Consider the following 122,116-nt stretch of genomic DNA (forward strand, 5'->3'; position numbering starts at 1 on the left):
TCCACTTCCCCTTCCTCTTCTCCTTCCCTTTCTCCTTCCCTTTCCCCTTCCCCTTCTCCTTCCCCTTCCCCTTTCCTTTCCCCTTCCTCCTCCCCTTCCTCTAACCCTTTAACCCTTACCCTTATCCATATCTTAACCCTTAACCTTACCCTAAACTAACTGTTACACTAACCCTTAACCTTACCATTACCCTTACACTAAACCTAATTCTCTCACCCTATCCCTCACCCTAACACTCTCACCCTAACCCTAACCTAACCCTAACCCCTAACCCTAAGCCCTAACCCGTAAACATGCTATAACAATTACTCACCTGATAAAGAAGTGCATGCAATAAAGGCACCAAGTACTACATTAGTTTATTCTAACAGATCCTACTGGTCGTTACCTCAAAAAGATGTGCGTACCCCTCGCTACTTGGAAACACATCAGTCCATAGACTCTGATCCACCTAAAGAACTCGGCAACTGACTGAAGGAAAAACAAACCCCAAAGAGCAGCCCAGGCAGAAGGAGCTCTCTAAGGGGATGCCTGGGGCTCATATACCATTTGGCCCCATCCAGCACCCAAACCCAATCACCTGGGGGAGGGGCAAAGCACAAGGAAGTAGGAAGAGAGCAGCACAGCAGCTGTGGTGCTTTTTTTGTGTGACTTTTTTTGAGTGCAGGCAAGAGAACTGGGGTGTTTCTAGAAGCAACAATCCCCATGCTTTTGCTGCAGCTTTGAATATTGAAAGGACAATACAACCAAACAAGTAACTGAAGCTTTTTCATCTGGAATTAGCTCAAACTTTTATTTAGGTATAAAGAAAAATCTAGGAGTAGAACATCTGCTCCATCTGTTCCTCTCTCCCCTTGCCACAGGCAGCTCTGGCTGTTACGTCCCATATTGCATACTGCATTTCAGCTTTAACAAATGAAAACCATTACACTTACCCTAACCCTACCCTAACCCTAACCCTAACCCTAACCCTAACCCTAACCCTAACCCTAACCTTAAACCTTACCCTAAGACTTACCCTTACCCTAACTGTTAAGTCTACCCTTAGCCTTACCCGAAGACTTACCCTTACCCTAACCCATACCCTAATCTTGACCCTTGCCCTAACCCTTACCCTTACCCTAACCTTTACCCTAACTTACCCTTATGCTAACCGTTAAGCTTACCCCAAGCCTAACCCTTACCCTAACCCTTACCCTTGACCTAACCCTTACCATTGACCTTACCCTTACCCTTACCGTTACCCTTACCCTTACTATAAACCTTCCCCTTACACTTACCCTAACCTTTACCCTCACCCTCACCCTCACCCTTACCCTTACCCTAACCCTTAATCTAACCCATACTCTTTCTCTTTCCCTTACTGTTACCCTAACCCTTACCCATACCCTAAGCCTAATACTCTCATCCATTCCCTAACACTAACCCTAATACTCTCACCCTAACCCTAATCCAACCCTAACCTGAACCTGAACCCGAACCCTAACACTAACCCTAACCCGAACCCTAACCTGTAACCCTCTAACCGTAATCCTAACCCTAACCTTCTAACCCTAACCCTAACCCCTAACCTTAACCCCTAACCCTCATCCTAAACCCTAACCCTATCCCCAGCCCTAGCCCCTAACCCTAGTTCCTGAGAACTACGTCTCCCAGTATGCTCTGGGCACTCAACATAGCCTCCCGGAAGTCCTGAATCCAAGAACTACATTTCCCAGCATGCTCTGGGAACGCAACATGGCCTCACAGACGTCCAGAGTCCCGAGAACTACATCTCCCGGAATGCTCTGGGCACCCAACATGGCCTCCCAGTGCCGGAAAACTACACCTACCAGCATTCCCCGGACAGCCGGCATGGCCAATCACAGGCCGAGTGCTCGAGAACTACATTTACCAGCACTCGCTGTAACCCTAGCCCTTACCGCCCTTACAAAAAAGCCTCAAGCCCTAACCCTAAAAAGAACTCGAAACCCCTACAGACCTAACCCAAACTATTTACCACACTAAACCCCTGAAGACCTATGCCTAAAATCCCTAACCCAAAAACTTAGGACGCTCAAAACCCAAACCCATAAATTAAGATGCTCAAAACCCAAACCCAACCCAAAACGTTAGGATGCTCAAAGCCCTAACGCAAAACGTTAGGATGCTCAAAGCCCTAATGCAAAATGTTAGGATGCTCAAAGCCCTAACGCAAAACATTAGGATGCTCCAAACCCTATCCCAAAAACTTAGGATTCTCCAAACCCTATCCCGAAATCATTAGGACACTCTAAACCCTACCCCAAAAACAGTAGGACACTCAAAGCCCTAACGCAAAAAGGTTAGGAAGCTCCAAACCCTATCCCAAAAACTTAGGACGCTCAAAACCCTATCCCGAAAACATTAAGATGCTCAAAAGCCAAACCCCCAAAATTAAGATACTCATACCCTTGGAGAACCTAATCTGAAAAAAAAAATAAAATAAAAATTAAGATCTTAAAACCCTAACCGTAAATAACTGACCAAAAATAAAACTCTAAGACCCTAACCCTAAAAAACATATCAACACTACAACCCAAAAAACTCTAAAACTCTAACACGCTAACACTGAAACCCTTAAAACCCTAACCCTCAAATCCTTAAAATCCTAACCATTAAAACTCCAACCCAAAAAACTTAAAATCCTAAACATAAACCCTGAAAACTCTTACCCTGAAACCCAACCCTAGCACCCTATCCCTGAAACCTTAAAACCGTGAATCAATCTGTAGCCAATAACATAGGCTAAATTGCGGATCTCAGTACAGTAGCATTTTTATTCAAGATTACAATGGCAGACATCCCGCAAGCAGGAGGGTGCCTACTAATTCCATACACAGTTTATACACTTTCTTTTTTCTGCCGAGGACCGGGACCCTCCCCTGTTTCCCCATTAACTGTGCTATTCAAGGTTCATAATCTGGTGCTTCACAGAAAATACACAGCTGCTGGCCTGTTACAAGTCACATTTCTTTTGAGGTTTTTACTCTTTGAGGTGGTGATGTTTCTTACAACGTGATTTCCACCTAATTGCTGTAAGGATTCTGGCTGTCTGCATTTTACAAGGTTGTCTGTTATTATAAATAATAAACCTCCCAAATAGGATTACAATCAAAGTTTACAATTCATTAAACGAATAGAGGTAAGCAAACAGCGCTGGGTGTGCCGGGAGTCTCTGCTCCACCAAGACGCACACCAGTTATACACCAGTTACCTCCCTTAAGGGATACAGAGAAGCTCTCTCAGATATGGCAGTCCTACTTCTCATGCATGCAGCCGGAGGTCGGTCTAATTCTGGTGCTGTTGGTGGTGGAAGCTGGGGCAACGGTGGTACTGGTGGAGATATCACAGCCACCGGAGGGGGAGCCACTGGGGGTGGACTGTTAGGATATGGAGGTGGTAGCTTATCCAACAGCTCACGTTTATCTTCTTTTTTTTTTTCCTGTTCTTCAAATTTCTTATCTGCTTTTAGTGTAAATATTGAGGCTGGAAAAGGACATGAAGTCCTCCTGATACAGAATCCTGCATAATCACTTTCTTCCTGGCTAAAAGGTTCCTTTGAATTAACATGGATATTTAAGGCCTGGCAAATCCAGTCTTTGAAGGATCCAAAAACAGGCCAAAAGACATGTAGTCTTAAAGGCTCCTTTGGCCATTCTGTCACACAATACTGGACCATTTTTTATTTACTGTTTCCTTTTCTGGGGCCCCTATAATTCCAATTTCTAGTCATTATTCCTAATGGACTTTCTGGTGGTATGACTGGTAATTTGCTCCCTTTCTTCTGGTCCCTGGTCTTCGATTTTGTCTGACCCATCTCGGAATTTTACTATGGCAATTCCCACAGCCCTTGGTTACCTTAGTAAGAGCGTCTTGCAAAGGGTTTAGGACCTATCACCCACCCACAAATCCTATAGGAATCGCTTCGGTCCTTCACCAGTCAAGTCCCTCGCGGGAGATTGGAACCGCAGTTAGAAGAGCTCCACAATCGCTTTGGAACTAAGTTCCATCTCAGTCACACTCTTACACACACAGGCAACCGAATCCCACCCAAACAAACGGTATACGCTTTAAATGCTTACGACTCCGTCGTCGTCCTTCGGATCTTCACACGCAGAATTACGGGCAAAATATAGTGCTGCAGCTGGCAAGGGAGCTAAAAAAAAAAAAAAATCAAGAACTTTGCTTACCTTTATTCAAGTTCAAGATGCTATTAGTCCTGACCCGACTCGAACAGCAGCCACCAAATGGTGGGGGTGCCTCTCCTAGATCAAATCAGAATTCAGGAACCAAAGCCCTCCCGGACAAGGCCCCACTTGTAATAAATGACAGGGTCCCAAATAGGATTGCAATTAAAGTTTACAATTTATTAAATGAATAGAGGTAAGCAAGCAGCGCTGGGTGCGCCGGGAGTCTCTGCTCCACCAAGACGCACACAAGTTACAGCAGGCGGCCGGTTTTTATGCTCCTAGGCTAATACATATTCCTTACTGTAATACACAATAAATGTTTGTTCATTGTCTTTTGTATTATAAAACAAGGAGTTCCGTTTGAGAAGCAGGAGTTGCAAAAGCTCCCTGCTGAAGTAAGATGTATAATACTTGGCTAGACACTATGAAAATTCTTTTGCTTAATGTAACAAAAAAGAGAACCCCCTCCCCTTCTCTCCTTCTGCATCTCAGTTGCCTCTTTTGTTCAAAGACACTGCTGCAAAGTTCATGTAACCATCTCCTGATAAGTTGCTAAACTAGTGTATCAACATCCTGCATTCCTGTCTCACACTGGGCCAACATGACCAAATAAAAAAAAGAAGTTGAACCACAACGCCGAGGAAGACTACGGCCTTCATCTTCACAACCACCAGAGGGACAGAGACGACCCCCTAGCAACAGTGCGCGCAGTCACAGAATATACCAGGATGTGCTGTGTAATCCCGGAATTACCAAGATATAAAAAGGGACCCTGGCGGGGGTGAGGTGCGCGCCGTTGGTGGAGCCGAGACTCCCCGGCCGCCCAGCGCTGTTTTGCTTGCTGTTCGCTTACTCAATAAATTCCTTTCTATTATTAATGCAATGCTCTCTGAAAATTAATTAAGGGGGCAACTTATAACAAATTTGGTGCCGTGACTCGGATGAAGGCAATCTGATTGAAAGACCTTCGGAGGGGGCGCCCCGCTGATTTCAGCGGCCTTTGCTAGGACTGCTTTCATTCAAATCCTTCACCGACGAACCCTAAATTCGGCAGCAAGCAAATAAAGCCGGCAACCCCTAGTAATCTTTGTGCACGAAGACCGAACGAAGACTCAGGAGTGAGTAAGTATAGGCCAGTGATCCGTTCGGTTGGGGTTGGGTATCCTGGAGCGTGTCGCTGTGAGACATCCAATTGCGGATGAAGCGAGTGCGGACCCCTCGGTAGTGCGGTTCCCACATCCCGTGAGGGACTGGGCCACGAAAAGGGGGAAGCGATTTGTGTGTGTGTGTGAAGGCGCTCTAGAAGATGGGACAGAAGAAGAGTAAGCCTTCTGGTCCCATGGGCGGGGTAACATCTGATGTTAGGTTACCCCGGGATTAATTATTAAAAATTGGGAGGATTCCCCTTTTAGGCGGGGAAGGAATAAAGTAAAAATGATACATCATTGTGTTGAAGTTTGGGGTGGTAAACAGATTTGAGGAGACCACCTTTACTGGCCTGTATTTGGGTCCTTTGAAGATTGGGTTTGCCAGGCCCTAAATATTTATGTAAACTCAAAAGAACCTTTTAGTTTGGAAGAAAGTGAATATGCACATTTGTGGATCAGCTCGGAAACTCGAGCCAATTTATATCCTCTAAAAGAAAAAGGAGGGGATGGGAGGCACAAAATAAACCGAGAATTAGAGATTCCAGCCCCACTGCCTCCCTATATTCCACCACCCCCACCTGCAGCCCCTCCGACTCCCGGGCTTCCTAATCTGCAACCCTGGGGAGACTCTGATAGCAACTCTGATTCTAGCACTCAGGGACCAGTGACTAGGAATATGTGGCAGTCCCCATTAACTCCGGGGACGTCTGTGATTTTAAGAAAGAGGGTAAGCGAGCTTTAATGGCAACTGGCATAATGTTTGCAGCTGCTGAGGAATAATTCTAACTGGAATAATAACTGCACATTGTATATTGTATATATAAAAGCCCGGGCATTTTTGTTAAAGTGTTCTTTTATACATATGTTAATATGTTAATATGTAAATATAAGAACTGCCATTGAGGTGTATGTCTAAGGGAACAAAATTTGCCCAGGCATATTATCTTCTCATCAGGTTTAAATGTCCCCAGTGTAATTGTCTACAGGCAGTTAATTTACAGTGGTTTGATTTTACTTGTGTATCTGTATATTGTGGATTTTGGAGGGATTGGGATTGACTAGTAAAGAGCTTCTAGGAAAACGGTGGAATATTAACCACTGTAGATTACAATAGGAAAAGTTCAAAGCAAAGAAATCCCGAGGAAAAGCCTCCTAGGATGTATACTAACACATTGGAGGGATATAGTGGGCTGAGAGGGTACAGAGAGTAAAAGAACCCTTATCAAATATTGTAATCAGTGGTGGCCACTTTATAAACTAGAGGATGGAGTGGAGTGGCCCCTAAATGGAACTACTAATTATAACACCATATTACAGTCAATGTTGTTTTTGTGGAAAGAAGGAAAACAGGATGAAATGTTGTATATTGATGTTGTTTCTGCATCTTGGAGGGAAAAGGTACGGAATTAAGTTGGCCCCTGACTGAGCCTTTGATGTCGGCATTAGAAAAGTAAAGGCTAGAGAAAGATAAAGGAAGTGTTAAAAGGTTTGTTGAAAGTGTTAAAGGTATTCGAAGTTGAATGAGCAGGGAAAGGTGATGTAGGCATTATCTAAGTAACAGTCTAGAAGTTTTGGTATATTTGCATATTTGCTGTGGTGTTTGTTCAGTTTCCCAAGCATCGGGGAGGGGGGAACAGCCTGCTCCACCAGGGGCCTCTCCAGCGGCCGCAGAGGGGCTTCGGCTCCAGTGCCTGGAGCGCCTCCTCCCCCTCCTTCTGCACTGACTTTGGTGTCTGCGGTGGGGTTTCTTGCTCTCCCAACTGCTGTTGAGCAGCAGGATTTTGTTTGTTTCTTTGTTTGTTTGTTTTCGTGGATGTGCTCTCACAGAGGCACGGACTGTGTTGCTATGGCTTGGCTCTGGGCAGCAGTGGGCCCCTTTAGGGCCAGATGAAATTGTCCCTTATCTACCATGGGGAGGTGTGTGGGTTTTTTTTTTGTTTGTTTTTCTTTGTTTTGTTTTTTCACGGGGGCTGCCACTGCAGTTTCGCACCCCCACACCCCTCACACCCCCCAAACCTTGCCATCAAACCCAATACACTGGAGCAGCTAAGTCATTACTGACTTGTAAAGCATCAGGGATTAAATTAACCAATGAAACCCTAAATGTGATGGGGGTAGAAGGGACTGGGATAATAGTGCCACTTTTGGGGAATACTAAGCTGAGACCAGGGGATAAAATGATCACTGGGCAATTATTGTATGTACCCAAGGCAGAGACTAACTTGTTGGGAAGGGATTTGATGACTAAATTGGGCATTCAACTAGTAAATTGTTAGACTGGAATAACAGTGTTATTAATGGAGTGCTCTCTGGCCCTGAGAGCAAACGTACATGTATATTCACCTCTGACTGGAAAGACCTGAAATGAAATGGGGGTGGAAGCAACAATATAGGTGGACAATTTTACCTCAGGGGTTTACAGGGCCACCTATCTATTTGGGTAAATTCTAAAAAAGATTTTGGGGCAATTACAACCTCCCAAGGAGGTATTATTGTTACAAATATGTGGATCATTTTAAGGAAAATCGATACTCCCTGATGGGAGAGAAATGCTGAATAAAGTGATAATGAGGCAAATATTAACTGTTTTACATCAGAAGAGTCATTGGGAGGTGCAAGCAATGTGTGATGTTGTTCTAAGAAAGCATGTCTGTGTAGGAATATATACTTTAGGGAAGCACAGATGCAGAGGATGTACTATATGTCAAAGGGTAAATAAAATGGTCTTCTGTAACCTATCTAGAGGGGGACGGGAGCCAGGGCTTTGACCTTTCCAAAGTATACAGGTAGGCTTTACTGAGTTACTTGTTTGTCCTAATTGACCACGTGACTGAATGGGTGTAAAGTTTTACTGCAAGGATTAAAGCAGGCCTTAGAGATTGAGTGGGATTTTCACAGCCCTTGGCACCCCTCCTCTTCTGGAAAGGTAGAGCGAATGAATGGTGAAATTAAGAAACAACTAACAAAACTTGTGCTGGAAACTAAGGCTTTTTGGGTAAAATGCTTACCCCTTGCACTGTTAAACATATGGATGCAGCCCAGAACTGATGTAGGAATTTCTCCTTTTGAAATACTATATGACTCGGAATTGCCACTTGATCACCCTCAATTCTAATTAAGACTTGGAAAGAGACTTTTTTAACACCACTATGGGGAAGGCCCCTATGTTGTTTTGCTTACCACAGAAACGGCTATTTGAACTGCGCAGAAAGGATGGACGCATGCCAGCCGTGTGAAAGGACCAGTCCGGGAAGGTAAAAGGGAGGCAGCTCCAGGCCCTGACGACTTGAAGCTGACACTAAGACGGACTCGATAAGTATTGTATATTATCTGTGTATCGTGGGAAGGGGAGGAGGCCCTGTTTCGAAGGCTCCCTGGTAGGTTCCCCTGAAGAACACTGCTGCTGCCAAGAAGAACCGATACCTTGTAGTTCGCTGCAACCAAACTGACAAGCGAGGCAGAGAAGTGAAAACGGTGGGGGACGGAGGGGCCGACAATTTAGATGGGCTCCGACCACCTCCTACGATACATGGGAGTCAGTATCATCGTTTTGGTCAGCTATGGGTCTGCGCATCCCCACCAGCCTTTTAAATGGAGCTTAATCAGATGGGAGGATCAATTCATCATCCAGCAAACAACGACAGCGGGTGCTCCCAGTTTCCGCATCACATTATGTGACCTGGCGTCAGTGCAGCCATGCTTTAACCGATCAGGATTTTATTTCTGCCCAAGTTCTAACCCAGGAAAAGTGTACTGTAATTATCCAAACGCATATTATTGTGCATACTGGGGGTGTGAAACCATTGCTACGGACTGGACACTCGGGGCTGGTCGGAATAAATTCTTACAAGTGGGATATGGGCCGCAAGGTTGTAACTGACAAGTGGATCCCCGTTACAGGTGGCAAGGGCATGGTATAGGGTATACAGGAACCTTCCACGGAAATGAAGAAATTTGCAAGGTTCTATATATAAATATAACAAACTTGGACGATACTAGCTGGGTACTAGGAAAAATGTCAGATTTTACGAACACGGAACAGATAGGGGAGGACTCATACTAATAAAAAGGAGGATGCTGATAGGCTCAGGCAGTAGGACCAAATGAGGTATTGTCAGAAAATGTCCAGGGAATCCAGCCTGTGGAAAATACTACAGTGCCAACCCTCGGCAGCCCTACAAGCTCAGGTAAAGCTGAGAATGATAACATAGTTGAGAATAACATATGGGGGGGTCATGAATGCCAGCTACCAATTATTAAACAAAACAAGCCCAAATGTAACAAAACACTGTTGATTATGCTTTAGTATAAGGCCTTCATATTATGATGCTATTGGGGATCCTGGGGAGCCCACCCGCACAAACAAGAACAGCCCTCTACATTGCAGTTGGGGAAAAGACATAAGGGTAACACTAACACAAGTCACTGGAGGTGGTAGGTGTGTGGGCACGGTTCCTAGTGGGAAGTGTCACCTATGTAATACCATGGAGAATGGAAAACAATCAACCGAGTGGCTAATCCCAGCCAACAATGCTAGGTGGGTTTGTTCGTGAGTGGGCGTAACTCCTTGTCTATCACTAAAACTCTTTAATGCGTCTCGTGATTTTTGTATACAGGTGATAATTATACCAAGGATTCTATACCACCCTGAGGATTGTATGTATACCCAGCACACAGTGGCAAGTTATCATCTGGAAAGACGGGAACCATTCACGGCTCTAAATTTGGCCACCCTAATAATCCTGGGAGGAGCTGGAGTGGGGACCAGGGTAGCCTCATTGGTTAAACAAAATCAAGAATTTACTTCCTTACGCATTGCTGTGGACGAGGACCTGACACAAATTGAACAATCCATCTCAGCCCTGGAAAATCTATCAGGTCACTTTCAGAGGTAGTGTTACAAAATCGTAGGGGATTAGATTTTTTTTTTTTTTTTTTTTTACAACAGGACGGGCTGTTTGCAGCTCTGAAAGAGGAATGCTGTGTATGCTGATCACACTGGAGTGGTAAGAGATACAATGGCAAGACCCAGGGAAGGGTTGAAAAAAAAAAAAAAAAAAAAAAAAAGGAAACGGGAGAATGAAGCCTGACAGAGCTGGTACGAATCTTGGTTTAATTATTCACCTTGGCTTACTACTTTATTATCAACAATAGCAGGACCTTTGTTGTTATTAATAATAGCACTAACTTTTGGACCATGTATTTTTAATAAATTGATTGCGATTGTAAAGGGATGTTTAGAAGCGGCACATCTAATGCTCATACATGCCAAATACGAGCCAATAAGTACCAACGAAGGAATCGAGGAAACATTAGTTCTTAATAGCCAGGCATTGCAGAGCTTCAATCAACAAAATGAGTAACTAAAAGAAAAAGGAGGGATTGTAATACACAATAAATGTTTGTTCAGTGAGCGATGAACAGACGTAGCGGGTACTTTAGGGGTGCAGTTGTCACTGCAGTTACTTAACTACACAAAATACAGTAAAAATCCTGTTTATATTTCAGAGGTGTTGTAGCTGGCCTAAGAGAGCAGATGGAATCATCTGCCTCGAGGGCAGGTGAGAGAGCAGAGGTAAGGGAGCAGATGAGAGTAACTGTCCTAGTTGTGCTGTGGCTTTGGATGCTGCTTCAGCTTATGCTTTTCTTTCTCATTCGCAGGTGTCTCGCACAGGCTCAGAGGGGCCAAACTGCACTCTGAAGAGCAGCACGAGAAGGGCAGGCTGGTCAAGAGCTGGGTTGGAGCAGAATGGCCAAGTAGCACAAAGTGACTATGAAAAGTGTCCGTCTTGCTTTGCGGGTGCCGTGGCAGGCTCTCCACAGAAGTGGCTGAGGATTTGAGATAAGGCCAGAGAGTGACAAGGAGCGGCACGTGCAGGGATGGTTTCCAAGCGCTGTGGTGGCTTTCTCTTCTGTTCATCAGGTGCCACAGGCAAGGTGGGTTGTAACATCAGTCTTTATAATCACAGGAAAGCAGGCCACTTGAATGCCACAGAGCATCTGAGAAGGATGTTCTAGCAGAAAAAGCTTGTCTGGCACAGCAGAGCCTGATGGCAGTGTGTTTCCTCAGGTGAAGAGGTGCCTGAAGCCCCATCCTATCTAGCCTGCACACACTTATCTGAGAATGAAAGCTGCTTTCCAGTAATTCAGAAAGACAAGTTACATCTCAGCCTTGAGCATCTTGGGCTTTTGCCTGGGCTTTTGAGCCTGTCTGTAACATTTGGCACCAGCACTAATACTTTTTTTGGTGTATGTTTAATGTTTGGGGCCTGTGTCTGGGATTTGGGACCTGACTCGAACCAGTGGGGCTTTGTCCTGGGTTTTTGTGCCTGCCTGTAGAGTTCAGGGCCTGTGATTAGGCTTTTGGGGTCTGTGTCTGGGGGTTGGGGGGTTGGGGCCAGTGTCTGGGGGTGAGAGGGGAGCTGCTTGTAGACCATTGGGGCCAGTGTTGAGGGGGTTGGGAGCTGATTGTACACCTTTGGGGAGTGCCTCTGGGTGTCTGTGTCTGTGGGGGGGTGTTAGGAGCTTCTTGTACACTGTAGGGGTCTGCATCTGTGGGGGAGGATTGGGAGCTACTTGTACACTCTAGGTGTCTGCATTGGGGCCGGGGGGGGGGGAGGGGTTGGAGCTGGTTGAGCACTGTAGGTAGTGTAATACACCATAAAAGTTTGTTCATTGTCTTTTGTATTATAAAAACAAGGAGTTCTGTTTGAGGAGCGGGAGTTGCGAAAGCTCCCTGCTGAAGTAAGGAGCTGTATAATGCTTGGCTAGACACTATGAAAATTCTTTTGCTTAATGTAACAAAAAAGAGAACCCCCTCCCCTTCTCTCCTTCTGCATCTCAGTTGCCTCTTTTGTTCAAAGACACTGCTGCAAAGCTCATGTAACCATCTCCTGACAAGTTGCTAAACTAGTGTATCAACATCCTGCCTTCCTGTCTCACACTGGGCCAACATGACCAAATAATAAAAGAAGTTGAACCACAACGCTGAGGAAGACTACGGCCTTCATCTTCACAACCACCAGAGGGACAGAGACGACCCCCTAGCAACAGTGCGCGCAGTCACAGAATATACCAGGATGTGCTGCGTAATCCCAGAATTACCAAGATATAAAAAGGGACCCTGGCGGGGGTGAGGTGCGCGCCGTTGGTGGAGCCGAGACTCCCCGGCTGCCCAGCGCTGTTTTGCTTGCTGTTGCTTACTCAATAAATTCCTTTCTATTATTAATGCAATGCTCTCTGAAAATTAATTAAGGGGGCAACTTATAACACTTACTACTTCTAGAAAAGGCAGGGTTATTATAATTAGTTCCCAGAATCCAAACCCTCCCACTGGTGCATGCATGATCCCTTTACCCTGAAATCCTTATTCCCCTTAAACCTAACAACTCTAACCACAACCCTAACCCTTATTATCAACCCCCAAGCGCTAATGACACTGACCTTAATCCAAACCCCAAACTGCCCCTAACCCCAGACAACCAACAATGAAACACAGACACAAAGATGGAAACTACAAAAAAGGCAAAACCCTGGATACAGGCCCCAAATCACAAACATGCGACCAAAACACTACAGAAAAGCCCCAGATGCAGGCCCCAAACGCTACAGCTAGGCCTCAAAATCTCAAGATGCATCCCAAAGCAAAAATGCAGACCCCAAACGTTACAGAAAAGCCCCCACACCTGGGCTGCAGAAGTCTACAAGCAGGCCCCAAACTGCCAACAGAAGCAGGCACCAACCACACCAAATGCAGACCCCAACTGCCCACAAGCAGCTCCTATCCCACCACCCCCTCCCAGGAACTGGACTCCACCCAGACACTGGCCCAAGACCCAGCCCCCCCCCCAGACACAGGTTCCAAAGGTGTACAAGCAGCTCACAACCCGCCCCTTCAGAGACAGGTCCCAACCCCCCGCCCCCTCCAAGACATGGGACGCAGAGGTGTACAACCAACTCCCAACTCCCTCCCCCTCAAAGGGAGGCCCCAAAGACCCCCAAATGGAGGCCCCTAGAGTGTACAAGCACCTCCGAACTCCCCCAGGCACAGACACCCACCCCCCCAAACACAGGCCACAAAGGTGTATAAACAGCCCAGACCCCCCTCCGAGACCCAGACCCCTAAAGTGTAAAAGCAGCTCCCAACCACCCACAGATGCAGGCCCCAACCCCTCTCAAAAGAGAGGCACCTAGAATGTATGAGCAGCTCCCAACCCCCCAGAACATAGGTCCAAAAGTGTACAAGCAGCTCCCAACCGCCATCAAATACAGGCCCAAAAAGTGTACAAGTAGCTCCACCCCCCCCGCCCAGAGACAGGCCCCAAAGGTGTACAACCAGTTCCCAACCCCTGCAAGGGAGACCCCTACACTGTACAAACAGCTCCCAATCCACCCCAACGCAGGCTCCTACAGTGTACAACCAACTCCCAACCCCCCCGAGACATGGGCCCCAACCCCCCCGACATGCAGGCACCAAGCCCCCCCAGAAATAAGCCCCAAAGTTGTACAAGCAGCTCCCAACCACCCCCAGATTCACGCTCCAAATTCTACAAGCTGACCCCAACCCCCGCAGACACAGCTCCCTATATTGTATAAGCAGCTCCCAACCCTCCAAAATGCAGGCCCCAACCCCCCCCCCCCCCCCCTCCAGGCCCTAAAGGTGTACAAACAGCTCCCAAGATCCCCCAGACACAGGTCCCTACAGTGTACAAGCAGATCCCAACCCCGCTGCAGATAGATGCCTGCATTGTACAAGCAGTTCCCAACCCCCCCAGATGCAGGCCCCAACCCCTCCCAGACACAGGCCCCAAAGGTATACAAGCAGATCCCATCTCTACTCCAAAAGCAGGCCCCTACACTGTTCAAGCAGCTCCGAATCCTCCCCCCAGCATAAACCCCTACAGTGTACAAGCACCTCTCAACCCCCTCCAGATGCAGATCCCTACATTGTACAAGCAGTTCCCAACACCTCCCCCCAAATGCAGCCACCTACCATGTTCAAGCAGCTTCCAACCCTCCACCAAAGGCAGGCAGGCCCCAAAGGTGTACAACCAGCTCCCAACACCCCTGAGACACAGGCCCCAACACCCCCTCAGACACAGGGCCCCAAATTCTACAAGCAGCTCCCAACACCCACAAGGCAGGCCCCCTACCCTATATAAGAAGCTCCCAACCCCCCCCCACCCTGAGGGAGGCCCCAAGCCCCCCGAAACACAGGCCCCTACAGTGTACAAGCAGCTCCCAGCCACCCCCAAATCCTGGCCCCAAAGTTGTACAAACAGCTCCCAACCCCTGCAGAAACAGATTCCTACATTGTACAAGCAGTTCCCAACCCCCTAGACACAGGCACTGACCCCCCACAGACACAGGCCCCAAAGGTGTACAACCACCTCAAAATTCCCCCCAACGCAGGCCCTTACAGTGCACCAGCAACTCCAAACCCCCCACCCAGAGGCAGGCTCCAACCCCCCATGGACACAAGCCCCAGAGGTGTGCAACCATCTCACAAACCCCTGAGACACAGGACTCAAGCCCGCCCCCCTCCAGACACAGGCCCCTACAGTATACAAGCAGCTCCCAACACCCCCCAGATGCAGGCCCCAAAGGTGTACAAACAGCCCCAACCCTCCCTCAAGATGCAGGCCCCTACAGTGTACAAGCAGCTCCCAACCACCCCCAGATGCAGGCCCCAAAGGTGTACAAACAGCCCCAACCCTCCCTCAAGATGCAGGCCCCTACAGTGTACAAGCAGCTCCCACCCCTCCCCCAGACGCAGGCCCACAAGCCCCCCCAAACACAGGCCCCTACAGTACACAACCAGCACCCAAACCCTAACCCCAATGCCAGCCCCAAAGGTGTAGAAGCAGCTCCAAACCCACCCCCCTCCCTCCCAACCCAGGCTTCAACAGTGTACAAGCAACTCCCAACCCCCCCCACCCCCCCCAAGGCTCCAAAGGAACACAAAGAGCTCCCACCCCTCCCCCAGATGCAGGTCCCAACCCCCCCCAGAAGCAGGCCCCTACCTGTTATAAATTGCCCCCTTAATTTTTCAGAGAGCATTGTATTAACCATAGAATGGAATTCACTGAGTAAGCCAACAGCAAGCAAAACAGCGCTGGGCGGCTGGGGAGTCTCGGCTCCGCCAACATCGCGCACCTCACCCCCACCAGGGTCCCTTTTTATATCTTGGTAATTCTGGGATTACGCAGCACATCCTGGTATATTCTGTGACTGCGTGCACTGTTGCTAGGGGGTCGTCTCTGTCCCTCTGGTGGTTGTGAAGATGAAGGCCGTAGACACTCTAGGGGCCTCCATTTGGGGGTCTTTGGGGCCTCCCTTTGAGGGGGAGGGAGTTGGGAGTTGGTTGTACACCTCTGCGTCCCATGTCTTGGAGGGGGCGGCGGGTTGGGACCTGTCTCTGAAGGGGCGGGTTGTGAGCTGCTTGTACACCTTTGGAACCTGTGTCTGGGGGGGGGGCTGGGTCTTGGGCCAGTGTCTGGGTGGAGTCCAGTTCCTGGGAGGGGGTGGTGGGATAGGAGCTGCTTGTGGGCAGTTGGGGTCTGCATTTGGTGTGGTTGGTGCCTGCTTCTGTTGGCAGTTTGGGGCCTGCTTGTAGACTTCTGCAGCCCAGGTGTGGGGGCTTTTCTGTAACGTTTGGGGTCTGCATTTTTGCTTTGGGATGCATCTTGAGATTTTGAGGCCTAGCTGTAGCGTTTGGGGGCTGCATTTGGGGCTTTTCTGTAGTGTTTTGGTCGCATGTTTGTGATTTGGGGCCTGTATCCAGGGTTTTGCCTTTTTTGTAGTTTCCATCTTTGTGTCTGTGTTTCATTGTTGGTTGTCTGGGGTTAGGGGCAGTTTGGGGTTTGGATTAAGGTCAGTGTCATTAGCGCTTGGGGGTTGATAATAAGGGTTAGGGTTGTGGTTAGAGTTGTTAGGTTTAAGGGGAATAAGGATTTCAGGGTAAAGGGATCATGCATGCACCAGTGGGAGGGTTTGGATTCTGGGAACTAATTATAATAACCCTGCCTTTTCTAGAAGTAGTAAGTGTTATAAGTTGCCCCCTTAATTAATTTTCAGAGAGCATTGCATTAATAATAGAAAGGAATTTATTGAGTAAGCAACAGCAAGCAAAACAGCGCTGGGCAGCCGGGGAGTCTCGGCTCCACCAACGGCGCGCACCTCACCCCCGCCAGGGTCCCTTTTTATATCTTGGTAATTCTGGGATTACGCAGCACATCCTGGTATATTCTGTGACTGCGCGCACTGTTGCTAGGGGGTCGTCTCTGTCCCTCTGGTGGTTGTGAAGATGAAGGCCGTAGTCTTCCTCAGCGTTGTGGTTCAACTTCTTTTATTATTTGGTCATGTTGGCCCAGTGTGAGACAGGAAGGCAGGATGTTGATACACTAGTTTAGCAACTTGTCAGGAGATGGTTACATGAGCTTTGCAGCAGTGTCTTTGAACAAAAGAGGCAACTGAGATGCAGAAGGAGAGAAGGGGAGGGGGTTCTCTTTTTGTTACATTAAGCAAAAGAATTTTCATAGTGTCTAGCCAAGCATTATACAGCTCCTTACTTCAGCAGGGAGCTTTCGCAACTCCCGCTCCTCAAACAGAACTCCTTGTTTTTATAATACAAAAGACAATGAACAAACTTTTATGGTGTATTACACTACCTACAGTGCTCAACCAGCTCCAACCCCTCCCCCCCCCCCCGGCCCCAATGCAGACACCTAGAGTGTACAAGTAGCTCCCAATCCTCCCCCACAGATGCAGACCCCTACAGTGTACAAGAAGCTCCTAACACCCCCCCACAGACACAGACACCCAGAGGCACTCCCCAAAGGTGTACAATCAGCTCCCAACCCCCTCAACACTGGCCCCAATGGTCTACAAGCAGCTCCCCTCTCACCCCAGACACTGGCCCCAACCCCCCAACCCCCAGACACAGACCCCAAAAGCCTAATCACAGGCCCTGAACTCTACAGGCAGGCACAAAAACCCAGGACAAAGCCCCACTGGTTCGAGTCAGGTCCCAAATCCAGACACAGGCCCCAAACATTAAACATACACCAAAAAAAGTATTAGTGCTGGTGCCAAATGTTACAGACAGGCTCAAAAGCCCAGGCAAAAGCCCAAGATGCTCAAGGCTGAGATGTAACTTGTCTTTCTGAATTACTGGAAAGCAGCTTTCATTCTCAGATAAGTGTGTGCAGGCTAGATAGGATGGGGCTTCAGGCACCTCTTCACCTGAGGAAACACACTGCCATCAGGCTCTGCTGTGCCAGACAAGCTTTTTCTGCTAGAACATCCTTCTCAGATGCTCTGTGGCATTCAAGTGGCCTGCTTTCCTGTGATTATAAAGACTGATGTTACAACCCACCTTGCCTGTGGCACCTGATGAACAGAAGAGAAAGCCACCACAGCGCTTGGAAACCATCCCTGCACGTGCCGCTCCTTGTCACTCTCTGGCCTTATCTCAAATCCTCAGCCACTTCTGTGGAGAGCCTGCCACGGCACCCGCAAAGCAAGACGGACACTTTTCATAGTCACTTTGTGCTACTTGGCCATTCTGCTCCAACCCAGCTCTTGACCAGCCTGCCCTTCTCGTGCTGCTCTTCAGAGTGCAGTTTGGCCCCTCTGAGCCTGTGCGAGACACCTGCGAATGAGAAAGAAAAGCATAAGCTGAAGCAGCATCCAAAGCCACAGCACAACTAGGACAGTTACTCTCATCTGCTCCCTTACCTCTGCTCTCTCACCTGCCCTCGAGGCAGATGCTTACATCTACCCTCTTCAAACAGCTACAACACCTCTGAAATATAAACAGGATTTTTACTGTATTTTGTGTAGTTAAGTAACTGCAGTGACAACTGCACCCCTAAAGTACCCGCTACATCTGTTCATCGCTCACCTTGCCAAAAGCAGCTCTGGTCAAGTCCCGTGTTGTACACTGTGTTTCAGCTTTAACAAATGAAAACAGTCACAAGACAATCATTCAGCTGCCAGCATAACCACCTATCCCTCAATAACACAAGGGACCCCATTTACAACGTTATCATTTCAAAACAGCAGCCCCCTTGACTCAGCACCTGGAAAGTAGATCAAGCCAGTCACCGAGCTGCCTACCAAGTGTTGGACAGTTCCAGAAGGAGCTCTTTCCTGTGACAGGTGCCTCCTAAGGTTTACACTCTACTGGGGACAGGAAAGAAATAAAAAATTTCAAAACGCCATATCTGTAAGCTTTCAAGATTCAACAGACCTCCTCAAGCACACTGTTCAAGCACTATGTGAGCAGCTGCTCAAAAGCAGCTCAACTCTCCCACCTCCACATCTGCCAAACTCCACAGAGATGACCGTGTCAGCTGCCCTTCAGTACGAACCCAGAGGCAGCCCAGATGTCTTTGCCAAAACAGACAGTACAATGTATTAGTACACCCACGGACTGCCACGTTAGCTATCATCACTAACTGCCAGGCAGGACAGCTCCAGACCAAACACATACACGCCACACACAGGCACGCCACAAACATCACAAACAAAACACAGAACACAAGGCACGAGAAAAAGTGAGCCCCAGAGGAAAGCCCTACAGCAACAGCAAGTCAGAACAGATGCTCTGCAGCAGACCCAAGGAGAGACTCAAATGTCATGACATGTGACTGGAAGCAACTGCCAGAACTGGGATGATGGAGGCATAAAAAGCCTGCCCTTAAGACAAGAGACCAGAAGGATGGGGATTGAAAACCCCATAGGAAGACACTTAGGAAATGAATTCCCAAGCAAGAGCTCCTGATGCGGCCCAGATGACTTCTGCAAGAGTGAGGATGGAAACATGTGATCTGAAACTGAATATGATGCACAAGACCTGGAACAGTTCTGCACTTTAAGCAGCGACTGCAAGACAAGAAGTGCTCCGATCAGAGCCATGATGACAAAACAAGCATTTAGGACCTTTGGCGCAGCTACCAAGTCCCCTGTCTAATCAGTCCAGTGCAAAAAGCAAGGAGGATATCAAGACCCAAGGAGAGCATAACTCAGAACACACACAGCAGAAGCAACACTACAAGACAGATCAACAGAAGGGCACTGTCCTGCCTGCCGCACGCACTCACGCTACAAAATACCCCCTGCTTCTTCTATTAGCCTGGTGACCCAGCCTGAACCACCCTCACCGTGGCATCATGTCTATTCAGCCCGCTGGCTCCCAGCTCCCATTAGCCACCCCAGATATGCAAATACCAGGTGCCACTCAACTTAGCTGTCAGATTGCTGGATGGTAAATTCCCTCCACCTCAAAAAACGCACAGGCACTGAGAGACATCTTAGTCAATTGCCGGGCTCATCATCATCTGCAAAAACAGAGTACCAGCATTCACTAGCATGCCGGCCCTGATGCCCACCTCCTCTGCAATGCTGACTACTACTGGTGCAACATACAGTTGTGCTCACCTGTTCCTCTTCGAGTACCAAGCCCCAACAGTGCAGTCAGTATTACCCACACCACCTGGGAAAACAAAGGGATTAAATGATCGTTGTGTTCTCAACAAATCACCCACCACACTGCTCCTCTATCCCAAACAGCCTCACCTCAGACCCTCAGCAGATTCTGAGCAACGCCTACCACAGCACCACTAAAACAGAGGGGAAGCACTTCAGAGACTTGCCTTACGGGGACCCTTGCTTAGGGACACTGACTGGGCTGACGACCCTCCCGCCTTTCCTCAGCACTCCGGAGAGGATTCACCTCTCCGAGACTGCAAGAAGCAGCCACAAAAGAAAAAAAAGGCAGATCCTCAGGCACCTCACAGGCACAGCCCACCTGCTGCAATACCTCTCTTTCACTAGATCTTCTTATCCACCTGCTCACAACTCCAATGCGGCCGGGACAGGGCGGACCGGCACGGCGCGGCGGCGGTGGCGGGAGGGGCGGCGAGGGGGGGGCGGGCCGGCACCACGCAGCGGCGGAAGGGGGAGGGAAGCGGCGCAGGGCGGGCCAGCCAGAGCAACGCAGTGAGCCATCCCTCCCACCAAACCAGAAACAGTAGTCAAAAACTTCAGAACAGGGACCCCAAACCACATGGAGCCAGGCTCCCAAACGGTACATGAGCACGAACACACACAAGCCAGAGACTGAGGGCCATGATGGCTACCATCAAGAAAAGCAGACAACATCAAGCTCTTGTGATTAAGGAGACGTTAGGGAGGCAAGGGTAATAGACATTGGGGAGGCAAGGACAATTCCCAGACAAGACTGTATATCTCGAAACAAGACACTGGAACTCATGATAAGGAAGCGGCAGACGGACAGAGAAACAAATGTAAGGACTATAAATCTCGAAACTGGACATTGGAATTCATTATAAAGATACAACAAACGGGAGAATTAGCAACAACCAGCTCTCGCAATTAAGAAACATGCCAACTCAGCAGATTCCTGACCAAAGGTGAAAAGTATACTGTGAGGAAGACTCGGGGTCTTCCTCCCAAAGACCCCTGCCTGCAATTCTTGGGAGGCTCTACGCAGGCGCAAGGTGCCAAAAGGCTAATTAGCATGAGAAGCGAGGGAAGGCGGGGATAGGTAATGAATATGTATAGCCGCTTGTAGAATATTGATAGATTGATTGTGTAAATTCAAGACTACTTTCCACTTTAGGTATGCACGATAGGTGGAGAGATCCCCCATGCATCCAGCGCTGCAATAAAGAATATACCACTTAAAGGAATTTCAGCTTCGATCTTTGAATCACTTGAGAGAGATCAGCCTTTCTAAGTCCCAATGAAAGACAAAAACTGCTTCATTACTATCCCCTTGCCAACAATACATTTAAGACCCATGATATGGAGCTCAGCAAGCACTGCAGAAGCCAACAACTATGGGAACAAGACCTGGTAATGGATACTATAGTACACAGAAACAACCATACACCATAGAACACATACTGGAACTGCCCTGACTGGCATACGCTAGGCTGAAAAGGATGAATCCATGGCCTCTTTACCCCGTTGTTACTGGATCCCGTTCCCCTGCTGCAATGATTTAAAAGCCATCCCCATGCACATACCACACACATGCCAAGGTACAACCCCACCCAACACACAGATAGGGCATTTCAAGCCAAACTTAGCTTTAGGGAAGGCTGGAAAGCAGGATTCCTCCCCAAGGCACGCGCAGGCTACATGAAATGGGGCTTCAGACACCTCTTCACCTGAGGAAACACACTGCCATCAGTGTGTTTATTATAAAGACTGATATTACAACCCACCTTGCCTGTGGCACCTGATGAACAGAAGAGAAAGCCACCACAGCGCTTGGAAACCATCCCTGCACGTGCCGCTCCTTGTCACTCTCTGGCCTTATCTCAAATCCTCAGCCACTTCTGTGGAGAGCCTGCCACGGCACCCGCAAAGCAAGACGGACACTTTTCATAGTCACTTTGTGCTACTTGGCCATTCTGCTCCAACCCAGCTCATGACCAGCCCCTCTTCTTACACAGCTCTTCAGAGTGCAGTTTGGCCCCACTGAGCCTGTGCGAGACACCTGTAAAAGAAAAAGAAAAGCATAGGCAGAGGCAGCATCCAAAGCCACAGCACAGCTAGGACAGTTACTCTCATCTGCTCCCTTACTTCTGCCCACTTACCAGCCCCCGAGGCAGATGCTTACATCTACCCTCTTCAAACAGCTACAACACCTCTAAAAGACAAAGAGAGGATGCTTAGAGTAACAGTGAGACCTACAACACAACAACTGCTACATCTGTCCCTTACCCTAACCCTTACACTTATAGATGTCCTGGTTTCAGTTAGAACAGAATTAATTTTCTTCCTAGTAGCTGGTGGAATGCTGTGTTTTGGCTTAGGATGAGAAGAGTGCTGATAACAGCCCGATGTTATCATGCAGTGTCCCAGCATCGGAGCAGCCAGGTGACAAGCTGCTCACCTATACAGCGACCAAAATCTTTTCGCACATCTCGTAACTCACGCTCGTTTAGGCTTCGGGTAGTTACTGTTGATTTTTCAGCATCCTCATCTTCCTCCTCCTGAATCCTTGATGGGCCAGCGTCGTCGTCGTCTCCGTCATCTCTATACCTAGATTTGGCAGAAGACTCTCTGCGTTCTAAACGACCTGAATCTCTATACCATTTTTTCACCTTCTCTACAGGGGCAGCTTGCACTGCTACTGCTCGTTTCTCTGACCTTGTTACAGGGTCTGCCACAGAGGTTGGAATACCCTCTGCAGGGTCAACTTGCATTGCTACAGCTCGTTTCTCTGACCCCGTTACAGGGTCTGCCACAGGGGTTGGAATACCCTCTGCAGGGTCAACTTGCACTGCTACAGCTCGTTTCTCTGACCCAGCCACAGGGTCTGCCACAGGGGTTGAAATACCCTCTGCAGGGTCAACTTGCACTGCTACAGCTCTTTTCTCTGACCCAGCCACAGGAGCTGGAGCAGCTGCAGGAGCTGGAGCAGCTGCAGGAACCGGAGCTGGAGCGGCTGCAGGAACTGGAGTTGGAGCAGTTGCAGGAGCTGGGACTGGAGTAGCGGCAGGAGCTGGAACTGGAGCGGCTGCAGGAGCTGGAACTGGAGCGGCTGCAGGAGCTGGGACTGAAGTGGCTGCAGGAGCTGGAACTGGAGCGGCTGCAGGAGCTGGAACAGGAGTGGCTGAAGAGTCCACCGTAGGGGTCACAGTGGCCGTTGGATCTGTCACGGGGCTTGGAGTGGCCGCAGGGTCTGTCACTAAGTTGATAGCAGTATCAATGGCAGCTTGATAGGCATGAGCCAGGCCCCAGCATGTTACAATGATTTGTGTTACTTTGGAACTGCCAGAATCATGACACCTTTTTTTCAAGCATTCTGCCAGTTTTTGAGGATTTTGCAGTTGTTCAGGGGTGAATTTCCAAAACACTGGGGGTGCCAACTGCTCTAGATGCCTGCCCATATCCTCCCATACTCCCTGCCACCCACAACTATACTGCCTCCGGGCAGATCTCCGGATGAGCTTCCTAAGTAGTTGTTTAACTTTAAGCAGAATCTGAAGTGCATTCAGGAGGCAGAACAACAAGACTATGCTGGTCTGAGTATCCCAAGAATATTCAATACCTTGGAGAGCTATTGTAACAAGCTTGGAGGATAAGAGGGTGGTGAAGGAGGAAGGCAGAGTGATCCAGGATGATACAGGGGTGGTGAAGGAGAAAGGGAGAGTAATCAAGTAAGAAAAAATATCTTCCCCTTTCCCCTCCACAGATTGACTCCCTAATGGAAAAAAACAATAGGTATAATTGCTAATAGTTTCCAAGATACAGTTTCCAAAATACAGAGTCGATGATGTTACTGAGTACAAATACCAAGTTAGAGTCATGACCAGATATCTCATCGTCTCATAAGCCATTGCTACAACACTCAGTACCATAATGATCTGAAACCAGGGCCCGGAGAGGATAAAAAACATGACAGAGAGCAAATACGGAAAATAATGTACTATAATACTCAATTTGGAAAACAGGCACAGCAGAGTTGAGATTAAAGCAATCAGCATTATGACAAGTGACTATTAAGCAGGTCTAATACTTACACCAATTTTAGTTTAACACGCTCTGGTCAGATCTGCCGTTATCTCAACCTTTCGAGCCCCACGTTGGGCGCCAAAAAGACTGTCGTGGTTTAAACTGGCCGGCAGCTAAACACCACGCAGCCGTTCGCTCCCCCTCCCCCTCCCTCTCTGGGACGGGGGAGAGAAATGGAAAGTGAAGCCCGTGAGTTGAGATAAAGACAGTTTAATAAGACAGGAAAATAATAATAACAAAAGTAATAATAATAATAATAATAATAATAATAATAATAATAATACAATGGTGATAATAGGAAAATAATAATAATATGTACAAACAAGTGATGCACAATGCAATTGCTCACCACCCGCTGACCGATGCCCAGCCTAACCGAGCAGTCCGGCCCCCTCCCCCTGGCTAGCCACCCCTATGTATTGTTTAGCCTGACGTCAGATGGTATGGAATACCCCTTTGGCTAGTTTGGGTCACCTGTCCTGGGTCTGTCCCCTCCCAGCTCTTACTGCACCCCCAGCCTGCCTGTTGGCAGGACAGAGCAAAAGGCTGAGGTGTCCTTGGCTTGGTATAAGCACTGCTCTGCAACAATTAAAACATCGGGGTGTTATCAGCACTCTTCTCATCCTAAACCAAAACACAGCATTCCACCAGCTACTAGGAAGAAAATTAATTCTGTTCTAACTGAAACCAGGACAACACTTAACCTAACTATTACCCTTACACTAACCCTTAGCCTTACACTTACCCTTAGGCTAAACCTTACCCTTAACCTGACACTTAAAATTACCCTAAACCTTAACCTTATCCTTACCGTTACCCTTCCCCTAACACTTACTCTTACCCTAACCCTAACCCCAACCCTTACCCTTACCCTTACCCTTATCCTTATCCTTACTCTTACCCTTATCCTAAACCTCACCCTTACCCTTACCCTAACCCTTACACTTACCCTAAACCTTAACCCTAACCTTACCCTAAACCTTACCCTTCAAATTAGCCTTTCCCTAACCCTTACCCTAACTCTTATCCTTCCCCTTACCCTGATCCTTAAACTTACCATAAACCTTACCCTTACCCTTACACTTACCCTAATCATTATCCTTACCCTTACCCTAAACCTTACCCCTACCCTAAACCTTACACTTACTCTAACCCTTACGCTAAACCTTACACTTAACCTTACCCTAAACATCATGCTTACCCTTACCCTAACCCTTAACCTTACCCTTATCCTAACCCTTACTCTTACCCTTACACTTACCCTTACCCTTACCCTTACCCTAACCCTTAACCATACAATTACCCTAACACTTACCCTTATGATTAGCCTTACCCTAACCCTTACCCAAATCCTTACCCTTACCCCTACCCTTACCCTTACCCTTACAATTACCCTAACCCTTACCCCAAACCTTACTCTTATCCTTAATCTAACGCTAACACTTACCCTTGCCATAACCCTAAACCTAGCCCTAGCCATTACCCTTACCCATACCCTAAAACTTACGCTTACCCTAACTGTAATCCTTACACTTACACTTACCCTTACCTAAACCTTACCCTTACCCTTAACTTAACTCTTACCCTTACCCTCTGTCGTGGTTTAACCCGGCTGGCAGCTAAACACCACGCAGCCGTTCGCTCACCCTCCCCCCTCCCTCTCTGGGACGGGGGAGAGAAATGGAAAGTGAAGCCCGTGAGTTGAGATAAAGACAGTTTAATAAGACAGGAAAATAATAATAATAATAATAATAATAATACAATGATGATAATAGTACTACTAATAATAATATGTACAAACAAGTGATGCACAATGCAATTGCTCACCACCCGCTGACCGATGCCCAGCTTAACCCCGAGCAGTCCGGCCCCCTCCCCCCGGCTAGCCACCCCTATATATTGTTTAGCATGACGTCAGATGGTATGGAATACCCCTTTGGCTAGTTCGGGTCACCTGTCCTGGGTCTGTCCCCTCCCAGCTCTTACTGCACCCCCAGCCTGCCTGTTGGCAGGACAGAGCAAAAGGCTGAGGTGTCCTTGGCTTGGTATAAGCACTGCTCTGCAACAATTAAAACATCGGGGTGTTATCAGCACTCTTCTCATCCTAAACCAAAACACAGCATTCCACCAGCTACTAGGAAGAAAATTAATTCTGTTCTAACTGAAACCAGGACACCCTCTAACTTAAACTTGCCCTTACCATTACCCTAACCCTAACCCTTATCCTTACCCTTACCATTACACTTATCCTAAACCTTACACTTATCCTTACACTAAACCTTCCCCTTCCCCTTCACCTTCCCCTTCCTCTTTCCCTTCTCCTTAACCTTACCCTTTACTTACCCTAACCCTTATCAGTCACTTACCCTAAACCTTACCCTTACCCTAATCCTTACCCTTAGAATTACCCTAACCCTTACCCTTACCATAACACTTACCCTTACCCTAAACCTTAACCCGAACCTTACTTTAACCCTTACCCTTACCCAAACACTTATCCTTACGCTTACACTTACCCTAACCCTTACCCTTACCCTTACCCTTACCCTTACCCTTACCCTTACCCTTACCCTTACCCTTACCCTTACCCTTACCCTTACCCTTACCCTTACCCTTACCCTTACCCTTACCCTTACCCTTACACTTCATCTTAACCTAACCCTTACTCGTACCATTTCTCTAACCCTTACCATTACCCTTACCCTTACTCTTACCCTTTCACTTACCCTAAACCCTACTCTTACCCTTACACTTACACTTACCCTTACCCTTCCATTTTCCCATACCCTTTTTCTAACCCTTTCCCTTACCCTAACCCTTACCCTTACCCTTAACCTAACACTTACCCTTACCCTAACCCTTAAACCTACCCTTACCCTAACCCTTAACCTTACCCTAAAACTTAGCCTTACACTAACCCTTAGCCTAACCCTTGTCCTTACACTTACCCTTACCCTAAACCTTACACTTGCCCTTACCCTTACCCTTACCCTAAACCTTACTCTTACCATTACCCTAAAACTTACCCTTGCACTTACCCTATCCCTACCCCTTATCCTTACCCTAACCCTTACCATTACCCTTACCCTAACCCTTATGCTAGCCCTCATGCTTCCCCTTACACTTACCCTAACACTTACCCTTACCTTTACCCTTACTTTTACACTAACTCTTACCCTTACCCTAATCCTTACCCTAACCCTTACCCTTACCCTAACCCTAAACATTAACCTAACCCTTACCCTTATCCTTACCCTAACACTTTTGCTAAACCTTACTCTTACCCTTACCCTTACCCTAACACTAACCCTTACCCTTACTCTTAAGCTTACCCTAAATCTTAATCTTACCCTTACACTTATGCTTACCCTTAACCATTACCCTAACACTTACCCTTAACCCTTACACTTACCCTAACTTACCCTAACTTACTAGCCTTACCCTAACCTTACGCTTACTCTTACCCTAACCCTTACCCTTACACTTATGCTTACCCTAACCCTTACACTTCTCTTACCCTAAGCCTAACCTTTACACTTACCCTTACCCTTACCTTTACCCTAACCCCTACCCTTACCCTTGCTCTAACACTTACCCTTATCCTTACCCTAAACCTTACACTTTCCCTTACTCTTATCCTTAACCGAAACCTAACCCTTACCCTTACCCTAACCCTTCTTACCCTTACCCTCATCCTTATCCTTAATGTTACCCTTCCCCTTAATGTTACCCTTTCCCTTCCCTTACCCTTACTGTTACACTTACCCTTATCCTTGCCCTAGCCCTTTTCCTTACACTTACCCTTACCCTTTACCTTATGCTACCCCTTATTTTACCCTTACCTTTACATTTACCCTAACCCTAACACTTTCCCTTACCCTTAGTCTAACCCTTCCCTTAACCTTACCCTAAACCTAACACTTAACCTAACCCTTAACCTTACCCTAACCCTTATGCTAGCCCTCATGCTTCCCCTTACACTTACCCTAACACTTACACTTACCCTTACCCTTACTTTTACACTAACTCTTACCCTTACCCTAATCCTTACCCTAACCCTTACCCTTACCCTAACGCTAAACATTAACCTAACCCTTACCCTTATCCTTACCCTAACACTTTTGCTAAACCTTACTCTTACTCTTACCCTTACCCTTACCCTAACACTAACCCTTACCCTTACTCTTAAGTTTACCCTAAATCTTAATCTTACCCTTACACTTATGCTGTCCCTTAACCATTACCCTAACACTTACCCTTAACCTAAGCCTTACCCTAACCCTTACACTTCCCTTACCCTGACCCTAAACCTTACGCTTACCCTTACCCTTACCCTAAACCTAACCCTTACCCTCACCCTCACCCTTACCTTTACCCTTACCCTTGCCCTAACACTTACCCTTATCCTTACCCTAACTTTACCCTAATCTTTACCCTTACACTTACCCTTACTCTACATCTTACACTTTCCCTTACTCTTATGCTTAACCGAAACCTAACCCTTACCCTTATCCTTATCCTTACCCTAAACCTTACCCTAAACCTTACACTTCTCCTTACCCTTACACTAACACTAACCCTAATCCTTACACTTCCCCTTACACTTATTCTAACCCTAACCCTAACCCTTACCCTTACCCTTACCCTTACCCTTACCCTTACCCTTACCCTTACCCTTACCCTTACCCTTACCCTTACCCTTACCCTAACCCTAAACCTTGCCCTTACCCTAACCCTTAGGCTTACCCTTACCCTTACCCTTACCCTTACCCTTACCCTTACCCTTACCCTTACCCTTACCCTTACCCTTACCCTTACCCTTACCCTTACCCTTACTCTTTCCATAACACTTACCCTTACCCTAAACCTTACCCTTAATCTTACTCTAACTCTTAGACTTGCTCTTACCCTTACCCTTACCCATATCGTAACTCCTACTCTAAACTTTACTCTTAACCTTACCCATACCTTTACTCTTACCCTAAACCTTAAACCTTATCCTTACCCTTATATTAACCCTTACCTTTAACCTAACCCTTATCCTTACCCTTTCCCTTACTCTTACCCTTACCCTAACACTTACCCTTGCCCTAGCCATTATTCTTACACTAACCCTTAATTTTTACCTTACGATACCCCTAAATTTACCCTTACCCTTATATTCACTCTAACCATAACATTCTCTTAAACTTACCCTTACTCTAAGCCTAACCCTAACACTTTCCCTTACCCTTACCCTTAGTCTAACCCTGCCCCTAACCTTTTCCATTATCCTTACCCTTACCCTAACCCTAACACTTAACCTAACCCTTTATGTTATCCTTACCCTTAACTTTACACTTATCCTTACCCTTACCCTAACCCTAACCCTTCCCTTAACCCTTACACTTATCATTACACTTAACATAACCCTTACCCTAAACTTTAGCCTTACCTTTACAATTACCCTTACCCTAACCCTTAACCTAACCTTTACCCAAACCCTTAACCCTACCCTTTCCCTTCCCTTAACCCAAACCCTAACCCTTACCCCAAACTCTAACCCTTACCCTTAACCCTTACCCTAACCCTTACACTTAACCCTTACCCTGACCCTTACCCTTACACTAACCCTTATCCTAAACCTTACCCTTACCCTTCCCTAACACTTATCCTAATCCTTACCCTTCCCCTTCCCCTAACCCTAAACCTTACCCTTACACTTACCCTTACCATTACCCTAACCCTTACCCTTAACCTAACCCTTACCCTTACACTTACTGTAAACGTAACCCTTACCCTAACCATTACCCTTACCTTAACGCTTACCCTAACCCTTACCCTAACTCTTCTTACCATTACCCTTACCCTTACCCAACCCTAAACTTTACGCTTAACCATACCCTTACCCTAACCAATACCCTTACAATTACTCTTATCCTTACCCTTACACTTAGCCTTATCCTTACCCATACCAGTAATCTTACCCTAACCCTTACAGATATGGGTTTTTGATTTTTTTTTTTTTATTTCCCATCCCCAGTAGAGTATAAACCTTAGGAGCAACCGGTCACAGGAAAGAGCTCCTTCTGGAACTGTCCAGCACTTGTTAGACAACTCTGTGACTGGCTTGATCCACTTTCCAGGTGCTGAGTCAAGGGGGCTGCTGTTTTGAAATGATAATATTGTAAATGGGGTCCCTTGTGTTGTTGAGGGATGGGTGCTAATGCTGGCAGCTGAATGATTATCTTGTGACTGTTTTCATTTGTTAAAGCTGAAACACAGTGTACAAACGGGATTTGACGACCATAGCTGCTTTTGGCAAGGTAAGCAGTGAACAGATGTAGCACTTACTTTAGGGGTGCGGTTGTCACTACAGTTACCTACCTACAGAAAATACAGTAAAAATCCTGTTTATATTTCAGAGGTGTTGTAGCTGGCCTAAGAGAGCAGATGGAAGCATCTGCCTTGAGGGCAGGTGAGGGGACAGAGGTAAGGGAGCAGATGAGAGTAACTGTCCTAGCTGTGCTTTGGCTTTGGATGCTGCCTCTGCCTATGCTTTTCTTTTTCTTTTGCAGCTGTCTCACACAGGCTCAGAGGGGCCAAGCTGCAACCTGAAGAGCAGCACGAGAAGGGAGGGCTGTTTGCAAGCTGGATTGGAGCAGAACGGCCAAGTAGCACAAGGTGACTGCGATCCATCTTGCTTTGCAGGTGCCATGGCAGGCTCTTCACAGAACTGGCTGAGGATTTGAGAAGAGGTTACAGAGCAGCAAGGAGTGGCAAGTGCAGTGATGGCTTCCAAACGGTATGGTTGCTTTCTCTTCTGCTTATCAGGTGCCACAGGCAATGTGGGCTGTGACATTACTCTTTAGAATCAGAACAAAGCAGGTTACTTGAATGCCACAGGGCATCTCAGAAGGGTGTTTTAGAGGAAAAAGCTTGTCTGGCACGGCGGTGCCTGATGGCAGTGTGTTTCTGCAGGTGAAGAGGTGCCTGAAGCCCCATCCTATCTACCCTGCGCACACCTATCTGAGAATGAAAGCTGCTTTCCAGTAATTCAGAAAGTAAAGTTACGTCTCAGCCTTGAGCATCTCGGGCTTTTGCCTGGCCTTTTAAGCCTGTCTAACATTTGGCACCAGCACTAATATTTTTTTTTGGCATATGTTTAGGGTTTGGGGCCTGTGTCTGGGATTTGGGACCTGTCTCAAACCACTGGGGCTTTGTGATGGGTTTTGGAGCCTGCCTGTAGAGTTCAGACTTTTGGAGTCTGCGTTTGGGGGTGGGGGGGGTTGGGGCCAGTGTCTGGGGGAGGGTTGGGAGCTGCTTGTACACTGCAAGGGCCTGTGTTGGGGGGTGGTTTGGAGCTGCTTCTACACCTTTGGGGCTTGCATGTAGGAGGGGTTGGGTGTTGGTTGTACACTGTAGGGGCCTGGTTCTGGGGGGGGAGGGGGTTGTAGGAGCTGCTTGTACACCTTTGGATCCTGGGTCTTGGGGAAGACTGGGGCTTTTTGTACATCTTCAGGGTCTGCCTCTGGGGAAGGTAGGGAGTTACTTGCCCATCTTTGGGGCCTGTGGGGGTGGGGTCGGGGCCTGCATCTGGGGGCTGTTGGGAACTGCTTGTACACCTTTGGGACCTGCCTCTGGGGGAAGGTTGGGAAGCTGCTTGTATACTTTTGGGGCCTGGGTTTGGGAGGGGTGGGGGTGAGAGAGGGAGTTGGGAGAATCAAGTAGTGATAGAGCACTGACAGCATTAAATTGGGATGCTACTTAGTGTCTTTGCTAACTATGGTGCATTGAGCAAATTAACTAAAGCAAGAAGCCTTGGGCCCCTTTAACAAGGTCAGTCTCCTAACAAGAGTGTGAGCCTATCTTTAGAAACTGGTCCTGCGGATGGACAAGAGCCAAGGAGCAACTGAGTCTGTGCAAAGACAAGAGGTCAACTAGTGGTGACGAGGAAGAGTCATCAATCTTCATCCCCACGACCCCCGATTTATGTAGGAGTGTTAATAGTTCTGCCTCAACCGGAGGCTGAGATCTCAAAATCATGGGTGTGACCCCTCTGGGGCAGAGGGACCATGATGGGTCTGAGAGAGTTGTAATGGAAACAGAAAAGCAGTTAACTCTTAAAACAACCTGAGTTCATGTGTGAACTCAGATTGCCAGTGGGACTGCTCAGGGAACTGTCGATGATTGCATTCCCCTGACCGACCCCCCACTGAGACCTTAATCACCCCAGAAATAATGAACTGTTATGTAAATACCAAAATCTAGTTAAACTGGCAATTGAGAACCTGTTTCAACAAGTTCCAAAAGAAACCCCTATGGAATTTTTGGACCAACTTTGAAATGCAATGGAAAAACAACAACAACAAAAAAAAAAAAACAACAAAAAAAAACTTGGACCTGGCTTCAGAATACAAATAGAGGCAATTGGCTAGCCTCTTTCTAGGGCAATTGGCCACTGGTATCAGAAAGAAATTGTCTTAGGCTGCAGGATGTGATAAATTAGTGGGGGTTTGTTCATTGTCTTTGAGGAATTTGGAGAATCTGCTGGGGAGAAAAGGTTGTAAAATTTAATGGCCTTGATAAGGGAGGAAGCAGGAGGGGGTGTTGGGTGAACATCCTTGAGTTAAACCAGACTCTGTGAAATTTCTTACCACAAGACATCCTTTTTGCCACTTCACTACCCCCACCTGAACACGAAGCAGAGGAATAACGACCCCCCCTCTCAACAATAGACTGCGCAGCCTCAGTCAGTTCAACAAGTCCTGATAAGCCGGAATTCAACTGCTATAAAACAGCAACACTGGAAAGGGAAGTTGCGTGCTGTTGCGGAGCAGAGACTCCCCAGCCGCCCAGCGCTGTTTTGCTTGTGTCTGCTTACTTGATTAATAAAATAATTTCAATAGACCAGTAAATTGTGTGGTCTAATTTATAACACAGGATAAATAAAAAAATGGAATGACAGGTCCCGGGGCATCTACTCTAGCAGGTCCACTAGTTGAAGAAAAACTAGGAAATGAAGAGAGAGGCTTGAATTTTTTGTTGGTTACAGGATCTTCTTTCTCTGTGTTAATTAGTCTGTAAATGTAAGAGGAACGACTGGCCAACAGGAAAAGGTGTTTTTTTGTTTATTTGTTTGTTTGTTTGTTTGTTTGCAATGCTTGAAATTTAATTTGGGAAAAATGATTGGAATTACAAACTGAGAAAAACAGTCAAGTTTGGTTCATGGTACTAGATTTACAGGATGCCTTTTTCTGCCTGCCCATGGTAACTGAAAGCCAGAAACTCTTTGCCTTTGAATGGGAAAATCCTAATAGAGGATGGAAAACTCAGCTTGCTTGGACAGTGTTACCACAGGGGTTCAAGAATAGCCCCACCATATTCAGGAACTGTGATCTTGAAGCTTGAAAGACCCCTTCCAGAAAAGGGGACATTGTTGCAACACACAAGTGATAGCTACTGAAGAAGAAAAGGAATGTGTATATTGGACTATTAGTTTACTATTTTTTTTTTTTTTCACTAATACCCTGAACACAGCCTTTTTCCTTAGTAAGAGTTTACAGATTACCCATTCATGACTGCATCAAGACCATGGACACGGTATACTCCCGTTGACCAGACTTAAAGGATACACCCCTAGAAGATGCAGAGGATTGGTATATAGATGGCAGCAGCTTCATCTGCCAGGGACTTCACTGTCACTAGTGGCGTCCCCATCTGTCTCTTCCAACCTAGAAATTCTGTGATTCTGTGATTCTGTGACTTTGCCTCACAGGATATGCAGTAACAAACATCAGCCCAAAAGGTGGAAATCATCACCTTGATAAGAACTTTTGAGCTGGCAAACATTTGGACAGATTTGAAATATGCCTTTGGTGTGGTGTATGCACACGAGGCAATTTGGAAGGAGAGAAGACTTTTATCTTCCTCAAAAAAACATGCAGAAGAGATACTGAAATTACTCTGAGCGCTATACCTGCCTACTAAAGTTGACACTAAAGGACATCAAGCAAGGGATACTGATATTGAAAGGGGAAATAGATTGGCTGATGCAGAAGCCAAAGGGGTGGCAGAACGGGCATCTGAAAGTCAAATTTTGGCACTAGTACCAGGAACAGCAAACAAAACCCATTAACAAAAGCTTTAGAAAATGAAGTAAAATATTCTAAGATGTAAACAGAAAAACTTACCTACAGGTTTAACGTAAATAAATGATGGGAGAATTGTGATACCATATTAAATTGAATGGTAACTGCAGAACGTGATGAAGCATGCTGGGAGCTGAAGTAGCGTAAGAGTATTTAAACAGAAAATGGATAGGGTCTAATTTGGATGCCACAGTAAGACAGGTAACTCAGCAATGTGATCTTGTTCTCCAGAGTAATCCCAAGAACACTCCCAAGCCAAAAATGGGCCAAATTGGAAAAGGTAATGGGCCTGGACAACACCAGCAGGTTTTTTTCACCGAACTCTCAAGAAAAGGGGGGTATCGGTATTTACTGGTATTAACTGACACCTTTTCAGGATGGCCAGAAGCATTTCCAACCAGAACAGCTAAGGCTCAGGAGGTAATTAAGATACAATAAATAATACCTCATTTTGGAATTTCAGCAACTATATCCTCTGACGGGACAGAAGTGGTACAACAAATTAGCTGCCATCTGGGTATAGACTGGCAACTTCATACCACATATCGCCCTCAGTTGAGTGGCCAAGTAGAACAATGAACCACTTAATCAAATTGTGAAACTGGGACAGAAAGCAAGTTTGGTTTGGCCTCAGTCTCTTCCTTTAGCCGTTTTACATACACAGGCAAAGGAAGGGCTTAGTTCCTTTGAAATCTTATATGGACAACCCTATGGAATACAAAGAGGAATATCCATGCAAGTAGGGGATGAAATAATGACCTCCTATATGGTGGTCTTAGGTAAACAGCTCAATGAAATTGGAAAGCATACGAGTGGGACTCTGGGTAGAGGATTAGATGGACTGGTGCACAATATACAACCTGGAGATTATATGCATGTAAAGTCTCTTGCAGAGAAAACCTTGAAACCGCAATGGGAAGGACTGTTCCAGATACTCCTTACCTCTTTAACAGCGATCAGAATCAAGGAGCAGAATGCCTGGATCCATCACACTAGAATGAAAAAGGCACCCAAGGCCCCATGGAAGGTTACTCAGGTGTGACCTGGAAGGTTACATTTCTTATGGTCTTAATGGTATAATTGGTCAAGGAAGCTGAACAGTGGGTGCACAATACCTATGTGAAACTCACAAAGGCAGTGAGTGATAGTTTCGTCCTTTCTGACTGTTGGGTGTGCACAGTGCTGCCTAGAGGCAACCTAGAATTATGAATTGGATATTGACCTTTGCGTACCCAAGAAACGGAACATGTCCATTTGGCAAGGATGATTGTGAACATCTAGGGGAGAGATTTGAACTACTCCCACACAAAAATCTTAACATATAACTTTTAATCTTACTAAAATTTGAGATTATGGTGTAGATGTCACAATATGTGCTGATAAAAAGGCAGGATTTCACAGCCTCAATTCTCTCACACAAATTTGCAAGCTACAAAAAGGATTCTATTGGCTATGTGGAGATGGGCATGCTAGAAAAAGCTTACCCTTAAATTGGAAGGGCCATTGTGTCAGGGGCTATTTTAGCCCTCGAGGGGGTATATTCACTGAACCATGTCTGGGAATAGTCCGGACCTTATGGAGACAAACATATACTGTTTTGAATAACCCCCTTGTGATGGGACCCACAGGATTCCATAGTTTTGTAAGGTAGTTGATTCCATCCCTGGGAATAAGTGAATTAGGAAAAGCTGTCATAAATATCTCAGCCACGTTAGAAATTACTGAAAATACCACAGCTGATGCTCTTTCAGCATTACAGGAAGAAATTTCCTCCCTACACAAAGTAGTGCTTCAGAATAGGATGGGATTAGATATACTTTTAGCCAAGGAGGGAGGCTTATGTACAGTCATAAACCAAACTTGCTGTGTATATGTCAACAAACAAAAACAGAATGAGACTGACCTGGAGAAGATTTGGGAAAATAATAAAATTTTGCATGCAGTAGCTCAAGATGATACATCCTGGGGATTTACACACTTGGTAGAAAAATTAACTTCCTGGTTGCCAAACCTAACCTGGCTGAAACAGTCGTTTATCACAGTAATCGTGGTTGTGGTTTTGTTCATGGTTCTTTGTGTAGTGATCCGATGTACCTTATGGTGTTTTAAGAGTACAGGAAACTCCTACACCGAGTGGGAAAAGAACCAACTCAGATGGAAACTGGAGTCTAACAGATATTTTGAAGGAGTGTTAGATAGAAAAATACTATATTGAACCTAGAAATAGTAAAAGAATTTACTAGCTTTTTAGAAAAGGGGGGACTGAGAGAGCGAGTTAGGAGAATACAATAAATCACTAACCTTTTAGAAAATAATTTACTAACTTTTAGAAAAGGGGGAACTGAGAGAGGAAGTTAGAGGAATCTTATCAAGTAGAGATAGAGTGATAGACAGCATGAAACTAGGATGCTCAAATTAATTAAAGCAAGAAGCATTGGGCCCCTTTAACAAGGTCAGTCTCCTAGTGTGAGCCTATCTTAAAAAACTGGTCCTGCAGATGGACAAGAGCCAAGGAGCAACTGAGTCTGCACAGAGACAAGAGGTCAACTAGCGTTGACGAGGAAGTCTCATCAATCTTCATCCCCATGACCCCCAAAGACCACCACCAGAATACACTGTGCAAGTGCAGATGGGAGGAGTTTATGGAAATGACTCCTTGGAACTAATTTTAATATGAAGCAGGGACAGGTTATTAATATAGGCATATACAGGTTATGTATAGGCATAATATGAAACTTCATGCATATGTAACTCGTCACTGCATATAACCGTGGCACATTGCCGTGTCAGGTGCGCATGACTTTGGCGGGACTACCCCCTGTGCTGCCCAGCGCTGAATAAACATACCTACTTTATAATCTTACTGATTGTGGAGTTTGTTTTCCACAAGTCAGAAGTAAAGAGTTGAACTTCTCACATCGTTTCACCTCCTTTCCTTGTGCATGCTCTCTGAGTCCTTGGTCACAGTCTGAACCATAACGTTGGTTTGATCGGTTCTCAGGGTCCCAGGCACTCCTGTTATCTCGAGGCCTAAGAGCAGCACAACCACAGTGCATCGCAAACATAGCACATGCATGTACTAAGCAATGAGCATCGTCTACATATTCATTCTTAATCAGTTGTCCTCTAATTTCTAATCCCATGTCTCAGTATCACTGAATTCTAGTATTTTTTCCTCAATCATACAGGATAGGGAAGACCATCATCAGGACTGGTCATTGCAGCTAGCTTAGTTGTTTTAGAGGTTTATTAGGCAACCTAATATATTTCAGTAAAGCTACTTACTAGCATGAAAAACAGGGCATGTAAATCACCTACATTTAGTTCTTTCCTCTTGTCAGAGACATTCAGAACAATGGTTTTCAAATGATTTTCCATGATTTCATCCTGTCTTCTAGGCTTACTCTGCTTACACAGTGCTTGAGAAGGAGGGGATAGAGAAAAGAGAGAGGTAAGGTAAAACTAGGTATTAATTTTTGTAATCTTTTGTTCCTTAATAGTATCAATTGGAAGAAATTATAATCTTTTCAATGGGTATTTATTGCACTGAGAATTTTTTAAGAACTTTATGTAGTACATCAAGTTTATTCTGAGTAATCACACTTTTCCCTATGCTCATCCATTCAGGCATTCACAAATTCCTGTGGTATTAGACCAAGACAGTAAAAAAACTCAACAGCACTGAAGCATCAAGTGTACCTTCAGGATAATATTAATGTAAACTTTCTATTGTGACAGGTATTTCATTATTTCATGTAGTGTTAAATACTAGCAAAAAGAAAGGTGGCAGCAAAGAAACCTTGTGTTTCTACAAGTATCAAACCTCCAAAAGTAACCAAGCTATCAATTTCTGTTTCACTGACCATGAAAACGTTTTGTAAATGTGTAAGAAAAAAAAAATCTCATGGAGCTTACATACAATATTCCTTGAAAATTTCAAGTCTAAGCTCTAGTTCATGTGCTACTAACATGCATTTAGTATGAGTAAAAGTAAATAAACAGGTGCTCTGAGAAATAACAGGTTTATTGTGCTTAGAAGTGTGTCAGTTTGGAATGGAAAGTCCCAGCAGCCTGCATCTTAACAATACAGTTCACGTATCTCAGATTTTGAAAACACTAATTAGATGCAAAAACTTTTTCATAGCACTGTATCTCAGATTTCCAGCTGAACACAGTTTTATTTCCAATAATTTGTTTTCAGGTGCCAGGTAGGTGAAACCTCCTCAATATGATGATTACACTTTTTTTGGTGTTAACTGATGCTTTGTATTTTGCATTATTCTTTAGAGGAAAGTATCACAGTTTATGAGCAAAACTACAACAAACCTTTTAGTAAACTTATTCAGGGACTAGTTTCAAGTATTTATGGTTACTTTAAGAATTAGTTACAGTGCCTCGTAATTGCTTTTGTTTGAAATATCTTCTTTGAAAATGCAGCAGTTCTAACAGTAAGAATTTTGAGCTTTTTAACTTATAATAGTGCATCTCACTTTCTTCTTAAAAGTTACATTAGTACATGAACCGGAACAGTATTTAGAAAAAAGTAATTCTAGTTTTTCCACAGAAAGAAAGTAGCAAAGTAACTCAGTTGGAATATTTGGTTGTTTAAATCAGTCTTAAGTTTGTTTTTACTATTCAAGTTCATTCTTGAATGAATGTCATTGAATTCTTGAATAAATGTCATTAGTATTCAAGTTCAAAGGGATCGCAGGGTACTGTTCTTTCAAGTGAAGCTTGTAAACACCAGCACTTCAGCTGCATGAAATTCTCTGCATTTTTTAGAAAAGTGTAATAATATTCATTCGGACATCTGTAATTGAAATATGTACAACTTCATGCATATTTTCACTTGTTTGACTTGTTTATGTATACTGTTACTTAAGTTACTTGTAGATTCTGTATTTTATTTTAAAAGTTAAAATTCTTAGTGATTAAGAATTAAGAACCTTAAGGGGTTCAAGTTATTAATATTTTTTATGATTATCTAGAATAACTTAGATATTTAAACAACTATTTTCTTAACTAGTGGCTGACATAAATATGAAACTTATTTCTTGCAGTAACAATAAGCTGTTAGTATAATTGGACTGTGGTGAAAATAGAAGTACTAGAATTACAGACAAATGGAGGCAGATAGGGTAAGTTTATTGAAAGGTTTTTAATTTTAGTTTTACCTATTATGTTTTGAATTGTAAGAGCTCTCTTCACAGCATAATGAGTAGAATTGAGTTTTGTTTTGTTTTGTTTTGTTTTTTAAATTAATACTTCAGTGTTGTCATTTAGAAATTCATGCATCTGACTTCTTGCTTGACTTCTGGTCATTATGCCTTCAAGGCTTTGCAGGAAAGCTGCTGGCAAAGCAGAAGTATTTTCAAGGCTGGTTGCAGACAAGCCCAGCCATGCAAGATGGAATGTTGTGTAAGTTAAAAATTCAAAATGTATCCATTCTGTATCTATACGCTTTCACTTTTGTCAGAATTAGTCAATAATAGGTACTTTGGGACATAACTTTTTACTAAAATGTAGTGAGAATGGAACTTTAAGACATCAATAAATGCAAATGCAAAAGCAGAAATTTGTACTAAGGCTGTAGACAAATACAAGAGTAGAGTCATTTTCAAGTAGCTTCTTTGGGCAACATGCAATATTAAAATTGCAGGAAAGACTTGATGGACTGCTAAGCCATTGCAAGTATTGACAGCATATCAAATAAGAAAGATGTCTTCTGAGAGGTGTGAGAGAAAAATATTTTGTATGATCAGCTAATTTCTGCAGCAGAGGATTCCTCCTTACTATCATATCATTTGGGTGATAATGAAAAGACAAGCGGATTGTTGAAGGAAGACTGTAGACAAAAAACAAAGCCTGGAGTCAGAAAGGCAATTCATACGCAGTAATGTAAGCTAAAAAAATGCATTATAGACTAAAAATACAGCAGGAGCCCTCTTATTTGTTAAGAAATATTTGGAAAGAAGGAGATAAGAGGTCATTCTCTATATAGAGTTTTCCTTGTGGTCAGAGAAGGTGTACCACACTTCATGAAGCCAAGATTGGTTTAAGTTAATGAAACTTGGCCACTTCAACTGCATTTTCAAGTATACCTTGTCTAATTGTATTTTAACCATACAAAGTAAAGCAGCAAGTAGAAATCACATTTTTCCTTCTTTGAAGCACAGGAGAGGTATGATTGTTTGGTGTCTACTTAGAATTCCCAGTCTGTTTCATGTTGATTTGTAGTAATGTATCCAAGTTCAGTCCCAGCTGCTGCTGAGGGCAGTGCCAAGAGCCCTGATCTACTATTCTGAATAGGAGGCGGTAATAGGGATAGTAGTGAGCTCTGTGTTTGTTCTTTTATCTAGAAAGAAGAAAAGAAACAAAAAAGGACTGCCCATAAATCTGAATAACCTTGTATCTGACCATTAAAAACACATGATATCTTAGAGTCATGTTCTTGCATGTTACAATACTGAAAGCAACAGGAAAACAGGTTTACCTTTCCTTATTCTAGAGAAAACTGAATTAGTCTTTCACAACTGATCACATTAGCTATGCAATTCTTCTGCTTTAAATCATAATATTAACCATTTTTCTTATTAGTTAGGCTGACTTATAATAAAATAAAAACTCTCTGAAGTAAATAGGCTGTTACCTGCTGCTTTTTGCTTTCAGCTGATCTAATTATTCTGTAATCCACCTTTAAAACTGTGACTTATTTAGATTATAGCTGTGTCATTTAATGAAAGTTTAGTAAACTCACCTGCTTGAAGAACGTATGTGAAAGCAAACTGCTCGCTGATGGCCTGGAACACAAAATGAATGATACAATTACATTTTGAGATGTTAAATACTACTTTTGGAAAAGGGGCTAGGTTGACAAGTCAGTTTCAGCTGCATGTTTACTTCTCCACAGAACAAATGTGAAGCATGAGAAAGGCAGCACAGAACTCTTAAACTCTGTGCCTCAATTTATAGCAAGGACACCACTAAACAGATCAGTTCAGTTTTAATTTTCATTTTTCTGCTGAACAAAGAATTTAACATCTCATTCAGAAGAGACATCGTACTGAAAACATGTACTTCAGTTTGTTGTTTTTTCTTGGACAGAGTGCAGGTTTGAAAATTAAACTTGCTGAACCACCATACAAAGTACAACCCATTGTAAGAGATTCAGGCCTGGGGGATGTCAAACAAGCCTGTAAAAGCACAGTTCCGTTACCAGGCATAGTAGTTCTTAAAGTACAAAACCAATGTTAAGTGTAGCATTTTGTAGAGTAATTCTGGTCTGAAATTCCAATTTTAACAGCATTCAACTAATTATTGTATCCTAAACTGTGAGCTATACTTAGTCTAAGACTAAAGTGACAGAAAATTAATTTTCACCAGAACATTACCTCTTCTCAGGGTCCTGTTGCAAACAAAGTTCTACCAAGTTGTGGAAAGCAGGGGAAAATGTTTTGGAAAAGGGAATTTTTAGTCTTTCACTGGTCATTGTGCGTGTCATACTGTCACCAATTCCAGAATCAACACCTGATCGGGAATTCCTCATCCTGGATTCCCCATGGGGGAAGGTATTTATATCCCAAGGACAATATGCAGGACCTTTCAGTTTTTGCAGCAGCATCTAGTAGAAAGGAACATCATTTAGAAGATTCCAGCACCTATCTAGACCTACACATGCTATGCTATCAGGCTTCAGAAATGGATTATTTGATCTAGCAAGAAGCATGCATGTTCGAAATAACTAAAAGCAGACATTTCATCAGTAATAGTACTGATTTGTCTCAATAAAATAAAAATCTGAGTTTTTTGAAGTAGAGATTAGTTCAGCATCATACCTGAGTGCGAGGCATATCTTGAAATGGAACATGTCCATTGGCTAATTCACATGCTGTGATTCCCACACTGTAAATATCAGACTTCATGTTATACCCAGACAAATCCTGTAAGAGGAATAAAACTACTGCATCACTAAAGTTATTGATTATTACAGACAAAAATAAATCTACCTGTTAAAATATTTTAATATTCTGTAGCCTACATAGGATTGAGGCAATCAACAAATTGTGAAACCTCAGGCATTTTTCAAAAATCTGATGTTTTACTGAAGAGAACTTTTAGGCTCTGCACTAGTTTTCAGGAAAAAAGTCAGCTGAAGACATTCAGTTGTACAGCACCTCCTTACTAATGGCTTTAAAACCTGTTCTCTTTCGGAAAACTAAAAATTCAGCACATCTGTTTTGTTCTGTTTTGAAGTTGCAGTTCAACAGCTTCTATTGCACTTCCACAAGCAGACGTAAGCTAGAAGTTGAGTACTTCCAGTAACTTTGAAATAGGAAGAACGAAGTGTAATTTATACTGACCTGTCTCAGTAGTTCAGGACTCAGCCAAGGAAGTACAGACGTACTAAACTGGGGGAAATCATAAACCACCTTTGACTTTTGTCCATTGTTAACTAAACTGTAAAGATTGTTTAAACCAGAGAGAGAAACCAGTCCATCCCCTGAAATCAGAATGTGGCTAGCTTTAATATTCCTGTAACACAAAGTTGTAAATTTTAGTTACACATTACTCAAAGCATCACTAAAGTAGAAAGGCTTTCCTATTTCATTAGCTTAGATTGAGATGTTTACCTTTGGTTCTATTTATCAGATTAATTTCATGACAGGTCTTCACTCAGTATGAGATGTCTTTTTAAATACAGCCCAAAAGAGAGGAAGAGAGGCTGGCAAGAAAAACTGATTGCCAGAAACTGGAGAAGGGCCTTCCTTTCTGGCAAAGGGTGTAAAGTAAGGAAGTTACTTCTATGAGCTCTCATTCTCTTCAGCTTCAAAAACAAAGCCAGACAGATGTACACAATGATTTAAATAAAAGGACTGATGTTACAGAAATACAATCCCTGTACCAGCTGTCTTTAAACAATTTGTGGATATCTGTTCTTGTTAAGCTCCTGCAAACCTGGTTCTGCTATATTATTAAAAAAAAAAATGCTCCTGCACTATGTGTGACATAAGAAGGAATACAGAAAAAGGAAGGGAGACAACATGTGAGATGAAAATGGGTTTTGAAGTGAAACTAAGTTCTTAATAAACTAGATACTGTAATCTGATTCTTACCTATGGCACTGACATTCTCCTACCTGTGAATGTAGCCGTTCTGGTGCATGTAATTTAATCCTCGGATTGCACCAAACAGAATGTTCCCTATCAAAGCTTCACTCATTCCTTCAGGAAAGTAAGTCTTCAGCAGGTGTCTAGCAGAACCTAGAAGAGGGGAAAAAAGCACGAAGTCTAACAAGCCTTGTTAAACTACTTGCCTATGCTTGCTTCCTTGTATGCATTCACAAGAGTGGTATTGTGGTATTCTTGTTTTTATAATGCCTATGGTACATCAAGAAAACTTACATGGATGCAGCTGATGCATCCATCAAAGATCACAGTCAAGTCATGCTGGGTAACTGAAAGTCTGCACTGAAACCAAACAAGTTTTGTGTTGTCTTTACAGAACTTTTAATTTTGCCAAATGCATCTCCCAGTTATCATTCCACACATTGTGGCTGTTAGCATTAAGTATAATTTAAGTTCAAATGCCAGTCTTTGCTGGGGAGAAAGATGATATACAGAAGGCTTCTCTAAACAAGTGGTTTAGGAAGTTGTGCTCCACTCCCTTCTTCGGTACAAGACAGGAGATGCTTAAAAAAAAAAACAACCTCATGAACTGTGTGGCATAAACTGTATAAGTCCTTTTTTTGTTACTATTCCTAAACTGCAGTTAACAGTCCTTACCATAGGCCATGAATGGTGAAATGATCCAAAGCCAACTACCAGCTGTAAACACAGTCCAAAACGTCATTACATTGGGATGCTGGAAAAAGTGGGATAAAACCACCTCATTCTATGGAATGAAAATGGATATGTTAACCACAAGAAATCTGTCTTACTAAGAGCCTTAATTATGTCAGTAAGCAGTAGAAATAACTGTTCCCTTTGGACATTTATACTGAGTTGCAGGTGATGTGCGTAGCCTGCAATAGAAATCCAAATAGTTTGTGTATGACTGCATTTGTCTGAAGTCAAGTCTACTTTATGAAGTTTTGCTGTTATATGCAGAGCACAAAATGCCTTTCAGAAGAAAAGTTGTACAATTGTGAATATTTCTAAAACATTTGACAATAGTCAAATAGTCTTCAGAAAGTAAATCGCCAATTTATACATGCATCATGCTGTGTCTCTGAAGTGAAACCGTGTCCTAAATGACCCAGTAAAAACACAAAGGCTACCTCTGTTTAGTGAGCTCCTATGTGTTCATCAGTATCTTCAAACTAGCACCAAAGTACTGTTGCTTTACCTGTAAGGCTTTCAAATGCTCTTCAGAGCAACTTTCTAGGTCTGTGATCCTTATAGCAACTTGCATGCCTGTAGGTGTATGCCGTGCAAGGTAGACTGAAGTTAAGTTGTTGAATCTCCTTCCTGAAACCAGAAGTGGATACCTTAACAATGGAAAATGTAATAATCTACCACATTTTTCTTCATATTTAGAGATCATTTTGCAGTTACACTTTACATCACTTTTAGCATGCACATTAGAATAAACACACATGCACAGTAGGATTCAGTGCAGACATCCTTAGGACAATCAACTCAAGTAGCCAAATGGTAAGAGATGATGTTAATGCTGTATTTATTGTTCCCATACCACAAATTTAAAAGAGATGTCCAAACGCACAAATATCAAAAGAAAATTTCAGATAACCGTTGATTTCTTATATTTTAAAAAAGTGAGAACTGAAACATGAGAGCTGTTCTGTGCTTCTCTCAACTAAGTAGACACAAGATTAATTCTAGTCAGCTGATAATACATTTTCTAAACTTAATAAATATTTACTGCATTTAGCAATAACCTAGTGAGAAAATGCATCTGCAAGAACAAGAAATATTTTAAGTTATGCTTATATTACCTATTTCCACCTGGAGTTCATAGTGAGAGACATTAGAAGAACAAAATATCATTTCATTCCCTCCTGTAGATGGGGGAATCCAGGCTTGTTCAGAATCAGCCTAACAGTGGGGAAAAACAGTTCTCAGAATTACCATGTATGTTTATTTGTTTAAAATAAATGCAGAAATAGCATTAATCAGAATGCTAAGATCAAATACTCAAATCAGCATATTCAAGACAGTGCTTTTACCACTACACTGAGTCTTAGATAAATAAGCTACTGCGGTGTTTTGTTGTTGTTGTTTGTTTTTAAACTACTACAAGATTAAGAGTAATACTTAGTCACCTTCTTCTGAAGTGGAAGACCTGAAGTACTGTGGTTATTTTTCCTGATTTTTTTTTTTTAAAATGTGCCCCGAATGAGATAATTTTTCACATGTACAGCTTCATATTTTAACTTTGCCAGTTAACTTTTTTCTTCTTACCAGGCATTCATGAATGCTGCTCTGAGATTGCTTTTCTGGTCTGAGTGACTCAACTGGTGTACGTAGAATACAGGAACAGTCCTCGAGAACAGAAACAAGTGAGTGTTAGAGGACTTGCTGCGATTTATTAAACATGGCAAGGGGAAAACATCAGAAGTAATCCCTATAAGTTCAGAAAGTTTTCTACTACAAGCAGTTAAGAAACAACACAGAGCATATGGCAGACCCCGAACTAAACAGTCTCCTTTCCCAAAAGTTGATGTAACACCACTGTGGAAATCCCCTCAGGTATGATATTTCACCAGAACTTTCTCACTTTCAGGTATGACTGGGTAACAAGGTACAACGGTCAAAGATTCTTAAATACAAACTTACCAAACAAGACATGGAACCTCTTTAGATGAGGGGAAAAGTCATATACACCCATTTATCCTAGAAAAATTAAAGTAGCAGGAACATAAGATTGTACATGAACATGTGACAAACATCAGACTCTTTAAATCAGAGCTGTGAGGCATTCCTCTGTTATCTCACACACACAAACTTCTGCATGTTTGGGAAGGTTTGGGAAGGCCTGCTTGTGTCAAGCCTTTAAGCAGTGTGCAATGTATGTTTCAACGAAAGTTTTCATTTTTAATTCATGGGTTGAGAGATCCTATTACCATTTCTGAACAAGCAATGTAATTACAAGTCAACTGCATACATGCAGAGAATAAAAAATAAATGGATTCATGAATCACTAGCAGTTCAAAAGAAACAAAATGTCTGTTTTAAAGGAGCACGGCTGTACTAGACGTATTTCAGCTCAGCTGTGTGCAGATGAACTAGCTCACAAAAAGCAAGCCAAATGCTATTACTCTTTCAATTGTGAAACATAAAGTGCAAATACTACTGTAGGGATCTTGAGTAAGAAACGGAGGGAAAACAAATAATTTCTTCACATTACTTAGGTTACAGAATGAGCATTCTAACATCACAGATCAGAGTAGCCACTTTGCAAGTCCCCTAGCAGATATGCTTTCTGCCTAATGTGAAATCTTACACAGGGAGGAGAGAGAGATGACTTTCTAATAAGCATATCAGGTTTCTGAAGTATAAAGTGAGACTAATTTACTTTAGCTACCTGATGATCTACAGGTGAGTCTTCTACCATGAAGAATCCTACTTAGCAGCTGACATAAAGTCCACCAAGGGAGGTAATTCCATCTTAACACGTGATTATTGCTTGAAAGTTATCTTTAAAAAGGTGAACTACTACATCAGAGACTGATCATTCTGTGTATCAAGGAGATAGGCTTGATCATATCCATCATTTAAATTATGTATGTTGTTTAATCAAGGCAACTGTCTGAAAAGACAACAAGCACTCACCACCCATCCACTGCCAAATATCTAATCCTTAATATCTTTATCCTAAAAAAAACTTCTTAAAATAATTCTTTTTTAAAGATGAAAAATTGAGACAAAAGGAGATCCTTAATAAGTATTGGGCTTCTTCAGAGGATCATGACTTGACTTACCTGGCTTCACTGAGGAAGTCTGTGGCAGGGTAGGAAAAAAATGCAAACGCCCCAAGACATTGGCCAGTACTGTAACAGCTATAGTATCCTTCTCCTATTGGAAGAAAGAAATTTCATGCCATTATACAAGATAAGTTACTCTGGGGCTTGAAACATGAATCTGCAAAAGCTAGGCTGAAAAATAAAGTCTCGATAACCAGAACATGCTAAAGTAAAATTGAAGGATTTGTTCAAAAGTATGAAAGGGTATGACCAGTCATCAAATGTCTGTGATCCACGTTTTTTCAAATAACATTAATAAGGTGTATTTTTTTCTTTCTGTAGCTTAATATTACTTCCATTTTCATTACGATTTTGGGTCATGTCCCTACCAAAACCTTTTTTTTCTACATTTTTCTTTCCATAACACAGTCTTTCTCTGTACTGTAGATCATGACAGCAGCAGCGCGCAGCTGAACTGACACATTCCTAGCATGGCCAAAGCTTCAGATGCGGTGAACAGTGCGGGGAGAAAGCAGTTTGATCTGTTCACAGAAAAACACCGCGAACTGTGGAGACCCTGCAGCCCAAAGCCCAGGTACCTCGACCGCAGGTCGCAGTTCTGTTCCCGCGGGGCCGCAGCAGCCCCTTGTTACATACCCCGAGGCAGGGTGACCCCGGGAGCCTCCCGCAGCGCTACTCCCCACTCGCTCCGCTCATCGTGCCTCGCGCCTTCTCCGCGGCGCCCCCGCCTCCCTCCGGCCCCCCGCAGCGGCCAGGACCGGGCTACCCTTGCCTATGCCCCTGCCAGCGCGGCGGCAGCCCCCGCTCCCCCTTCCCCGGCCCGCCCGGCTTCCCCCGCAGCGGGTGCGGCGCTCCCGGCCTGGGGCCCCCTCGCCCCCGACACGGCTAGGAAGCCCTGCGGGAAGGAAGCGCCCATTCCTACCCGCCGCCAGCGCAGGGCCCCGCCTACGCTCCTAGCCCCAGGGGAGCCGCAGAGGGTGGTGGAAGTTGGGCGGTGTGGCGTACCGCCGGGCTGCACGCCCGCGCCGGCGGGTAGCTCGGTTCTGCCGCGCAGCCTGCTGGGATTTGTAGTTCCGCGGCCGCAGGAGGGCGGAAGCCAGCACCGCCCTGCCTCAGCCGGCGGCTGATTACGTCCAGGCTGACGCGTGGATCCCCGTCGACCTCGGGTGTCGAGGGTAGGGAGGTGGAGCGCTGCAGCAGGCTCGGGGCGGGTAAGGTGTCCTCGGCGCTGAGCTCGGGTGGCACTGTTGTCCTGCTCCCCTCTCTCTGCCCTGCGTGTTAACCTCTTTGGGGCCGCGTTCTCTCTCCCTTGTCCCTTGGGGCCGTCCCCCGCTGAGCGGCGGTACCGCCGCAGGCACGGGGCGCTGCGGGCGGGCGCGTCGCGGCTGGGCGTGCGCTGAGAGCATGGGGCTGGGTCCCCGCTTGCCTGGCCTTGTGGTTCCGGGCGAGCCCTGCTGTCGCGTGTGGCGTATCCTCCCGGGGAGGGAAGGCAAACAAAGAATTCCTCATCCTTTCCTGTGTTGCAATTGGCAGAAATGTTTTGTTTTGTTTGTTTTTGGGTGGTAATGTAGATATGCATTAAGTTAAAGCTTTATCCGTTCAATATATATACTTAGACTACAGTCAGGTGCTAGACCCTTGTTAGTGATGGCTGTGACTGCTGGTATGGCAGATGGTATGACCTTCAGCATGCTTTCTAGTTTTCTGTGTTATGAAAATATGGACTCCAGATCATGTGGGCTCTGCTTGGAAGTTCATGTAAAGCTTGATGAAATTTTAATTGTGGTTCATCATACGTATGGTTTTGAGGGCAAGGAAATTTTGGCTTCCATAAACTTTTTAATTGTGGTGTTGCATTCTGATCTTCTGAGTAAACGGTAATAATAGCTTTTTTCCTGTCAGCCACCCTAGTGACAAAGTGCTATATGGAGTTGCAACCTTGTATTTATTTATTTATTTTTAAAGGAATCTATCTACAGGCTGTTGAAAACATATTTGTTCTGTCAGAGATACTGTTGACGGATTGTGAGAATGCAATGCAAATACCTCCTCTACTAGGAAATAACTTTTGACGCAACGTGTTATAAGGTAGCATAGCAGGTTAGCTTTCATATACTTGTTTTTCTTATATAAAGGTGTATTTCCAAGTAAAAATCTGTTGACTTCTTAAGATTTTGGTCCTTGGTGCAACCATTCACTAAAGCCTGCAACTAGCAGATTTTATTTAATTACTTATGCTTGGCTGCTAAGAATGTTATGTAGGAAATACTGAAGTTCATCTGTTATTTTCTGTTCATATATTTTCACCACTAGTCATAGTATAACTAGAATTTAATTTATTTTGCCAGAAGAAGGAAGGAAAAAAATAGAACAGATATATGGAAAGCTGGATCTCATTAATTCCATTGTCTAAAGGAGAGCCTGTTAGTCTTTTTTTCCATCTTTCCAGTTCTTGTCCACAACTAAGACTACCTGACTGGATGCACAGCCAGGGGATGATGTGATACCTTAGATGTGAAGGTATTTGGCACTCTGTTCATATTGGTACAGCCAGACATCATCTTGTATGTTTGGAGGTACACTGTTTCTAAAGACTTCAGGAAACATAAAGGAAATTAACTGTAGACAACTAGTAAATAATGCTTTTCAATCAGATAAGTGTGCTCAATATTTATTTCTACTACTGTGTTTCTTGACTACATTGCCTTTGCTTTGAATCTCTGCTTTCTTGCTGTTGGTATGTATACATTTCAGGGAAGTTAAGTAGGTTGTTTACCTCATTCTTGTACTGAAAGTGTGCATACTTTTTTTTTTTTGTTTGCTTGCTTGCTTTTAATTGTGCTTCTAATATAGCAGGCAATATGAAAACAATGAATTACTAATACCTGAAATTTGACAGCTCTTTAGTGATGGTGTCCTCTGTTAGAACTCACACACAGAATCACATATATTTTCAAATACTTACTCATTATAGAAATTTGATAAACTGTATCAGTTTATCAAATTTCTATAATGAGTGTTTGAAAATATAACTTAAGGAGTAGAGTGCTGGAAAATCACAGGCATTTCTGTTGATATTTTACACCTAATATAATAGGGGCCTTGCTGTGGTGAATATTGTGCAGTTGAAAGGCAATATTTTAGGAGGGATAAACGTGATTTGTTAATAGTTTTCCAAGAAGATAAAAAAATGACATTTTCATGAAGACGTTTACAAAAGAGATGACAGATCCTTTTATCTGGTTGGATTACTAGCAGTACTCTGGTGACTGGGTCTTATAGATCAGTCTGGTTTATTTTAATAAATACAGTATTGTAACTGTTAAAATGCTGAGCACTAGCTGGGGTATATATTAAGAACTTTAAATCACTTTTTTGACTGAATTCAGCTGTGCATCAGCCTGAAAACGTTAGTGATTTTAGTGGAAAACGTTACGCTCTTTTGAAGTATATAAGTATACTTTATAGACAAAAAGATTAAATTTTTGAAGAACCTCTAACAAATTTTTAATGAAATACTAGCACAGCACTTTGCCTCATGAGTGTATATCACATTTTTATACTCCCTAATCAACAAATACTGGATTCATGACAGTTCTTTTTTTCTTTAAAAAAAAAAAAAAAAAGTAACTAAAAGAAGAAATAAAATCTACCTGCAAGAGATAAACGTATATGCGTAGTAATGTTTTGATTGTGCATTTATGGAAAAGAAGTAGTAATTAAAACTTGACATGGGTATTTCATGTGGGTAGCATTCATCATTTCAGTTGAAGACAGAATTCTCTTAAGGATATGTTATTTTTACATTGTGTGGTAAGGGTGATATAGACAACTTCCAAGCATGGAGGACTTGCCAAAGACCTTGCTATCAAACTATCATATGCAGCAGCGTACATGTACACGTATACATAAAGCTTATATACCTGTACTTATTTTTTGTTTGTTTGTTTGTTTGTTTGTTTTTCTCACCTAATGGTAATACACATATTATTGCAAATGACTGACAAGGAGAAAAAGTCACAGAATCATTTAGGTTGGAAGAGACCTCCAAGATCACTGAGTCTAACCTGTGACCTATGGCCTATAGGCTGGCTCATATTCAGCCGCCTATCAACCAATACTCCCAGGTCCTTCTCTGCCAGGCAGCTTTCCAACCACTCATCACCCAGCCTGTAGCACTGTTTGGGGTTGTTGTACCCCAGGTGCAGGACCTGGCACTTGGCCTTGTTGAACTTCATACAGTTAAAGTGAATCTGTCTTGGCTTAAGTCTGGATGAAAAGCCTGAGAGAACTGTTGGGGCCAGCTTTGTGACCCTCTTGATATTCGCCATTTTCCAAGATGTGTTCTCCAGCTTTCCTTCTGAACCCTTACCCACACCACAAATTCAAAGAAATCCAGGACGTGCACGGGGTTCTATTTTTGTTCTGTTTTCTTACAGTTCTTTTCATATATCAGTTTCTTGATGTTATTACTGTGTATAGTTAAGGTTTGCTTATGGTTATTTAGTAGTATGTTGTTAGGATTGTCTTTGCTTAGTCTTTAAAAGGATTTTTTTTTCCTTACATGAGAGGAAAATCAAACACTTACTAGGTTTCTGTAGGGACGGTAATGGCTGAAAGCAACATTGGTGTTAGGAATGCAGCAAGTGTTAATTGTGATAGAAGAAGTTCATACAGACTTGTTTTTCAGTATAAGTTACTTTGATTTCCATCTCCTGCTATGTACTGTTAGAGGATTTGTTCTCTGCCTCTGAGCAGTAGTCCCAGGAATGTTTTGGCAGCAATTCAGCATGGACATGTTTGCTATAAGAATAGAACTGTTTCATTAACCTTGAAATGCAAAATATTTTTCTTGTTACTAGCTGACTTGACAACATTTCAATTGTAATAATAAAAAGTAGTGTGTTTAATGACTTGATAAAATTGTTTTTATATTATATATTAAACTAGCAGTAAAATTCAGAATTCTAGAATAATTGTCTCATTCATTTGGCTTCCTTTTGGAAAATTAATTTAGAATCTTAGAATTGTTGAAATTTTATTTGTGTTAGGTGTGGCCTGCTGTCTCGTATCCTACAATTGCACAGAAGAACAAATCTAGTTTAGTCTTTCCAAGTGCTGGTGAAGAGTCAATTGCTCTCAAATGGAAAACAGAGCAAATAACAGTATATTTATCACAGAATTTCTAGGTTGGAAGAGACCTCAAGATCATCGAGTCCAACCTCTGGCCTAACACAAACAGTCCCCACTAAACCATATCCCTAAGCTCTACATCTAAACGTCTTTTGAAGACTTCCAGGGATGGTGACTCCACCACTTCCCTGGGCAGCCTGTTCCAATGCCTCACAACCCTTTCAGTAAAGAAGTTCTTCCTAACACCTAACCTAAAACTCCCCTGGCTCAACTTAAGCCCATTCCCCCTCGTCCTGTCACCAGGCACGTGGGAGAACAGACCAACCCCCACCTCGCTACAGCCTCCCTTGAGGTACCTATAGAGAGCGATAAGGTCGCCCCTGAGCCTCCTCTGCTCCAGACTGAACAAGCCCAGCTCCCTCAGCCACTCCTCATAGGACTTGTTCTCCAGGCCCCTCACCAGCTTCATCGCCCTTCTCTGCACCTGCTCAAGCACCTCGATGTCCTTCTTGTAGCGAGGGGCCCAAAACTGAACACAGTACTCGAGGTGCGGCCTCACCAGAGCTGAGTGCAGGGGGACGATCACCTCCCTAGCCCTGCTGGTCACACTGTTCCTGATACAAGCCAGGATGCCGTTGGCCTTCTTGGCCACCTGAGCACACTACTGGCTCATATTCAGCTGACTATCCGCCATCACTCCCAGGTCCTTCTCTGCCTGGCAGCTCTCCAACCATTCCTCTCCCAGCCTGTAGCTCTGCTTGGGGTTATTGCGCCCCAGGTGCAGGACCCGGCACTTGGCCTTGTTGAACTTCATGCAGTTGACCTCAGCCCATCGGTGCAGCCTATCCAGATCCTCCTGCAGAGCTTTCCTACCCTCAAGCAGATTGACACACGCACCTAACTTGGTGTCGTCTGCAAACTTACTGAGGGTGCACTCAATGCCCTCATCCAGATCATCAATGAAGATATTAAAGAGGACCGGCCCCAGCACCGAGCCCTGGGGGACGCCACTAGTGACTGGCCTCCAACTGGACTTGGCTCCATTTACCACGACTCTTTGGGCCTGGCTATCCAGCCAGTTTCTAACCCAACGAAGCGTGCGCCAGTCCAAGCCAAGAGCAGCCAGTTTCTTGAGGAGAATGCTGTGGGAGACGGTGTCAAAAGCCTTGCTGAAGTCAAGGTAGACCACATCCACGGCCTTTCCCTCATCCACCCAGCGCATCACTTTGTCATAGAAGGAGATCAGGTTCGTCAAGCAGGATCTGCCTTTCATAAACCCATGCTGACTAGGCCTGATCGCCTGCTTGCCCTGCAAGTGCTGCGTGATGACTCTCAGGAGGATCTGCTCCATGAGCTTCCCTGGCACTGAGGTCAAACTGACAGGCCTGTAGTTTCCCGGGTCTGCCCTCTGGCTCTTCTTGTAGATGGGCGTCACATTTGCTAGCCGCCAGTCAACTGGGACCTCCCCCGATCTCCAGGACTGCTGATAAATGATGGATAGTGGCTTGGCCAGCTCCTCTGCCAGTTCCCTCAGTACCCTTGGGTGGATCCCATCCGGCCCCATCGACTTGTGCACATCCAAGTGCCGTAGCAGGTCACCAACCAGTTCTTCATGGATAGTGAGGGCCACATCCTGCTCCCCATCCCCTTCCACCAGATCAGGGTACTGAGTATCCAGAGAACATCCGGTATTGCCGCTAAAGACTGAGGCAAAGAAGGCATTGAGCACCTCCGCCTTTTCCTCATCTCTTGTAACTAAGTTTCCCCCCGCATCCAGTAAAGGATGGAGATTATATTTCAGTTTGGATGATGTCAAAATAGATGACATATTTTGAATATGTTTTTAAGTTTTTATGCATGAAGAAATGAACACATACATTTGTTTGTCTAGTGTTTCCAATCGTAAAAGCAACTCATCTCAGCTTTCAGTTCTTTCTATTTTCAGGAAGTCTTCTGATTTATTTTCTGAAATAAGGTGGCACAACTGGCATTTTTGCATCCATCTTGAATTGTTTAAAATGGCAGTTACAAAGAGAAGACTTAATCATTTGTAACATTTTACAACATTATTTAAACTTTTCTAAGACATCCCACAGTCTTGCTTTTGCAAGTTGATCTTGGTTGAGATATTTTGACGTATTGAAGGAAAAATTAATCAAATCTCCTGTCAGGAGAAAGCATTTTTGTGCACTGTGGTTGCACTCATATGCTCTGCTCTTGACAACAGTATGATACCAGTCCTTGGCATTTCTTTTCAGTTCATTGTTTAATAAGAGAACATGTGGTTGTGAAAGAGGGAACAGTGAGGAGGGAAGAAATTTTAGGGCTTTCTTGTACAGCAAAGTAAGGAAGAACATGGAGGTGCTGTCTTTTACTTCATCAGTAATGTCTCTGAATATCTTTCCTGTTAATGTAGGAGACTGAAAGCTTTATTCCTTTTTTATAAAGGGAAAATAGCCTGGCATTTACAGTTGACTGTAATTCTGACATTCTAATAAAGACTTGTGTGTGCCAACTAAATTAATCCTCTGTATTACGAGTTTTGTGTGGTTATATAATAAAGATCATAAAATATGCAGAGAAGCGCTTACTCAAAACTAAAAATATTTAATCAAAGAAAGCTTCAGCAAGAAAACATGCATTACTGGAGCCAGAGGCTATACCAAATCTATCAAAGAAGTTCTTTTAATGACAAATTGCCCGGAAGGGCAGGTGATATCAGAAAATTATTATAGTGGTTAAAGTTTTGTTCTGCAATTGCTATACAGAATGCAAAAGATGACAGTGGAGCTGTTTTTGCATGCTGCACAAACTTCTGCTTTTGAGATAATTAATTTTCAAATTTTAACAACAACAAAAAAAGTCTGTTTAATTCAGACAACAATGTATGCTGAACAAGAAGCGTGTTCTTCAGTGCGTCTGATACCAGTAACTCTTTTGAGCCTCTGGTGGACAAATTGAACAAAGCAGGAAGAACTGCATAGATCACTTAAAGTAGGATAATGTAAGCTTCTGTTTTTTTCAAAAGCTCAGTGTTGTTTGTGTTTTGCACTCTGTTCTCTTGCAAAATATCAAATATCATGACAACATAAAAAGTAATGGTCAAGTTATAAATAACTTTTCAATCCTTTAGCTGTTATTTCCCTAATTAACAACTTTCTTTCTTACCCTTTCATATATTTTTCAGTTTAAATAAGCTATCTTGTTTAGTTTTTCACCTTTCATTTAGTTTCTGTACTCAAAGACAGTTTTCAAGTTATTTTCATTTGTGTTCTGCTTTTAGTAGATGCCACACCTGACATTTAGTTCCTGATTCAGCTTCTGAATGTCAGGCATAGTTTAAATGTGGTGTTCCAACGTAAGCAAACACATTTAAAGTTTAATCTTTTAATCTTTTTCTTTTGCTAGTATAAATATCGGACCTAAATTATGTTACATTTTTCTGTATTCACTGTCTGCTTTTTCCAAAGTGCATGTGATTTTTCTTTCTTTAAATACCTATATATATGTAGTTATTAAGAGGAAGACAATTGCTGAGAAAGTCTCTGCCTTCTGTTTTGGGCATACCTTTTTGAATGATTTTACTACCTTGAATTTCTAAACCATCATTTTATAGTTGGCTTATGTATTTTAAAGCCATGTTGTAAATTTTGTGGATGTTGTCCATATGTATTTAGGTATAGTTATAACTTGCAGATGGAAGCTTTGCTCAGGGAATTGTTCTATAACTGCAGTGCTGCAGAGTAAAAGGGTCATGGAGTCCCCTGCAGGGAGGTACTGCACAGGGCGTAAGCTTGTCGAATATCTGGAGAAGTTGCCCCATGGCACACTGGAATAACCATGAGAAGCTTTGAAAGAGACAGCGTTAACTTTTATGGTGCTTGCTTATCTGGCAGGCTGCTCAAGAATTTTACAAATGAAGTTGTCCTTTCAAGCTAATAACTTGGTATTTGCCTGGTGCTCTAGTAACTTTCACCCAGATTATTTATTTCCCCCCCACTGGCTTAACAGATATTGACCAGCAATAAATGCTGTTTCTGCTTTGGATTATTTAAAAGAGAGATTAGTTCCAGTCTTGTGAGGAAGTGATGTCAATTTTAAAATTATTAAAACTTGAAGATTAAATCATAGTTGTAAAGAAACTGTGTCATATTAAATATCATATTACTCCACAGTGATTCTTTTTATTATAAAATCATCCTGGCTGTATGGATCTATAAAAACTAAGTGCACGTCGTGCAAAATAACAAACTTAAACAGTTACAAAAAAATAACCATAGTACACATGGTATAGCATTTTTTTGTTTGTTTTCTTTATAGACTATCGAGGTTTTGGTTTAAAAAAATGCAGAGGAAGTATTTTGTAATGTGGTTAACCAAATATAAATAAAACGTTTACTTGAATTAATATCATCCACTGTCACGTGGTTATAAAATGGAAATAATTTTTAGAATACAGTTTGTGAAATGTATTGCTGTACTAGATTAAATTTCTTCTGTGACACTTAAGAAAACTTTGAAACTCAAGGCAGACCAGTTATAAATACACATATAAGTAAATGTGACAGTAAGACTATAGGAAATGTTGAAAATAGTAGCTGATAAAATATCAGAGTAAGACTGCATACTTTCATATTATTTCTAGTTTGCTTATTTAGGAGAAGTTGTAAGTCCGCATGTGAAAATTTTCATCAGCTTTGTGAGAAACACTCCGCAGCCAATAACTTAGGCTCAGGCGAGGATCTCAGTGAAGTAGTAATTTATTCGCGATTGCAATGGCGGGCGCCCCACAAGCAGAAGAGCGCACTAACTGGTTCCAAAACACAGTTTATATACTTTTTGATGACAGGACCCTCTGTTTCCCCACTGAGTGGGTAATCCAGGTTCACAATCTATCTGATGCTTCACAAACAATGCATGGCCTTCAGTTGCCGGCCTGTTAACTTTCAAATTTCTTTTGACATTTTTACTGCTTGAAGTGGTAATGTTTCTTCACTTATCTGACTTGAATTGATACCATCATGATTTTCACCTAATTGTCCTAAGGAGTCTGGTTGTCTGCATTTTACAAGGTTGCCTGCTAAACTTTCTTACCACTGTAAGCATATCTCAGTACCACATTCCCTCCTTCTAAACAATGTAACTCTGCAAAAACAACATTTCTATTCCCACAGCTTGTACCTATGACTATACCTGTAGAATATGGATGGCTAATTCTGTTTTATTTTACAAAACACTTGCACCGGTATATGAACTGTGTCTTACACATAGATAGTAACTTCACTATATATAGCACAAATTGGTCATGACCTTTTTTTTTTTTGTTTGAGTTTACACTACTTGCATAGATTAAAATAAAACTTAATGAAATCTTAATGCAAAAGCAGCCATTCCTTATGTCCTTACTATTACTGAAAATAATATTTTTATATTATTTTAGAGAAATACTTGCATTTATTGCAAGTATGCAAGAATAGTAACTTTCATCAAGTAGAACAGGAATTTTCAGCTTTATAAATTTTGCCATTGATTCATCATTTTGGAAAGTTAGTCTAAGCACAGACAGTAGATAAGCCTGTTTTTTTTTTGCTGCTTGGAATTTTGGCCTTATAAACGTGCACTTGGAAACTTCCAAGTATTTCAGCCACTTGTGTCTCAGTAGTCTCCATCATTTCTGATGTCACTTAAATGCAGAGATAATGTCTTTGCTAATGACAGTCTTCAAATTCTCAGGTAAATCTGTTTCAAGTCATATGACTATTTAAAGTAGACAAAATCGATAAAAGCTTGAGTGTCAATAGATAAGAAATATTGTGCTCATGTTGATCCATTCCTCTGATTTCCCCTGGCTTCCTGGAAAGCTGCAGAAGTGACAGATTAAAAGAAGGATTCTGCCTTTTAAATGTTTTTAAAATTGGACAAGAGAAGAAACTTTGTGAGGTAGAAAAAAGCAAGAAAAATCAGGCATTAGTTACAAATTTCCTCACTTTCAGGTGTCTGGAATATTAATCAGGGTTGACTTGTATAGAATACTTACAGTTATTTATTAAATAAGTAATTAGATCTTTTAGTCCAGACAGGACTTCCTTAAGTTTGGAGATAACAGTCACTAATAATGAACAATAAAATAAGCTCTGGACTCTAATAATTTTTATCAAAAGTTTGCTGCTTTGATGCTTAAATGGCGTAGTTACTACTGGTAGGTGGCACAGCCCCATGCTTGGGGCGTATCAGACACAGACAACTCTGGTGTTACAATACTTCCATGAGATTTCTGTGCAAAATGAGTATAGGATTAAGGTATTTACTGTAGAATTGTAGCTTCTGTGCTGCATGAAGACTTCTGCCTAGAAATAGAACTGATTTTGTGTGTCCTGTGGTGATTATTTTGTGGGATGCCTTCCATCTCTTTGTACTGCTTTTAATTAATTCCTTTTATAATTGCACTTTATACATTAGTAACACTACAAATGTGTAGGTGGAAACCATATCTATGGATGTTGACATATCTCATCTGTGGGGCAGGATTGTCATTGCAAATGTTTATCACCAGCCTCAGGCTCTGACTAGTCACAACTCGTATAATGCTGCATTGTCTTGTAACTGTGCTATCTTTCTTCCTTTAATGTGGTTTGGATTTGTTTAATTGACAGCTTTTGAATATGGTTTAGGGTAGAGGTCATAACCGTAGTTCATACAACAGCATAACAGTCTTGAGATTAAAGTTTGAATAACCAAAAGAAACAGTAATTTTGCATTTTTATGCAGTTTATTTAGTAAGGCCTATCTAACTGCTTGTTAAACAGTTGTGTCTCTTAAATTTTTGTTCTTCCTTCTGATCAACATTTAATACTGTGGTATTGAAGTCCCTCAATACCACACTTGCAAAGTAAGGAATGTAATCTTGGCATGTCTAATGGAAAAAAATAGACCCAAACCACCTTGCCTTGTGAGGTGTTTTTTCCTTATGTCAAATGTGGTTTACATCACAAACACAGTAAGAACTGCTGTGAGGCTTTTTCCTTTTAAGTACTTGTTTAACTGAGAAATAAATCTTGTTTAAGTGGAACTACATAGAGCTGCCTGCCCAGGACCATCTCCAGGTGGCTTTTGAATGTCTCCAAAGGTGGAGATTCCACAACCTATCTGGGCAACCTTTTCCAGTGCTCAGTCACTGTCATGGTTTAAAAAACAAAACAAAACAAACAAAAAAAAGTGCTTATTCAGTTCAGTCAGGATGTCTTGCGTTTCAGATTTTGGCATTTTATGCCAAAGTCCTGCATGCAAAGTCCTGCATGCACCTGCGGATGAATAAACTTGTGTACCAGTACATGCGGGGGGCTAACAGTCTGGATAGCAGCTTTGCAGAAAAGGACCTGGGGATCATTGACAGAAATACATAATATAATGCAAGAGGAGTCTCAATATAAAAATTGAATAAATGGTCTTACATCACTAAGAATCAAAGTCCCATAACAAATTAACTTTCAAATAACAAATGTTTCTGAAATCTCAGTCCTACAGTTCTTAGTAAGTACCTAATATAGATAATAATTAAAACAGGTAAATAAAATACAAAGGAAGAAGGTATTGTTCATAAGTATAAGCTGACTTTAATGGAAGAAAATTCTTTCTTGATCTGCTAAACTGTACAAGCAGATAAGCTGGCAGGCTCTTGGCTTTCTTTAAAAAGCTCTGTCTGTTCTGAGCGTGTCAAATGAAAGATTCCTGCAGACAACAAGACAAATTTGTGTTTGTGCTTGGGGAAACTCTTGAGAGCAAATTTGAAATTAATGTAAGCTTTAAAGAGAATCACATGTTTAGTGAATGTAGAAGAGGAAAAATGACACCTTGTTCTCTTGCATTTTTATTTTTTTTTTTGTCTAGGATTACTCTTAGATTTTACATGGAAGATCATCAGTCTGTAATAAAATTGTAGATTTCTGATAGATCCAAATCTTAGTTAGTGGACTTCTAAAGTGGAAGAGATTGAAGACAGCAGTCCAATAAAATTTCTTTATGCCAATTTAATGTTCAGAATGATGTTTTTGAAATCCTGCCTTTAAAACCCATTGCTTTAAATGCACTTAGTAGCCTGAACAAAAATTTGTCTTTAGTTGAAGCTGCTGTCCTTCAGTGTTGAAGGAAAGTGCCTCATTACAGTGAATGAGCTTGTCGTATACTAAATATTATGTGGAAGAGGAGGAATGGTATAAACAAACAGTAATTGACAAAGTCAGTGGTGAAGGTGAGATGTCACGTTTGCAGGGAAAAGGCATATTTTTAATGACACTTTTAATATATAATGTAATGTTTAGACTAAGGATTTTTTATTTTTTTTAATCTTTTAATTTATTTTTATTTTGGGAGGTTAAGTGGTTGTACAGGGAGGAAACTCAGTCTGAAAGAAAAGAGGTCATGTTAATCAACTGATCTCATTTGAAAGCGTGAAATCTGTTAAGCTCTGGTGTTCTTCTTGTTTTATTTCTAGGTGATGGCTGAGCTGAGAAGTTTGTGAAGCTTATATGAGATATCCTATAGATATTTCTGCTGAGTAGTAAGTCAGATGAAAGGAATGAGCGTGTCCTAAGACAGCAATAGATCTGGAGTACAAATCCATGTACAGAAGTGAGTTGATGCCAGACTTGTTAGCATCTTGGTAGCTTGATGGCTGGCCCTTATACTGGAAATCAAAGCCATCTTCCCAGCAAAGCAATAAGGGGACAGTGCACAATCTGACTACAGAATGTTATTTCTAAAGAAGTGAACTGTGAAGAAAAGACTCATGAATTTTGATCACAGGGTCTTGGAGAGCATCTCTGGTAAGTTGGAGAAATCTGTTACAAGTCCTGAATGTATCTAATATTTTAAATAACACCAACCTGAAAACTGCCTTGAATTTGATTTTCCTTGTATTACTTATCTGATATTGCAAATCAACAAAAACGGTGAGTCCTTTAACTAGCTTGTTAAATCAGTTTCCATTGTAAGATGTTTTTGATTCAGTGTTAATTATCAATGTTGACATATCTTCCACTGAAAGATACTGAAGACAGTCTTCATCTTTGGTGGACATGTTCAAAAGATAATCATTGTATACCTTTGATGTGCAGTACTTCAGCAACTTTTTTGTTGTTCCTTTTTTGCAACAATCTCAAAGAGAATAAGGGGGAAAAACAGGAAGAGCTTAATTTTACTGTTTAGAAGTTTGGGTACCGTGTTCACATAAAGCATGATTCCATATGGATGATAATAGAGTTTTGTATTTAAGTTGTCTGATTTTAAGGCAGTATTCCATTGATATTTCTATTTACTTTATTCAAGCCTATGTCAATTACCAAACAAAATGATAAACAGAAGAAAAAGAAGTATGTGAATTTCCTTCAGGAAACAGAACTGTAACTATGCTAAAGCCAATGAAACCTTACAAAATCATCTGCTGCGAAAATGTAGGTTTGTGTTTTAGTTCAATAAGCAGGGAAAGATACAAATTGAAGCTCATTAAATGCACTGTATTTAAGAAGTCAGACGGAGCCATGGATAGAACAGCTTTGCAGAAAGTTATGGAATCACTTGGGGATGAGGAATTTGCAAATGCCACAATATCAATCAGTTTTCTGGTAATTTGTCCAGTACAGAAGAATTTTTTCAAACCTACTGAAGGTTTATGAAAGTATTCTGTAGTATGTAGAATCTATACTACTGTACCATATAATAAATATATGGCATATTCAATGTCCTGTAATATAGTGTTAGTGGCATTTACTTACTTTTAGATGTCTGCTCCACTGAGGACCTCCCTGAGGTAGAATTGGTGAGCATGCTAGAAGAACAGTTGCCAGATTACAAGTTACGAGTGGACTCTCTGTATCTGTATGAAAATCAAGACTGGATTCAGTCCAACTGCCATGGCTGTCTTCCCAAAATCTCTTCTCCAGTTCATGATGAGGAGACCTTCCGTTACATGAGTGAGTATACCTGGGCCTAAGAATTATTTTTTTTTTTGACATTGAGATTTATTGAAGAGCAAAATGTAAATATAAACTGGTTAATGTTTAAGTGTAATGTTCAAATCTGTACATTTTTGCAGAGGTGGAATGAAAAGCTGAGTACAGAGGAAGTGCTTGTTGTTCAGCTCTGTCATTCTAAGAGCTGAGCTAGCATGTCCCATGGCTGCGTGCCTAATCATTAGATTTCACTTAGAAATAAGAGTAGAAACATCTGGTAGTGAAAAAGAGGAAGGAACCTAGAATTGTGTTAGATTAGATGTGATACGAGAGGTATGGAGTATGCAGCAGTTCTGTTTTCAGGAACGTTAACAATGCTATGGTTCTTTTGATGGTATTTGTTCTGATGTTGTGTGTCAATGTTGCTTTGGAAATGCTATTAATTGTTTCTTCTGGAGATACAAATCTGTGAATGTTGGGCAGGTGGGTACTATGTGGATGTTGATCACTGCCTTCAGGTTCTGAAAATACTAAGTAACTTTTTGCTGCCAGTCAGTTGTGATTACAGCAATCCTTAAAGATAGCAGATCATTAAGATGAAATTGAACAGCATCATATCATGTGAAGAAACCTTCTATACCATTTGATTTTAAACATATATAAAGGTTGCCAGAAAGAACTAAACAGTAATTTGCCTGTAATTTCAAGTGTTTTCATGTGAAAAGAGGGGAATGTTGTAAACAGTTTAGAGAAATGGCTACGTCCTGTTTACTCCCTATATTGGAAGGAACCACTTGGGAGAGTTAACTTGGTATTTAAGTTCAACTTACTATTTCTCTGTAATGAATGCCTCTTTGACGTATGTGTCACCTCTGCACAGGGATTTTTTGTTGTTTGTATTTTCAGCCTCCACCCAGGGTGTATAGCAAATGATTAAGTAAAAGTAACATATTACCTTTTACACATGCAGCAATCCCTGATTTAAAGCAAGCTTGTTATTGATTAAACTTGGATGCTTAATTTTTTTTTTTAACTGTGGAAAGCATTTTGAAAGCCACTTAATGATTATTGCTTGGTCTGTTTCTGACAATAATATTGTAAACAAATAATTTTATATTGAGCGACCACTTTTATAGTTCAATTGAAATGATTGTGTGTAGTCAGTGGGGTGTGTACTTATCTCTAAGCTTTAATTAGAAAGAGTTGGGATCAAAGTCTGTCAGTGCTGATAGCAACTTTATATCAAATGTGTCTCTTGTCAGTGCCTGCAGTTCCAGTGTAATGAAGCACATTGCTCCAAGAGAAGACACTTAAGTCAGTGTGAGCTTGCATTTCCAAGCAGTGAGAGGTGGCAGGGGTTTTAAGTCATGATTAAGTCATAAGGCTGTCAAAATACTACAAAAAGAGGTGTTTTCCTCTTTCACCCAGAAAGAAGTTCTTTGCAATTACAGGATTTTCTACTGTGAAAATAAAAAAGTGATCTGCTTGTGAGAGTTGTTTTTTTGTTTGTTTGTCTGTTTATGTTTTTGGGTTTTTTTTGAACAGTTTCCTTTTTTTTTTTTTTTTATATTCTCAAAAATGCACTGCAACTATCATTTTAAATTTCTGTCCAAAAGTGAATCTTTAGAGTAAGTCTGTCTTAGAATTTTGGGATAACATAGATGCATATGCATAGATGCATAATCTCACATAACATATGTGAGATTAAAATTTGGCTACCCAACTTGGATGTGAAATTCATCACGTTAATTAAAAAGATCACTGTTAGGTATAACTCTGTCAAAGCTGTTGTAACTGTTGATTCATATAAATTCAAGAGAAATATGGTTTTTTTGTTTCCCCTAGAAATTGTCTAGACAAAGAGAAGGAATGTAACTGTTATCATCTGAGCCTAGTAATTTACAGGAGAATTTACAGGAAGGTCCCAGACAGATAGAAATACAAATTAGTATTTAGTTATAGTCACTGCTAAATAGCTTGTTAGCTGAAGTTTGTGTCTGTCTTAGTAGTGACTGGAATTGGGAATAAATGTGATAATCATAGTTGTGAAGCATAACTTGGGGATTTTATGTATCTCTCCCTCTATATACAAATGGAAATTTTTGTGCAACTTTTGCTGTAAAGAATGGTGAACTTATGATTTGAGTCAAGTTGTATTTGACATCTAGGGGGAAAATAGCAATACAATACTTGCTGCACTTGCTCCTCCTCTTTTTATAGCTACTGCTGCCTATTAGAAGGTGGATCTAATTAGCAATCCACTTAGTGTGAGCTCCTACTGGCACTCACCTAGTCTTCTGTGAGGTAGAAGAATATTTTCTCCTTCAACTTTGGTAGAATAAGAAACCTCAAATTACAAAACATCTGTCCTTAGAACTACTTTGTATATGTGAATAAAGGAACATGGCACAACATAACAAGAATATTAACCAAAATGAAGAGTTGTTTGCAGCCTTCCCATGGCGAGGTGAGTAAGCAGAAATTGCACATGTATGTTCACAGTAGAGAGTTATAACAACTATGTATATTTTTTTTTCTGTAGTGTAAGAAAGTTACAAAAGTTGTATGGAGCTAAGTTTCAAAATTGTTAGTTCTGAGATTTCATTTACCAGAGCAGATATACTTGTTTGTGTTTTTAGGAACCTCCCTTTCAGAGTAACTGTGTATGTAACTAACAGATCTTTATTAAACCAATTTAGCACTGGATAGAAACTTCCACTTGAAATCATCTGGTGGGAATACTTACCACAGGAGAGCTGGCTATAATATTCTGCCTGCTAAAGGCTGAAAGTTATTGGGCAGTGAATTTTCAAAATATTAGTAAGATGAGTGCCCTCGCAGCAAACAATGTCAAAGTGGCACAGTAAAACTGACCTCCAAAATGCAAAGACAGGTACTTTAAATTTTGTAAGGATGTTTTTCTATTTTTGCACCACTTGGCAATAGAGTTAGCAAATGGCAGTGCTTTAAGTTCAACACTCCTTAATAGCATGTGTTTTATGTTTATGCCTACTAATCTACTTGATAAAAAGTGTTTGATTTGTTAGTTTCATTTTTCTTCCCTGTTAAGCTATTAGAAAAACAGTTCAGTAAACCTCATTCTTCTGTATTGTTCTTTCTTTTCTCCTGTCTTTCAAGGCTGTGTAAGTTTTCTTCTATACTAAAATGCAACTTATTTTTGTTCCTAGCATGTAGCCTTAGTGTTATGCTATGCAAGGTTATCTGTGTGCATTACCTACATAACGGATATACATGTACATAGCTTACAAATGTGCATATATAAAGTTAGTGAGCACTTCAGCTTAGCACTTCTCTATCTCATAACCACATCAGCAGCCCTCAGTAAAAACAAAGACAAAAAAAACAGCAACTAACAGAACCAATACTACTATATACTCAGAGCATGAATCAGGTTTCAACAAGGCAGAAAAATCTCAGAAATAGATTTAGACCAAATCCCATAATAATCTCATAATAATTTTACAATGCAGAGATGATAGAATTAGTTTCAAAGCAAGTTAACTTATGTCTCCAATTGAAGTAGATACTTCCATATTTATTCAACTTATCTTGCTGCTTTCTTTGCTTTCATGGTCCTGAGTCCATAAAGCAAAAATAGCAAATTTAAGGCCACACAGAAGGAAAGGGAGAAAACAATTATTTTCTACTTGCTGTCAGCAAGCAATATTTTGCCATGTCTTGAGAAGCAAGGCCTCAATACACGTAGTAGTTGCTCAGGAAGACAGATGCTTTCATAACAAGAGTTGTCCCCTCCACCCCTCCTCCCCTCTGCTCAGCTTTTATTGCTGAGCATGCTGTCATATGGTATGGAAAAACTCTTTAGTTTGTTTAGGTCACTGGGCGGGGTGTGAAGACAGTCTTGCTGTCCATGCTATTCTAGCTACAAGTGCAGAGCACCACACTATATGGGCTGCTGTGGGGACAGTTAATTCCATCCCAGCCAAACCCAGTAGACTATTTCCTTGAATTTTAATTCTTTCTCCTTTTTATTCTTTCTTCCCTGTCTTTCCTTTCCTGTAACTGTAGCTCTTTTTGAACTTCCTCCCTCCTCCTTTGCTGGATCTCACAAATTTGCACAAGGTAATTCAGATTTCTTATTTACTAGCATATCCTGCTTCTCAAGACAGCGTTTTATACTTTAGGTCCAAGTTCTGTTCAGAGTTGTCACAAATTCTTTTTGCTCTTTGTTTCTTCTTGACTTGGTCTTGTTTTCGAAATACTACTTGTTCTCAACAAAATCTGCAGGTGTTTTCAGCTATATATGGATATACATTACTTCTCTCTCTCCCCAAAAGGCTGGATGATAATAGCTTATCTGTATTCAAAAAGTTGATCTAAAGAGATTCTTCTCCTTTTTCTAAACGTGAAGGATGTGCAAGCACCTCAACTTCTAGCTAATATTGCTGAAAGCTGTAAATACTCAGTACTTTGGATCAATCTCTTAAATGAGCATTGTTTCATACTTCTGAAATTAAGATGCATTTTGATAGCCTCTGCTAGTTTCCACAGCTAGTTGTTCTATTTGAGCTTGTATAAACAATGTCCTCTGTGTTTTAATTCTCTCCCTTCCAAGCAGTCTTCTTGTACTTAAGCAACTTCAGTAAGTACGCTTTTTATTTCTCAGTTTTAGGCACAGATAATGTGGAACAGAAAACCTACAGTGACACTGACGTGGTCAAACATCTGCTAGCTGAGGTATGCTCATCTCTGTAATGTAATTGTGTTAATACATTTGAGGACACATATTTGAGGAAATTATTCATCTCCTGGAATTTTTGCTTCAGTTATCTTCAGGAGCTGCATAAGGGTCATGAGAAGCTGTCCAGTCATTTGCACCACCTCAGAAACAAAATTTAGCAATGCTATGGATACCTCATAGGAGCTAGCATGCAATGAGAAAGAAGGAGATTTCTTCTGCTTTCTAAGTGCCACTTGACTTTTACCTTCTCATCACTATTCCAATTAAGCAGTCTGTTTCTGGAGAAGCTGTTACTTGAAAGACAATAGGCATAAGTGTATGTGACTTCTTGGAATGACACAATAGAGCCCATATAACTTCACCAGTACTGTACCCAGGTTAGGTGCCCTCCCCCTGTTACTGAGAATGACTGGAAGAGAAGCATAGTTATGGATGTGTTTTGGATCCAAAGGATGAAACATTAATCATTGTTTTATCAGTGTTGCAGAAGCAATCCGTTTGAGAGTGTGTAGCGATCTCAGAGTGCTGCGTTAATCAGTAGCTATGAAAATCTAAAATTACTCTGTATTTAAACTTTATCTGATTAAAAGTAGACACTTGTACACTTTTTATGAGCAGAAGGACCGGGACCTGGAACTGGCAGCTCGAATTGGACAAGCCCTGCTTAAGCGAAACCACCTGTTGACAGAACAGAATGAAGCGCTAGAAGAGCAGTTAGGACAAACTCTAGATCAAGTGAGTGATTTTTTTTATTTATTTTTTTTAAATTTTTCCCATCTTTTTATGATGATGAGAAGAGGATTAATAAAAACATATTATTTCATTGTGAAAACAGTTGATTGCTGCTTTCAAACTACATAAGTACACTTAGAAATCATTCTCCTAATTACCATAGTTCAGTCAGCTTTCTTGGTCCAAGAATTGACAAGCTGGTGATCTTCTTTTGTGCTAGGTTAACCAGCTGCAGCATGAACTATCGAAGAAGGATGACCTACTTCGTATTGTTTCAATTGCTTCTGAGGAAAGTGAAACAGATTCCAGCTGTTCTACACCACTTCGTTTCAATGAGTCTTTCAGTGTATCACAAGGTCTTTTGCAGCTGGATATCTTGCAAGATAAACTCAGGGAGTTGGAAGAGGAGAACCTTGCTCTCCGTTCGAAGGTATAGCTGCCTTACAGTGTGTACCTTATATGCCGGATATGAGATAAATTGGGATTGTTAAAAAGAATCCAGCATCTAGGCTTCTCTCAGAATATATAACTATTTTGTTTCACTGTATGCAAATCATATCCAAACACTTTTCCTCCACATCTTTCTGTTTCCTTTACTGCTATTCATTATTTTCGGAGTCCTCTAGTACTCCTTTCTCAATACCTTTATGGTATATGATGAAATAGGGGAACCTATGTGAGCACCCAGCAAAAGTAGTTGGACTCATCAGGTCCTCAAGTTTGTGTGACCAGTTCTGGTGTAAACCTGACTGCAATTAGTAGCAGTCTTTTGTGAATTTGAACTTTGAGTTGATGGTACACCTTTGTCAATGTATATTCAGTCTTAAGTATTAAGCTTCCATTCAAATCCTGTTAAAGACTCAGTAAGTTCTGACTATGGTATTAGTTTCCATATTTTAATTGGTCTCTTTCATGTATAAAACATTAATATAGGTAAGTGTTCTTTTACAAGCATAGGGACTAAATGGCTAGACAAAACAAATGGCTATAGAACTCATGAAACCAATGGTTACAAGATTTAGAATCTGCAGATGCACAGTGTGTCGTCTTTGGAGGTGCAAAGTGGAATTTGTAAAAGGGGAAATCAGTTAAGAGTGTTTGTTTGTTTTTTCCTTTTAAGAAAGTTTGGGTGTTCTTTGTAAGGAAGCTGGGTGATTGATGTTTTTTGAGCTTGTTACAACAATACAGTGAGAAGTAGAATTCTCTAATATGAAAAGATACATTCTTCTTGATTTATCTCCAAAGTATTCAGAATGAGATGCACATACTCCCTAAAACTCTTAGGAACAAATGGATAGTTCAGTAGTGCTGAACAGAAAAGAAAGAGGGAAAGGTCAGATTTATTTTATTATGCTCCTAACCCCATATATGATTACAGAATTTTGTGGACCGGGGTGAATTCAATCTATTTTACAGAGTGGGGGAAAGAATGAAATTAAAAAGAGACTGCTATCATTCTGTGATATAACATAACCTTCACTGACTTGAAGTAGCCTCAATCATGTTGAGCCTGTATTTGCACGTTTTTATTTTTGTGTAACAGTGTTTTATAAAGAAGTGTTTATCTACACTTGTGTAGCTGTACTTCTGCTTGTTTGGACAATCTTCAAACACCATTACTAAGTACTAGGGTGAGTCAAATGCAGTCCTGTGAACTTGCACATGTATGTGTGCAAAGTTTAATATCAGGAATTATCCTGACAGTCCAAATGGGGATGGGAATTTACTATGATTGATGGTGTTTAGACCTGTTGTGATACAGTCTCTGGCCCAGAAAATTTCCAGTCTAAGTAAAACAGTTGAGGAGTAAGGGGAAAAGCTGTTCTATTGAGAGCTTTTCAGTACTGTCATGGAGTTGGCTAAAAATTTAGTTTTCAAAGCTTCTTTGCCTTAAGAAGCTCAAAAGCAAATTCAGTTGCTTACTTCTGATTACTGTGTTGGTTTACATTTCCTTACCAAATTACTTATTTTTGGAATATTTTTTTTTAGTAGGGGCATGAGAGAGAGAAGGTTTTGCTCATATGTCTGTGGTTGGATGTCTGTTATTCAAAAGTCATATACAATTCAGGGAAACAGACTATGGTGGAAAAAAATGGTTAGTAAGGACAGAGAGATGCATAGAAATTAGAAAGAGAAGGGAAATTCTTCAGTTGTAACAATATCCAAAATAAAAACTTGTAACATTAATATATGTATGGATAAACTGAAATTGGAAAACCACTAACTTTTTTTTTGAAGGCTTGCCAGCTGAAGACAGAAACCATTACATATGAAGAGAAGGAACAGCAGCTAGTCAGTGACTGTGTTAAAGAGCTCCGTGAGTATCCAAGCTGTTTCTCACAACAACAAAACAGTATTTGAACATCTAGTGCCTAAACCTTCTCTTAGTTATCCCTGAAAAATGAGCTTTAGTAATTTCAGTCCTATAGTAAATCTATATGGTACAATAACTGCTATCAATGAAAGGGTATATTTTTGCTAATTTACAGTATTTTAAAAAATAAATATTTAGCACTGTTAGAGAATAATTTTTCTAACTCAATTGGTTAGCACTGATGGAAGATTTTCTGTTGTTTAGAAATAAATAAGATAGATATTTAGTTGCTTAAAGGTTATGTTTCTAAATATGTAGTCCCACCTCTATGCAAAACCAATCAGGCTTTACTATGACTTTGCTATCCTTTCAGGTCAAGTATACAAGAAACTCCAACTATCTTGTTTTGGGCAGGATATTTTTTGTTACAGTTAGTTGGGGGGAGTGAGTTGTTTCCATTTCCCTTTCTGTTTCCTTTTCCATTCCTTTAAGTCGCTTTTATGTTTTGTAGGGCAAACAAATGCTCAAATTTCCAGAATAACAGAGGAGTTGTCAGAGAAGAGTGAGGAGCTGGTTCGCTACCAGGAAGAGATCTCATCCCTTCTGTCTCAGATTGTTGATCTTCAGCATAAACTCAAAGAAGTAAGAGACTGCTGATGGAGTGTGTGTGTGTGTTTGCGCCATTCATGTACATATGTGCATGCTTATAGTGGGTAAAAAATTACTTGCAGATCAAGGGTTATATCACAAGAAAGTGGCTGTTTCATGAAAGAATGGCAAGGATCACCTTCCTTAGGGGAATTGGCTAAAAAAATAATTAGCGCTTTTTTGTGCTTTCAGCATGTGATTGAAAAGGAAGAGCTGAAACTTCACTTACAAGCTTCCAAAGATGCTCAGAGACAACTGACAGTAGAGGTACTTAAGGCTTTTGTGGGTGGGTGGATAAATGGATGGATGGATGGTTGGGCAGGTAAAGAGAGTACAAGAGAAAAAAAACTAAATGACTATTGTGGTTTAACCTGTCAGGCAGCTAAGCACTGCATTTTGTTCAAACACTCCCATCACCACACTCCCCCAGTGGGATGGGGAAGAGAATTGGAAAAAAAAAAAAAAAAATAGAAGGGGGAAAAAACCTTGTAGATTGAGGTAAAACTTGAGTAAGATAGAAAAGGAGGGGAAAATAATAATAATGATAATGATAAAAGAATATACAAAGCAAGTGGTGGACAGTGCAATTGCTCACCACCAGCTGACCAATGTCCAGCCAGACCCCAAGCAGCAGCACACCCCTCTGCCAGCCAACACTCCCTCATATTTATTGTTCAGCACAATGCCATTTGTTACAGAATACCCCATTGACTATTCTGGGTCAACTGTCTGTTCTGTCCCCTCCCAGCTCCTCATGCACAGCCAGCCTCCTTGTCGGCTGGGTAGCACAAGAAGCTGAAAAGTCTTTGACTTAGTGTAAGCACTGCTCTGCAACAACTGTAACATCAGCGTGTTATCAGTGTTATTCTCATCCTAAATAGAAAACATAGCATCACGCCAGCTACTAGGAAGAATATTAACTTTATCCCAGCTGAAACCAACATAAAAGCAGCAAGAACTTTTATTTATTTAAAACTTCTAATTTTTCATTGTGGTTGGAGTCAAATGATAGGGGAAAAAGAATAACTATGTTTAGTTAAGTCTACACAAATATTTTTGTAGTTCACGGGAGTCTGAAAGGCAAACAAGGTGTTCAAACTAGGTAAATTTTGTTTTTAGTAGTAGTTATGAGAAACGGAGTGCTTTCATGTGAATATTACTGCTTATATCAATACTGTAGCTCACTAGATCTTTAAGGATTATTCTCTTTTGCTACTTTTGCATCAAAATTTGCAGAGTTTTTCAATGTGTTTTACTTTGAATTTTATACTCTTGAGTATATATGTGTCACAATTAAAATTGGTATGGGTGATATGCTGAGCATTGTCTGTTACTGCTTCCAATTCCAGATGTTGGTGTGTGATGTGCGGTGGGAGAAATATTATAGTCCCATCTATATTGTTTTCTGTAGGAGTTACTCAGCTTAACTGTGTATTTTATTTGCTTCTGTTGAAGTTCAGTGGTATCACATACTCTTTTTTTCTTTCAGCTACATGAGTTGCAAGATCGGAACACAGAGTGTCTAGGGATGTTGCATGAATCACAAGAAGAAGTGAAGTTGCTGCGCAGCAGAGTCCGCTCTGTTGCTTGTCTCTGCCATCCCCAGTCATGTGGAGCATTTCCTGTGGTAACAAATACTGCTAGCATGGTGTATACCTACTGGCACATATAGGGCCTGTAATAGCATAGAACTGTAAAACAGCTGTTACAGGAGCTGCAGTGGAAACGATTTCGTAATAGGCAAAGGAACTGAGCTAACAGTTTTTCATTACTTTAATGTGTACATTTCTGACAATTTAATGTTTAGTAAACTAATAATTCACTTACCATTTTGAGATACTAAAATGTTTTTTCCTTTTTATATGACTTTTCTGTTAAGTACAGGAATTGGTATGTTCAATGGCTAGTGCTCCATTGTGCCTGTATATGTGTATTAAATTTTATAACTTGACAACATTTCTTTAAGAAACAAACCATTTTTTTTTTTTGAGAGTTCAAACTGCATTTTTCTTTCTTTATGTAGTTTATGATGTAATTTTATCTCTTCATCTCCTTATCTTGTGAGATTAAATTTTAAGCATAATCAGAAATATATAACCTTAGGCTGAATATAACTAAACCAATGGGAAAAAAAAAGCATTTATTTTCCTCTTCTTCTGTCAGGTATATTCTGAGTAGTGTACTCACAAATTTCTGAGTTGTGCTGGGACTTGTCAGGCTTTGGTTGATCATTCTGCATATACAGAATGATCAACCAAACAGAATGTATGTTTTTGACCTCTTAAGAAGTGCTCTTACAGTTGTAGCTTAATTTAAGAAATTAACATAAAAAGTACCAAAAAAGAACAGATTTTTAAAATGAAAACTGAACAACTGAACCCAAACCAGTTATATTTAGGTGTAATTATGGTGTAAAAATTCTCCTGCTTGCCATCCCCTTCAAAGACTGAAAGGTTTGTGTATTACGCACAGTGTGAAACATAATGAGGAGAAAAAAAAAAAGAAATTTTAGAGTATTTTAAAATTTTCTGTTAAAATTGTTAGGAAGAAGATTTCTATTAATGTGTAAACTCTTCTGGTTCCCATTTTTCTCTAGGATTCCCTTGCAGCAGAAATTGAAGGGACAATGCGTAAGGAATTGAGTCAGGGTGATGAATCTCTTCTATCCAAGCAGAAGTATGTTTTTAGATTCTGTGTGTCATTTCAATACTTGTTCATGTGCTTGTATTAAGTAAGGTGAAACTGATTTCCGGAAATCTATAAATATGAATGTTCACTCTGATAAATTTTCTTTTTTTTTTTTTTTTTTTTTTTTTGTAGTATTTGTAACTTTTCAACTTCAAAGCCTGCTATTTGATTCTATGAGGAAGCTGGGAATTTGCTAAAATGTTATTTCATTCTTCAGTTTCTCAGATTTTTGATGCAGATGCTTTGATACACAGCACTAGTTTTATCACTTTTACTGCTTATATAAAAATCTCTGGCAAATGAAATTATAGCTGAAAGACTGATAACAGTTTATAAAGCTGAAGACTTATTCCTGAAGACTTTACTTTTGAGCAAGAGTTAAATATAAGCTCCTGAAATTTTATCAGGTGGTTATCAATAGACTGTTTTGTTCTTTCAGATCAAAGTGGTAATTCAGATATTTATTAGAGCAGTACTCCCTAAAACATGGGTGTGTTAGGCAATCCTGTTCTTCTGGGCTTAAATCTTTTTAGTCCAGTCTCTGCTATCTTTTGCAAATCTGTTGCTCAAAACTTTGTTATCCCTTGAAAAATGTTTCTGAAACTCATGTTTGTTTCCTTAATTTTCTTGCAGGGGTCAACATAAACGAGTATTTGACACTGTCAAGGTTGCTAATGTCACTCGTGGACGCTCGTCTTCCTTTCCTGTCCCATTACCAATTCCTGGTTCTAATAGGTTAAGTGTTGTTATGACAGCAAAGCCTTTTCAGTCTGGCTTACATTCGGAGGGACACACACAGATGACCCAGAGGAGCAGCTCTGAGAAGAATTTGAAGTAAGAAACACAGTCTGTCTTTCTAAACTAAGTGACTTAAAACTAAATCCACACTGGACCCCTGCCATGTAAAAGAGAGAAATATTTAATTTGCTAGTCTTAATATCTATTATTATTTCATGTTTCTCACAGGGGCACGCATAAGTGTGGCCAGCCAGGAACTCCTGGGGACAATGACTTAGTCACAGCTCTGCACAGGCTCTCCCTCCGTCATCAGAACTACCTGAGCGAGAAGCAGTTCTTTGAGGAGGAATGGGAGCGAAAAATGCGTTTGCTGGCTGAGCAGAAAGAAGGAGCAAGTGGTAGTAATACACCAACAGAAAGCTGTTTTTCCTTGGGTACAAACTCAGAATTCACTGATTTCTCTGCCAGCTCTAGTAACCTCCGTGTCCTCCTACCAGAAAAATTGCAAATTGTCAAGCCCATTGAAGGTAAGAGGATGATCTTCCTTCTCCTAACAGCAGAAAAAGATTTCACATTAATTTACCAACTAAATTATTGTTGGTGTGTGTAGAGGTAGATGCAATATGTAATAAGAGGAAGGAGTAGCATTTGCTGGCTATGTACCAGCTAGCTCACCAGAGTGTTGCTTTGTACTTGGCTTTCTTATAAAGGTGCTAAGTGTTAGGCTTTTTCTTGTGCTTGGCATTGCCATCCAATCACACTATGTTTATCAATGTCAGCACCAGTTGGCTGAGATTGTTATAACAAGCATTCTTGTAACTCAGTGTAATTGTAAGTAATGGCTCTCGGGAACCCTTCTTTTGTCACACCAGGATCTCAGACCCTGTTTCACTGGCAGCAGCTTGCTCGACCCAACCTAGGCACCATTCTGGACCCAAGACCAGGTGTTGTTACAAAAGGTTTTACCCCTCTGACTGATGATAGTGTGCACCACATCTCTGACTTGGAGGAGGATGATGAGGAAGAAGGTGAAGGAGGTATAACATTTCAAGTGCAACCATCCTTTCTGGAGAAAAAGAAGTGTGCAGTGTCAAAGCAAGGGTCAGGGATTTTCCTGCCACCTATTACTTCAGTAGCAGTACCACTCACTGGTAAGAAGCATAGTTAGTGGTTTTTCTTCCGTTTGCATGCCAATTTCTGCTTTTTTTTTTTTTTTTTTTTTTTTTTTTTGCAAGGACTTCATCACTGTTTATGTGCTCAGTTGTATGATTACAGTGTGGGATTTCAGACTGAAATTTCTTTTCAGGACTCTTATTTTTCATTAACATTTATTTTAGTTTAGCAATTTGCCTCCAAGAACTTAATTTTATGCAGCTCCATACTACAGTAATTCAAAGTGCTAGCTCAAATACAGGTTAATACAGGTGGTACAGTTGCTTCCAGTTCTCTTCAGAGCATTTTGCAAGGTTAGAAGCCTGTGTCTGTGCAGAATGATCCTTGCTTTTAGATTCAGTTTGGATGTTAGTGTTTCCTGTAGTGCTAGTTGGCTTCTGTTGTTATTAATGTTACTGATGTTTGTAGAGTGTAGTTTCAGCTCATCTTAAATTGGGAAAAAAAGCATAAAGCAAGTAACTAAATTGATTTTAAAATAAACTGATTGTAGTATCTTTTTCTCACTGGAAAATATTTGGCCTTGGGGCAATGATGTCTTTGTTATTGTTTGTTCTCTACTTCAAAACAAAACAAAAAACAACAAAAAGATTAGCAATGCTAATAGCATCATCTTAAACTTTGCTTTCATTAGTACTAATCAGTCTGTATTTTTACCTTCATGGGATGTAAATTCTCCACATTGCAGCCTCAAATCCTGGAAAGTGTCTATCTTCAACAAATTCCACATTTACCTTTACTACATGTAGAATCCTTCACCCATCTGATATCACCCAAGTTACTCCCAGGTATGATAACATCCTAAGAATTGCTGTGTGGGATTAAGCAGTTGTATTCTGTATTCTGATATATGAACAAGTTTTAAAAAATACCAAGACAGTTAGGCAGCACGTGAAATGTTACACATAAAAATGGTTGTAATTACAAAGGGAAAACTAGAAATTCTCCACAATGAGAGTTCAAATAGGTTAAGGTAACTTAAAGGAAGCAAATTTATACTCTTAAAATAGCAAATTCCTTGTATCATATACCTATTGTATTAAAACAAAAACAATAACAAAAAAAGTCATAATATGTTTTATTCTGTCCTTTTTAAAAACTGAGTTGTTGCTGGATGTCGATGTTCTATGTAATACACTATAGTTGAGCACAGTTTATACATTTATTTCAGGTTGTGTAATATTTAAAAAAAAAAAGTGACTGTAGTATTAAGGCTTTCATGACAATTAGCTGAATACATTGTGGCTTGGCTGGTTGTGCTCTTTAAAGCAGAACACCAGTTTAAGTGGATTCAGTGTCCAATTCAAATTGCAAATCCTGATTTAACTTGTTTGCATTTTTTCTAGTTATTAATCTCGTCTATTAAGGGTCCTCTAAGTTTGTCCAACATCCAGTATCCATCAGAAAACATAATTATACTCAGTGTTTCAGGAAGCATCATTTGAGTTAATGTAGAGCAGAAGAGATTGCGGTGTTTGTACATAGAAAATAAAGATTAGTGTTTGTGTGATATACTACAGCTATAGTATCATTCAACAGGGTCTTTCATCCAAATGTGCTACTTGTTAGCATTTTATCATAGGTAGCTTTGGGTGTTCAGGTTTCATTTTCTGGAAATTTAGCAATTCAACTAATGTGTTTCTTCAGCAAAGTTTCTTCATGTTTTGTCATCTTACATTCCTTTGTAATTGTTTTATGAGACGTTCTCCTAAAAGCTCTGAACTGACAGCTGATCTTGAAAAGTTTTATGCTATCATATCTAAGTTAACTTCAAAAATTAAGTTTGGTTCTAAACAGAAGGTAAAACACAACAATGAACTTGATTATAGAACACTTCTTGGCATAATCTTGTCATAACAATTCATTTTTCTTTCATAGAACCATAGAATGGCTATGGTTGAAAGGGACCTTAAAGATCACCTAGTTCCAGCCCCTGCCATGGGAAGGGATACCTCCCACCAGCCCAGGCTGCCCAAAGCCCTATCCAACCTGGCCTTGAACACCTCCAGGGATGGGGCATCCACAGCTTCTCTGGGCAACCTCTGCCAGTGCCTCACCACCCTCATAGTAAAGAATTTCTTCCTAATACCTAATCTAAATCTACCCCTTTTTAGTTTAAAAACATTATTTCCTGTCCTATCAGGAGTTTTTCCTCTCCATGGCCAGACATTAAAAATTATATATGAAAAATAAATTCTTTGGTACTTACACCAAAACCTCTCTGTCAATCAATATTGTCTAGATATTTTGCAGAACACAAATACTGAAACTACTAAAGCTGAAGTTACCAGAATAAGTAACAATAGTTTTATTTTTCTTGTTTCTTTTATATACTAAAATGTATATACAGAGTCAAGCAGGTATGAAACGTCTAATGTGTGTATTTTCTCTGTTCCATTTTTATTTCAGCCCCATGTGTACCCCGTTTTCACTTGGAAATAGTGGCAGCAGCACTGGAAATCCAGTAGTGAGCACTCCAGCCGTGTCTTACAGGCTTAATATTGGAGAATTTCTCACCAACAGAGGAGATTCAACAACTACCCTCAGCAGCACCAGCAGTCTGGCACAGCTTTTGCAAGAACGAGGCATCTCTGCCAAGGTTTATGATAGCCCCATATTAGAAAAACTGCCTTTGCTACAGCCTCTTCAAACAGTCCCTTTTCCTTCTACTCCACCCAATTCTCCCTCACATTCACCTTGTCCTTCCCCTTCACCATTTGAGCCTCGAGTGCATCACTCAGAAAATTTCCTGGCTTCCCGACCAGCAGAAACATTCTTGCAGGAAATGTATGGCCTAAAGCCCTCCCGCAACGCTCCAGACATAGGCCAGTTGAAGATGAACCTAGTGGACAGGCTGAAGAGGCTGGGTATTGCCAGGGTGGTTAAGCCCCCTGAGACAGAGGACCACAGGAAGAATCAGGGGCCAGAGGTTAGCTTACGGAGGCAGGACTCAGCTGTGTTTTTAAATGCGGGTAGCAACTTAATGGCAGGACTGAGAAGAAACCAGAGTCTTCCAGCCATGATTGGAGCACTGGGAGCTCCAGTCTGCACACAGTCGTCAAAAATGGATATCCTAAAGGAGGACTGACTGGTATGGACTTGTAGCATGGTAAATAATACTTGAGGGATAAACATCCAGTACGGGTATGGTTAGGTGTGTAACAGAAGAGTTGAAGAAGGCATGTGCATGCTAAAAGATGGGGGAGAGAGAAGTGTTGGGATCAAGGAGAAAAGAACAATGCTTAGGTTTGAGGAAGAAGGCTTTTGTCGAAGACAAGAAAAGAAAGAAGCCAAAGCTTAGTTTTGTGATCCCTTCAGCATGTTTTAGCTTAAATAAAAGACCATTGTAGACATTCTCAGCATTTTAACCTTTTAAACTGTATTTGTAAAACCATCTTGAAGGTGCTGTTCTATTTTTTCTGCCATATGACCATAGGATTTTACTATTTGTTAGCAGTCAGACCATATCATTTAAATGCAATGTTAAAATAATGATCAGTCTGACCAGCTTCATTGGTCCAAGTTCTTCTCTGTAGCAAACAAATGCAAAAACTTGGGACATTTTTGATTCTTGTATTTTCTAGTTCAGAAACCATATTCTTTTGTACTCCCCACATTGAGAAGCAGGTGAGAGAACCTTTAATTCTATGTAAGAAAATAGTATGTACATTTATGAATACCAAAACAGATGGTCAGCATTTGTTTTTTGAGAGTGCAATTGTGCTAGTGAGATAATAACAGAAGTTAATTTCTTTCCAGAGCTACTGAAGCATACAGTGGAAGGTGCAATGAATAAGAATTACGAAGCAAAAAAGTATATATTAGGTGAAAATTTCAAGCTAAGAAATCTTTCCAAAGTGTCCCATGCATCTTTGTAAATGAGGGCATTTTTGCACATACAAAAAAATCTCAGGCACATTTTTATTTTCTTTTGCAACACTGAAACTACATGCTCAATTCAATTATTTCAATTTTATTTTAAATAAGCAAAGAGTATTTACTTAAATGCTTGAAAATTCAGAAATCTGACTCTTCTCTTGATAGGTAGATATTCTATACATTTTAGTGTTTTGCAGTAAACATTATGCCTTTCATTCAGATATTTCTGATTTTAGGCAGGATTTTGTTTAAAAGATTTCCTTTGGAGCAAAATTTACCATTCTATATTCAGAAACAAGAGATGAAAGATAGTGTTCTTTGTAGCATTTTATGAACACAGATCAATTTTATCTGTTGGAATCCCATGTTCCAATGATGGAGAGTGGTTCTGAATCTGCTTTTGAACAGAACTAAGGCAGGCTTTCTGTCCCAAAAGAAAATCATTTGGAGAAATCTGATTTCTGAGTGGTATTCAGCAAAGTATTATTGTCCATGCTGCTTTTTGGTTTCCTTTCTGTGCAAGCTTTTAGTTATAACTGAATAATCTACAATAGATTTGTAAGGTAACTTAAAGAAGAAAAAGTATTTGCCGCAAGTTCTTTGGAGGAATAGGCTAGTGACCAGAGTGGAAAAGGGTTCTTAATCTGTATGTGATTTTTTCACTGTACTTATCAACATATTTAAATGATTTTAAAGTTTGTTTCCATACAATTAGATAAAACAGTTAATGTTTAGCTTGGCTGTTGCAGTGTATGTGGAATATAATGGCTGGTATCTTTCTGGGTGCATGGTGTGAAGCATTGGTATAATTACACTGATTTGCATTTGGCATATGGCACATCAAAATAATCAGCACCGTTTTCGCTTCAGGGTTGAGTGGAATAGGGTAGGAGATCAAAGTGTCTTAAACTGATTTATATGTGGCCTTTCTGCTTTTACATCCCTATAGATCTTATGATTACTCTCTGATATAGCAGTCTTTTTTTTTTTTTTTTTTTTTTTTTTTAATTAAAATGAGTAACCACCTCAAACTTGCACAGGGATTCTCAACAGAAACTTGTCTGTCAGCAGCGCACAGAAATATTCGGGAATTCCTGGAGTTGCCTCTTGCTATCTAAGCAAAAACTTAAACTTATAAAAGGTGAATTTTATTTAAAATACTATATACGGGTTAATATTTTTTTTTAATGAAAAATACATACTTCTTTTGTGTATTTGTTTGTACTTCCTTAACTGTGCACAGGGTCTTACCTAGCTAAATAAGGTAAGAATGAAAGGTCTAGGAAGAGGTAATGTTGCTCTCCAGTGAACTAAGAAATGAGTTGACAGAAGGTTAGACAGTTTGGTATAAACAGAGAAGTATATAAGGTGTCAAAAGTATGTCCATTTTTTGTACGTTTATTATAGGAATACATGTAAGTAAGTGACAGAAAATTTTTTAAAGGTATTTCACTGTGTTTCTAACTAGCTTCATTAGTTAACCCCAGCCATTCAATCCCTGTGTGTTACCAACATAAACAGCAAATCAATTAAATCAGAATTCCTTTGGCAGACCAGGTTTCCATTAAAATTTTATAACAGCACATTAATTAAATGCATGTTTCTCTTTGGGACATTTCCATATTGCATAGCCTGGCAATATAAACTGGTTCAGTTCAAACTGTATTACGGATATGTTGCAAGATTGTTTGTCTGTTTTCTGTAGGATAATGTATTCTCAGATACTTTACACAAGGCAGGAAGATGATTAAAGAATTTGTATACTGTTGCGTTTATCCAGTTTTTGATGCTGTGGCACAGTGCTATTGAAATTCTGTTGTGCATTTTGTATGCATGTGTCTGGCTTGCAGCAACAGGGAAAGATTTGCCACTTCTTCCAAGTTTACTGCTTTGTGCTAAAATTCTAGAAGACAAACTTTTTTTGAATAACATACATGTTTCTGATAAAATATTAAAGTTGCCATTGTTCTAGGAACTGATTTGGCTTGTTGCTTCTTAAAAGAGATGAAACAAACTCGTGTGACTAAGATGGCTGAGCTCCTGCATAAGATCATTTTGTCCTGTGCAAATGTGATTTGGTTGAGTGAGTTAATGAAGAATTGATGGAGAAATGGCACTTGGCAAAGATTCTGTTACCTTGCAGGTTTGAGACAAAAATAGGTGTTGCAAAGAAAGGAATTACCCATGTTTGTGAAAGTTTCAAGACACTGGGAGAGAAATTCTTTTAGTTTTTACCTTTACTCAGATTGGCTTAAACTAAGTACAAATGTATAGCTTTCTAGTTTTAAAGATATACAGGTCAAGTTTCACTGTGTTTGATAAACTTGGAGATAACTGCACACTTGAAATACATGTGGTTGATGATGCCCAAAGTCTACTTTTAGTTAAAGAGCAGCAGAGAGAGAAGAAGAATGTTAGGTTTGGGCCTCCTTTGACTGTTACACAAAGAGGATTACACACAATGTTTTTGAATGGTCTGGGAACTTTTGTTGTTGTTGTTTTGTTTTTGTTTTATTTTCATCAGCTTTTTGCACTTACTGTTGTTTCATAGTGGAATGTGAATTTCATAATAAACATGAGTAACATGTCATTTTTCAATATATTGGTCACCTTGTGTGGTTTATTCCAGGTATCGCCTTCTATACTGCAACATTCTTTAATAAAACTAAAATTAGACCTTTTTAAAAATCGTCTGGAATTTAGTGACTGGTGCACAAGCTTGGTGAGCTGGTATCTTCACAAGCACTGTCTGTAAAAGCTATCTGACAAATGGATTCAAAAACTTTATCAGGCTGTGCTAGGCTGTTTGCTGTTGTGTTTATACCTAAGCAATTAAAGGTAGTATAGATGTGCAATACAAGCTGCAGTTAGACTTTGATTGCAATGTAAAAGTGTGATAGTTAAATCTAGAAAAACAAAACAAACACACAATTAAATAAGAGTACCTTCTGCTGCATTTTGAAAAGCATTTTACTTAATGAAAGACTTCACAGAAATTCATAAACAGCTCATCAATTTCTAGACAGAATGTGAGCCTCAATTTAAATGAATATCCTCATGTTTTCTGTTACTCTTGTAGTTGTTTTTCTCTCCTGTCATTTTGCAGCACATAATGTGTTTTAGCATAATGGTGTCAACTAGCAAAAAATAGAAAAGAGATTGGACTTCTTTGCTAGACTTAAGTATCCATTAGGTCAGGGAGGGGTTCTGCATTTATGGTCTCCTGTTTGGAAGTATATATTCTTCCCTTGTTTTCTTCAGGCCTTCAAGGGAGGATTGTTGTTTTTTTTACAGAGATGTGTATGATCAATGCTGTTGTTTTTCCGTCTTAGTAGCTGATGTTATGTCAGCCCTCCTCTATATTTGTCATAAAATGGGAGCAGAGATTGAAACCAAGCTACTTACCCTTGAGTACTGCCTTTGTGCAGGTATCACTGAAGTTCCCTTTGCACATTGATTGTCTGTCATGTCAGCCTGCAGTTGTGCATACTTCCAGTGCACACTTCTGCAGTTGTTTTTCTGGCTGAAAGGCTCATATCATTTTCCCCAAAATACTTGGTTCCTTCCATGGTACAGAATGGAAGCAGCACTGATTTGCAACTAACGGGTTCTTACTCCAGTTCACCTAACTTAATTACTGGCAGTGGTTCCTCTAGTAGTCTGTGTCGAACATTTCAAGAAACTGGGAACCACCACTATCCTATGGTATATATCCTATATTTATTTAGCTTTCTTTCTTTTCTGACATGAGACTTGCACCCTTGTCAAACTGAAGCTGACTTTTCAGCTCAACATTTCATATGCTGAAGCCTGAGTTGGACGTTTTGAGGGTTGAAATGGTCATGACGCAGTCTCTGATAGCTGCACATCCTTATAATAGGCCACTACAACAAACTTGGGACATTTTCTCTCTTTTGTTACACCATTTGCCAGACAGATAAAAGTTCCTATTATTATCATACATAACATGGCGATTTTAACAAAGCATATATACATAAATGTTGATTTGATGATGTTTATGTATTTTAGTCATTCTCTCCTTAAGGTTTGGGCTTCCTAGCTTCTCAGCTGCTGACATAACGCATCTGTGTATCCTTCAGAAAGCCCAGTAAAACATTGCATGTACTCTTTAAAGTTCTCCAGTTTTCAGGATGATGAGGGATTCCACTGCCACTGGAGAGAAAGGTGAGTTTGGGGGAAGAAGGCCCAGAAAAGCAGCCACTCTTTTCTGTTCACTTCAACTGTCCTGAAACACCTGAGCCCAACAGGTACAGCCAGCTGCTTTGTTCTAAGCAGATACGCTCTCAGGTTTGAGAGTCTGTGGACTAATTTTTTTTTTTTTTTTTTTTTTTACATACTCTCTAGCACTTCAGATGTAATAAGGGGAAAGGTCTGATGCTGTTGAGCTTCTGGGAAGTGAGTTAAACTAAAGCCATTAGAGTTCAGTTACAAAAGTTCTTTGATTCGGCAGGGCAGGATTTAGTGAAGACCCTGTAGGACTCATGCTGGGAGTTACCCTCACTCTTTCTGGTATTATATTAATAGTTGGAAGGACAGACTTTTCTTCCGCTTACTCAGCACCTGTAGATCTTGCTAACCTCTTAATGAATGTTTAGTAGCTCTTGTGGGGTGAGAGCTGGGGAGAATTGAGTAGGCTTTACTGCTTTTATTAAGTTCAATTGCCATTTCAGTTTTTTTTTGTTGTTGGTTTGTTTTGGTTTTTTATCAGTTGAAGCTCATGTTCAAAGGAGGGTATTAAAAGATGTGTGATCATTTTCACTTTTATTTGGTGTATATATAAAGTCGATCTGTACTCTCAATCCATTATCTGTATTGATAAAAGTAGCTAATTCTTAGGACTGACGAAAGTAGGCATCTGCCTGCAGAACATGTAAAACACTCAATACATTCATACCTACCATTACCTATGTGACCAAACTGGGTATACTGCAAGTTGTTTACAGAAAAGACTAGTCTCTAGTACTTGTGCACAAGCCTAAAACATCTTATTAGATCCATTCCTCTATGAATAAATTTTGAAGACATTTTACTGGACACATAGCAGTTGCTGCTCAAACAAGATTTACAGATCTGTATGCAGTAACTGACTTTTGACCTTCGATAACATACCTGCTGTGACAACATGAGGCTCTCTAAGAAAATGGAGGAAGGTGCACTAAATAAATAACAACAGATCTAATACTGAATTCTCCTCACTTCTCTTTCAGTGTTTTTAACAGCATTCCTTTTGATTCCCAAGGAGAAGTTTCCTATATGAGCATGCTGTCAGTCAGACTCCTGAATTCAGAATCTCTTGGCTCACTTAAATTTTGTCCATATGTATCATCCATAGGACTAAAGAAGATCCAGCCTCACCTCTAAGGGAAAGGGAACAGCATGAGTTCATCAATTTGACTGTACCTGATCCCCAGCGGGCTGATCTACAGTCTGACAAGCAGGGTAAATTATTTCAGGGGGGGGGAGAGAGAAAGTAACAAAACACACTAATGCATGTATCCTGTACAATTGGCAGCCCCCCCCCCTTTATTTTAGAAAAGTAAGTATAAAATACACAAGGCTTTATAACTGTTGTCTTCTTAAACTTGCATTTGCAATATATCTTAATAAAGAATCAGCAATTGTGGTACAGCTGAAAGGACCCTGAGTGTATTTTATGCTAGCAAACTACAAATTCGAGACCAGGGGAGATGCTCTCAAGTATAAAGTGTCACACAAATTAATACTAAGTTCTTAAGACTTTTGCTCCTTGTCTATTATCAATAAAAACATTTGCATTTGTGCTACCAGTAAACACTGAAAGTCTGTTACGTTTTACCAAATTCTTAGCTGATACCAGCTGTTTAAGGCTGCTGCAGCTCCTCTTGCTCTGCAGTTCTCTCTCATTTAGTTGACAGGAAAGATGAGCTTTTTCCTCAGTGTGAAACTGGGCTGGGGCATCTGCTTTGCTGCATTCTGTTTGTCAATCTTTCTGCTCACCTCTTGATTCACAGCTGTCAGGATGGTGAGAATATCTTCTCCTCTGCAAAAATACAAGTACATTTTGTATTATAGCAGCATTTAACATCAGAAAACATACTGCATTCTCATATATCATAACCTATGCAAGTGCTAACAGCTCCGGTTTTAAAGAGTCTTCAAAGCAGTTAGGTAACTGCTTCAAACAATCTAAATGGTGTTACTCTGTTCTAAATTGCTGTTCTCACTCTGAGCAAGCCCTGCTACTGCATATCATCTACCACTGCATTCAAATCAAACTCTTGTAATTCAGAATTTAAAAAAAAAGTGTTGCCACAAAGTAGTTTATGGAAATAGAGTTACCGAGGACAGCTGTTCTCCAAGTGCTGGCATAGTGACTGTATGTACCAGCTTCCCTGGCTTGAGCTTCTATAGGAAACATAGTCTTGCAAGGTAGCCATGCCCAAGAGGAAGTCTGCCTCTGAGGGAATACACTCGAGCTGAAATCTTGCATCTGCTTCTAGAGAAGAATCTTGCTCCCCAGAATCTGTTTCAATGGTTACACCTTTCTGACGAGCATCACCTTGGCATGCCTGAACAAAGAAGACTTTTGGTTTTCCAGCAAGTGAGTGGCAATTCTGCCCAGTGAAAGAAGTGGTCAGTTCCTGGATACGTACTTCCTGTCCATCAACACCATATATAACACCTTTTTTTCCATGAGAGAGAACACAGCAAACAAAACAGTCTTTGTCATTGTGATCTTTGCACCGGTAGATGTTCACAATCTTACGGATTTCTTCTGCAGTGAGGTCTTTATATTCTTCTATTATAAAATGAAGGGTGCCAAAGACTTTGCTCAGAGCAGCTGAAAACCAAACAGAAGGGTGACTAAAGCAGTTTTATAAAATCTGGACTCCTTTTGCAAGTTATGTTTCTAGAGGAAGCCATTTATTTTTCATCCTGCTATACTACTATCCAGGTAGTTACACTCCTGCTCTGAAAATAATCTAGATATCTGATCACTAATCATATTTGTATCAAATTCCCTTAGCCCTCATTACAAGCCTACCTTGTGATTTTGCTGTTTAGTATTGCCTTTGTATGGCAAAGTGCAGAACTAGCTGTTACCTCCCCAGCCAACTTTTACAGTTAGTCTTTGCCTCTTGCAACAGGTGTCAAACATTGCTATTGCTTTCCCTGAGAGCGGAGGCATTACATTTTTGGGTAATACCTGTGTCACAAGAAGATTACTTACACTCTGACTCTTGAATTAAGTTAAGGTTCAATTCAATCAGTGAAGTCCTGCCGATGGATTTTATCTCTTGGTCTAGATAGTGCAAATATGCCAATTTCAAGGATCTTAGGACCTGCCATGAGCTACACTGCTCTTGCAGGACAACCTGCTAAAATCAGGGCCACTGAATAGCAACATAATAGAGTCCCTAAACTCCATGCCACCCACAAAACTTTTTTTTTTTTCCCCTTTAAGCTGGAAGTTAACTAAAATCCAAATTCTGGTTCTGCAGCAAATCTGCTTCTGCAGATTTTAGAAATATGCAACTCAGTCACTACCAGAAAAGTAGACTAGAAATGGAAGCTTGAAATTCAAATACCTAGTGCAGAATACAAAATGTTTCCTATTTTTAAGTCAGTCTACTCTCCCTGAAGATATGCAAAGTCATCTTTAATGTTCACTGTACCTGCATCCACGTCTGTCCCATTCCGATCATTCATCTTTCTGAGTTCTGGCACTGCTTTCCTGGCTTTTGCAAAATTGTGATTATTCAGGATCAGGCATACTCCACGGGGTCGGCTTGTCATTTTGTAAGCTTCAAGCTGTTGGAAAGACAGACTGCTTGTGACTGCTTCTCAGCCCTTGCTTGTGGCACAGAGGGGTAACAGTGAGGGAGCCTCACTGTGCAGCTCTCCCTGCACAGGCTTTGCTCCCAGGATGTGGCAACGTGCTGCTCCACCGCCTCTGGGAGTCTTTGGTGCTGAATAAAAGCCCCTCCAAGCCTTCACCATCATGCTTGGCCCACAAAGGGTGCTGCATATGCCTACTTTTTCCAGGCCTAGTCATCTACCTACTGTGTACTTCCTGGTATAACAAACTTGGCTTGCCTTGCTACTTCACAAATGTTTGTTTTGTTTTTTTTTTATGTTTTAACCCTGCAGCAGGTTCTGCCCATGACTTAGTATCAAAATAAGGGACATTACAGAGTGCATTTTTATTTTTCTAGACTGCACCTTTAACAAGCTGTGCATATAAGAATGGTTTGCCTCCCAAAGGAATTGTCTCCTCTGAGACAAAATTATGACATTTTTAAGACACGTACTGACTTACCTGGGAAGACTGATCACAACTGCCAGGAGAATCACGTGCCACAGATGATGACAGCAATCTGGGACAGGCTGAATACACATAAAGAAAGTATGTGTAAGTAAAGAACGTAACATTAGAGAAAGAATTGAATCTCTGTTCGTATTCTCTATTCACAAGTAGTTCCAAGAGTTAAACTGTTCTCTGAAAATACTGAACTGTGGTTGAATGACTGTTCTTGTTAGCTATAAACCACACCAAGAAAAATCACCTAAAAGGGAGTTAAAAGTACTGTGATGAGTGAGTAAACAGCTGCATACCTGATCACTTTTCAGAGAGGCACATGTGTAAAAAAGTGAGATGCAAGTGATGTAGAAGGTCCAAAAGCTGGAGAAAAGCAAAAGATTCATTTTTGATAGAGTTTCACTTACCTTCAGTGACTTCTGTGCTGCTCCTCTGTCCTTCTGTTACAAGCATCTCTTCTTCACCTGAAAAGCATTCATTAATTCATTATTAGTCCTGTAAGACAGCTAAGTGTCACTTCAAGACTTGTGGGAAAGAGGCCTTGTTTTGGTTTGGTTTAGTTTACCAAATAGGTTTAATTCATATTCTTCAATTTTCTTCAACAGGCTCTTGTCAATTTTTTCACAAAGAGTCTTCAGGACAGTAAGGTTGTCTTCTCCCAAAATCCCCTTCTTCTCCATCTCAATGAAAACGTCGAGCATTGTCTGGGCAATCAGAAAGGTAGTTTGCTCTTAGGACACATCCATGCTGCTACTGGGAAGGAAGCTGCAGCATGTGCATGTGCACCCAAGCCAGCCTGAATAAAAGTATCTTTTCAACATACATATTTCCTTCACACTGCTCAGAAATGCTGAGTTCTAATCCAGGAGAGCTAATGGTGATCACACAGGAGGGAAAAAAAAAAAAAAAAAAAAAAAAAAAAAAAAAAAAAAAAAAGATCACTTTTATTACTTCTTTCATTGAGCTGACTTACAGTGGCAATTTTTTGCACTCAGCAGAAACACAAGCATCACACTAGTGACCAACTTCAGGCAGTGGTAACAATGGGTATAACCATGCAAGTACAGTATAAAGAGTTCTCTGAAGCAAGAGGGAACCTAAGGGACAGGACCTCTTGCCAAACAGTGAATGGTAGAGCACAGTGGTCACCCCATGGATTTACTAGAACAGGTACCACTCATTGGTTGCAGTTTTTTCTCTAAGAGGGAAGATTTTAAAAGAAAGAGTTATCATTAGGCAGTCAGAATTGCAGGCTGATATAGTGTAAGAGCAGCTGGATCTCTCTAAGTTAACTCCAAGGCTGTAAGTTAACTCCAAGCTCTTGGGTATTAGCACAGCTAAGGATCTGCTGCCTAGATCTGTATTCTGAGTTTGGAAATAAACAGAACCAAAACATAAAGTAATAGCCACAGTGGGTGATTTGCTGTGTTTGATAATGGCTTAGAAGGCAGACAAAACAAAATCAGTCAGAAAAGATTAGTGAATGAGCTCAACAGCCACTGATCAAAGCCACTGAGTGTCATGCCTGTCCCAGGGCTGGCCCGTCCATTCTGGGCTGTAGGACTACTGCTAGAGCTACACGTTAATACTAGCACAGAAGAAAAAGGGTCACCCTTTTCCTTATGGTCTTTTCAGTTTTAGTGACACTCATTCCCCACAGAACAACCCAAATGCTACAATGCATTATACTAATAATTAAATAAATAAAATAAAATAAAATAAAATAAAATAAAATAAAATAAAATATTAAAGCAATTCTTACAGTTTCAGGGCTTAGCTTGCATTTTGGTAATTCTTTCCCCAAAAGAAATTTGAAACACTTCATCTCCTCTTTCGTGATGTTTTCTGACAGCTGAAAGAGTAGGTACCTAGAAAGAGCAGTGGAGGACATTGTTTCACCATGTTCCCTAGCACACAACTTGGCACGGTACTGTTGAACTGTCCCCTTAGTCTCCTTTGTGCTGCCTTCTCAAGTACATGGGACCCTTTTTTCCTTTTTAGCCTGAGGGAATATCAGTAACAGAATAGCCAAAAATCAAACCATTTCCAGCTGTAATTAAAAAAAAAAAAAGTCTGTGTTTTCCTAAAATCAAAACTGCACTGAGACTTTCTAGTACTGAGTGCAGAGACAGAGTCACAGCCAGTCACTTACTACAGCCCACAGCACTTGGGGGGGGAGGGGGGGGGAAGGCCATGGTAGGATGTGAACTGCTTCAGAAAGGTGCAGCTTAGTTTTCTCCCTTTTAGTGGACAGACATTTCTGTTTTCTCTACTGCTTATACCTGTTTTCCCCTGGAAAGATGCAGGAGCTTGTGTGTTTCCAAACCTTAGTCGGGTGTTCAACTCATCAGTAAAAAACTTACACAGACCCACCTGAGGTCACTGGGTCCCAGAGAGCAAGCTCCAGGGCCAGGCTCAGTCCAACACCACCCCCGGCCACCTAGTGAATCCACTAGCAACTCACCTGAACTGCGACACCCGTGCCCTGCCTGGGATCTGAAGCTCCCTCTCCATCGCCTCTCGGCTGGAGCCCAGCTGGGCAGCCAGGAGGTCCATCCGATTGATCCGGTAGAGCAGCTCCCGCAAGAAGGCCAAGTCCCCTGCCTCAATCATGCCTTTCTCCAGCAGTGCCTGGAAGAAGGCCTTGGGCTCCTCGATGGCTTCTTGCTTCCTCACAGGGACGTGCTCCAAGCTGAGAAACTTCAGAGCCGCCAGCTCAGCCCTGTCCAGCGCCTCGCTGATTGCATAGAGCTGCCTGGAGAACTCCATGGTCCTGCCAGGCCCAGACCACAACCACTTCCTTGCCGCAGGCCTTCTCACTGCTGCCGTGCTCCCATCTGCCACCGGGCATGGGAGGGAGGCGGCCTGTGGGCCACTGGGAGATGTAGTTCTTTCTAGATTCCTAACTAGAAATCCCCCAGTTTTACTTAAAAGCTGTGTGCCTGCCAGAGAGGAGCTCTCTCAGACACACCCGAGGCCCACTCTGTTTGCGGTTATGGAGCACTATTTAAAAAGATAGAAACATTCTGAGGAAGCAGAAAATCCCTACCATACACAACTAGGTGGAGAGCACAGGGCCTGGTTACCATCCACCAGAGCTGACCTCCAATGAGCTTGTCTTCTTGGGTGTCACTGCTCTTCCCTTCAGCCTGGGAGCCACCATACCTCAGATTTCTTTTTCTTCTGTTGCCAGGAAATACTAATACATCCCTCTTTACTGTTAGAAAACAAACAAACAATAACAAAAACAATACCAAATAGGTCTTATCTTTCCAGCAGAAAAAGAATGTTTTCATACAACTTCAAACGTGTACTACTGACAGGAAAAGTGACTTTTACATACCATGACTGAATTCATACTACATGCATAACACAACATGCTGCACACTGTTTTATATTAAAGCTGCCCCCTGCTTGTTTGAATTCTTCTCTTTTTGCTTCATAAAATTCATACATCCTCTCAGTGAAATCAGTAAGTGGAAACTGGTGGGGGAAGCAAATGAGAGCTCTGCATGCATTTTTAAGTACTTCATAAAAAAAACACACGTTGAGCCCACTTGTAAACTGGAGTGACACTTCAGTGGTTAAAAATACGAAGTAAGATGAGTTTGCCAATAAAATATTTTCCCAAGCCACACCATTATCTTCACACATCTCAAGATATTTCTGACATGAAAAAAAATGAACTTGTGCAGGTCAGAAGCTCCCTCTGCCTGGGCTTTTGCTGCAATCACACCTCTCTAATTTAAGGGCACTAACAATTCATTGCCATTTTAACATGAACAGAAAGAAGCTCAGAATGCCACAAATGAACTTCCTCTTCACAAGCTGTTCGAGGACACTGACAGGAAACACATACACCCAGTTGAGGTGGTTGACTCTACACCCTAACAGGCGCTGGCCGTTGAACCAGCTTCCCTCCCAGCCCTGAGGACTTTTAGCAACAGGATTATAGGAGCACAGAATGATGGGGGTGAGACCTTAAAATGCTACGTAACCTCTGTTACACCTTCTGTTGCATAGATGGTATTTCACAACAACGGAAGGAAGGAGATTTTATTAGTTGGATTTTCATCCTTCTGAAATTGAACATTAACATCTTACCAGGAGAGCCACCCTCAAGACCATAGTCCCCAAAGAAATAAACAAGGTGTCAAATGAGGTATGTTTAAAACGAGGTCTGTTTAAAAACAGACACAGACACCACCCCATCCCACTCCCCCTAAAAAAAGGAAAAACATGTTTGGCAATACATTAAGCAGAAATATTTACGTTATTATATCATAGAAGTCATTTATCAATGTACAAAGCACTACGCAAGATACTTGATCACAATATGCGTACAAGTTGGGTCACAGGTGGATGCAGCAAGATGTTTTTTTGTTTTAAGCTGAATGCAGCAAGATGTTTTTTAACAGCCTATGAGCTAACATGCCCTCAAGTCATGTTAAAACAAGCTCTTCTTAGTAAATAGACTGCAGGAGTTATGGATCCTTCTCTTTGCACTGATATGCCAGGACAAAGCAGGCCTAAACACAAAGTGGCTAGAGGAATATAAAATCTATGTAAAAGACCTAAGTCAAGCTCAGACGCAATGTCCAGGATAACTTTCCAGCTAGCTAGAAACATATGACAGTTTGGAACCACAAAAAACAGTCACATCAGGGGGCTGGGGAATTCCTGTAGCTGTCAATAATAGAACAGACAGAGCAATAAGCAAAGGTACGACTACAGAAAGGAAATATAGAAATGCGTATCTGGGAATTCCCAAAGATCTTAACCATATTTTTTAGCACATTGCATAAAAGCCACTGCAGACTAAACAGGTTGTTATCTGTTCATAATTTGACACAGCTCTAGCTGAAAAAAAAAAGGCAGATCTGAGTAATTCCAGAGAACACGTTCCCAAGTTAGTTAGTAGGTCAGAATAAAAGGCAGCAAGCACAGGCTGAACACTGAACATTTCCTGAGAAAAATCTAGCTCTGGACTCTCTGCTGCACAGCTGGCTCTTTTAAACGTTGTGGATTTTAATTCCACTTCTCCTTGGACTTCAAGTCTTACAGACAGGACTTCAAATCTTACCGACATCAGATACAGACAGCAGTTAAATCTAAAACAAAATGATCAAAACTCCCCAGTAGGTTAACTAACTTTACAGCACAGAAAACTTAAGAGCAAACTTTTATAGAGGTAGTGGGAAAACACGTAATTAGAGCAGAGCAGCCCATGCAGTGGTAGAAAGCAGGCTGTGATCTAAACACAGGCAGGCTCCTCACACGTACCACTAACCCATCCCAATAGTGGCAGGTGACCCTAAAATCTTTACAGGAGAGAGAATGATAAACTTCCTAGGGAAGGGGGGCGTACACCACTCTCTGGGAAACTGATGTTAAACTGAACGAGTAAGTAAGGAGATGCAAATAAGAGGGCAGAGATCTGTGCCTCTGAATAACATTGTTTCCGCCTTCTGTCTTCCCCTACTCTTCTAAGCTTCTGTCTTCCCCTACTCTCCTTTCAAACAGCATCACTCTGATCTTGCCTGCTTTCAGCGTAAGCCTACAGGGTTTTAACTCACCAGCCTTGCTTTCCTGCCAACCTTCTGAGCCCACTTCCTGGTGGTAACGCTTCTACTGGCTGAAAGCAAAGTACAGACTTGTGTGCCAGCATTGTTTCAGTACAAAATTCTGCCTCCCAAACAGGAGGTGAAGAAAAGGGAGGACAGACTGAATAATTACAGCTGAGTGCCTTCAGAAAGGAGAGGTAATTGCCCCTCACCATTCTCCAAGTTGTGCTACAGAGGAAAAACAGTCAGAAAGCTGCAGAGCCTTCAAATTTTCTTCTTACCTTTCAGTTCTGTGGGAGGGCAACAAATATACAAAAGAACATATCGTCCACCCGGCTGCAGGCCTGTGTGAGCATATTTTCCTCAACCCAAAAAAGAAAGTGTTTTTGTTGATCACTGCATGAGTCACATAAAAATTCACAGCATAGCTGCTTCCTGAAATTACTTGTAACAATAATTGACAGACAACCTCACCACAAACATGGCAAAGGAATTAACTAGATTATATCTGATCCACAATCCAAGGATGGTATGAATCAAGGCTCCTAATTCTTCTTGCTGTGCCTGGATACAATTGCTGGTTATAGCAGCGTGTCCAAGAACAGACAACGACCATTATTCTCTGCCACTACTTGTTATCTGTTTCTCCACAGTCACTTCTTTTCCCACTATCAATACATTAGTTTCCAACACATTCCCCTCCCCCCCTTCATCCCCACCTCACTGCCCTTGCCCCTTCTCTGTTTAGAAAAAACATTGCAACACAGTCCGTACCACAAGCCAATGTTAAAAAAAAATAGTGATAGTTACACTGAAGTCTTTTGTACAAACTAGTATTTATATGGTGAAGAAAGCTGAACTTACCACAACACTGTGGAGACTGGAGGGTATCCTCAGTTTTAGACAAGACAGCTGCACCAGTAAATCAGGTTGCCTGAGACAATTAAAGAATGTCTTCCCAAGCTAGCCAGGCCAGCATAGGGAGGGGATTGTATGTGGCTCAGCCCAACACAAAGTATAAAAACTGTACAAATGATTAAACAAACTGAAGGGAACAATGGGGTTGTGTTGGCTTCAAGCCACATGTTCCTTCCTATCAACTAGAGACGGCCAGTGTTGTGGCAGTGAGCATGTGGAAACTGGTGATGAGAATCTCACATTTGTATTCTGTTCAACTTCAACTGTATATTGTAACTGCTGTGTTATTTTCATGTTGTGATTTCAGTATATTGTTGTATCATTCAAAAACTCATGTAACACCAAATATAACAAATAAGTAAATTTGATATTAGACATTAAACCCTCCTCATGTGGAGTATCTAAAAGAATTTTTTCTAAAAGTACTAAACTCTGACACAGAAAACAATGAAGAAATGGAAATACCATGGATTCACAACTTAACTAATACCAGTGATATTTTCCCTTAATTGTACTGGAACAGCTGCCACCTTCATCACGTTTCTCCCAGAGGAAGCAGTGATTTCATTTAAACAACATTTCCATATCGTAAAACAGCATTTACAAATCAACTACTAACTTCATATTAAGGTTTCATTTATGAAAATGCTATAAAAATGTAAATACATTGTTGCTGCATTTTTCCTAGATGGTTAACCAAATGTCATCCATAGAGCTGTATCATAATATCTTCTATTATAATTTGCCACAAACAGCACTCTCATTTACATTGTGCTAATAACGCCTATTTATGAAGCCTGTGCGAACAGAGCTTTGACTCTAAGAACTGACATTCTCCCTTTCACTTAGAAGGTGAAAACCAGTAACTGAAGCAAAATGCTCCACATATTTTGTGGAATTAGAAATAAGAAAGTCTCACTTCTGGAAGAAAAGCAGTAACAAATAAAGAACCCTTGCACTACAGTCAAACACAGATCTCCAAAAAACACAAACTAAAAAAAGCAGAAGTTACATATTGTCTCATATCCATCCTTTACCTTGTTATAAAGCTTAGAAGGGATGTGGCTGTTAGACGCCTGGGCAGCTCTCACACACCATGTACACACTGCTGAAGATGCAAGGTAAGAACACGGCATCAGCTGCCATTATCATGAATGTCCTGAATTTAATTTACTCTTTTCTACCATCTCTAATGAAAGGATAATGAAAGGATATCAATATGCCACACTCTAAGGGTGGCTGCCATTGCATACTTCAACGAGAGCAAAAATAACTTCTTCAACTGAAGAAGTTTGTTGTGCTGACTGTCCCTCAGTCAGCTCCCCTAAGAGAGAAACACACCACAACCAAGGGTGATGTGACAACCATCAGTATTTATTCCAACAGAGATTAAGAGCCTACAGGATCTACAGACAGTAGCCAGGAGGGGACAGAATCTCAGAACTGTGCATCTAATGGAGTGGCACCTTCCTTCCAGTGGTCATCAGCCCTTCAAAACAGACTGCTCCGTAAGTGCTCTGTGAAGCAACACAATTAGAATCCTTACTATTAAAAATCCTAACCAGCAGTGCTGTTCAGCCAAGTAAATTAGTAACATAAAGCAAAACAAAGTATTTGGAGGAAAACAATCAGACTTGTATCATCATATTTATTTATTTATTTATTTGGTCCTTCTGGGCAGGGACATTATTTTCTGTGAAGAACTATACAGTTTCCAGAGTTACGCAATTACTCACTTCTGGGTACTTCCTTGCATGGTACAGTTACAACTTTACACAAGGTCTCTGAGAAGGTATCTGGTGCTCTGAATATATCTGGATTTCAAGGTCTTATTCTCTTTTAGCAGCAGAGACAGAAACAATAGGTTAGAATTTTAGGTTAGAAATTAGGAGACATTTCTTCTCAGAAAGGGAGAAAGGGTAGGCATTGGGACAGGTTGCCCCATGAAGTGGTGGTACCACCGTCCCTGGGGGTGTTCAAGGAAAGGGTTGGACCTGGTGCTTAGGGACATGCTTTAATGGGTGACATTGGTAGCAGGGTGATGGTTGGACCAGATGATCTTGAAGGTCTTTTCCAACCTTAATGATTCTCTGAACCTATTATTCTATGATAGTTCTATTGGCAATTCTCATAACACTTAAAAATCATACTACTTGGAAATGCTTTCTTACTTGAAAGCAGGGCTGAAGAGATCCAAACTCCACTGCCTGAGCAGACTGCTAGTGATCTAAGTTGCAGAAGATTCACTAAACATGGGATTTGAAAAATTTGGGTCACACAGCCCCTTGCAGGACTGGGAGTAACTACACAGATCTAGACAATTTCTGTTGCAACTTCTCTTGAATTCCCTGTGGAAGCCCGTTCCAGAAGTTATTCCTAATCAAGTGTGTTCTTATTTTATTGTTGACTGGCATTGTGGAATCTGGAAGATAAACTGCTTCCGCAGGGTTGATGTTATCTTTGGCATCTGCTTCCATCCATTTAATACTTTTCTTCCCACTTCCTTGTTCACTTCTGTCAGGATGGTTACAATATCCTTGCGGCTTGAACAAAAACAAATAAAAGTTACACTAAAATACACAGTACTTGCTGCTAGGCCAAGAAGTTGATCTATGTTTGCTTCAGTGAAGTGAGATCTCAGGGAAGACTAGTATCTTCCCTTCAGCTGCCTGTCACTGAAATTGCATATGCCACTGTGAAACCACAGAATTCAGTACATCTGGGAGAATAAAAGCAACCTCCACATAGGATCACTATACAAACACACACAATCCTCTACTTTGGCTGCAATCAGAATAGCACACTAAAATGAAACAGAACCAAATTTATGCATTCACCAAGCCCTTTGAACATCATGAGAAAGTGATATCTGGAGAAAAATTCTATCTTCTAAATTAACTTTATGAGAGAGGCAACAATTAAAATTATGACTAAAGAATACTGATGTTCTGCCTGTGTATTCAACCCACAAACTGGCCTCTTATCAGGTGTCACTAGAAGAAAAATACCTTATTACTCAAAAAAAAGTTAAAAAACATGCGCATACATGAACACATTTGTTTATTTGTAATGTTCCAGCATCACAACCCTGAATCTACACCTGGATTAAGAATAGTACTTACAGTGGGCAAAGTAACTTCATCTTGTCACAGAGGCATTGAATGTAAACGCTGCCAGTCTTTATACAGCGGTAGCACTCAAAGTCTTCCACAGTAGCCATGCCAACCAGAACATCAGCCTGGTCAGGAATGGAAGGCAGAGGGATAGCATCCGTCTCGAGATGGCCAGAACAGTCTTCTTTTACTGTGACAGCTGGATGACCTACAGAGCCTTGGCAAGCCTGGATGAAAAACAGCTTGGGTTTGCCAGCAAGTGAAGGACAATTAGATCCACTGAAGCAGGTGAGTAAATCTTTAATATTTACAAACTCATGATCAGTGCCTTTTATTTTGTCTTTTTCACCATGTGAAAGAATGAAGCAAACAAAACAGTCCATGTTGCTATGGTTTTTTTTACTGTATTCTTTAACTGTCTCATATATTTTTTTTGCTTCTAGATCCATGTGCTCAACTGTCTCAAACTGAAGCCACTCGAAGACCCTCTTCAGAGCCTCTGGGAAAGAAAGTCAGAAGGCACTTGGTGACCATAAACAGTGACAAGGAAGATGCTGAAACATTGGGCTCTGTGTGGTAGAACAGGTATCACCAAAAGTGTTCAGATCCCACCAATAAATTCACTTGACTGCCTCTTAGCCTGTCAAGTTTAATTAGAAAATCACAAACGCCTAACTTATTTATCTTTTAAATACAACTGGGTTCAACAACACACTATGTAAAAACAAATGCAGGTTTCATATTATCCAATTAATCAGTACAGTTTAGTGAAGCTTACTTTTTTTAAGTAGGTTTTAACTGAACATTGCATAGAAATCTCAGATGGAAAAGAACAAACCTTAGAAAGTTAGGAAGATGTAACTCTTTAGAATGACAATTTCTGCCATTCTTAAATGAAGTAAATCCCTCACTCTGTGAGACTGATTGACGCAGCAAGAATGAAGGCTGGATAACCTGCTAACATGCTAGCAAGGACACAGTGCTACACAGACTTCCCAGCAAATATTGATGTAAGTGTTATGTAGGTGGAAAGTATCTGGAAAGCAAGAAACATGTAGACAGGCTGGATAGAGTTAAAAACAGTGATGTGTGCTTTCATGAAGCAGATTTTTAGTTTATTAAGATAAACAAGTGACACTTGCAGGAAGACAGGCTTGAAGGAAATTTATAAAGCAGTAAAATAACTGCATTTATTTGAGCATTGTTGCAAACAACTGCCCATACTGACTAAACTGGAATGCTTATAACTGGAGGGTATAGCATGTCCAAGCTATACCCTCCAATCAGTAAGTTATGCAAGCAAAACATTGAAAGAATTTAAGGACTTAAAAGCGCTACTCTGTGATAGGTAAAAATTAAAAACAATCAAGAAGTGAAAAAGTGCATCATCAATCCCTCCTTCGCTTTTCAGTACATCTGACCAATTAAGATGATGCTTTTTCACCTACAACAGTAAGATCTTCCTTCTTAAAGCCATCAGCTAAATTGTTGGAAGTGGTTTATTTTGAATTTCTACAGTTCTACATTAGTTGTCACTCCAGTTACTCTGGAAGCAAAGGAAAGTGAAAGTGATCATTCTATGGGAAAGATTAGATAATTCCTTCAGAAGTTAATAAAAAAGAACAAACTAGGAATTGGATTTAAAAAAATACTTACTTCCATCTTCTATTGTTCCTTCTCTGTTTTCACATGGATTTTTAAAATTGTGGTTATTAAGAATCACACAGTAGCCATGGGGGTTATTTTCCATCTTATATGATTCCACAAGCTGTAGAAACAAAGAAACTAGAATTAAAAAAAAAAAAAAAAAAAAAAAAAAAACAGTGCCAAACACCCTAAATCATGAGGGCAAAGATACAAGAAAATAAAAAAGCTCAAAAGTATAAGTCAGCCCAAGGGGAAGGAAGTTGCTGGCTCTTCCTGAAACCCTCCTCTCTCTTTGTGGTTAGGTTATGATTTTAGAATGGGAGAAAGTGAGTGTCCAGAAACACAAATTTGCACACGTGGAGGATAAGTTCCTGAACCATATCATTCACTCAGAATCCTGACTTTCTAGTGAGGTAGCAGATGCTATCTATCTATGAGTAGCAGATCTATCTATCTATCTATGGGTAGCAGATCCCATCTATCCAGGATACTACTAGACTGTCCTGTTTTTTTAAAAAAAATTAAAACTGTTTTTCTTCCCATGACAGCTACTCTTTCCTTTCTTGTCTAAAAGGTTGCTGACAGCCATGTCCTCACCAAAGGACAAGGCTTGATCCTGTTTTGAAAACAGGAATTCTTTCAAGGCCAACCTCTAAAGCCAGAACCCCTCCCTTTTAGCTCTTTCACCTGCTTAGTCTTAAAAAATTATGCTCCCTGCTCCCACTTGTTGGACAAATACTTTAAAGGCAATCTTGAAGTATTCCTCACCAGGTGTGGTGTCCCACCCTCTGCTCCTTGTCCTGCTGGATGCCGAGACACACAGATTAGATTGCTGAGTGTTTCCTTAGAATTATTTTCTAAGAGGGAGATAAAAAGAACATTTTAGGAGTAAAAGGATAAATCTTCCACTTTGCATATTTCAACACCAAAACCAGAAAAGCTCAAGGAGTGAGGTGGAGGGTTGTTTTCACTATCACTGGCGAGGCTGGGCCATGAATGGGTTCCAGTATTGCAAACTGCCCATCAGTGAAGCTGTGAAGAGTGTCCCTTGGAACAAATGATACATTTGTGTTAAGACTGTGCAGCCCTAACCAGACATTCCCAAAATTAGAGTTATTACGTAAAAGTGGACCTCTGGGCCTGAGCGCACACTGAAGCTTGAGCCTGGAGATGGCATATGCTGCATTCTTGCAGTGGCTGTACCTTGTTCCATTTCTTGTCTGTTCTTTTACTGGTAGCAAGAGCCACATAACAGAAGTCTGAATGTGATGATCACCCCAAGCAAGTCATCCCTTAGCATCTCTACTATGGGATATGCAAGTCAAAGAGGAGACCCATTTTTGTAGTACAGCCAGCTCATTTACTTCTGAGGCCCCTTCTCCAGATGACTTTGTTTTGGTGGACACACCAAGGAGACAGAACACCAGCATAATGAAGATCTCCTCAAAACACTAAAACACTGCTTTGAATACAAGTGCCAGAAATAAGAGAAGAAATCATCAAACACATGGGTCTGCACAGGGAAATAAATCACAATACCCCTTTTACAAGTTACATAGATGTGCTCTTTTTCCACTTATCAAGGGGGACAAAACACATCAATACTACTAAAAAGCCACTCCCCTGACACAGGGCTTGTTTATGCTAGCCTTTCTTGACAATTTTCTTCTGCTTTTGTAGCAACACAACATTTAGTAGACTTAGTAGAAACATTTAGTAGAAACATTTAGTAGACTCTCATTTTGATCGTTGACACACCCTGTTTCCCAAAGAGTAAGGCCTGTATATAGTGTCACAAGCCACCACCTCAGCTGCAACAGCCCAGACACGAAAGTTCTTGACATTTCAACATCTGATATAGAATGCTAATAGTCCAATTTTAGCCACGCACCTGGTCTCCAGTGACTTGTCCTTCAAATAAGAGAAAAAAAGCCTGCTAATAGAAAACTATGCTCAGAACCAAAACAAGTTTCCTCAAGCCAACTGTCTTTTTTTTTCAGCAGCTGAAAAGCTATAGTCCAAAACCAGCACTGCACTGCTTCCTTTGCACTTAAAGCAAAGATAAAGGAGAGGCAGACCACTTACAAAGGGCAGGATGTATTTCGCAGAGAGGTACAAGAAGACATGATGTGATAGTGAAGTAGCAGAGAACATTGGAAACCACAGGTACCAAGATCTGTTCTGCCTATCCCAAGATAATGTAAGATGTCTCTTATCTCTAAACTCCTAAGATCCCAAGGATCGAGCCACAAAAAAAAAAAAAAATCACAAAACAGTTCTACTCTTAAACAGCCGATTAAATAGTTTACCTTTTGTTTTTTCTTCATAGATATCGATTCTTTTCTTTAAGTCAGCTCTAAATTCCTTTAATATATCCTTCAGAATTCTCAGGTCATCTTCTTTAATTATTCCATTTCTTTCCATTTCCATTAAGACCTTCAACATTGACTGGTAAAACACAAACACAGAATCCAAACTCATACAGTGACCTTCAATAACCGCAATATCTGGCACTTCTCGAAAGAACAGAAGACAACATCTTCATTCCCAGAGACCTAAAGTAAAGACCAATTTATTTTTGCTCCAAACTTCATTAACTGAAGAAACACATCACTAGAGTAAAGACTGGATTGGTAGAAATTGCCCATGGCTAAGTTATTCTGCTATGTTTCAAAGTGCGAAGCACTTATGCAGTTAATAACACGACATCCTGTTTTGCCTCTATATTCAGGTGAATTGCTGTAAGCCACTTAACTGCACCACTCTCCATGTTCTAATGCAGGAAATGTCTTCAAGGATGACTTTGTTTTTTAAAGCTGTTTAGTTCACCAAGTTGCAGGTAAATCTGCTACTTTTGCAGTAGGTGCCACAATACAAATAGAATTTTAAGGAAGCCTCTTAGTAATACCAAGCACCTTCATAGCACTGTTTGTTGTTTACAAAACAGATATTAAACTAGCTCACCAACCCTCTTAATCTTTCTGTGGGGAAGTTAACAAAATACTATTACATCAAATTACAATGTAGAAAAAAATGTACCTATTGACACACAAAAATTAGTGCTGGAACTCATGTTAGAACTCAATTTTCGATCTCCAAAACATTGTTTTTCTTCCCGCAAACATCACTTTTATTAGATACAGCATGTGCACAAATGTCTTATAAATGCCAAGCAAAGAAGAAAGTAAGAGCATGATGGATTTTGCAAGAAGAAAAGATAGGGAGACAGGTGGTGGAGGCAAAATGAGAAAAGGAGAGCAAAAAGGTCAGCGAAAACATAAACTGAGAAAAAAGGGTCCTTTCTGTCACAGAGCACCTGTCAGCTAACATCACAAATCTATAAACAACAGAATTTTAGTGACAGCACACTGGTCTCTCCTTGCTCCCGTCTTACAAGTGGCAGACTCTGAGCTAGCCTTGCAAGAAACTTATCAAGGTTACTTTGCCTACAGCGTTATCCTGGAGCTTGTTCTTCGGTATCTGTTCTTGCAGCAGGAATTTCACACTCTTGACATCTTCTGGAGTCAAGTCCTCTGCAATTCCATATAGCAGCTGTCTGGCAATAAAGGATAGAAAAAGACTGACTAAGAAAGATAGGAGAAATAAACATGACAACTACACATTTGAACTGAGAAATGTGAAATGTGGTCTCAAAACTCACGAGGGCAGGAAGTCATGCTGTAATAAATTCAGTTATTCTGGGATATTTGTAAGGTAACACTACAGAGAACAAGACAGTACACAACAGAACTGTCGTACGTTTTGCATGCCAAGGTTTACTAATACTGTGTTTACCTGTACGTTGACACCTTTGCCCTGCCTGGGATCTGAAGCTCCCTCTCCATCTCCTCTCGGCTGGAGCCCAGCTGGCCAGCCAGGAGGTCTATCCGATTGATCCGGTAGAGCAACTCCTTCAAGAAGGACACATCCCCCACTTTGATCATGTCTTTCTCCTTAAGCACTTCAAAGAAAGCCTTGGGCTCCTCAATAGCTTCTTGTTTCCTCACAGGGACATGCTCCAAGCTGAGAAACTTCAGAGCTGCCAGTTCATCTGTGGCCAAAGCCTCAGAAATATCAAAAAGAAGTTTGTGGAAGACTGTACTCATTTCACGTCAGGATTTGGATCTAAACACAGAGAAAATTTAATTTGGTTTGTCGGTAACAGTAGTGCAACACCACGAATATAAAAGGTGCCATGTCATGTAGAATAGTCCAAAACAAATATATGTAATCAAAAATACTTCAGTAGACAGATGCTGTCCTGCCACCATAACTTTGACATTTTTTTCTCGCGATTCTCTGGACTAAATGGAGAGCATTGAAAACTGTGCATAAGTGAAATTGACAGAGAAAGTCACAGATCCTTCTTGCTTCCTATGGTGCATCTCCACACCTGGATATACTGATGTATCAGATAAACAATCCTGGCAGGCTGCTGCCATTTCTTTTGGAGGTTTGACTCCATTTGGAAGCAACAGCCACTTACAGTCTGAAATATAGACTATGCAGTAAATAAGGCTGCGAGGTTTTGCACCATAACATATATAAAGGTTTTACAGGCCACATGAGCAAAACTTCTCTAAGATAGCTGCCTTCTACTTTTCTTATATACTGCTTCTGACTTTGGTCAATGAAACCAAAGCACCTCTCCCTGCTTTTGTTTATCTTCATGAAGTAAAATCTAATCTCAATTGGTAATGTTCAAATCAAATACAGATCACATCAACGTTTTCAAAAAGACTAGAATTCTCATCAGCAGTTCTGTTTTACTGAACACCAAATATCATCCTCCTTCTCCACCACTCACCACTCTATCAGCTTTAAAAATATTAAACTTGGCTTATGTATCCAACTTTTGAGCACAATAGAAAATCAAAAAGTAAGTTTCACACCCGCAAAATTTTTGCAATTAGTATAGATGTGCCATCTACACAGTGTTTAAGCCTGTCTGTAAATACAGGAGTACACTAAAACAATGTTTGGCTGTGGTGTCTTCTTCCATTTCACTAAAATAAAGACACAACTGATAAAACAAGCAAACAGTTTCTTTTACACCATAAGTAATAATAATTTTACTACACTTACATTGGAGGACAGGCTGGAGGACTGCTGAAACAACTGAAAAAAGTGAAAGACAACCATAGTCTCTGAAGTTCCAGGAAAAGTACTTGCTTTTGTACTATGGCCTGTATGGCCTGTAAGTCACATGACTTACAGTAAGTCAGTTATATCAAAGCAATAAGCTGTGATCATTATGCAGCAGTTTCTTTCTCCACTTGCCACTGTTCCGGTTTCAGGAAATTATTACAGTGGTTGTAGGAAAAAAACGTAAACCACAGAAACAACCAGATTTGCTTTTGTTTTAAGGGGACACTAAGCAGCACAGCCAGGAACTCCTGGTATATGGCACAGCTCAGTACATTATGATTACTTATAAATCCCAATTAAAAGATGATGGGGAGGCATGAATCAATTACATATTCCCATTTAAAAACATCTCAGTCCCACTATCCTGCTGTGTCACTAGATCTTCCACATCCTAGCTCCATTCTTCAAAGTACAGCTCCAACTCAGCCAGCCTACTTTTAACTAGTCAAATATCAGTACCAAATTCAGTAGCAGTACTGACAAATAAAGAAAACCGAAAGGATAAACACCTCTTTGAAACATACTTTCCTGTTCACAAAATAATTTAAGTAATATTTAACTTTTGGCATTTTCACTCTCTTTATGCATAGAACTCTGCCTTCAATGGTAAAGTTCACAGTATGATTTGCTGGCCACCAGTATTTTCCTTGCAGCAGCAAACATATGAATAGTCAGCTACCAGACCTCTCTGTTCACATCTGAAGACCAAACTCAAGCATTATGAAGAGAGAGAGTTAGGACAGCAGAAATATGTTCAAATTTTGCAATTAAAACTACCTTCATCGATTTCAACCTATCTACGTTTATAAACTCAAAATCAGAACATACCCTTCAATGGAATGAGGTATTCAAACTCCTTCCAAAAGGCACATGCTAGTAACAGTTCAGAAAACGTGTCTGAGATTCACTGGCATGAGTCTTCCTTTTATCCAAAGGTTGGGAACAGCATCACAAGTGCTATCTGATCTTCAGGTCCCGAATGGTTCTGTCTCCAAGTCATCCCATGCCTCACTTTCTTCCTTTACTAGTTTTTCTGTGTCTTAACTGACTGCAGTTGCAGGTTTAAAGAGGAAACATGCTGTGATCACTGTGTGAAAAAGATCTGCAGGCAAGACCAGGCCTGAGATAGCTCTTTCCAGACAGAGACTTCTCCTGTCATGCAGCTGTTTCAGGGACCAGCCCTCCTGGCATTCTTCTTCCTGTTTAATATTTCACTTCCTATTTCTTACTCTATTGTCCTCCCCCGAACTATTCCTGTTCCTTTGTTAGTCTTTAGTCCCTTCAACTTCCCACAGCTCCCCTGCCCCCATTTTATTCCTTTGGTTTCCCACAGAACTGTCTCAATGACTCAGCCAATTCTTTGTACAGCAGCCTAACAAAAATCCAGCTCCCCTAGAAAGGTTGCCTTGAGGAAGCAAAAATGCTGAGGCTACTGACTACTCAGCAACTGTAGTGACTGGCTGCTACTGGCAAAAGCCAGGATAAACAGCTCTTACACAAAAAAAAAAAAAAAAAAAAAAAAAAAAAAAAAAAAGAGAGAGAGAGAATCAGTATGGATAGGACTTGGTGAATGTTACAAATTCTACTTTAAGATCATGACTTTCCAAAGACATATCTTCCCCACAGGAAGACTCATTTTACACTATTTCCACTTCAATATGTCTAAACAAGAATTGCGCAAGTGACAACCCTTCTTTAATTCTGTAGGTGACAAGCATGCATACATACATGTACATATGCTTCTGTATGCATCATCAAGTCCTTAAAGAAACAAAACACTTTTTGTTGGATTAGGCTGATTTCTTTCTAGCACAAACTCTATATTCCTAGGGACACTGAAAGAGTACAACATGGACAGCAAGCAGTGATTAACATCTAAGCTGCAGGAAGAGAGGGTGTTTTTTACCCAAGACTTTCAGACTGCCGTCTTACAACACACCACAACAGATCACATGAAAACTTTAAAAACCTTGCTGAATGGCAGCTGTGGTTACAGTCCTAAGCCTTTCCTGCCTGCAGGCTTGTCCTGACAAAGTGCCACTGTGTGCACCCAAGTATTACAGTGTGCAGCAATATAAACACAAACAAGCACAATTTTCACACTGGATACTATAAATCATAACACCGTAACCTGTGTGTGAACAAGCCTTATTACAAGGGAAACTTCACCAGTCTTTCATACTTCACAGTGTGGATCCCTCTTCCGAGGGAACTCATGGCAAAAGTCAGCTTAAACTTTTCTTGGCTGTGTTTATCCACCTACAGTTTAACTGGAGACTATTCATGCGGAGGTTCCTACAGAGAGAGCAAGAGAACATGATGATGTTCTCTGTCTAGCAAACTTAAGAAGGAAACCAAGATCCCCCCAAACAAGGTCAAGATTGTTCTGTTTACTCTGTATTGATAAAATTCAATTGTTACCTAAACATACAAAAGAAGAGTGCACTGAGTCTGAATAGCAATTTTGAGCCAGACACTTCAATCTGTTAAGTTTATTATACGTTCTACTAACAGAAAAAACATTTTCTATCTGTGGCACAAGTGTCACTTCAAATTTAGCAGCCATAATAATTCAGAACATATAGGATGCTATGGGTCACACACCTGTTTTAAAAATTGTTTCCAATAGCACTCAACAGTGCTATCTCAAATTTTAACCCTAAGTTTCAAGCTATTTTATGGCTAGTAAATATAGAAAAAAAAAAATCAGTGTTTTGCTGAAACAAAGGTTCACTTCAGCTTAAACCCTGAAGCAGTTAAAATCCCATTCATTCATGCAGTCCAACAAAGTTAGAACACAAGGGAATGGAACAAAGCTGCGCCAGGAAGGCTCAGACTAGGTATTAGAAAAAAATTCTTTATCATGGTCAAACACTAGAACAGACTTCCTAGACAGGCAGTTGATGCCCCATGCCTGTCAGTGTTCAACAGACATTTGGACAATGCCCTCAGCTATACAGCTTTAACTTTTGCTTAGTCCCAAAGTGGTCAGGCAGGTAAACAAGATGTTATTTGAAGGTCTCTTCCAACCAAACTATTCTATTCTATTGTATTCTGAAGTGCAGCAGGCAGGCAGAAACAAGGATAAGCATTAGCAAATGTTTTGTCTACACAAGCTCTTAAAAAATATATAGATTTAATTCAGTAACAAAAAGGAGGACACAGATACACAAAATATCATAACAAAATAACATTATATTATTTCAGTTAATGCTAAAACATGCAGTTAGAAGGTTAATCAAGAAGAAGGCTTGTGTCCTTATACAGCTTCATTTTAGACATTAAAATGAGAAATCAGAAAATGTAATGCTTTAAGTTAATCAATCTGATAAACATATGCAGATATACAGCTGAGTGACATTATTTCACAGTGCTTAACTGGTCTACCCTAACTTTTATTCCAAGAAGTGATGGGGAAATGACAGGTCACAAGTTTTCACAGAGGGAGTTCTATAGCATTTTGGCTATACTCAGTTTTGGAAACATAACATTGTACGTGAGGTTCATGTTAGCTATTACATGGCATCAGTGAGCACTGCTGAACAAGTTGCTTATTTCAAGAGTTACCTGCTTCTCCATAATGTTAAAAGCAATTTAAATTAGAGATGAAAAAATCCTTCTCTGTCTACTACTTAAGCTTTCTCCTCTTACTCCCACCTTTGTCTTTCTCTGTGAACAAAACTAGTAGTTTTAGAGATAGGTTTAAAAATTGTTAGCATGCAAAATAAAACATGATGAGCCTAAACCTAACATCCTGGTTTAGATATATATAAAGAATATATAGAAAGCTACATGTAACCCTTACGGTGACGGACGTACGCTTTTGTGTCTGCAGGCACAAAAATGTTTAACATGATAGAAATATGCTTGTCCCAACCTTGAAAACTCTGTGTATATATATATTATTTAAATACTTGGCACATGGATTGTATTAACTGTGTATCCTCACAGTTTCTTTGGGGGGGGGGAAAAAAAAAGGAAGCCTTGCCTTGACACTAACAGCTCCTGAGGAGTCTGAGTAACTGCCTTATACAGGCAGTGCAGTGAATTGCATTTAAATGAGATGTGATGACAAAAGTATGTATTTAAAAAGCCTCAATATTGCTGTGAAGGAGGAGGGTCTCTAGGTATAGGGAATATAAATTTTCTTCTTAAGGTATAAGCTGGCTGAGGCATCTGCTTCTTTGTCCCCCAGCGGTCAACACGCCTGCTCACATCTTCATTAACTTCTGTAAGAATGGATAAAATATCTTCACCCCTGCAGCCAAAATGAAAGCAAAAAATAATAAGAAAAAGATTTAATTATAAGCAGATGGTATTGTTTCTCCATGTAACACCTCACTGATCATCTAGAAGCTATAGTACAAACTTTTATAATAATTTTTCTTTTATAATAAAAAACATCCTTTTCTACAAATTTCTCTTCTTTTGATCTCATTTGAGTGCAAGCCTTGCTTGATTCAACTAGTAATGTAAAGGATGTAATGATATTTTTATCTAAATCCACTCAAGAAACAGATGGCTAACAGAATATAGATTGGAGATTCAGAGGTGGATTTTTTTTTCATTTTTATTTTTATTTTTTGCAGTAAGCTCCACGTCATCCCAATAGTCTCTAGGGTACCAGAGGTGTTAATGTAAATTTATCAAAGATGAGTGAACAAATCATCAGTTTAACTGATTTTGTCCATGGGCTGCTCCTATTTGAATATGACTTCAGAGAAAAAAAAAGGAGGGGGGAAGTTCCTCCTGTATTTTCAAAGAGCTAAGTAATTAAGTATTTACCTTGGTACCAACAACTGCAGCTTGCTGCACAGGGCCTGAATATACCAAGTACCCTGTTGAACATGCCGGAAAGAGGCATATCCATCAATTGTGGCCATGCCTAGGAGGAAGTCAGCCTCTTCGGGAATACTCTCAGAAGGAGAAAGGCTCTGTTGCATAGAAGAGAAGTCAGGAATTCGTGCATCAGCTTCAACGTAGACAGGACGCTGTATCTCTTTACCCTGGCAAGCTTGGATAAAGAATAATTTGGGTTTTTCAGCTAGTTGTGGACATCGTTTGGCAGTGAAGTAGGACATGATCACGCGGATTGATACAAGCTCTCCGTCTTTCCCATAGATTGCTCCTGACTCTCCATGAGATAGAATACAACAAATGAAACAGTCCCTATCCTTATGATCTTTCAGTTGCTGCCACGTTTCCATGAGTTCTTTAATCTGCTCAGATGTCTGATCTGTGTAAGTCTTTACATCCAGGCCAAGCCATGTGAATACTCTCTTTAGCTCCTCTGTAATTAATAAAAGAAAAAAAGAAAAAAATGAAGCAGGAGAAAACTATTTTATGGTCACCATGCAAGCTAATCTTAACTGTGAAAGGACCTCACACCCTGATACTTCTGCAGATTCATCCTTATACTAGTATCAAATAAAGGTTAACAGAATAAGATGGCATCAGTTCAAACACTGTCACTGAATCTTTCCAGACAAGCTTTAGAACATACTATGACATTATAAAATGACACACTAAGTGAGCTCCCAAATGGCACCTGAAAATATTAGGAATCCCCCCAGAGTTTCAGATTAGAAACTCTTTCAATACCTTCCTCAGATGATTATTTCCAACTGCAGTTTTGACTATTATAGAGCTTCATAAACAAAAGATAAATAGAATGAATAGAATAAAAGAGTATGCATAGGTTTGATTAAAGAGTTTTGCATTATATTATACAAAAACGTTGGTTTAGTTTTAATTCTTTTTTACAGTTACAGATAAAGACCAAATAAAAAGGGATTCTAAAAATGATTTAAGAATGATCCAACTGTATGAGAAATTCAGTGGTTACTCAGCCTTTAGCCCTTCTCCCCGGGAGACACAAGTGACATAATTTAACAAAATCAAAAATCTTACTGTTTAGAAATACTTATTAAAACATATACAGTAACATTTAGAGCAGTACCAGACAATCAACTTGCATGGGGAAACAGAGAAACTAACCCTCCAAAAATCTCACTTCAGGAACTTACCAGCATCTTTAGAAGAACCCTTCCTCTCTTGAAGAACCCCATCAAATGTAACATTATTAATAACAATACAAAATCCTCTCTTTGGGCCATCCATTTTGTAACTTGACATCTTCTGTAGAAAGAAGAATAAAAAAGCTCACAGCCTCACCAAACTTTTTCAACACTTCAGTGATGGATGTGTAAGCTCTAGCAACTTTATTTTCTTAACATGTCTCAAAATTGGCATCCAAAAAATTATAGACACCTAGGAGTCTGGGTTATTTTTGGAAATCTGGAACTCAATGGTGCCTCTGTGTGCATGATGTTAGACACATGAGTTGAGTTTATTAGTAGTAATGAATACCTAGAGCAGGTGGTTCATATTGATCCAGTGGAAAGGGATGCAAACAGAACAGAGATCATGGATGTGCATACACCTGCCACACTAGCAGTTTTGCTAAGACTTAAAAGTTACCTCCCCCATTTAAAAAAGAATGTTTTAAAAACTAAGAAGTCACCGAAATTACAAGTACCACCCCTTCAATTCCAACCTCAGGTTAAAATCATAAAGTTCCCCCACTTCAGTTCCTCCCTGTTCACTAGAAAGAACAACTAAAAATATGTGGGTATGTGCAGTTTAGTAGAAAAAAAATGAAGGCAGTACTCCATCAGCTACTTCAACAGCAGCAAACAATACTTCAGCTACAACAGCCTGAACATCAGTTGATGAAAAGATACATTATGGCACAGAACTGCAAGAAATTAAATCACAGAATCATAAGAATCACAGAATCATCAATCAAGAGACCTCCAAGATCATCTAGTCCAACTTCTGACCTAACACTAACAAGTCCTCCACTAAACTGTATCATTAAGCTCTAAATCTAAACGTCTTTTAAAGACCTCCAGGGATGGTGACTCCACCACTTCCCTGGGCAGCCCATTACAGTGCCTCACAACCCTCTCAGTAATGAAGTTCTTCCTACTATCCAACCTAAAACACCCCTGTTGCAACTTCAGCCCATTCCCCCTTGTCCTGTCACCGGGCACATGGGAGAATCACAGAATCACAGAATTTCTAGGTTGGAAGAGACCTCAAGATCATCGAGTCCAACCTCTGACCTAACGCTAGCAGTCCCCACTAAACCATATCCCTAAGCTCTACATCTAAACGTCTTTTGAAGACTTCCAGGGATGGTGACTCCACCACTTCCCTGGGCAGCCTGTTCCAATGCCTCACAACCCTTTCAGTAAAGAAGTTCTTCCTAACACCTAACCTAAAACTCCCCTGGCTCAACTTAAGCCCATTCCCCCTCATCCTGTCACCAGGCACGTGGGAGAACAGACCAACCCCCACCTCACTACAGCCTCCCTTGAGGTACCTATAGAGAGCAATAAGGTCGCCCCTGAGCCTTCTTTTCTCCAGACTGAACAATCCCAGCTTCCTCAGCCACTCCTCATAAAATTTGTTCTCCAGACCTCTCACCAGCTTCGTTGCCCTTCTCTGGACTCATGGATATAAATGGATATAAAAAAATGCAACAACTTGCTCCCTCAATATCTCTGCTTAAGGAAAAAGCTGGAGGGAGAGTTCATTACGCTGCTGTACAAGAGTACATACAAGTCTTCTAAGAAGGTATCTCACAAAAGGGATCTTTCCTTCTAAACCATGACCTCTGGTTTATTGAGGAAGATTGCTACATGCCTGTAATAGCTTACTGAACACACTTGCCTTCTTTTAACCTTCTTACAAATTCTTTGCAACAAACTTCATGAGACACACAGAAATCTCACATGTTCTTGCATGATAAACGCCATTAGAGGGATGAAGACCTCATGCCCCTACATATTCACAAAGATGGGTTTAAGAGATTATCTCATACCTTGGATTCATTTTCTACATTGCTGAATTCTCTAGGCAGCTCCAGGTTCATTTTAGACAAGCTTTGTGTTAGAGTAGCCGCGTTGTTATCTAGGGAAAAAACAGTATAGTATTATTTGATGAGGAGAAATCTACTATTAGTGTATGTACCAAAAAGGAGTATAACTACAATACAATAATTTTATTATTTCAAATACTTTTACATTGAAAGGAGTAATTCTTCTGTATAAGATAACGTTGTCATGTACAAAGGATCTATTCTGGACATGTCTCCATTTATTTTTATTACATATACTTTCGTGACAAAGGCAAGGTTTCCATTTGTACTTGTTTTATGGAACAAAGATATCTAGGCTACAAGGACAGATTCTACCTGAGACAGTCAAATGAATTTTTCATTTGTAAATAACTAGATATAAACTTCATTGTAAGTTGGATCTATGATGTTACTACTGAAGCTCCCATTACAGATTTTTTTTTCTGTTCCTGAGTCACACATAATACCTCTCAGACTCTCAAAGGTACCTTGACAGACACTGAAAGTTGAAAAGAGCAAATGTTGTGCTGCGATACTTTACAACATCTGTTGTGGAGTAACAAACATGGATGTAAACTATCTCCTGTTCTTTGTAAGGAATCTTTTCAGAGATCTAATCCAAAATATAACTTTACTTATGGTAACTTTATTTACTTTTCCTTCTGAATGCCCTAAAACTCTCTCCTCCTCTTGTACAAATCATATGCTACTTAATGCATTCAAAACATCCCTCTCCACTGTGCAACACCTAACAACTTGAATCTTAGTAACTTCACTTACTCCAGCAAGCTATTGAAAGATGCGCAAACCATACATGTCATGGTCTCTCTAGTGAATAAAGGTGCCAGGAACCATTTTTAACCTTAAAAAAGGTGCCATTTTTTTGTTTGCCTGTTTCTGTCCTCAGATCTTTATTTTCTGCTTAGTTAACAGTCATTCTGCAAATGCCTGGGAAGAGTGGGCACAGATCTTCCTGATATCTTCCTTTAGTGAGGGAACTGGAACAGAGAGACAAGAAGTCCAGGGCACTTTCTCATTTCCTCTATAAGGATCCAAGAGGTATGGCAGAAAGAACTACAATAAATGGCATTGTCCTTTTAAACAATATACTAGATTCCAGACAGGGCGGCATAAAAATCGTTTAATACTGAAACTCTAAGAGAAGACAAACCTTGCCTGCTGGGTATGGAGTGCACATTTCCAACATGCTCCCAAAGGCTCCGAGGTTCTTCAGCATAATGATCTGTACATAAAGCAAAAGAAATCCGAGGTAAAGTCCTGTACACAAAAAAATAACATTTCAGTTTTATAGTCATAGTGTCCCCTTCTCTTGTCCTTCCAGACATATTTAAATAGAAAACTTGTTTTTAATTCTTGGGAAACAATCTTTTTCTACTAATCAGACCAGCCCTTATTTCACTTACAAAAAAATACGTTTCATAGTTTCCAGTAAATGACTAACCAGGTATACAGGATTTGCCAATTTTCATTTCTCCCATTTATATAAGAACAGAAATCCTTCCAATCTATTAGTGCAGAAAGCAAAAAGACCCTTCAAAAGCAGACAGCAAGATAAGTGTGTTGCATTAAGCCAAATGCTAAAAAATTACTAGAGTAAATAAAAGCATGTAGCTTTAAACATAAAGGTATAAAGAAACAGATGTTTTCAGCAAGTCTTACCATTGACATTAGAACTGACAGATCTGATTGAAGTCTCCTGTTTTTTGAATGGGGGAAAAAACATGTTAAAAATCATCATATATATGCATTTTCATAGTGATTTTAGCAAAATAGGTTTAGTAAACACCAAAGTTTTCTAAGTAGTGGATAGGAAAAATACTGATTTCCTACAAGAGGCAAAACATTTAATAATGAAATTACAGAAGACTTCTCCACTTAGTGCAAATCTCATGGAGCTACAAACAACAATACTTTCTCTTAAGGATAAAGGGAAACAGCAAATAATTTTCTTTTACTTCCAAATGATTTCTAAATATAGGAGTGGGCATTCACTACAAACAAAATAACGGTCCAACATGGTCCCATATTAATTTTCATCGATAGTAAATTGTTCAAATTGTTTTGAATCTATGTTTTCTATTAAGAAAAGCTACATTAATTTTCTTACCATGCTAAGTGCCATGCATGAAAGCTATCCAAATCCTCTTCACAAGTAGAGCAACTGTAACTCAAAGCTACAATAATGCAAGCCCTTCATGACACTAAATAGGCCATTAAGAATATCTACTTCTGGGAAGTATCACCAAAACGTTCACTGGCTTTTCTCATTTAGAATTGGGACAGAACTTCTTCCATTCCTCTCCTTTTCCCTCCAAAAGAGAGATTGGTTATATCCCAGATTAATTAGGTTTCCTAACCTGATTCATCATCCAGCTGCAAGAAGGACCTAACTGACTAAGGACTTGTACATTGAGAAAATGGGATGACTTCCTTTAGAAGCAGCAGTATGAACTGATAATCAAAATATGGTGTTATCTAATAGAGATAGTTTAGTGACAATCAGCCAGAACTTTAGAAATCCTCACTGACTGTCCTGTTTTATAGAAGGCACCTTCACATTCTCCCTCACTCATCTCTCTTCCCAATACTGCTTTTTCCCCAGTTGTACAAGAACAACAGTAGTATTTCAAATTCCACTATTTGATGATATATGCAGCTATGTTTCTTACAAACATGCCTTTTCCCTTCCTAAATCAAGTGGGAAGATTTAGTGAAAGATCTCACAGGCAGTATGGTTTCAAAATAAAGACAGAAAAAAAAAAATGAAACACCACCACCACTAAAACTCTGGTAGATAGCGTGTACCTGTGGGAAATTCAATGCTCTGATGCCTACAGTGTGAGACACTGAAGATTCTTTGACTGGCAGAGTATTCTCCTGCTGAGGCAGAGACACTAAAAAGAGCAAAAAGAGACAATAAATGAGAGAAATCAAGTGCCTTTTAGTTAAATGACTATGAATTTGCACATTAAGGCAAATGCAGATCTATACTTAGTGAAAGGTGCATTAAATATAAAGCAACTTTGAAACACGCTCAGGAAATAGGGGGGACTGGAATTCATGAAGTGCTGAGTGCCCTTGAACCTACTGGGGAGACAGCTTCATGCTTCCCAGAATTTTTTTTCCCAGTGCTAAAATAAAATGAAATAGAACCTTTTCCCCAATATGTTTATAGTCACTCCACAGGACATTAAATGAAGGAATATTAGAAACCACAGTGTAACCCATGAGAACGTGAATTACACATTTAATAATAAAGTTTACCAGGAATCAGACAAACATGCACACGACTTGCCTTTCCAGCTTACTAGCACACAACTGCTTTGTTGTAGTATACATTTATATATCACAAAGTGCCTTGTACAGGACAGTCATCATCATCTTAATGCTATTCATGTGGAAACTGAGGAGTGTGATATAAATGGATTTTTAGTTTCCCAGCCTGTTCTGTATATGCTAGACTGCTCTGTGTGGCCTCAGATATTCAAGCGCATCCCTAGTAATGCAAGTTAGGGACCGTTATGCCAAACTTGTGTGTGAAGATACTTGGGTAATCCCACTCTAGTTCCTGCTCCAGCAATGCACACGTAGAACCTTGAGGTTCAGTTGTTAAGACCCTTGTAGAGCTTTCTGCATTTTAGCAAACCTATTCCCTAACTTTGAGTATCTCACCTTTTGCCCTTCTGTAGCTGTTAACTGTTTCCAGCAGATCAGGTGAAACATTCATACAGACTTCCTCCAGCATCTGTACATTGTTTTCAGTTAAAAGGCCCTGTTTTTCCAATAAAATCAGCAATTCTAGAGCAGACTGACAAAGAGAATGAAATATATTTGTTCTTTAGAACTTAAAACTTTTTGCCTCAGCCCTGTCTGACTGAAAAAAATCATATTATCATCTGCTTTGTCTCCTAGCAAACTGGGTCTTAGCAGTCAATTTTACATGATAGAAAGAAGGACCTTCCTTCTTGTTAACCCTACAAATATTGACCTGACTAATTGCAGATCATGCCCTGTTCTGTCAAAGACTTTTCTCTTTATGTTTTTCCTCCCACTCTACTTCCATCCCAACATTCATTCCCTCCCTGCCATATACACATTTAGCTTTCTTCTCACATACAGTAGTTCTACGTCGCTTTGGGAGACGGTTTCTCAGGAGGAATACAATTTCCTGCAACATCTCATTGGTAATGTTCTCTGACAATTCATACAGCATCTGCCTGCAACAGAGACCCAGTGAGACAAAAGCAGAAAAGATGGTATAGAAACTAAAAGCAAATAGAGAATTTAAAGGAAAGAGAAACAGCACGGTACAGATGGCAGTAATAAAGAGAACAAAATCCCACTGCAAAGTTACCTGTACAGAGACACTCTTCCCTTCTCATGCAGACATTCTTGCACTTTCTCCTTGGTATAGCCAAGTTTATTGAGCAAGAAATTACATTTAATTCTGTATAAGAGTTCAGCTAGCAGGAAAGTATCTTCTTCATTAAGGTAATCTTCAGCCATAAGAAGCTGAAAGATATCCACTGCAGACTGTACATTTTCCAGTTTTTTGAAGGGGATCAAGTCAGTACAGAGAAATTTTAAAGCTGCTACATCTTCAGCCCCCAGATTTCCATCAATGAGCAGAAGCTGCTGACGGAACTGCAAGTTGACACCATCCCCCATGTTGCTGGAGCTGACAGTCTCTCTGCTTGAAAGTCAAAATCAACTGTTGGTAACACTTGGATCTTCAACAATCCTTGTAGCAAGACTTCATCCAACAACTGTTTTAAAGACCTTAATTCTCTGCAAAAGATAGTTTCCTTTTAAATCAACTTGAAACTTACTTCCTTCTACAAGCACAAAACTACAGAGAACAGATTTGGGAGATGCTCTGAACAATCCAGTCTAACTTTGGCATTAGCCCTGTGCTGAGCAGAAACCTGGGATAGATGATCTCAAGAGGTCCCTTCCAACCTAAGTTTTTTAAATTTCTTTCAGTCATCTTTAATATTTAGAGCTTTTCTGACCCACCAGTAGTGGAGAGAAGCAGAGTCCCTGCAAGTAACATATTAAAACTCTCAGTGGAGAGAGTGCAATGGTAAAATCTCTGATATTCCTTGATCTGCAGTTTGAAGGCTCACGCTTCTATGGCTGTGTCAGTAAGGTGTTCCTCTGTTTCAAATATGACACTAAACTGAAGCCGTGGAATATCCATCCACTCCTAATCATATCCTGCCATCAAACTCTGTTTTGCATTTGGCATAGAAAGACCTAAAGCCTTTCTTATGTAAATGTCAAATAAAATGTAGTAGAACTCAATCTAAATAGGCTCTGTAGAAGCAACTCAATCCTACTGAGGTTTCATAGACACTCATCACCCTTCCACCACACCAACTTCCATGTAACTTAGGCGGTTCTTTTCTGTCTGTACAGGTTACATAGGGAAACTTGTTTAAGTGCTTCAGTGCCTTCTCCCCTAACAGGCAAGTGCTTAACCTTTGTTCAGAGCAGCTGGAATTAGCAAAGCTAATGAGGGAGCACAAGAAAAAAAAATCAGGGAAGTGAAGTGGGGAAAGAACATCCAAATTCAAAGCCTTGGAAGCATCTGGGAGGACAGCTCAGCAAACCACAAACACTATCGTACCATGTTGGGGGCACAGACAAGAGATTGTTTCAGTTTTGTGTTCAGGGACAGGTAGACAATATAATCCCCAAATCCTGGCACCCAGCTAGAATACAAGCACCGTATCACATATCAGACAAGAAGTTTGACAGAAGGCTGGAATCCTGCATGCTGTCCTGTCCCTTGCCAGAAGTCACAGCCCATGTAAAAAAAAAAAAAAGCTCAGACTGCTTTTTCCTATATTCAACCTTACTCTCCCATGGTTCAGTAAGTGTTCTTCACCTTCCTTCTTTCCTCATATTAAGCCCCTTATGTTGTGAAACCCTATTCACTTAAGAAACAAGCTGCCACCAAACGTTTTGGATCTTATTTATCTATACACAGAAACTGTAACACTTCACAGTAAATCAGACTTCAATCAATTTAGCAGAGCTACTTCTAAACCCTGTCCAGATGCTTTAATCAACTAAATTTAGCAGCGTAATTTAGGCTAAATTGATTCCTGCCTAAGCCAACAAACATATATTTTTTTTATATATATATATATATATATATACACCAGGTTCAAACTATTCAGAATTTGAAACCAATGATTTCAACTAAATTAACAAATCATAGCTTTAGTTGAACAGAGTTGAGTGGTGTATAGGACGTATGCACAATCAGCAAACAGAACTGAAGCAAGATCCAGAACAAATTTGTTAATCTACCTTTAAAATACTATTTAAGTATGTGTTGCTGTCACTCTTGAAGTGACTCTGCACTCCAAACCTTTTCTGCTTTAAGTTCTGAATACCCTCAAGACCACTTAATGTGAGCTGCATTTAGCAGCTGTCTATAACCTATTTTTTCCCCCCTCTGTACTGAAGGCAGATTGGGCTGGGTCTCCCTCCCTTCTAGCACCACTATGAGATGAGATACTATCAGTTTACTGCCTGAACCATTGTTCAGTCTAGAGCCACTGTGTTTTTAGAGCTCTCTACCACTTTATATATTTTATAAGTCATTTATCACACAGAATTGTCTATGTTGGAAGAGACCTCAAGATCATCGAGTCCAGCCTCTGACCTAACACTAACAAGTCCTCCACTAAACCATATCACTAAGTTCAACATCTAAACGTCTTTTAAAGACCTCCAGGGATGGTGACTCCACCACTTCCCTGGGCAGCCTGTTCCAATGCCTCACAACCCTTTCAGTAAAGAAGTTCTTCCTACTATCCAACCTAAAACTCCTTGGCGCAACTTTAGCCCATTCCCCCTCATCCTGTCACCAGGCATGTGGGAGAACAGACCAACCCCCACCTCACTACAGCCTCCCTTGAGGTACCTATAGAGAGCAATAAGGTCGCCCCTGAGCCTCCTTTTCTCCAGGCTGAACAAGCCCAGCTTCCTCAGCCACTCCTCGCAGGACTTGTTCTCCAGACCTCTCACCAGCTTCGTTGCCCTTCTCTGGACTCTTTTGAACACCTCCATGTACTTCTTGTAGCAAGGGGCCCAAATAAACATTAGATATAAAACGTTGCAACTTGTAAAGCAAAGAAGGAAAACGAAAGCAATCCCTATTTCACTAAAAACAAAACACAAAATCCCCCTGATGTCAAACACCCAGCACTAAGGCATGCCAGGGCCAGAACCTCCCCACCCCTAAGGTTTGCTATGGCTCACCCTACTGTTTTCGGCTAGAGCTAGAAACACGGAAGAAATGACACAGAAAGGTGGTAAATCTGCATCTCTAATTTATGCTTTGAGATATATCTAGAGGGAAGGAAAATAACATAAAATAAACTACGAAGATTATTAAGTTACTATTTTTTCCTCTAACGTTTTACTGACTGGGGCACTGCGGGAGTTAACAAGAGTACAAAAACACGGACCGCAGGGTCAGCCCACAGCCCCATAAAGAATGGGAGTATTCATCTCGCAGAGGTAGCTGCACAATACCGTGAAGTAGGCGCTTTCTTTTGTTCCATTTCGGTCACTCCTGTCTTACCTCTTAAACAACCCCCGCGCCCGTCCCCTCTGCCGGCTGCTGCCCTCCCCGTGCGCGGTGCTCAGCGCTGCCTGCCCCACTTCCCGGCCGGCCGCGGCCCCGGCCCGCGCCCAGGCGCTGAGTCACCGCGCCGGGCCTCGGCGGGGCAGGGCACCGGGCCTTACGCCTCGCGGCCGCCAGGAGGCAGCACCAGCGCTGGAAAGCGGGACAAAGTCGAGCAAGGGGACACACCCCTTGGGAGCACGCCCCCCGCGCAACACCGGGCCCTGCTCGCATGCGCCCCGCAGGCAGCGGCCGGGCGGCCCGGCTCTCCCCGCCCCTCCTCTCCCCTTGCGGCGGGAGGCCGCAGGCGAAGTGCCGCAGCCCAGGGCCCTGCCAGCAGCTTTTTTTTTTTTTTTCTTCACTGAGCAGCAGCTTGAGACTCTTGCTTGGGGAAAGGCTTCCTCAAGGTAGGCTGTGTGCTGCGCCGACCCCGCCGCTGCCTCACTGCACTAAGGGGAGGAGGGGAAGGGGCCTTGCCCAGTGCAGCCTTCTCAGGACTTTCCGCAGCTCCTGTGACACCAGCGTCACCCTACACCCCGAGGTCAACGCATCCGGGTGGGATGAGGCCCCTCTGTGAGCTGCTCATGCATGTGGCTGCTGTGAGTGCACAGACAAGCACTGCATTATTTCTTGAAGCTAAGATTCTCCACCCTTGATGCAGCCAGCTCCTTTTTACAGAACTGTAGCAATTGGACAACCAAATTTAGCAAGCCACGAAGGTCTACATATGAGGTAGCCACAAATTTCAAGAGTTACTCTGGTCTGGAGAGACAGAGATGCTCCATAAGATGCAGGAATTTTCTTCTGAAAATCAGACTTAAACCTAACATTTTTAATTTAGTAGTAACAGTCAATTTTGCTAAATCGTGATCCTATTTTAGTAACGGCCTTGGTTCAGACCAGCTTTTTTAAGTTCTTTCTACACATTAAGAACTGAAAATGCACTCTGAGTAATACAAATTAAAAAATACAGCATACATAGAAACAGACACAATCCATGAAAAATTCCTAAGACTTCCAATGTCTTATTAACATAGAAGCTTAAAAAAATAATACTGTATTAACCAGAGACAAAAACTGTCAAATAATTCAGGACGGGAGATACAGTTTAAATGGAACATGAGATAGACAGCAGACAGAATACACATCATCATCCACACAGCAGTTTCTCAGCAACACCATACTGCATGTCAGAAATTTAAAGCCATGGATACCAGAAAAAAATCTCAGGAAGTGTCATAAAAAGCTTCTCTGACTTGGATATCTGTAATGGGGGGTCACTGTTACTTTGCATACAGAGTTGAAAGGGAATATAAGACATGCAGTATGCTGCATCCTCAACTGTGAACAGTGTTAACTTCCTCTTAAATGTAACTTTTTTTTTTTTTTTTTCTGAAACCTGAGTTGGCATACACTGTAATTCATGTAACAATACAAAGTAAACTACATTTATGGCTCAGTCATATCAGTGTAGGTAGCTGAGAAAAATCATGCTACTAAAGTCCGGAGTAAAACATCAAAAAATCTCCTACTTCATCATTACATCTTTTGAAACAATGGAAAAGCATCATCTATATTCACCAATTCTCTTTTCCATGTTCCATATATACAGCACACACAGAAGTACAAGGAATTTCCTTCTCAGCTATCAAGAAATTGGAACTGCAACTGCCATGGAGCAGTGAGTCTGACAGCCTTGTTCCACACAGAAACAATGCAGAAGTAGAGGTGGCACGGTTTGCTTTCCCTTGTTCAACAGCAGGTTCAGAAAACTAGATGTTTTGGTAGCCCGTGACCATGAAATTCCACTAGCATGTCTATCACTTTTTATGGTCCTGTGCTAACAGCTTAAAAACAGAATTATTTTATCCCCTTTTTCTTTAGCTAATGAATTGACATTTCATTCAACCTACCCATCTGCAATGCATGTACAGCTTGATGCCACCCAGGCCCTGCATCCACTCATTTTCCAGACTTGAATATTAGATGCACATTGCAGAAAGAACAAAAAGTCCCTACCACATATATAGGGGAGCACAAAAATCTATGGGAGAACTGACAGACAACAAATGACATTACAAAATTCCTGCATGTCAGTAAGTAATTACTTCGATGTTACTTTTCACTACCCAGTCTTCACTCTTGAATGAGATGTCAAGGCAATAAAATACTACTTAGATGAATGATTACAGAATGAGTACTGCTATGGATTAAGAAGCTACTTTAGGTCAAGACACCAGAGTAAAAATTCAGTATCTGACATCCATGAATGTTGCATGATACACAAATCCCCATGACTTTTTGGTCATTAAATAGTTGTGACTGCTTCTGATCTGAGTGGCCAAATGCAAAGTGACTCCTTTTATTTTTTACTGCAAAGATTATTTACAAGGGTCTCTACAGTTTTCAAAACAGTACTTCTTCCTCTATTTCCTAAGAAAGCAGATATGGACTTTACTTTGTTATACATGAAAATGAAGAGCATGTACACCTCTATCCCCAGCATAGACCTACATTGTCACAAAACTCTCAGAAACAGAATATATCCTATTGCTACTATTTTAGTAAGTAGTAAATTCTGTAGTATTTAGTAGTTAGGCTTAGCATCACTCAAACGCTTATAAATAAAGAAAAAAGTAGTCAAATCCTGCAAGGATATTCACTATTATTCTTACATGTACTTCCTTTCTCCCTTTTCTCCTGTTATCTTCATTCTCCTTCCAATATTCATGCTGTATTTCTCCTCCAAATCTTCTTTTCCCTACTTTTCCTTCTCTTGGTTCTCCCTACCATTCCCCTTCTTGTTTCTACTTGAACTTACAGTATTTCTTTCCCTTATCTCTCTGCCTCCTCTTGGTTCCGT

At 40.9% G+C, this 122,116-nt stretch overlaps 6 protein-coding genes across 30 annotated transcripts; 1 reads left to right on the forward strand and 5 right to left on the reverse strand.

Moving 5' to 3' along the window:
• Positions 1–4,062: 4,062 nt before the first annotated feature.
• Positions 4,063–25,763, reverse strand: LOC116490804 (atherin-like). 17 transcript variants are annotated; one of them, XR_004253416.1, is made up of 5 exons: positions 25,742–25,761; positions 21,991–22,043; positions 21,616–21,890; positions 19,802–19,856; positions 17,400–18,011 (listed from the first exon to the last, which is right to left on the reverse strand). XR_004253416.1 is itself a non-coding variant. In XM_032190316.1 (3 exons), exons 1-3 carry the CDS (start codon positions 20,454–20,456, stop codon positions 4,092–4,094), a joined length of 426 nt encoding a protein of 141 aa, XP_032046207.1. In that variant the 5' UTR covers positions 20,457–20,621; the 3' UTR covers positions 4,063–4,091. The 17 variants fall into 17 exon arrangements, 4 of the variants coding, with proteins under 4 accessions (XP_032046207.1, XP_032046206.1, XP_032046205.1 ...); XR_004253417.1 differs by lacking the exon at positions 25,742–25,761 and adding an exon at positions 24,264–24,294; XR_004253419.1 differs by lacking the exon at positions 25,742–25,761 and adding an exon at positions 19,607–19,701 and having other exon boundaries at positions 21,991–22,144.
• A 13,463-nt stretch (positions 25,764–39,226) lies between these two features.
• STRADB (STE20 related adaptor beta) lies at positions 39,227–48,070 on the reverse strand. 3 transcript variants are annotated; one of them, XM_032190289.1, is made up of 13 exons: positions 47,910–48,070; positions 46,985–47,078; positions 45,840–45,896; positions 45,465–45,545; positions 44,999–45,098; positions 44,389–44,510; positions 43,827–43,905; positions 43,181–43,304; positions 42,405–42,576; positions 41,880–41,984; positions 41,436–41,665; positions 40,802–40,844; positions 39,227–40,399 (listed from the first exon to the last, which is right to left on the reverse strand). In XM_032190289.1, exons 3-13 carry the CDS (start codon positions 45,849–45,851, stop codon positions 40,247–40,249), a joined length of 1,221 nt encoding a protein of 406 aa, XP_032046180.1. In that variant the 5' UTR covers positions 45,852–45,896; positions 46,985–47,078; positions 47,910–48,070; the 3' UTR covers positions 39,227–40,246. The 3 variants fall into 3 exon arrangements, with proteins under 3 accessions (XP_032046180.1, XP_032046178.1, XP_032046179.1); XM_032190287.1 differs by having other exon boundaries at positions 43,827–43,935; positions 47,910–48,066; XM_032190288.1 differs by lacking the exon at positions 47,910–48,070 and adding an exon at positions 47,566–47,693 and having other exon boundaries at positions 43,827–43,935.
• A 45-nt stretch (positions 48,071–48,115) lies between these two features.
• Positions 48,116–79,931, forward strand: TRAK2 (trafficking kinesin protein 2). Of its 4 annotated transcripts, none has more exons than XM_032190282.1 (17): positions 48,116–48,198; positions 60,612–60,942; positions 61,897–62,088; positions 66,115–66,168; positions 66,713–66,783; positions 67,406–67,522; positions 67,740–67,949; positions 69,758–69,836; positions 70,345–70,475; positions 70,674–70,748; positions 71,971–72,108; positions 73,078–73,157; positions 73,803–74,003; positions 74,136–74,434; positions 74,780–75,058; positions 75,766–75,865; positions 77,487–79,931. In XM_032190282.1, exons 2-17 carry the CDS (start codon positions 60,906–60,908, stop codon positions 78,163–78,165), a joined length of 2,742 nt encoding a protein of 913 aa, XP_032046173.1. In that variant the 5' UTR covers positions 48,116–48,198; positions 60,612–60,905; the 3' UTR covers positions 78,166–79,931. The 4 variants fall into 4 exon arrangements, with proteins under 4 accessions (XP_032046173.1, XP_032046175.1, XP_032046174.1 ...); XM_032190283.1 differs by lacking the exon at positions 48,116–48,198 and adding an exon at positions 48,969–49,087; XM_032190284.1 differs by lacking the exon at positions 66,115–66,168.
• A 12-nt stretch (positions 79,932–79,943) lies between these two features.
• LOC116490786 (caspase-8-like) lies at positions 79,944–90,262 on the reverse strand. The gene is made up of 8 exons (XM_032190286.1): positions 89,741–90,262; positions 89,039–89,144; positions 87,842–87,980; positions 87,684–87,740; positions 87,277–87,344; positions 86,633–86,768; positions 85,296–85,797; positions 79,944–84,996 (listed from the first exon to the last, which is right to left on the reverse strand). Exons 1-8 carry the CDS (start codon positions 90,043–90,045, stop codon positions 84,861–84,863), a joined length of 1,449 nt encoding a protein of 482 aa, XP_032046177.1. The 5' UTR covers positions 90,046–90,262; the 3' UTR covers positions 79,944–84,860.
• Positions 90,263–95,800: 5,538 nt separating this feature from the next.
• Positions 95,801–105,052, reverse strand: LOC116491006 (caspase-8-like). Of its 2 annotated transcripts, XM_032190679.1 has the most exons (8): positions 104,495–105,052; positions 102,314–102,643; positions 101,969–102,074; positions 100,828–100,966; positions 99,287–99,375; positions 98,528–98,639; positions 96,881–97,370; positions 95,801–96,301 (listed from the first exon to the last, which is right to left on the reverse strand). In XM_032190679.1, exons 2-8 carry the CDS (start codon positions 102,622–102,624, stop codon positions 96,151–96,153), a joined length of 1,398 nt encoding a protein of 465 aa, XP_032046570.1. In that variant the 5' UTR covers positions 102,625–102,643; positions 104,495–105,052; the 3' UTR covers positions 95,801–96,150. The 2 variants fall into 2 exon arrangements, with proteins under 2 accessions (XP_032046570.1, XP_032046569.1); XM_032190678.1 differs by lacking the exon at positions 104,495–105,052 and having other exon boundaries at positions 102,314–103,519.
• A 1,072-nt stretch (positions 105,053–106,124) lies between these two features.
• On the reverse strand, positions 106,125–119,346 carry LOC116490833 (caspase-10-like). Of its 3 annotated transcripts, none has more exons than XM_032190356.1 (11): positions 119,212–119,346; positions 115,966–116,399; positions 115,729–115,828; positions 115,284–115,383; positions 114,417–114,505; positions 113,271–113,307; positions 112,762–112,833; positions 111,555–111,643; positions 109,693–109,804; positions 108,452–108,956; positions 106,125–107,924 (listed from the first exon to the last, which is right to left on the reverse strand). In XM_032190356.1, exons 2-11 carry the CDS (start codon positions 116,277–116,279, stop codon positions 107,762–107,764), a joined length of 1,581 nt encoding a protein of 526 aa, XP_032046247.1. In that variant the 5' UTR covers positions 116,280–116,399; positions 119,212–119,346; the 3' UTR covers positions 106,125–107,761. The 3 variants fall into 3 exon arrangements, with proteins under 3 accessions (XP_032046247.1, XP_032046246.1, XP_032046245.1); XM_032190355.1 differs by having other exon boundaries at positions 109,693–109,801; positions 115,284–115,419; XM_032190354.1 differs by having other exon boundaries at positions 115,284–115,419; positions 119,212–119,345.
• Between the last annotated feature and the right edge of the window lie 2,770 nt (positions 119,347–122,116).

This window comes from Aythya fuligula, chromosome 6, assembly GCF_009819795.1.
Source record: "Aythya fuligula isolate bAytFul2 chromosome 6, bAytFul2.pri, whole genome shotgun sequence".
Classification (NCBI taxonomy): Eukaryota; Metazoa; Chordata; class Aves; order Anseriformes; family Anatidae; genus Aythya; species Aythya fuligula.

Bases quoted from the DNA above. Each gene is read 5' to 3' on its own strand.
- LOC116490804 (XM_032190314.1), bottom strand. From the start codon at position 20,456: ATGTACCGTTTGGGAGCCTGGCTCCATGTGGTTTGGGGTCCCTGTTCT. The intron at 19,857-20,171 runs GTGGGCTGTGCC...TTGTTTTCCCAG, and splicing joins AAAGAGAGGTATTGCAGCAG to GTGGTGTGGGTAATACTGAC. The intron at 18,012-19,801 runs GTGAGCACAACT...TCTCATTCGCAG, and splicing joins TGGTACTCGAAGAGGAACAG to GTGTCTCGCACAGGCTCAGA.
- STRADB (XM_032190287.1), bottom strand. The intron at 42,577-43,180 runs GTAGGAGAATGT...TTTGTGTTACAG, and splicing joins CAGAACGGCTACATTCACAG to GAATATTAAAGCTAGCCACA. The intron at 40,845-41,435 runs GTAATGTTCTGG...TTTGTGTTCCAG, and splicing joins CAACAGGACCCTGAGAAGAG to GCCATCAGCGAGCAGTTTGC.
- TRAK2 (XM_032190282.1), top strand. From the start codon at position 60,906: ATGAATTTTGATCACAGGGTCTTGGAGAGCATCTCTG. The intron at 67,950-69,757 runs GTATAGCTGCCT...TTTTTTTTGAAG, and splicing joins ACCTTGCTCTCCGTTCGAAG to GCTTGCCAGCTGAAGACAGA. The intron at 70,749-71,970 runs GTACTTAAGGCT...TTTTTCTTTCAG, and splicing joins AGAGACAACTGACAGTAGAG to CTACATGAGTTGCAAGATCG.
- LOC116490786 (XM_032190286.1), bottom strand. From the start codon at position 90,045: ATGGAGTTCTCCAGGCAGCTCTATGCAATCAGCGAGGCGCTGGACAGG. The intron at 87,981-89,038 runs GTAAGAATTGCT...CTGATTGCCCAG, and splicing joins GCAAGCTAAGCCCTGAAACT to ACAATGCTCGACGTTTTCAT. The intron at 87,741-87,841 runs GTAAACTAAACC...AATGCTTTTCAG, and splicing joins ATATGAATTAAACCTATTTG to GTGAAGAAGAGATGCTTGTA.
- LOC116491006 (XM_032190679.1), bottom strand. From the start codon at position 102,624: ATGAGTACAGTCTTCCACAAACTTCTTTTTGATATTTCTGAGGCTTTG. The intron at 102,075-102,313 runs GTAAACACAGTA...CTTTATTGCCAG, and splicing joins GCAAAGGTGTCAACGTACAG to ACAGCTGCTATATGGAATTG. The intron at 96,302-96,880 runs GTAAGTACTATT...TTTTTGTTCAAG, and splicing joins ATGAAGTTACTTTGCCCACT to CCGCAAGGATATTGTAACCA.
- LOC116490833 (XM_032190354.1), bottom strand. From the start codon at position 116,279: ATGGGGGATGGTGTCAACTTGCAGTTCCGTCAGCAGCTTCTGCTCATT. The intron at 115,420-115,728 runs GTATGTGAGAAG...TCTCTTTGTCAG, and splicing joins CAAAGCGACGTAGAACTACT to TCTGCTCTAGAATTGCTGAT. The intron at 108,957-109,692 runs GTAAGTTCCTGA...TATTAATTACAG, and splicing joins GGGTTCTTCTAAAGATGCTG to AGGAGCTAAAGAGAGTATTC.